Source organism: Hypomesus nipponensis, chromosome 27, assembly GCF_054491055.1.
Source record: "Hypomesus nipponensis isolate SF chromosome 27, ASM5449105v1, whole genome shotgun sequence".
NCBI classification, from domain to species: domain Eukaryota; kingdom Metazoa; phylum Chordata; class Actinopteri; order Osmeriformes; family Osmeridae; genus Hypomesus; species Hypomesus nipponensis.
Genome location: NC_140387.1, coordinates 10,752,724 through 10,870,944, shown reverse-complemented (window position 1 = coordinate 10,870,944; position 118,221 = coordinate 10,752,724). Strand labels below are relative to the sequence as shown.

Below are 118,221 nucleotides of genomic sequence, written 5' to 3'. Positions count from 1 at the left end.
GGGGGGGGGGGGGGGGGGGGGGAGGGGGGAGGGGGGGGGGGCATCATAAAGGAATTATGCTTAGGGCACCAAAATGGCTAGCGGCGGCACTGCTATAGCTACATTTTACCAAAATACGCATTTAGTTTATCGGCAATTTTTTTGCCAAGCTGCCTGTCTTGCTCTGGCAGCAGTGGCGGTGTTTGACTTAGCCATGATAATATGCTTATTGTCTTCGTAGAGACTATAATAGTTTGCTCAGATGGCGAGAATATCACCGTTCTCTCTTTCGTCTTTTCCGCCATCATACCGTTAGAAAATCACGGTTTTGGTGATCGACCTTTCCTGCCTTTTGAAGTAGGACATGCTCGTGTACTTGCCCTGATAAGTTTAGCCTGATTGAAATTAACCACGATTTGGATGCGGATGGACGAACGGGCCTCTGTTCTCTAGCCGTTAGTGCAATTGCCTGCTGAACACTATTGATGGTAAAAAAAAAGCATCTATTTATTGACTGTACATGATGCTAAAAATGTGACAAGTCGCTTTCCCCTGTCTGGATACATGATATATACTTTGGCAATGCCGGGCATGTGAATTATGGTATTAATTTATACAATTACACATGCTTTTCTCACCAAATGCTATCCGGGAATAGATGCTTAAACTTCCATTTTGGGATTGTATAATTTCAGGTCTAGAAACCTCATACTTTACTGTTTGATCCTCCCCTTTTCTTTTTGTGTTTACTGTTGCCTGTCATTCTCTGTATATTTGTTACTGAGCGATTTCCTCTTTAATGTATTTGAACTAATAAAGTACTTTTAATCGTAAATACACTACATCAGTGACACAGGGTAATGTATTTATTGTTAGACTTCTAAAGTACATTTTGTCAGATATTACATAAAATTGCTTTTATATCTGGACGAAGTAGGTGTCAACAATTTTGCAACAGGTTGCTTTTGGTTGTCTTTATTAATGTTTGACACATACAGTATGAAGACAATCACAAACTTAGTTCTTCAGTTTGTGGGAGGATACTTTTCTTCAACATTAAGTACTGTGTGAGTTAATATGCCTGCATCTTCCATGCTAACATTCTTTCCTGTGATCAGTGGTTGTCTTGGATAGGAAGTGCATAATGTGTAGATTGTTGGGTGATATCCAATCTTCTGCAACCAGACCAAAAGAATCTGCAATACGAAGAAATTATAATAACACAATTTTAATGATTGATACATTTCCTTACAATGGTAATTAGGCCTGTATTTTAGTATGTTATATGTAAAGCAAAATTGAATTGTTTTCAACGTATTCTCACCGAGGAACTGTGTGATTTCAGGAATCTCCTGTGAACAGTTCTTCCACTTGGACATCTCAAAGCCACCCTCACAACCTATAGAGTACAGGAAAGTAAAATAATGTAAATCTGTACATATGGATATTTAAATAGTTTTTCTATTGACAAGAAAACTATTGATAGATTGCTGATAAATGCTTGTTTTGATAACACAAAACCAGTTGCGTTTCTAGCACATTTGGCACCCCGGTCGTGTTTTTTACTTATACAAGCAATTCGTAGGAGAATAGTGTTTATACAGCTCACCTCTTTAGCATCATCTGCTGGTTCCTCTGGCAACACGACCACCTTGCAAACACAAAACCAACAGGGGTAATTAATGATTTATGCCTTTTGTGATGGGAATAAAAATAATTTAATCTCTAGTTTGTACATAATATCACTAAAAACTTAAGTCATTTACACCATTTAAATTGATGGCTGATGATACATTATCCTGCCAGACCAATAAAAATAGTCTGAACCAAAAATAATAATCATAATTCTTACCTTCTTCTCAAGGGGAAGTTCACATTTGGAATGGACTCTGGTGGCGTTTTCTGGTAGTTTCCTCTTCTTAACTGCTTCTTCATTGGGTGTTGCATTCATATCCACCTGGGCACTAAGTTCAGGTGATTCTCCTTCCTTAATCACGCAAACAACACATTGAGTGAAAAACCTTGTTATTGCATGTCTGAAATGGTTTAAGTTGTAAAACCACAGCATAATACATTTACACTAGACTCTGGAGCAATGGGCATGTTTTCTCTGATGAATAATGCTTAATTATCTGGCAGTCTGATGGATGAATCTGTGTGGTGGATGCCAGGAGAACATTAGCTACCAGAATGCATGGTGCCTACTGTTAATGTTTGGTGGAGAATAAATATCTGCAACTGTTTCTCAGGGTTTGGGCTAAGCCTGTTCTGGTGAAGGTAACCTTAATGCTAGAGGACACAAATACATTTTAGACCATAGGGTACTTCCAACTTTGTGGCAAAAGTTAAGGTAAGGTGCTTTCCTGTTCCAGCATGAGTATGCCCCTGTGCACAAAGAGGGGTTCATAAAGACATGGTTTGACAAAGTTGGTGTGGAGGAGAGGCCTGCACAAAGCCCTATAAGAAGTCCTTACACACGTGTAACTTAATGTGGGGGAGTTTGGACTTTGTAAGTGGATGCATGGCCGCGGGAACTAGGGGTGCTGAGGGTGCTCCCCCTGACCGCACAATAATTTAAATTGATATGACTTAAAAATCCACCACCATGGCACAGCTCCGCAGTAGCGGACTGGCAATCGGCAGCACCAGGAGAAAAATAATGATGGAAAACCAGGCTAAGAAACGTAAGGTGGGGCTGAAAAATGAAGAGGCAAAGAAATCACCTTCACTAGACAAGGTTTTACCAATTGAAAAACGGTTATGTTTACTTTACATAAAGCTCAACTATTTTGCGCTCAAATAAAGGCCATTAAATGTGTCTTGCGCACTATGCGCGCTCACACTCACCCTCCCCCATGCTATGCCTTCTTACACTTTTGTAATAACCTATAGCTAAACACTAACGATTACATAGCCATTCATATGTACCTACAAACTTTTTCTGTTAATATTATTTAGTTAATTTAATCATAATATAAAGCCTTGCCAACATTACCACCATCATTCTGATGCCACCTTGGAATGACAAACCGATATTAGACTGTATAGTCTCACCCCAAGGCGTTCTCCCTCTGTCCGTTTCCAGGTCTCTCCTGTCATGCGGTAAAAGCGGTCTTCTCGCTTCCTGGATGAAGATTCCATACGAGGCCTTATTACCAACTCTTGATAAGAATGGGCCTAGACAACAAGAAAGTACACACACACACGAAGAGGAAGCAATAAAAAGAGTGAGTGGAATCAAATCTGTATTCGATTGTAGGCCTACATGGACTTGTCATAGCTTCAGTCGACGGAAGAATTACCTTATCCCTCAGGTTATTCTGCTGCTCCTCCCTAACCAGTTTTTGCCTCCGTTTGGCTTCATCATCTTCATGATCTGGTTGAGACATAATTTATCTTTAAAAAAATGTATCTGTAAGGGGCTAAATATTGCTCCTGTCCTGTGTCACACATACATTTAGTTCCGCTAAGAGGCAGATAGAGCAAATCAATATTTGTACGGTGTGTCCTTTTGAAATCGTTTTTTATGCAAAACATGAAACCTATAACATAGCTGCTTACATTGAGATGACGGGGTTTCAGACGAGATCGCGGATCTCAGGCATGGATATAAATAAGAGACAACCAAGCAGGACAGTCCCAACAGCAAAAAACATCGCCCAACCAGTATCAGGGTACCTCGCACAGCTGAAAGAAGAAAACACAAACAGTGACTACAAAAACAACACTGTGTGCACTGCTTGCATTATTGCTGCATTTAACAATCTTGTCTCAAAATAAATCCGTCACCACATTCCACATTTAAAAATAACTACGCTAATAGCATTCAAGGAAGAAAGCAGGACGCACATTGCAGGGCAGAGCCCTCCCAATACAGGATCATTTAGAAACAGTAATTGTACTTTACCGATTATGGAGTGTTTCCATGAAACACAACAAAATAATGATAATGACACGGCTCCGACAAGCCAAAATGATTCCGACAAATACATTTTTAGTAGGCTACTATCCGGTAGTAATCCATCTGATACGTGTTTATTTCCTTACTTCTTTTCCGGTGTCACGTCCCAACTGGTTCCCAATTCAACTGGTTCCCCAGCTGTGCGTGCACCTATCAGTCTGCCTCCATCACCAGATTCGTCACAAATTTTAAAACATATTACTGGCGATTTTCAAGTCGGATTTTCATATTTGTTGCGGCAAATATGAAAGTAGGCCAATAGGCTACGTGCGCACTACATTGGGCTACCATTCACAACAAAATAAATGGAGACAAAATAAAACATTTGCAGGCTCGCATAAGTGGGATTCGATCGCATTAGAGCCAAAATACGTATGCACCGCTGACCGTTGATTTACACAGCGAGCTACACCAGCTCACAATAATAGCAAAATCTTTACGTATTTCTTAACTACGTTGGCCTTCAGGTAACATTTTGATTTGGCTTCTTCTGAATCAACTGGTTCCCATAGACACTACCCGAATGTAGGCTACTATGCACGTATTTGGGGTTGTCTCGAGGCAATAGCCGTATTTACCAATATATCACAGCTCCTTCTGACCCACATTTTAAACATTCATTTAAGAACGTCGCTGCTAACCCAGACAATACGATCAGCTTAAGTGCGAACACTGCTGAGTAGTTGTCTTTGTGGTAATATTCTACCCGCAACAGAGTAGGCCTACGTTACTTCGTATCGCATGCATTTGTGAATAGCATCCAGGCAAGTTTGTGAGGTTTCTATGATACATACATTTGTATTTTTCGTCTAACAAACACATAACACATGTATTGCCATCATATTTCCTTTTTTATGTGAACTGAAGCACTAAACATGTTGTGTGAAGTATTATAAACAATGATTTAATGATTTCATTGAATATCCCTCACCCCTAACATCAGCACATATGGTTAAATTGCCATGATTGTCAAAAGAACAATAATGTCTGTGTCCATGTTTCTTTATCATGCCACTTATCATAGGAGTCAATTAGTCAATTAAAGTAATTGAGCACATCTGTACAGCACCATTGAGCGAGTATAAAAGGGGCAGGTGAAAGGGCCTTTTCTCAGGAGCAACAGTGGGTTGATGGTTTTGGTAGCCAGTAAGTCAGTCGGTCAGTCAGTAGGTCAGCAGGTCAGTAAATCAGTAGTAGGTCAGTTAGTAAGTCAGTAGGTCAGCAGGTCAGTAAGTCAGTAGTAGGTCAGTTAGTCAGTAGTAAGTCAGTAAGTCAGTAGGTGAGTAAGTGAGTGAGTAGGTGAGTAGGTGAGTAGGTGAGTTAGTCAGTAGGTGAGTCAGTCAGTTAGTGAAAGAAAGAGCAAACATGGATCCCCAAAAGGCCCAAGAAATTGTTTCCCTGAAAATGAACAATATCTTTCCTCCAAACTTCACCAAGAGTGAGAGATGTGTTGAAAAGAAGGGCAGAGTTACCAATTCATTGGTAAGGCAAACCACACAACAGCACTTTACCCATTGCATTATAACATTTTGAAATGTATGTTAAAATGTTTATGGCAATGTGTCCCTAGATGGTGAACTCTATTACCAGTGACAGAGGAAGCAAGATGAACAGCAACATCACCTTGCAAAGGTTGTTCTTGCTTCACAGGAGGCCAATGATCTCTTTGTGGAATTTCATGCCAGTGCCATTGGGGCTCAGTGTGGAGTTGAAAAAACCATGCACGCTATCCTGCAACAATACTACTGTCCTGGGATGAAGGCAGACATCACAAAATGGGTGAGTACGTAATAATTGGCCCTACATAATATACGTCTGTAAAGCCTAAAAGCTATTTAGGCTACATATAACAAGGGTTCTCAATTGTTTTTACTTTGTTAGATCGCACTGGATCGCACAGTGTGATGACTGTTAGAGGCAGAGGGCCTCTATAAAGGAAAAGATGCAGTACAAACCTATAGAGGTGAAATCTGACCTCATTACATTTAACATTTTGTTTAACATGGAATTCTTATTCATGTTACTCTTTGGTTTGCATTTAAGGTTTCTGAGCCATTTGAACTGGTAGGAATGGACCTGGTTGGAAAATTAAAATGCTCCAACAAAAGAAATATGTATTTGTGTGTAATGGTGGACTATTTTACCAAATGGATGGAGGTATATCCACTTAAAAGTAAAAAGGCGGAAGAAATTTCAGGGTGCATAATGGACTTATTTTATAAATATGGTGCACCCAAATGGATTCTTACAGACCAGGGAAAATAATTTGTTAACAAAGTAAGTCAAGTTCAGAGACATTTGATATTACTGTATTCTTGTACATCACATCACTGGGGGGAAAAAGTATTATATTAATTTTCACATCCTAGCCAGATCAACCTGGACATGTGTGCCAAGCTTGGCATTGCCAGAAGCCTCTGTGCCCCATACCACCCGCAAACCAATGGCTTGGTGGAAAAGCTCAATGGAACCATTCAAGGGTGAGAATCCACCCATGAAGGGCCACCCATGTGACTGGGATGAATATTTAAAGCCCACCGTATTTGGTCTACGCACCAAAAAACAGCTGACAACAAAATGCTCCCCATATTTCTTGATGTATGGAAGGGAGGCCCGTTACCCTTCTGAAATTCCGGACAAGTGGCAGGTATAATGGCATTTTCCTGCAGTATATAACTACTTTGGCAATAATGGTATCTTCTATAATCCGTACTTGTGTTCACTTATCTCCACCAATGCTACAGATAACTGACGAGGAAGTCAATGTACTGGTTGGAAACCAGGAGCTATCATTGACTTCCTCACTGACGGATGTCTACCCCAAAGTGGAGGCCAATATATTGGCAGGACAAGAGAGGGTGCGGAAGAGAAAACTTTCAATGGGCCAGGATGATGGCTTTGTGGTGGGGGACCTGGTGTTGAGAAAAAACATTCGCCAGGAACAAAGGAAGGGGGACAAGATGGAAGCTGATATTTTAGGTCCATACACCATTGTCAACATTGACGAAAAAAGTGCTGACCTTCAAACAGAAGGAAAAATATTTGAGAAGATCAACATTGAGCATCTTAAAAACTACGTTGAACCCCCCAAGAATACCAGCTAAATGGATTGCTGCCTCCACGCCTCCTCCAGCACTGCAGCCTATCCCTTCCACGCCCCCTCCAGCCCTGCAGCCTAGTCCACAATCGTGCACCCTAGCCACAAGCCTCCAGTCTCCTGTCTGTCAACCATCAAATTCACTCACCCCAGAGGAACGTAAGTATCCTTGCAAGTTTCCCTGCAAATGACTTTGAGCAACAACATACTGAAAGCCATCTGCATACATGCAAACTCTGTTATTTGCTTCAGGACTTCAGGTGACCTTTTGGAAATTTATGCTGCATTCAATTACAAATTAGTACTTGGTAAATAACTTCTCTAATTCTCAGTAATAGCAGAAATCTGGTCCGGAAAACGGCAAGGGGTGGTGTGGAGCAAGGTAGGACCCTACAAACTCTTTGCTAGAGACCTGCTGAATCTGGCCCCTGGAAGAGAGGTAGAGAGTGAGGTCAATGCATTCATTAAGTATTTCCATGTACATGCTTAAATATAATTTTATATTTAAAGACCAATATGTAACTCGTTTCCCAGACAATTGACACTTAAGGTCGTGAATGCACTTATGCATGCCCGCATTCTGAAGTTGCACAAAACAACTCTCAGAAATATATTTCTTGTCGATTTGTTTACAATGACTGTGACAAGGTTCCTTCAGGGGATTAAAGAAGGTGACTACTTTCAAATGTTGTTCATAAATGGTTACAATACATACAAGTATTTATTATTTATTGGGGTGTGCTTGCCTTCGGCGAGCACAAACCATTGTTATCTCACATATATATTATTTATTATTTATTGTTTCTTTTCGCCCCCCTAAGGATGCCTCAATATTTGGACTACATAGACAACGGCGATGTCAAAAGGTTCGTCTCGGTAGCGATTGCGTTGGTTGTATTGGGATTTATGTTCCATTGCACGGTTTAAGTAGAAATTACGTTTTTGTGGCAAAAAGTGAAGCTAACGGTGGCTAACTTGCTAGCCACAGTCACTGACGCCACTAACGTCACCAACGTCACGAAAACTCGCGTGACTATCTCTAGCAGAACATTAGTTTCCCATCTGTTAACTTGGGGGATACTAATCTGCAAGGCAGCTACAGAAACGCCACAAGCAAAGAGGCCAGGGTGATATTTAATCATTTTACTTTGTGGTGTGAAACATAATTGTGAAATGTAATGTACAATATTAGCTGATATTATTAAGTAAGTAGGCCCACATCTACTTTCGGAAACGGTAGTCTACTATTTCACTGAAGCATTAGCATCATGACATTAGCCTCTGTTGCTTGGGCAACACATACTACAGTGGTCATGATGCATCTGTTTTCAATCGTTAAAATAAACATTCCTCACAAATACGTTTTTGTTGTAGGATTTATTTTGACATTAATAAACGATTTGTTGGTGAAATGACCATTACCTGTGGTTTCAAATCAGTGTGGCGGCTCACTGCAACGCTGTAGCCTACCCGAGACACTAATGAGTAGCTAACAAAAACATCTCTTTAGAGATGTTTAGAAAGTCAAACGGCGACGGAACATGTTTGGCTTTCCCCTTACTCAAAAGTTTTTCAATAGGTGAAAGTATCTGACTACTAACCTGAACTTCATTGCCACAGCCTAAACTTTGTCAATGTCAAAACTTTGTCTGTTCATGAAAATAATTAATGTCAGCCTGCTTCAGCCTTGCTTAGCTGTAGGATATACATTTTACTGGGTCTTGCTGCGCTGCTTGATTTATTGAAATTATTATGAAATGTTATGTTTTACTAGCCATTTGCCTTCTTAAGCAAATCACAGTATTTCCCACCCATCATGGTGTAACTGAGACGACCGTAAATAGCCTAATTCATCTTTCAAGTAATAAGCCCCCGTTGAAGTGTTGAGCAGGAAATTAGCTGGTCTGTAGAGATCTTGGGTTGGTGGTTTTACTGATGCAGAATTCGCTCAAATAAAATCGATAGACGTAACGAGTGGCACATAACGTGAAGTAGGCCTAACATTGCATTTTATTTTGTTTGAGTTTTAATAACTTGTCCAGTGCATCGGGGCAAGTAGCACTAGCCTAAATTGATCTTCCAGACTTGCCGTTAAAAAAAAATGTACTCTTCCCGGACAAGCCTTAGCTACATGGCTAGACTGTTGATCCAGATCAGAATCCATCATATCTTGGACACTCAAAATCAGCGAATCTTGCAGCCAAATCAAGTAGCCTATATTTATAGGCCTTTATATGGCTACAAACTTCTGCTCGGTTTCTAGCTGGCTACTTGTTACCAAGTTACAACTTTGTTGCAGGGGCATTCTTTGTCTACATTGCGAGCTAACAGTGTCCGGTAATTATGTCGCTATAAATAATGATGTTAAACCGAGACCACTAAGCCCTCAAAAGAAAATGTAAGGTCAAAGAAACAAAAGAAAGGTTTGAGGTTACTCTGAAAATTATTAATAAAATAGGCTTCTAATATTAAACTGCTAAATCCTTCTCTAACTAGGCTCCTCTATGATGCATAATGAAACTTAACGTTTTTTAAGTAATCAATAAGCCTACGCTTGCCCTCATTACTCAAATGATGCCGTTCAGGGCGTTCAAATTACATAATAGGGCGATGATAGGAGGATAATAGGACATAATAGGGCAACCAACAAGTTGTTTATATCTGATTACAATTTAATAAGTTATCTAGCGCTGCATCTTCATGAGCTACATTTGGCCTCCTTCTCTTCCAACCAACCAGTATCACCTCTCCTCCATCTGAGTGATGCATGTCATTTTTACAAACTTATTATCAAGGGAACACAATGGTCAGAACTGTAGTCATACACTTAAATGCTTTTTGAAATATGTAAACACCAGGAGTGTATGGAAAGCTGGGGCAGCCACAAGCACACCCTCACAATTTCCCCAGAAATTGTATGCTCTCTAGTTTGTGTATGTTTTCAGATGGACCCAATGGCCTATGATGTATTAATAGGACCAGTTTGTCACCAAAATCACTGGACACTTGTGGTGAGAATGTACATGCACTATAAAATGACTATTTCAATGTGATATTCCATCCTCTTTACATGATCTTGCGTGTATTGTGAAGGTCATCTATCCAAAGTAGAAGCGGGCGCTGTACATTAACCCCCTCGGTGAAACCCCTGACCCCCCAAAAAATTGCAAGGATATCACAAGGCAAGTTATGTCAGTGGTAATGTCATGATGTTCTTTGTTCCAAATAACTATATTTTGATAATCTACAGATCTTTCATGAGACACAAAAACCTGCACATCTCGCAATGGACTTGTGGGCAGATCCGTGACCATCCACGTCAGCAAGACTCAACGTCCTGTGGGGCATGGGTTTGCAAGGTTGTGTGCAAATGACCCTTTGTTGAATACAGCTATTGACTGTTACTAATTGCACTGTGTCTTTTGTAGTTTGCAGAGCTTGTCCTCAATGAGGACTTCAGTACTGGGGATTTCAGTACCGACGAGGCTGCTACTATTCAGTGGAGCTTGCAGACTGGTAGCTGATTCAGGTTTGTTGGTTTGTCAATGTATCATAATTAATGTGTCTGAGAAACTATTTACACTTGTGTAATGTGTTAGAGCTGTGCAGAGCATGTGGAGATGCATGCCAAAGTCCAACAAGAAATGCTCACGATGACTGGGTAAGCATCTTCAAAACTCAGTATATTTACAGTAATGTGATAATAATCTACTACCATGCTTCTTCTCAGATCCAGTGCACAGCATGTGGTTTGTGGTTCCATTGGGTGTGTGTTGGGAGACCACCTTTGGACCACAACTACTATTGTCCAGTATGTTATTTGTAAACTTGTGTAGGGCTGCTTTGGCTCAGGTCAGTGGTTCCATCCCTGGCCCTGCAGTATCGGGTCAGTGAGGTCAATTGTGTTTTTGATGTTGGCGATCACTGTGACGATTAAGGCCTACAGATCAACCTTTTTTTATTATTTTCTTGCAATACTGATTCGCCATGACTGCATTTTTGGAAGTGACTTGTATTGTTTAAGGCCATGTGAAGTAGGGTTGTATAGTTCCTTAGTTAGTTTAGTAACGATGCGCTATATACTAGCAGCCTAGTTAGTTCTCAGTTATTTGTATAGTTTTCTTGGAAGTCACTTTGGATAAAAGCACCTGCTAAATGAATACATGCAAATGTAGTTAGACTTGTATAAACTTACACCACTTATTTAAGATGTAGTCCTATATGTTAAATGTATGCACCATCCTGCCAAAGTAAATTCATTGTATGTGCAAACTTTCATGGCGATTAAAACCATTTCTTATTCTCATTCTGATGTTTCTCCTGTTGTAATGTGCTGTGTTTTCTTCTGTCTGTAAGGGATACACTTGGTTGAACCCAGAGAGATACTCATATCATTAAAGATGAATATCAATAGCACCTTCGCTGTGTCGGAGTTTGATTTCTGAATTGTACATCAGTTTGGAAGGAATGATTCGATTAAAGACACAATGCTTGGTTAATTCTGAGCCAAACTCAAGTAACACTGTAGGCTACTACAAGCCTTTGTTTAGCAAATTCGGAGGGATATCACTATATCCAGAGCTCAAGTCTCACGCATATGCTGTGTATTTCTCACGCTTTTCATTAATTTCTCACGCAGTGAAGGGATAACTTCTGCTATATACAATTAATGGACGAGGCACAGGCATTCTCAGATGAAAGCAGTTTTTTCCGTAATTTCCTCGGTGGTAGTAATTGATATTTGACTACGGATTATTGTTACTGTTAAACAATATTTATCAGTCACAATGTGTAGCTTAGTAGGTGGCTATGATGGAGTCGTAGTAGTTAATATGGCCGTAGATGCGAGGAAAGAAACGTTATAACTATCATCGGTATTTCCTATACAAGATCAGTTCAAGACAAAAAGTTACCTGGATGCTGACGTAGTTGTCAAATACGTAACTGGTAGACCAACACAAGTAGTGTTTTGGTAGGTCACTGGGTAGTGATGTGTCGTTCGTGAACGATTTGTTCATTTTGAACGAATCCTTGTAAGACTCGGGAGTAACTAGTCCTCTCAACGAGTGATTCGTTCATTTCCCGACTCGGTCTTTCTACGAGTCTTTGGATAATTTTTCACGTGACCTGCATAGGCTCTGTAGCTAGAGGAAACAAACGATTTGTTCATTTCCCGACTCAGTCTTTCTACGTGTCTTTGGATAATTTTTCAAGTGACCTACTTGGGCTCTGTAGTTAGAGGAAACGAACAATTCGTTCATTTCCCGACTCGGTCTTAATACGAGTCTTTGGATCATTTTTCACGTGACCTGCATAAGCTCTGTAGTTAGAGGAAACGAACGATTCGTTCATTTCCCGACTCGGCCTTTCTACGAGTCTTTGGATCCTTTTTTCACGTGACCCGCATTGTATTTTTTAGTAGAGGAAACAGTTTCCTTATTCCTTTTCGCATGGCTGCTGTTTTAGTAAGACATGAATGATATTTGCTCAAGTCATCATACTGACTGGTTTTGTTATTTTCACTTTACATTTACACTTTGAGTTTAGTGCAGTGTAATTGTTTGACGTGATAATTAAATGCTAGTGTGATAATACATGACCAAATCATACAAACTCATGATACATTATTTTAATGCAGGAATTTCTTTTGAAATAGTATCTGCTGGTGCACATGTCATGCACTAACCTACATGAGAATATGATACGTGTTTGCAGTGGACGTATACCCCCCCCCCCCCCCTGGAGTCACAGAGGTCCGATAATATCAGCTTTAATGCAGCAGTTGGAAATCAACAAGTACAGAGCTCTGGGGCTGTCTACGCTTCCCTACCCGCAACAGAGTTTGGGTTGGTTCACGAAGTCCAACTGGCTATCCGTCCCTGCCCCAGCATATATTATACAGTGCAATTGAAACAGAAATATCAAAAAAGGGTTGAGATTGTTCTCTCGTGTATCAGGGAGTTGTTCTTCCTTACGCATCCCACCTGCTCGGGCTCTCTCTCAGCCCGGATTCAAGGTTGCTTCTGAAATGGAGAGATAACAACACAAAATACAGCCTGTTTCCCACACCCTGTGTGAGACACAATGTTTTAAGCCTGAGCACACTTCTAAGTTCATAAGACATACATTTAATAAGAACAATACATAATTTTAATACATGCATCCTTTATAAAGTCTTATGAGGATTGTTCCCGTTGCTATATAGTGCACAGTGCCTGTGATGCATTTGGTGATTAAGTTGCCACAAATATTAATAACTGGGATTATAGATAGTGCCATGCCCGTGATACAGCTAATGATTATAGTTCTAGAATTGTATTGTAATGTATTATTATTTATTTTTTTTGCAGCGCTATGCCATTGTAACGGATGTGTTCAGGGCATGAACAGGCACAACTCATGGGTGGGATTTAGATGTATTTGCTCCTGCATAAGACAATGAAACAACAAATTGCCATCTTATTTTCTCTCTCTTTGCACCTCAGCGTCCTTCAAGCAATAGGGGAAGATAAAATACTTGGATAAAATACTTATGGTCAAACTGCATTATGGACCTAACACTGACAGGCATTTCACTTCTGTCAAGGGATGTGCCGTTCGTAAACAATTCGTTCATTTAGAAGAATCCTTACAAGGACTCGGGAGTAACAAGTCCTCTCAAAAAGTGATTCGTTCATTTTCTCGTGGCCGCGCATCGGGATTGTTGCATAGGCTCGTCCAAGTAAACAGAAATTATTCATCCATTTCACTACTCGGTCTTAGGGTACGAGTCTTTGGATCATTTTTCATGTGACCTGCATAGGCTCTGTACTGGTAGCTAGAGGAAACGTACGATTTGTTCATTTCCCGACTTGGTCTTTCTACGAGTCTTTGGATTGTTTTTTCTCAGAGGGTCTACTGTAGAAATGATTATGGGTGCAACTTCCGGTGAGTAGTGGAAGTTGCGGTTTGCTATACGTTAGTCCCAGCCAGCCGTCAACAGTGATTCTTTCTAAAGTAATTTAAACTGTAATTTAACTAAAACAGTTTTTTTTTGTTTTTTTTACATATGTTGTCATTTGATTGTTATTATCGTTGTTTTAAAATGTAATTGCAGAGCTCTGGTAGGCTACTTGTTGCGCCGTTTGCTGGTTTACTAGCTAACAACCAGATTTAGCTAAATCTGTGGCTTCAACGACAGTGTGTTGAACACACACCCACAACAAAAAGGGATTGTTCTTGTGACAAATGGTACAGTTTCCTTCGCCTGCCAACAGATGAGAACTACAAAAGAATGCAGCTGAAAAACCTAGCCTTGAAGAAACCACCCAAAACAGTATCGTATGTGTACTCATTTCATTTTGTGGACAAAAAGCCGACGGAGGAAATTTGCATCCTACTTTGTGTTTGGGCTATGAAAGACCTCCACAGATTTAGTTACAGTTCTGCCAGTAAAGGTGGGATGCAAGTGTTCATATAGGAATTTTTGTGGGTTAGTAGTGTCCTGGGGCCTCATGTATAAAGGATTGCGCAACTTTCATACCAGAAGGTGGCGTACGGCCAAAACTCGAAAAGTATCAACGCACAGAAATATTCACATGTTTAAAACCGGTTGTACGCCAGATCCTGCGCACCTTTCCTTTATAAATCACAATCAACGTGAGATTGACCGCACGTGAACGAGCCACTGACCCCGCCTTGCCTCCTTCCATAAATTAATATGCAGATGGCCTATAAATGCGCTCCTGAAGTCATTTCTTTGTCTGAATTACCGTATTTCTTCGAATAAACGCCTTCCTTGAAGAAACGCCGGACAAAAAATGAACGTTGAACACCGCAGCGTTTATTCGAAGAAATACGGGGACTGTGAGATCGAGGATCTGACAACAGAGGTGGAGGCGAGAAAATGTGTCCTGTTTGGCGGCCTGTCATCAGGTATTAGTGACAAAAGAAAGTCGGCAGAGTGGAAAACTGTCACTATTTGTGCCTTTTCTTGTTTTTAACCTGCAGCACTTAGAGATTTTGCTAAATGTAAAGTGCATTACAAATAAAATTATTATTATTATAGGGCCATCAATGCTGTGGGTTCAGAGAACCGGACCATGGCAGAAATTAAGAAGAAATGGTCCGATATAAAACCTTAAATGAAGAAACGAGTGGTGGCGCATCTAACAACATGGCAGCTATACGGTTAGCGTGACATGCATTTCCTGAGTGATTTTGTAGTTCGTTTGACAGCCTCAAGTTGAACAGAACTTATTAAGTGGTGGCAGTATAAACAGAAGGCTATATAGCATTTCCCGTTTTGGGTTTTGGCATTTTGATGTGATTATCCACATTAATGATCATAAACGTACTAGTGGAAACTTTATTTTGTAATGTTTGGTGAGTCTCTGCACTTTTCAGTTAGAATACGCCATGTTACAGAACCAGACAAGACTTTGTGTACGGTCCGCACATTCTCACGTCTGCTCAAACGTTTCCGTGAAGGCCTGCACATTCTTACGTCAAGTAAATCTTTATACATCACAAAGTGTGCGTGAAAACCAGCGTACGCAAGCATTTTGTGCGTACGCAACGTTTACACATGAGGCCCCTGGTCCAGCAACACGAGCACCCAGCCGTTTCTATTTTACCTGACGATGAAACTAAAACCCAGGACCGGTGATTTGGGACTTGACTAGGGCTCTGACTAGGCTCTATGTGTGCTTTAAGGTAGATAAGGTTGTGTCCCACCTCCTTTATTAAAATGCGACCAACTTTATTGCTGTGGAGGTAGCTAGCTACTGATAAGACTCCGAACTTTTCAGGTTAATTATCGCTTCACCGTCAGTAGCAACAGAGTTAATAAAGTAGTAAATATGCTAGTGTAAGTTATTTGAGGCCACTTTTTTAGGTCGGCCTCCCATCCCTCGATGGTAGAAGGCTGAGGCATGATCAAACTGTCCCGATTCAGGTGTAACAGGCTGTGTCCCCACATGTTTTAATTCGCATCAGAATGAGCTTACCGCAATGACTGTTTATGAGCGTTTCTAAGGATAGGCGCGCTCTGCTTCCAAAATAAATAAAAGGAATTTTGGGTGCGAGTGAAAAAAGAATAGTAACTTAAAGGGGCAATTGACTGCAAAACCGATTTTACCTTGTCTTAGTTGAATAACGACAGTTCGGTGGGTAAAATGAACATACCGTGAATATCAAAGTCCATTGACACCTCTTTCCTATTCAAATCTCAAAAAGAAGAAAAATGGCTGTAAAACACTAGCTTTTAAAAAAAGCTACCGGTCCTACGTAGGACTGGGGACCGCCCTTTTTGGCTCTGGTCTGTATCTTTGTCACGCCCCAGAATTTACATCCACACCAGCCTGAGGTAGCGTCTATCTCCGATACTAGTTTAGCTGCACGCTGCTATGTGTAAGCTACTTATAAGGAATTACAAAGAACAACGTTTGGAATTATAACAAGGATATTGAAAATGGACCACGGTCGTAAATGCTGTGTTCCAGGCTGTACAGGGAAGGCTAACACTCACAGTCTTCCCAAGGAGCCAAACATTCAACAGGCATGGCTGCTGTTGTCTTATGTGAAAATCTCGGCGAAGTTCGACACTCAATCATTCATTTGCTCTGAACATTTCACCCAAGACAGTTTTGACAACCTTGGACAATTGCAAGCAGGATTTGCTAGGAAGCTGAACCTGGAAAGAGGTGTTCCGACCGTATGCTCATTGCAACCGCAAGCTATAAGGACAGTATGATGTTGTGCTAACAGTTATTAGCAATGCTAACGTTTCCTGTATAATATAGCATACCAGGTAGAATGCTAAATAAGTTTCTACACACATCAAATGACTCTAGCTAGACTAGCTGTAGTCGGCATTAGAAGGGAAGCTTCCGAAAAATAGCCAGAAAACGAACAGCAGTCTGGCTTATTGCTAATGCCTGTCTAGATAATCTATTTGAAAGAACTGGAGAAAGGCAGGTGCTTGATACAGGATACGTTAGCATTGCTAGTAACTGTTACTAGTAACACCTAGACTGTAGGCATGTAAACAAGTTAAGCTTGCTAACGCAAGAGCATAGGTAGAATGTGTGATCATTTAGCCTAGTTTATTGGCAATGGGGCTAACGTTGATTCATGTTCCTGACTGTGTTTCATTCAAATAAATAACCTGTGTAATGTAAATCTACAATTCACGATACATGTTTGTCCAGATCTTGGTCATGTTATTTTTCAGCAAGTTATTTAGAGCTAGCTAGCTAACTGAAGCTGAGTAGAATCAGGATATGGTTTGGTTGCCAAGCTGTAGCCTAACATTCTACCCACCCAAGTCAATCCAGTTTGCTTCAACAACAGAAGTGGAAACAAGTAATGTTATAATTTCAAATGATATATAGTCAATCTGTTGAAAACAGTGTTGTGTAGACACAATAGATTTTTTTGCGCATTTTTATTTTAAGTCTCCAACTTCGGTGTTTCAGCGAGTGCTGCTGTTAGCTGTGTTGCGTTTTTGCTCCCCAGCTTCACTCGTTGAAAACCAACCAATCAGCGCACAGCTTATCTAAATATTAATGAGCACACCATAAAAGGAGAAAAGCTAGTGTTTTTTCCCGGGAACATTTCAGAGGATCTGTCAGTGGGCATAGAACAGCACCCGGGCCATTTTCAACCCAACCAATGTTACATACCCTATTCGGAGACCTTAAGGAACAGTGTGAAATACCCCTAAAACCCAGTCAATTGCCCCTTTAAAGTAGAAAAAAACACACTCAAGCTTGCTCGTTGCTTCTTTTGACCAGTTTATTAGGATGACATACGTGTTTCGGCCTAAGCCTAACACACTGATGACTTAAAAGTTATTCCTGGTCAGTGGAGGAATTGTTTTTCAGAAACTGCAAAATAGCACCAGGGAACGTTTGCGCTGGACACGCCTCCTTTTTTGCTGAACCGCCCACGGGAGCAGAAAGACATTTCGACGTGCGTCTGTGGAGGAAAAAGTCGGCTTTGCGTTGAGTGCAAACTAGGAATGACACTTGCGTTGTTGACCAAGTCAATTACGCTGGGTGCCTGATCGGGCCCAAGAACTTTGTGCCATGGGTGGTCTTTGACTGCACAAGTTTGTATCCAATGATAAAGATGTTCTAGAAAGCATCCCACCCTCTGAACGTGCATCCAACACAACCCATACCTTGGCGTTTGACGACCTGTCTTCTGAAAGAGTGTTAGGAATTAGGTGGCACATTGTTTCAGTTTGATATCAACCTTAAGGACCAACCTGCAACCCGGCGTGGAATACTGTCAACAGTTGCTTCCTTGTATGATCCTTTAGGCTTTGTAGCTCCCTTTCTGCTCAATGGGAAAAGCATACAACAAGAGATGTGTAGGCATGGCACAGGATGGGATGAACCCTTGACCATCGAACTTCAACCACGGTGGGAGCAGTGGAAATCTGATCTCTTAAATCTGGAAATGGTGGAAATACCTCGGAGTTACGCACCTGCTAACTTTGTTTCTCAAACAGAACTGCATCCCTTCTCAGATGCAAGCACACATGGATATGGCCAATGTTCCTATCTGAGAATGAAAAATGAAGAAGGAGATATTCATTGTACTCTTGTCATGGCTAAATCACGTGTATCTCCTACAAAGGTCACCACAATACCTAGATTAGAACTCACTGCTGCAGTTGTTTCAGTCAAAACGCGCAAAATACTTAGAGAGGAGCTGGACTATTCTGTCGTCAAAGAGTTCTTCTGGACGGACTCCAAAGTGGTTTTAGGATACATAAATAATGAGGCACGGCGGTTCCATACGTTTGTGTCCAATCGTGTGCAGAAAATTTGTGTTACTACAACTCCGCAGCAATGGAGATACATTTCAACTAATGAAAATCCAGCAGACTATGCGTCCAGAGGCATACCGGTTAAAGAACTACTAGCATCTGACTGGTTCTCAGACCCCAAGTTTCTATGGAAGGAGGAACTGTTACTTACTGAAGATGCTGTCCCGGAACTCGCCTTGGGAGATCCAGAAGTTAAAGGTGTACAGACATTCAACACGAACAAAGAACAACTTAGCCTTGCAGATCGTCTGTCTGTCTTCTTCTTCTCTTCTCGGACTCGGGCCATTCGAGCAGTAGCACATGTTCTTCAACGGACCAAAGGTGACAAAACAGACGGTCTCTACTGTACAAGAATGTGAAAATGCAGAGCATTTGATAGTTAAAGACTTGCAGGAACAGGTGTATAAAGAAGAGTGGAAGATACTAAGCAAGGGCAGTCAGCTACCACTACGTAATCGGCTGCATCAGCTCAACGCATTCCTAGATAAAGATGGTGCGCTCAAGGTGGGAGAAAGACAGCAACTCATCTCTTCCACACTCAGTTAAATACCCTGCAATAATTCCTAAGGAACATCATATCACCAAACTGATAATTGCTCATTACCATGAAGAAGTAAAACATCAAGGTAAAGGTATCACTATCAACAAGATACGATCACATGGTTATTGGATCCTTGGGATGAAGTGAGCCGTAGCATCTCATATACACCAATGTGTGACCTGTATAAAGCTTCAGAGGCCTACAGAAGTACAGAAAATGGCTAATCTTCCTCAAGAACGGGTGGAACAAACTGCACCATTCACATACTGTGGAATGGATTGCTTTGGCCCCTTTTTTGCTAAGCAAACACGAAAGGTACACAAAAGGTATGGACTTATTTTTACCTGTTTTTCCTCTCGCGCAATCCATATTGAGATGTTGGACGACATGTCTACAGATTGCTTCATAAATGGTCTGCGCTGCTTTATTGCCCTGCATGGAGCAGTTCGTCTAATAAAATCTGATGAGGGAAGCAACTTTGTGGGAGCCAAACTTAAGGAAGCTCTCAAGGAGGTTGACATAAAGAGACTTGCTACCTTTCTGGCTGAGAAACAGTGTGACTTAGTCATGAATGCACCTCGCTCAAGTCATGTTGGTGGTGTATGGGAGAGGCAAATAAGGACTGTAAGAAGTGTTCTTAACTCCACACTGTTGATCTTTTGGTAGGTTAGATGAATCTTTTCTACGAACCTTCTTCTATGAAGCAATGGCAGTTGTGAACAGTCGCCCACTCACGTTAGACAACCTGAACGATCCAAATAGTCTTGAGCCTCTTACTCCCAATCACCTGCTCACTATGAAGTCCACCAGAGCTCTGCCCCCACCAGGCGAGTTTACTAAAGAGGACATGTATGCAAGGAAAAGGTGGTACCATGTACAATACTTGGCAGAGCAGTTTTGGAGTCGCTGGCGAAAAGAGTATCTAGCCAATATTGTCATCAGACAGCGCTGGCTCACACCAAAAAAGAAACATTAAAGTTGGTGACATAGTAATGATTAGAGACGATGAACTACCAAGAAGTGAGTGGAGATTAGGTAGAATTTGTGACACCATAGTGGATAATGATACTTTGGTCAGAAAAAGGGGAGGTTGTTGAAACATTTTGCCTAGGGCTTCGAAGGTACTCACGCCGGCCCTGATGAAATGTTATGTTCTACTTGCCATTTGCCTACTTTAGCAAGTCACTGTATTTCCAAACCCTGATAGTGTAACTGAGACGACACAGTAAATAATTCCTATTTCAAGTAAGCCCCCGTTCAAGTGTTGAGCATTAAATTAGCTGCACAGAGAGATCTTGAGACGGTGATAAAGTAATTTTTTGCTCTAAAACCGAACTTTAAGCCACATCGAAATATAAGCCGCACAAACACAAGGAAACTGTAAAATCGGAGTACACGCCGAGGCTTATTTTCCTTAAAATACGGTAGTTGGTGTGAAGTGGCTGTTTGTCTGCTGCTGCTAGCAATAACTAACTTGGCCCAGCAGCACTTGAAATATCAGAAATGTGTTCATCTTCCACGGACGCATTCTTTGATTGGAAAAACTGCGTTAGCTTAGGTAATTTCTCCCTTAACTTCTCCTCCCTTTTTCTCTGCCAATCCCGGTTGCAGTTGAACAAGTCTAAAAACATAAAGACAATTAATATTGGTCGGTCACATTTAATTGTCAATACATTTCGTGATCTAGATTCAGTCAGCACACTCTATAAGATAACTATGCCATATGACAAAGTGGTCAATATCTAAGGCAGGCCTGCTATTAAACCGCCATAAGGCCATCAGGGAAATAGCACCAATGCGCCCGTATCAAAGCACATTCATCACATTCATCAGGGCAACAAAGAGAAAATGAGCTACACAACTGCTAGCAGAGCTTATTCAAGACCTACCTGCCGCTCATGTTACAGTTGGCGAGGAACACTGTTTGTAGCAGGTACTCCACGGCAGCCACAATACCCAGCAGGTGCTTGTATATGAAAATGGTCACGCAAACACTGGTACACCACGGTTCGGTCAGCGTCCGCTCCTCCACACACACACACTACTGAAACAAACATTTTAGTATGCTAACCAGCAATGAAATCATAATCAAAAGGAAAACGCCTCGACATACCTTCGTACTTCAAGACAGCACCCACATCATGGCTTCATCACACCAGTGCCAGCAGCAGAGTGTAAGGACCGGTGTAAGGACCCACAGGTGTCTATATATATACGCCTACCTCTACGGCAATTAAGTGGGATGAATCGAGCCGTAGCGTCGATTCACGCCCACTCCAACCCCAATTAGTGACATCATTGGCACTGGAAAAGAGTGCACCGAAGAGAGAGAAAGAGAGAGACGAAAAGAACCCAGTCCTATCCTGGTGCACAGACTACAAACATAATGACAGTTTATCAAGGCTACAAGCAACATAATTCAAAGAGGCATATTTCTCTCCTGGACATTCTCATGAGCTAATATAGCACGGTATAGATCAAACATTGTTTATTATATTAAGAACATCCAGATCAAATGCATTAAAGAGAACAGCTATTTATCGTGCCATCATCATTGGAATAATTGTCCATTGAATATAGGTAAAATGAATAGCAAGGTCTCTTTCAGGTACCATCTGAGAATGCACTATTTAAAATTGTGAGTAGGGAATGGACATATTTACTGTATGTAATAATGAATGTAATACTGTAAAACTTATTCTGAATAATTTGTAATGATGTTTGTAATGATGTCTACAATGTTTACTGCTTTTAGATTATCATTGTTAAGTGATTTTTTATTTTCTCTTTTTGTTGGACCCCAGAACGATTAGCTTGTCCCACTTTGGTGACAGCTAATGGGGATCCTTTTAACAATAAACAATTTGACTTCATGACTCATTGTCTTTTATTACAAAGATTGTGTGGGCTATCAGTAGATGTGATTACAGAGTCTTACAAAATATGAAAATACCATAGATGTATGACAGCTAAATACAATAACCATTGAATACAATCACTGGTAGAGCACACAGAGAGAACGGCAATAAGTTAGTAAGACGAACAGTAATAACACTTCATAAAAAAGCTCACCAACTGAATGTAATTTTTCTTTCTAAACAGATTTTTTGTACTACAATAACAACTGTATCTATGTACAAAAGTTGAACATATAAAATGGCTAAGCATACGATAGAGCAATATTTTACAAAAACCAGACCACACACTTTGTTTGTTTGTTTGTTGGTGTTACACACTGTGAAAGTAAAACATTCATGTCTTATTGTCCTTTTTTTAAATATACACAAATACATAAATCATTATACATAGATGTATAATATATTTCAGTTCAAGCAGACAAAATAACATTGGCTACATATGATGATGAAGAAATGCGGCCCCACTATCATGTGCTGGTGATGGTGTGATAGGATTGACAGTAGCATAAGTCTGTCCATTCAGAAGGAAGAAGGGGTAATTTATTGGAGGGGGCTCACACACTGAGCTGATATGATATGGAAGCTGCATTTGTGTTGCACTTCTCGATGGGGGCATTGATAAGGGCAGCTGCTGGGGAGACGGCAGATTAGACCATCGAGACAGGCCAGTTTGCTCCTTTAGATCTTTTGAGAAGATAGTCTCCCTGGGTTGACTGTCCCTAACTGCACGAGACAAGGATGGCTGCATCTGCCTTTGATCATGTCCTGTTCTGTTATGGGGTGGCCAGCGTGAGAGACACTGTCTATGTGGGTGTGTTTCTGTCCCTCTCAAAGCAGCAGGTAATTGCATCAGTGTATCAACTTCTTTTACGCCTTTGTTCAGAAGACATGCCCTGATTTCTGGGTATGGGGGCACAATTTGGGGTGAGAATGGTGCAGTGATATTTGTCTGTAAACCTGGAATATCATATGAACCCTCACCTCGATGGACAACCTGCGTTTTATTAAGCTTTGCCTGATGTTTTCCAGGCTGGAGATGCGTTGAAGGGTTGATAACTTGGCGGTACACTATTCGCTTAGTCTTGTTGGAGCGAAAATCAGGAGGCTTTGGGCTGAAAAGGAGACCATTGAAATATGAATACATGGTGACCTAAATTCCTCAAATTTAATCAAGTTTTTTTCAGGAGGTAAAACAGAGCTTCTCTTTGATTAAAAAACAAACAAACTAATGTTTATGTACATACCTTGGTTCACATGTTAAGGCTATTGCTGTGGGTATATCCTCAGGTGCTTTCTAGAAAATAAACCAAGCAGTGAATACTTTTGGGAGTGGTCATTTAAAGCAGACCCTCATTATAGTCTCCATGTCCACAGAAAAAAAAGGAAAATCTCTACAAAATCAACTAACCTGAGCACAGTGATTGTTCTTGGTAGACCCCACCTGATCTTGCAAGTTTCTTGTTTGTTGTCTTGGACGAACTCGCTTTGTCACTTGATGAGTGCAATTTGCCTTCCTTGTTTTGAACAATGATTCGCCATATTCTGTTAGTCCAATTACGATGTGTGGATTTGTTTTTCTGTATTTCCTCAGAAGTTTATGTGATGCACATGGTTTTACATCTCTTCCCAGCATTATCTTTGAAGCATCATACAGAATGTGTTCCATGCCAATCCACGATATCTTGCTAAGCATGGTGTTCTTAACGGCTTTCAAATAGTAGATTTTCTCTTGAAGTAATCGGCACATAATGGCAAGATGCTCTGCCTTTCCCACATCAAATCCCCCTTCCAACTGGTCACCTGGAATGTCTGTAAAGATATTCACAATATTCTTGGCCCTCTCTAAACTTTCCACATTGTCACCGAAGTTTATCATGCAAGACACTGGCACAGAGAGGTAGAAACTCTCTAAGTGAGTGGGATTTCGTAAAACAGCTTCCACCTCAAGCCTTTCTCTTTTGCTTTTGAGATACATGTAGTAAGACATGTTTGGGGCTCTTTGGAGCTGCACATTCAATTTAGAGACAGCCATATGGTAGTTTTGCAATGCACTTAGGCCATTAGTGGCAAGACTTTGCTGGAAAGATGAATATAAAGAGGACTGCTGCTGGAACCCCACCTTTCCTTTGAACAGTTCCCCATACAGAGTGGGATCATACCACAGAAGACTCCTAAATGTAATTTCTCCACTAAAATATCTCATCTTGTTGTCAACAAATTGCCACGCCTCCAACATCATCTGCAGTTCCAAGAAAGAATTCAATGCTTCATACTTCAGTTCCACTGGTTGTGGAGGACGGTTGATGTATTTCTCTAGAACTAAGTCTCTGGTGACAACAATTTGTTTGGCTTCGACATTCTGCATTTTCTCAAAATTCAAAATGAAGTACTGGAGCATGACTTTGCAGTGTGATCTCATTGGAATAAGTTGAATCAAGGAAGTTGCTTTGTCGCTGTCTTGTAGCATGTAAGAAATATCTGCCACACTAAAGTCTCTCCGGAATAAAGTTTCAAGCCTTACATTGTGTCTTTTGATGTTATCATTTTCTTTCGGTTTTTCAACTTCTGAATCAAATTGAGGTTTCAACTTGTATGTGTTGCTATTGCTGTTACATTGCTGTTCTGTGGCAGGTACACTTGTGGGGATTTCTGAGTTTGTCTCTAGATTACTGTTGCCCACCAGAACCTGAGTAGACCCTTTAGTGACTTCCAACATGGAAGTACTATCAGGACTGATGCATGAAATGCAATCCACATTTTTGTAATCTTTTGCTTTCAACCCTTGCTCTGGGTTTGTGACATCAAACTGGCTAATGTGTGGTTTGATACTCTGACTTGAGATCTTTAATTGATTGCATTCTGTTGCAATACTTTGAATCTCGGTAGCATTTACCGCTTGTGATTTGACAGTGGAATTCAGCATAGGCTCACATGTAAATTGTCTAAGATTAGGCAGTTCCACCCTGTCAAGAACAACTAACTGAACTGGTTGCTTCTGAGCATCAGAGTCAGTTCTTTGCAAAGTCTCACAGATATGCAACACATTCTCCTCCTCATTATCAGAGTGTGACTTTGTTTCTTCTTTCTGAACTGTTAACTCAAATCTGGTCAAGAAATCTCTTAGTTGAGAGATTAATTTGATCTCCTTGGAAGGTGTGGTCGAGTGATTAGATGTAACATCTTCCTCAGTTCTTTCATATCTCTGTGTTTGTGATAGACCCTGGGTCATTACCTCATATGGTTTGGGTGTGCAGAAGTTTGCAGCACTTTTTACCCCACTGCCACAAAGAATCTCAATGGCAGCATCTAATGGGTACTCCATGATATCAGATACTGAGGGGATCTCCTCAGCTTGTGTAATTGTAGTAAGATTTCCATTGGTCTCTTCCTCAGGAGTACCTTCTTGTAATGCTTTTTCTAGTGGCTTTTCATCCTCCAATACGTTCCCATAAGTAAACCATTTTTCATGACTCGAATCTGCAACATCATCGTATTCCAGTGTAGACAACGTATGTTGAGGGAAATGTAGTGTTTTTAACTCTCCGTTTGATGTGTCTCTTGCAGAACAGTCAGTGCTTGGATGTTCCTTATTTACAGATGTAATTTCTCGTTGCCTGTCTGATCTGACAGGACCATAGGACAATTTGTTGCGATGCATTTGGTTTGAGTTCAACCTGTGACTAAATGTCCACCAACTATTGGTCCTCCTAAAATCCTTGATTATCTTGATAATAACCCTTTTTTTTCCTTTCATGGTAACTGGCTTTGCTGTCTTTGAAGTGTTTATTTCTGATTTATGAGCTGTAGATTGAGAATTCTTGTTCCCTTTACTTCTATTCCTGATACTCCTTCGTAACTCAAAAGGAAATGTGTCTAGCTTTGAGTTCCTCTTCTTAATCACATTTGACCATTTCCTTTTCTTTAGTGATATACTTAAAGATGTTTGCGACTCTATTGATAAATCTGTTTGTGGAAATCTAGAGAGGATTTTTTTGGAACTTTTCATCACTTGTACATGAGCCTTTCCATTGTATTTTTCTGCCATTATTTTTATTAATTTGACATTGTGGGATTTCAGCCTATCCTTGTAGGTGGTGTTTGCCTTCAAAACACCTCCTTTGAATGTTTTCTGGATCAGAGTACATGATTCAGTACCAGGAGAGCATTCCATGTCAGCTTTTATTGTAATGCACAGGTTACAGTGCACACCTCTGATGAATCTGTTTATGTTGCAAGGTTGAGGTGGGGATGTACAGGTGTTCAGTTGACTGTTGACATCTTTTGGTTTCAAGTAATGTTTTCTTGGGATGGAAAACTCTGTGTTTTGAGCAGATGAGAGAACAAGTTGACCAAGTTCAAATCTACTACGCAAAAAGCTGTATATGGCATCATTGACACATTCCAAAGGATGGCTATTCCGATCCTCAGTTACTCCTGAATACAATGGTATGCCTTTTGTGTTTTGAATATTGATAGTTTGTATTGATTTCTCAAGGTCTCTGCCTGACACGATCAAGGGGCAGACGGTGCTTACAGCATCTACTTCTGTCTCCATTGCATTGACCTCCTCACAAGCACCAATAATATCAGTGTGGCTCTCAAAAATGCACTCAGAAGTACTTGTGTCCTCTCCTGAATAAAGAGCATATTCAGGCATTTGGACCATCATCAGATCAAGATCAGACCTCTCCTCCATCTCTTGCAGAATTCCCTTAGAGCTTGGCGATACCGTTTCTTGGTTTTGTACTTCCGTAACTGTTTTATGCCGATGTCTCATGACACTGTTGTGCATACTACTGTCAAAGTTTTGACAGTAGGATTTTTCATTCTCGTCCTGTTTGTCCCCCATGGAGTCTACCATTTGAGTAACAACTTCCGACTGTATCTGAGTCTGTGGATCAAAATGTGTAGATCCAGCTGAGGCATAGGGAATAGTTATAGCCCGTGGAAAAGTAAAAGGCAAAGTGTCTTTATCAACATCTCCAGGTTGTTCACAGAATTCAATTTCCCCACAACCTTTAGCTTGGCCTTCCCCTTTCCTTTTGATTTGGATAGAGCAATAAGAGGACGTTGATTGTGAGGAAGGCTCCAAGATCAGTGATGGTTGGTTCAATGATTCTCGATTTATTATATCCAAACTTTTGGCTGTTCTTTCAAGTTCTAACCTATGCATATCTATTAATGAGAGATCCCCCTTTAGACTGACTGGGATGGGTCCAGCTCTAAAATGCTCTTTTTTTACTTGGCTGTCTTCCTGTTTCTTGTTTGTATCTTGTGACAGTGTCAAATGTTGAAGTGGCAGTGTCATCTGTTGTTTTGATGGTTCTGGGATTGATATTCCTGGGGACCGTTTTGAAATATGCTGGTAACTGGTATGTTGTTTGTGTGACTTCTTCCCTGTGAGGGAAGTTAAGCAGCCATGCTCACTTCTTGGTTTACTTGATGCCTCATGGTTTGCTTTGGTTTTCCTGTCATTTTGAACAAGGTCTCCTTTTTTGTACCTTTGGTAAAACTTCTCATAGAAATTGATTCTTTCAAAAAGTATTTTTTTCTCATCAAATGACAAACTTTTTAAAGACCAGATTTTTGTGGCCCTCTCATTTTTTGACATATGGAGATATGCTGAATATTTCTTAAATTTCATTTTCAGCATTCTGTATGATGGCTGATTCTCGCTTATGTTTTTTGTCACAGAGGGGGAAGCAACTGAATCATTTATCTTAGAAGCAGAAGTACAGCTACCTGTAGTGTGGTGTTGTTTTACGTTCCTAGTTTCATTTGCAAAAATATTGTTATTCTGGTTTGGTAAGTCATGGAGTTTCTCACGCTTTGCCTTTTCCATTAATTCTTTCTCAGATGTGTCTGTCTCAGTTTGCTGACCACCTGAGTCAACATAACTGGACGTTTGCGTAGTGCTTGACAATCGTCTTAACATTCTTGGATCTTTGATCACACGAGAAGAATAAACGACAGAGGTACATTTCTCCAACACAGCTGCTGTGGGTGTATCTGAAAGTTGCCGTTGTTGATCCTGGTTGATGGACAGTGAGCTTTGAGCTTGTTGAAAAGACAGAACATGATGACTTGACTGTAAATTATTTTGTTCCATCTGAGTCAGTCCAGCATGCGAGGGGAACTGAGCATAGTCAAAATGAAGAAATAGCCCACTGTTCAGAAATGGGATTGAACCAATGTCTGGTGGTGTTGGGTCTAATGGAGTACTAAAGCATGACTGTGGAGCCCATGAACCAAAGGATGGTAAAAGCTGGTCTTTGCCATCTCGATACAACGTATTTGGGTCTTTTGAAAGGCCATGAGAGATTGGTTGTTCTGCATTTTGGTAAAATGGAGATCCTTCCAACCCTTGTGATTTGTATCCAGGACATTTGGAAGCTCCAAAATGTTTGAATTTTACAGGTGCATTCTGCCCCTTTCCCCATCTCTCTGCCACTGTGCAAGTCTTCAGATTTGCTTCTAATTCTGTCAACATGAAAAGAAAAATAAATTATACATGGTTCTGCATAAAACAAATTATGCTATTAAGTAAAAACAAATATTTAACCATTTCTAACTTGGATTGGTTGGAACTGAAAGGTTTTTACATTTTATCACTGTTCAACAATTGTTCATTGTATCAACTGTTTTTGGGTGAGTCTACCCAACTGCCTGATGATTTGAATGTTTTGTACCTGCCCCAAACACCAAAGATGCTGGTCACCACAACATTCAAATACCTTAGATTCACAGTTTACAAATATTAACAAATACAGGCAACAGTTTTGATTAGAACATTGAGAGTAAATTCTCAATTCTTATAGGTAAAAATTCCATGTACAGTACCCCTTGGCCTAATTGGAATGCTCAGTGTGGATGGTGTTGAATGCACAGCTGGAGCCAATGAAACTACTGCATACGGCAAGCATTGCCTTGGTGTAGGGGTCAGTTCCTGTTTGTTGTTGTAGTCAAACAGGAACACCTGTAAGCAAAAATGTGTCCTTGATCAATGATTGATGCAAACAATGATAAGGTTGAGCTTTGCATGGACAGACCTGAACTTACAGATGACCCAATAACTTGTTGAGAGAGGCTGTCTTGTGGTCCAGCAGGGTCTCTAGACACATGACAATCGTAATTTACAACTGGATCATGTGTGTTGCTCTTTCTCAAATTTGGAATCACTTTTTTCACCTTTCCTAAAAGAACCTTCAACAGAACAACAATATTTCCTTTAAGTATTGGCTGCAAAAACCGTGCCTTTCAAATGCAGACAATATTTATAAACTCCAACTGACCTTGAAAATGATTAAAACATTTCCAGCAGGTGTGGTGCCACTGGTATTTTTCAGGGCCACATCCGCATGTTTGTGCAAATACACTCCATGTGATGGATTTCCCAGACAGTGTTGATCAGAATCCCCAACACTTAATCCCTGTTGAAAAATCTTTTCAGCCTTCTGATCAGACATGACCAAAAAACAGAAGCTCTCCTCCATTTCTCTGACATGTCTATCCTTGGAACGCATCTCTGCCCTAAAAACCACAAAACAAGAATGTGTTGTCATTAATGGACTTGCCCAGTAAAATAAAGGTTCAAATTTTTTTTTTTACTGATAATGGTTGACAAAGATCTGTTAAATTAATTTCATAGATTGAACTTTGAAATTAAACTAATTAAACATTAATTTCCATACCAAGTCACCCTTGAAGTTTTTTTTATAAGTTACAACATAATGGACCATCTTAATTACCATACGATTTAATTGAATTATGGTATTATGGCAAATAATTAGTAGCTTAAATAGGTAAGAGTAAATAAATAGGAGTAGTAAATAAGTAACAGTATTGAGTGTTACGATAAGTCTTTGTTGCAGACAGTCCAGAAGCCATTATTCTGAATATTATGTACTGATGTAATCTTTATAAGTTTGGCAGAATTAAGACTTCAGATGACCAATGACAACATCTGTCAAGTGTCACCTTTTCTCAGAGAACTCTCGTTGTAGCTCCTCATTGTGTATTAATTTGACCTCTTCACACATTGAAGTGACTGAAATCTCTTTGCAAGGGTCTAGCCGGGAATCACTTAGAATTTTTTTTACTAAACTGTAATCCCTACTTTCTTCAGGGCATGATTCAAGAAGAGCTGTTGAAACAATGCATGGAATTGGACAAAACATTAATTTGAATTAAAACAAACAACTCAGATTATAATATTTCACAGATATTATACACAATTATTAACTGCTTTTATATTGACATATAATTCACAGACAATATATAGACTTCAGTGATTGACGTATTTTGATGTTCCTCAAACCTTTCCCATCTCCTCTCTTTTTTCTGGGAATGGTGAAGTTCTTAAGAGTTGGAGTCAGTGTTGCACGTGAAGATTCCCTTGATGAAAGTATCTTACAAGTGGGTTTTTCCATGGTCTCTTAGTTCAGAACTTTATCCTGTTAAAATCCATAAATTATATAAGTTCAAGAGATTCAACTATAAAACTGTGCCGTGCCATTTTGAGTTATTCTGCCTTGGAAACATACCATTTCACTGTTCAGTCACAGCCATTCTGAGTCACATCATTATATTCACAAATATTCAAAACCGGTCATGTCATTTCCCACTTATAAGACAAAGGCTTTTCAGTTATCTACTTCCTTGTTGTTGGAAAAAGAGAACTTGTACTACCCCATGCCATCAACACATTCTTGAAAAAATATAATTTTAAGGTGGATTCTACATTACTAATTACCTCATTTTTTATGCCAAATGTTTTAAATGTCTACCAAGTCTTCAAATGATCTCACAGCAAGCTTCTTTGTTCTCCCTTGAGTCAGTCACTGAATTTTGTATTCCAGGTAGTATCTCACTATGTTTACAGGGTATAGGACACTGCAATGTGCGTTTTATCCAGTCATGCATTGTATATCCACAAGTGATTAGTCTTTTTTTCTGTTTTTACCTTTGAACTTTTCATACTGATATCGACAGAGACAAGTCAGAAAACCTCCATTTGCTTGTTTGCTTGTCATGTGACCACATGACCATGTTAAGAAATATATTGTGGGTAAAGTCCACTGGCCACTTCCCAAGAACCTTTGACTGCAAAAAGGTAGAGGGTCTGGGCAAACAGCTTCAGCTCGATTGACACCTATTAACTGTTTTACTGAAAGATACAAAAATGACTGTTCTGGAACTTTAACCATTGACTTCTCCAACTATATTCATAATTGTTCAACTATATGTAAAAAAAAAAAAAAAACAGAACAGAAAGAGAGAAGAATAAAATGCTTCTGCGATCATCCTCTAAAACCTGTCGAGTGGGCTCTTGGAAACTGAAGTGATATATATCTGAAAATAAGCCTCCGATACAGCCTATGACGCAACCCCTCAAACTGCCACAAACTACAGTATGGATGTTGATATCATTCTGCTATGATATTTGAAGGAGTATCTCAAAGGCTAGCTAGACAAAACCATAAGCTTAAGAAATATTTATTTGAATGACTGTACCCAAAAATCTCAATTGTGTTCACAAATGAAGACATGAGCAGTTATGTGAGTATAGTACTCTTGATAGTTCAGATATGTGATAAGCTGTAATAAGTTTAACTCGTAGTCAACACTTTTCTTGTGTTAATTTGTTGTTGAGTCAACACTCTTGTTACAAACTGACAACTGTAGTTCTTTAGGCTAGAGAACAATGAATAAGATTGAACAGCATGCATACACAGTGTAGCCTATATCAAACAAACTTTTCTTAAATGCTACCATATTTACAGATGACATATCAATTATAACCTATTGATGATACCACTTTTGGTAATATGTAGAACGATGCTAATTCAGTATGCTACTCACAAAACACCAGAGTGTAGGAGAAAATGTAAAATCTTACCATTTCAATAATTGCTGTGCAAAAAGACAAACTCCTGACAAATGGATGTGTTGACATGCAATTTATTCTTTGCCGTTTGAGGGACACTTGCAAAAAGGAGGAAATGGCTTGACCTCAAATATATTCGGTTGCAGACTTTCAGGAAGTTCCCACCACTGCAACAGCTCACACCTCTAAACCTTGCACATTTTAGTTCATACACCGCCAAAATGACCACAGTAGAATACTCCTTTAAGGGTTTGCTTAAAAGAAAATTACATGTTGTTCATGAAGGTAATGAGTGCTCTCTATACAGCTATATTTTTGTTGTAAAAAAGGAGGCTGAACCTTATTAAATTGTGTTAATATAAACCGATTTATATTGTCCATTTGACCGAGGAAAAAGTCACTTGACTCTTCACTTCTCACACTTCTTTCTGTATATCTTGTCATGTCCTGTGAAGCTTTACAGCAAGCAACTTCTTCACATTATTAGTCATAAAGAAAACCGAAATAAAGAACTAATTCCAATTTATTTGGTAAAACTTTTATTGGACAACAAAATCTGAAAGAATTATGATTAATATAGCTGTTAAACACGCATATTTTCATGTTTATTAGCCAAAGCAATACAACTGTTCAAATGACAATCAACTTTTTTCCAAGTTTTTCCAAGAACGCATAACATCAACTTTTCCAAGACACGCCATCACATTTCCATCTCTGAACTTTGCTACATGTAAAAGCTTATCAAAGACATGATTAAAATAATTAGCATAAAAAGGATTTTCATTAGATTGTCTTCAGATATTTTGGAGCATACACAGAGGCAACATAACTGTAAATAGGCCTCACATCTGATATTTACTTCCTTTGGCTAAAATATCCTTAGGACTAATTACTTCCAAATAGGTTTGTGAGGGATATTTTCTGTCTGCAGGGGTGTCTTTACTGTCTCATAGCAAGCTATTTCTCATAACAAGCTATTTGAATCTGTAAAACTCATGTGCCAGTGAAAACTGGAAACTGCAAACTTTACTGGTGTACAATGTTGGTACAGTCTGTCTAGATAGATGAGGTCATGTCCATTTATAGTATATACAGTTAATCTACATTGTTATCATTTGGGATAACACTGTGGCAGCCATTCAATGATATGACAAGACGTCCAACTGTTTATTCTACTCTATAAATATCCTGTAAGCATGCATGCAGCTGGGATCCATTTAAGCACCTTTATATATCATGATATAGCACCATTTTTTAGTATAGTTTTTCTATGATAGGACCCAACTGTTGGCATGCAGAACCTTTAAAAAAGTGTTTTTTTCTCAAATTTTCCTAAATGTTGCAACCTTTTACAAACATTACAAGGCAATTAATGAATACTCATACAGTACCATACATGTAGAACATTAACTAATACGGTACACACGTTAAAGAAAGAGCTAAAATACATAAGGATAGCTTTTTAGTTTTGATACTTATGCTATTAGGACAATAGGACACGCTAATGTTGTACACTACATTTATCCAAAGACACACTTAACATTTTTGCTTCATCATAACATTTTTATATCATTAGCAAAACACGTATACGTCTAAAATCCCACTGCCAAAAAATGTCATGTTTTACACAAACAAAATTAACAAACCAACTTAGGGTTTTTGGTACCCATATTTTAACAACACACTACCTAAATAAATATAAATGAGTAACTCATGTATGTAAAGATGATGTCATGTTTTCAAAGCCTGAACCTTTTTTGTATCTGAATTCAATGCAAAAAGCTTATCAGTGTTTTTTGAACGCTAACGTTACGTTTATATAATGACTTCCTAAAATATGCTTGTACACATGTGTATTGCAAATATTTAGGAAACAACTGTTTATTTATTTTGTCCTTAGAATAAATAGGTAACTTTTTCCAAATTTGCCTTCTCTTGAGAATAGAAATTATACTTGTTAACAAAGCAGTACAATCAAATTGTAAAGATGTTTAAGGCTTAAAAGGTAGGCAACTCTATAATTAGAAATAACAGTCCTAATCGTATCCATCCGGGGGGGGGGGGGGGGGGGGGGGGCTGTCGTAGGTATGTTACAAATACATAAAACAGTAGACCATTACACAAATATTTATTTAATATTTTCATTATATGTCATTAAATGGTCATTCTATGTAATTATGTCTCAAGTTTATATATTAGAGAAATAAAGGCAATCAAATATTTGTGCACATCATTAAAGTGCTTGTTTAATCATGTCTAGAGATTTAACTACAATTGTGCAAGGGTCAAGTAAAAGATTTACCCAATGCACTGTACCCAAATTCATAGTGCTGGAAAATGAATGCAGATCATTATAACATTATTTGGGGTTATGATTGATAGGGCAAAAAAAGAAAAAGTGTACTATTGCAATTAAAATGTCTATTGTTATCATCTAAAGTTACTTGGATGGATATACAGAATGAGCAAAAAAGTTAACTGAAAACAACATATTCTATCATAAGACATTACACAAAAGCGGATAACGCTAAATTGCCCATTTTTACGATTTGAAAAAACGTCAATATGTTAACGGCAGCGGCTGTATGGATTGTTAGTTGCACCTTTTTACCAATCCAAGCAGATGCAACAATGGTATAACACCCATATAAACACTGTAAGACCTTGACCTCAGTAGAAAGGGGGTCAGAGTTGTTCAAGTAAAACATCTAAGAGGAAGGGCTATTATCTTCACAACCACTATCTAGGTCACCATATTCAAACAGAGCTTGTTGGATTCCAAACAAACAATATAGACTGGATTTCAATCATTTGGAATAAATGTCATTTGACATTGTGCATGATTGTCAATTTGAACCAATGTGTCTTGCGGCCCACCATGTCAGTAAAGTTTAAAGCAGCAAAGTAAAGTGCTTTAAAAAAGTGCTTTCTTGGAATAGTATTTTAGTCATTATGAGCCATACACCATTTAAATATATATGTACACACCATATAAATATATATGTATATGGTCAAGCAAAATCATAATCAATGGTCAAGAAATAAGCCTAGTGTGATCATCAAGAATCATTAAGTCTTCATCTAAAGCCAAAATTTGAATACTTGTTTTTCTCAACAGTACATTGCAAAAGGGCAATTTTAAATAATGGGCAGAAATAATTGCCATATTTTGTATCAAGCATAAAGGATGCAACTTGGAGTTTTGGAGAATACAGTTGAAAAGAATTTTGTTGGAAAGTAAGTTAAGTTGTGCTTTAATTTATTATCCCATAATGCCATACGTCTTTAACCGTCCTCATAAAACCATTTAAAATCGTTTTCAAATTTGATACCACAAAGTGAACACTTTTATGCTTTTGATGTACCTTTTCAGTAGACAAAAGCAAACTGGACCATTACCTCTGAAAAAACTAAATACTGGACAAAAATACAGGATATATACGCTATTTTGTACCTTATCTTCTATAGTTAACCGTACCCCTTTATATTTCTCCAAAGAATTAAGATTTCATTAACAGAATTTCGTAGGAAAAACAATCTGCTTGCCGACAGACAATCCACTTAAGAGTTGAATGAGCCTAATACATGGCGAAGGAGAATATGAATATCCAGCTAATTAATAAAAAACCATTGCCATTCAAATTCTATGGGAGAACTTCTGTTTTATCGAATCTTTGATATCACTGGTAAAAGATTTGCCTTCATCAAAACTAAACCAATAGATAAATAACTTCCTACATCATTTCCAATATATTTAGGCAAAACAAATCTATCAATTCCAAACCATTTGTTTTAACTATAAACCACAAATCTAATACCCATTTTCAGGGTAACATGAAGTTCTTGCAGTGCTAAATATATACAACTTATAATAGGAGCATATAGAAGTGCAATCCTATCCTGTTTGTATTTCCATTTGTATGACTCTGCAAAGTTGCTTCATAGTTGGATCTGATGACAGCCTGTGGTATCACAAAGAATCCCAAGATATGGAAGTTTAAAATATCACCCGCCATGTTTAAATACATCAGTGACAAAAACTACTGAATGGCTCAGGAGGTCCTTCTTTAACATCAGCCTCCAAGTCTTATGTACTTTTTAACATTGTAGGATTTGGGAACACCCACTTAAATTACAACAGAATGATCTATGTCATGATGTGTGTTCCTTTTCATAGCACCACAAAATTGTTGGCATGATTCAAGATACAAAAATATAGTATAGAGAACTACAAAGAAAATCAATTTGAGTAGAGGTTTTACATCAAACATCAATTGATTATCAGTCACACTTGCACTACATGCATGAAAGGAAACCACTGTCAGATGGATTGTGACAAGACTGACAAGAGCATATTTTATAGCCACACTATTAAAGTTGCATCTTAAAGTGCAAACTAGTCTCTTATAGGTCCTAATAGCTATATTTTCAAGTAAGGATTTTTCAAGGCATCATTCTGAATGTTCACTCGAAGCTTTTCTATTGTGAATCACTGAGGGCATGACCAAAGAGAGTGCCGTTACCAAAAAATCTACCTGATCATCATCTGTACTCAGCAGGGGTCCTCTGGAAAACATCCTTCCTCAAACAGTGTTATGGGTGTGGAATAAGATGGTGCAGCAACTGGTTTATAACTTTCAGTGCCTGATCAACAATAATTATTAACAAAGTTTATTTTGTGGTAATGCATTAGATAGTTACTTGGAGGACACTGTAATATTCACCTAATATCATGTAGGCTACACTATTTCAAGCAATTTGTGAGGTGACCAAACTCCAAACGAATCCAAATTGTCCACTAGGCTATAGTTGTGCTTAATCTGCACTCTGGACGAAGACGGACATGACAACTAAAAGAACTGATGGTTGAACTGCGTTGTTTAGCACCCATCAGCAAATCTACCCGTGTATTAAACTACAGAAGTCATAACGTAGGCTACAATACCTTTTTACTCACTCTCACACACATGCGCACTCAAACTCTCACGAATTACCGCGACTCTTAAACGGACACTGCAACGACAATAGAATATTTCACATTGCTTCATAATTGGACCACAATCTATCGGAATTTTGTATGGCCTACCATTTCATTGTGCATCACCTTGCACCATTGGAAAAACAGACGCCATTCTCCTATATAAAATGAGTGAAATTGGAGAAGCACGAGAAACAATGTGAAAGTGCTCGTTGACAAGCGTCATACAGTACAGTATAGAGGTTCATTTATCATCTTATTCTATGATAGTCAGGTTTATCTTTTCCTTAATTGTTTAAGACCACCTTGACACCTCTAAAACCCTTAGCATTGCCAATGTCAATCCTCTTGGACCTCACTGTCCTCGCGAGGCTCCGTCCTCTTTTCCCTGTGGCAGGTGAAAATGCGCCGCATTTCCTCCTCATACCTGAGGAAATTCTCACCGAATCTAGCCCAAGCTTTTAACGGAACGGTGATGGTGTTTCTATATGGCTGCCGTACCTCACTTATCTTTAAAAATACACCGAACCGGTTGGAACCCACATCGAAATAAAAACGTTTGTTGTCTACGCGAAAAGATGCTGCTTCTGGAAGCTCGGGGGTTTCGTCATGGTTCCTTAAGCCTCTTCCACGATCATCTGGGTTCTCGTCGCCATAATCTTCGATCAGCTGCGACAGTGCGTCTCTGAACTCAATTAGCCCTTGAGCTGGCAAGACTATGGTCTGTTCAATACCCTGGCCATAGTAACCCATAGTGCCGTGTCCTCTGCTGACCGTCTGTCTGATGCGAAGGAACCTGCCTCTCTGGTTTTCTTTCAAATCCAGATAGTACTTTCTATTGTCTCTCTCTATGAATTCACTTTTCAGGACCCGATGAGTATGCTCCTCCGAGGTTGCAGAGCCGTTAGGTGACACAGATGCTGTGTGGTGATCCTGCTGTCTTCGGCGAGAATCGTGCGGGCGGCTTTGGCCATTGCTTTGCTCCTCTGGCCGGGGTACCAAGGTACCTCGCAACCCAATACGAGCGTAATAATCGATGAAGTCTCCGAGGCAATACCGTAAATCTGGTGCCATTGACATAGACAGCGTCAATTTGCTTTTCCTTATGTTGTCATGCCGGCCTCTGCCAATCCAAACCTCTGCAATTTTCAAGAAACGTCCCCGTGTACTTTGTTTTACGTCCAAATAGAATCTTTTCTTTTGTATGTCGACACGTTTAGAGGCAAGCTCTTGAATATCTATGCCCTGCTGCTGTGTGCCAGGATATGCACCTCTCGGCATAGAATCTGATGTAATCCTTCCTCTACCCTTTTCCATCCCTCTTGAACATGCATCAGCCATCATAATTCCATTGACACTGTAGTACGAAGCAATTCCCCCATTCCTAACTATTTATCGTGCTTGTAATGAATAAGGTTTGCTCGTTCATTTATCTTGCCAACCAGCTTGAAGCTACTGACAAGTTTGAAAGATACCTGGAATGACCTGAAAATGGCAGCTACTCGGCAGGAGTCATCAGCTGATCGAGTTTCTGTGTCCTGATTAAAGGTCAGGCACAACGCTTCACGCCATTTCCATCGTCAACTTTGGAAAACTAGGCTACTTAGCATCCCTTTTCCTTGCTTATCACGCTTTCGTCTGCTAAGATGCAAGCTAAGAAAGCGGCTAGCCTGATGAAATGAAAAGAAAAATCATCCAATCCAGGCCCACTTTAGAGGGCGCTGCTTCAGTAAAGAAAGCGGAATGAACCCAATGAACCCATCAACCCCCCCCCCCCCCCCCCAACAGAAAATCTCGCTGTTAAAGAGACAACATGTATTAGGCAATGAGATTGTATAATTATTTTACATGAGCAGACAGAACACTGGTTGCTTACTTTAAAGCACAGCAAGGTTGCCTACAAAAGGTATATATTTTTTTGTTAAATGTGTCTGCCCAGCTTTTTAACGGCAAATAAATAACCTCCTAGCCTATATTAGTGTTTAATTAAACAGATTGGCGCGTATCACTCAAATGATTCTACCTTCTCCCCATAACATGAGAAAAAACGTGCCACATATTTGGCACATAACTCACGGAGTTATTCAAACAAAAGCGATTCTGGGGACTGTTCCATAGCCTAAAGGCCGCTGAACATAAAGCTGACATAAAGCTGACTTGAATTAACCTAACAAGTCAGTCGGGGCTAAAGCGGTTCCATAAAGGGCAATTCTAGTTCACGCAATCTGACTAATTCAAGTCAGATTGAAGAAATCAAGATTATTGCGGGTGCACTCTATTCTTAAGCAGCCCGAGAGGTAGATAATGGATCATATCGATCTACCACGGCAAAACGCAATGTTCACGATCACGGGACTTCTCCCCAAAGAACGTTCTCTTTAAGCCGTGTACTATGAAGGCTCATCCACCACTTTATCAAAATGAAATGACACGCCATGATTGACATTAACGACAGGCTACGTAGGTCAAGGTCCTTTTTTTATAGACCTTTACTTGATTGATAAAAAAACATAAACCTACTAAACACATCTAAATTTACTTTTTTGACGTTGTTTTAAATAAATACTATTAAGCAATACATTATCCAGTAGCCACATTTTTGAACATGGTTTTGTTCGGAAAAATGGAGGATAGATGTAGGCTATGGAATTAGGTTCATTTTGCAATTGTAGGCTACTGTTAACTATTATGTAGCTATGATAATTATACCGCAATCATTTAGATTTAGATATATGTAGCTTCAGCCTAAACATTTGAAATCACAAACTACCATGCATCCATAAGTTAAAAGTAGCCTAGGCTATTTCTTGATAGTTTGATAGTTGATTTTCTATAAATGTACATATTGAACTGATAGTGGTAAAAACAAAAAAAAGGCATCAAGCCGGAAAGTCTGTGGTGAATCATCGTTTTCCCGTTGGGTCAGTGTTACAGGAACGTCTGGTTAAGCAACAACATGCGCTATCCCTGCGTGTCCACTACAGCGATGCAATGCAAGCGATGCAATGCTTTCCATTAATTTTAAAACAGGGGTGTCCAACCCCTCGAGGGCCGCTGTCCTGCATGTTTTAGATGTTTCCCTGCTCCAACACACCTGATTCAATTAAATGGGTTGTTATAACGACCATTCATTCGAATCAGGTGAGCTGGATTAGGGAAACATCTAAAACATGCAGGACAGTGGCCCTCGAGGACCGGAGTTGGACACCCCTGTTTTAAATGCCAGGCAAATCGCTTGCGTGGGGCATTGTGGGTAGTAAAGCGACGCAATGCAAGCAATTCGAGATTTTCTCAACTATGCAAGTGAGGAGTGATTTTTGCTAGCGATGGCCAATCGGATTCTTTTCTTGTTTCTCGTAACGTAGCAACCATGGTAAACATTTCTAGCTTTCAGTTTCAAGATGGAGGAGAAGAAACTAAACGTCTGTGTGGCTGCATACCCAGTCATGTTCAATAAGTCTGTATTAGTACAGAGATGAAAAAAAAAAATGAGGCATGGCATAGTGCCCTGAGTGCCCATACAGTGGAATACTGTAACATTTAATCTTTCACCCTGAATAGAATACAAAGATACAAAAAGTTTAGTGTATACGATCATGCCACATCTAGCAAGCTGATAGAACAAATCTGTCTGTCAGAAGGATGCACAACACTGATAAGGGTTCACTTTGTTTATTAAGCGAGCTCGGATCATGTGACCGTCCACGGCAGAGTAGTCAGCATGAGTGGGGCAATTGTCTCCCAGACGTTCTTATATCCATTAGCAGGACATGTTCAAACATAGAATGTACAGAATTGTTTCCTTATATGGTTTAGCATGATCAGTACATTGATACAGTAGAACAGGCAAACAGGTGAACTCGTAACTCATGTAAGTCCTCTTTATACATGTTTCCTCCTTACTGTCTCCTAAGCGTCTGTACATATGTTCATTCCATGTCTATATTCGTTTTGTAAGGGGCCTTACTGTATGACCTCTTGACCTCAGGAAGACACAAGCCTCATGTATACATAAAGTCTGCATATCACTAGCGTATTGGATTTCTTGCATCGTGTGTAAAAGTTGTTTAATCAATATTCGCGTCCGATCGCGTACTGTAAGATTTAATATTTCACTCTAAATAAAAATACAGCAAAAAAAGAGCCAAAACTAGTGTGTATAGTAGATAACATCATGCTACATCCAGCCAGTGTATCGGATTTTTGCTTAATGTGTGTAAAATATGTATTTTGATCGATATTGTGAGTAGGCTACATAAACCCAAGTCTGCACACTTTGCTATGATGTTATACGAAATACAACAGTGACTTTAGAGAACTACAACTCTGCGTTAATCTGTCTGACACGCCCCCGAGCAGTGTGGAAAAGCAAGCGATGGCAAGCGATTTGCGTCGCTGTAGTCGACACGCAGAGTAAGTCTTCAGTTAGCCTGCCTCGGACCAGGGGCCTGTTCCATAAAGGCCGCTCAAAAAAGCTAGACTTAAAGTCCTAAACCAGACTTGAATAAGTTTAATTAGTCAAGCGGGGCTAAAGCGGTTCCATAAAGGCCAATTTCAGCTCAAGCAGTCCTACTAATTCAAGTCAGATTAAAGTAGTCAAGCTAATTGTGCGTGCACCCTATTCTTAAGCAGCCCGAGAGGTAAAACATGGATCATACAATCTACCACGGCAAAAGCAATGCACACGGCCACGTGACTTCTTCCAGAAAGAACGTTCCCTTTAAATCGTGTACAATGACAGCTTCCTCATCCACTGCTTCAATTTTTTTTTAAATGACACGCCATGATTGACGTCGTGAACAATAGGCTATGTAGGAGGACCTTTTTTTAGACCTTTGCTTTGTTGATTAAAAAACACCCTCTAAACTCATCTAAATCGACTTTTTTGACATTGTTTAAAATAAATAGCCTACTATTAATCAATACATTATCCAGTACATGGTTTTTGTGTCGGGGAAACGGAGGGTGGATCGTTCGTTTTACAATTGTAGACTACTGTTAACAATTATATTGCTATGATAATTATACTCGGATAATTTAGATTGAGATATAGGCCTATGCCTGATGCCTAAACATTTGAAATCACAAACATCCATACATTTAACGGCTATGGTGTGTAGCCTATCAAAGCATTGTTCGTCATTGTTTAATGCATTAGGCTAAATGTAGCTATATGCTATTTAAGTTGATTTTCTATCAATGTTGAACATATTGAACTGATGATATTAAGAAATTGAGTATATACGTCGTAAATCATCGTTTTTACATTAGGATCAGTGTAACAGGAACGTCTGGTTAAGCACCAAGTCACGCTAAGCCTGACAGTTAGTCTGACCCTGACCAGACTAGTTTCGCAGCCTAAGTTGCCATAGTAACCGAGTAGTTCGACCTACGTTGAGCAAGGCAAATCGCTTGTGTGGTGCATTGTGGGTAGTGACGCGACGCGATCCAAGCGATTAGAGTTGAGATTTTCTCAACTTTATGTAAATGAGGAGTGATTTTCGCGAGTGATGGCCAATCAGACAAACTGATCGTCTGTGTGGCTGTATACCCAGCCGAGTTTGATATGTCTCTGTATTCGTACTAGCCTGGCTGCCAGCCCAACTTAGCCCCGCCCAATTTGGTCCAGTACACAGAACAACACAAGGTCAGACTGGGCACTGAAATTCTTAAGACAAGACAACGCAAGCACCTGTTGGTGCTCCTGGTGGGGTTTTTGTACTTTTGAATTCTGTCTCGTAACAAAACGTAACTGTGCTAGGTTGCTAACTCCGTCGGCGGTACAGTACACAACCGGTTACCCTGAGTGCCTGGTGGCACACTGTAACATTTAACCTTTTACCCTGAATAAAATAAAAATATCATGCTACATATAACTAGTATATTGGATTTCTTGCATCATGTGTGTACAAGTTGTTTCATCGATGTTGTGAGACTGTTGCAAACTATTGGTGGCGTTCACGTCCAATCGCGTACTGTAACATTTCATATTTAACTCTAAAAATACAGCAAATTTAGAGCCATAACTAGTGTGTATAGTAGATACACCCCATGTAGACACCATGCTACATCTAGCCAGCGTATTGGATTTTTGCTTAATTTGTGTGAAAGTTGTATTTTGATCTATATTGCGAGTACTTATCCTTACGAAAAAGAAGTATACTTCAAGTTTAGGTATACTTTAGTATAAAAAGTCTACTGTTATCATGGTACTTACAGTATACTAGCAGTGTACTTATTTATATACTATTTTTGTACCAAGTAAACTGAATTGTCCCACTTTTAGGTCATTTTGTACACTTTGAAGTACACTTATAGTGTATTTGAAGTTTACTTTTGAATACTGTAAAGTAGAATGAGTAGTGCACTTTTAGTTTATGAAGTATACTTCCTAAAGTACCTGAAAGTCTACTTTGGAATAATTTCAAATGCAGGTTATTAGTTGAAAGAAGCTATTTGCTGCTTATACAAAAATCCAGCTCTTCTTATCAAACGTAACAGTCATTTAACTCATGGTTACAATGGTAAACCAGCATAACAATGACAATTACCACGCAACAAAACACTACATCCTAAGCAGACACAGAAATTAAGGTTTCAGCTTCAGTAACAAAAAAGTTTCAAGTGCAATGCATAATAGATTTTCCTAGACATGAATAATTAGAATATACAAGACGGATCTAAAAAATGTAACTTGTAATTTACTTTAAAAGTATTTTGACTGTTTTTGCTGTATAAAAAAAAAAAAACGTACATCCTACTCCAGAAGAAATGTATAACATTTTTCGTTTCTAAGCATACTTCTTATAACTTCATCAAAAGTGAACTGTTTTCAAAGGATACTTAAAAGTATATCAAAAGTGAACTATTTTCAAAGCATACTAAAAAGTATATCAAAAGTGAACGTGATCGTGAATATTGAATATCATTTTTTTGTTTTGGTCATTTTAAGATCATCATCTGGATCCTCTGTACACACACACACACACACCGTCACAAAAAGCATGTTCACAAACTGAAAATTGCACAGGTACTCGCTTTTGCTCTCTTTTTGTCCTGTCACAAAAGGACCTCTGCATGAATTGTTCCATGTGAGGTCCATTTTGCCAAGTGGCAAGTACCATGTTATGGCAACTGCTTAAATTAGCACTACACATTTTGTACTTTGTAACAATAGCTGTTTTCTATTATTTTAATGCAAATGCAAACATATCGAGATATATATTGAATATCCTTTTTTTTTTTTTTTTACAATATCGAGATATTTTTCATATATATATCGCCCGGCCCTAGCCATGAGTAGGCCTACACGACACAGGAAACATCACAGAATAGCAGAGAATCAAATAAAATATTTTTATCATAAAGGCATAGGGCTATGCTGCAGTCAACCAAAATAACATGATGGGGTATTCAACATTTAAGGTAGGCTAGACAGTGTCTTACTAATGTGAAAGTATAATTATGAAAAATCTTGAAGTATGCTCAGCCCTGCACGTTTCTTGAATTGCCTGTTTTGTTGCTGTTACAAGTAGGTTTGGCTAGTATTTGAATGCAGCTCCAATCAGCGTCACATACGGGACTGGTGTTGTGCGCGTGTTCAGCGTCTTTTATTATTACCCGTGTTGTACCTAGCTTAATCTACACATTTTCACAATTATTTATATCTGTGTCTGTTTTACGTTATTCCTCAAATATTAATTTTAATATAGATCGATCGTAGAGGAAATAGACATGCAATTTGCCCTCCGAAACAGTTGCGGCAGTATTTGTCCACCCAGAAAAACACCACCAAAGAAAAATACAGCGGGAATTGTGGACAGACGTACTGAAGCCTGATCTAATCTTTCTGCAAATTAGTTTCTTAGCTGCTATCTTACCATTATGACAGTTTGAAACTCGATGTCTGCCAAACCACATGGCATGACAATTGTGAAAGCAATGCTGGCCAGATGCGTAGCCAGCTACAGAATTTAACAACCATTCTAGTCGGACGTATTGCTCTCAAGAAGTCTGCAACTGATACTACACCAGCTGTTTGGAATACTGAACCATGAAAGCGTAGCCACGATCGAGGATAAACAAACAATATAATCACTTTTCTTTGCTATTTCCTGGCATTGCAAGGTATTGCAAAGGAACACTACGATTGATGTTTAATTTGTCGTCAGATTGAGTTTCATTAGACTACTTATCTTGCAATGACTGAACGAGCAAGTAAAAAGCGTCACGTGACGTCTTGGTGTCTTTGAAAATTGACAGAACAAAATAGATTTTTGCTAATGTAGATTAATAAATAAAATCTATCGTTATTACAGAGGAATTTGTCGCTGGAAGATTCTAGAAACCAAGTCATGACAGACCGGAATTTACCGGAGTGGATGTCAAATAATGAAATTACTGCTCTCAAACAGGTAAAAAGATGTACTTACTTGTTTCCTCCATCCGACATGTGTTTTGGTGTAGTGTGATCTATAACAATTGGAAATATTACAGTATGAACTTTAGTATCTATTGTTCCCTGCATCCTAGCCAATAGCAGTTTGAGGCGGGTCTATCTAGGTGTGGTAATCTTCCAATTCCCTGTGGCTCACTCATTTGCCTAAGTTTACCCAAGCACCTGAGCAGAGAAGGGTCATATTCAAATATATAGGCTACCATTACCAACGCACTGTTTTACACAACCTATTTTAGTGAAGCTTGTTTTGTGTGCGTGTAGCACCTTCTGTTAGCTACTCTTTGCTGAATAATAATTGGTTGCTTTGGGTAATTTTACCCTTCAAAAATGTTGGGAAAGTTTAGCTGTTAAACCATAGGCTTTTTAAAAAGTCAAATGCAATGAGTTGAAATGTTTAGCTAATATATGGTTCAGGCATTCATTTTGTATTTACATAGGTTGTGTTTGCATAGGTTGTGTGCAGGGAACCCGAGGGGTGTTCCATCAACGTCGATTAAGGGAAAACGAGACTTATTTCGCCAAGTCTCACTTTAGTGAGAGTTCCGTTCCATTAAAGTGTATTATTCTAGTATTAGCTATGTAACCAAGGTTCGGAACTAGCCTGGTCCGTGTCAGGCTAAAAGTCAAATCAGATCCTCGCCCATCGGCTTGAAGCAACGACCCGGTGGATGTAGTTGGTATTGCATTTACGGTTAGGTTCCCGTGTCTTTCGGTCGTTTTTATTCTATTAACTCCAGTCAACATTTACAAAACTATCTCCCCCAATAATTTTTGTTCCATTCTCGAACCTGGCTCATACTACTACAGGGCTCCAGACTAACTATTTTTTTACTAGGAGCACAGTAGCCCCTGTAGACTGAACATTTTAGGAGCGCAAGCAGAATATTAAGGGGCACACCTTATATTGACCTGCAATGCATTTATTAATGTAACTGGAGAGGGCACAATTCAGTGGCAATTTTAGATACTTTTTAGGAGTGCTCAAGCACTCCTACTATTCTTTTTATATTTTCTTAAATATATTGGGACATACTTAGTTTTTTCATTCAAGATTTTGCATAATAATACACAAATGTATGAATTGTTATCCAGTGAAATTAGGGATTTATATTAGCAAGGGGGTTTACGTTTAGCACTTTTGCAAGGCACTGTATTCATGTCACATTCTCATTGGGGGCTGAGCACCCCTAAAGGTTTATCCTAGAATCGCCCCTGCAACGCACCACATAAGCTTGAGTTTAAATACATTATTTAATGTGACATTACGTACTGTACATGCAAGTCTTAGCTAAATGACTTAAATGTATGATACACTTTTCGATCAGTCCTCCGACACCACAACACGATACTTGCTGAGTATAACAGCGCAACAGCTCAAACACAGGCAGGGATACAGTAGCAACGCTAGCGCTAAATAAGTATTTAGCTGCTCGGCTCCATGATGCCGGGTAAGAAGGGGTCATGAAACTGCTCAACAAAAGAACGAAGGGGCACCCACTTGTCTGGCAGATTAAGATATGATATATCAACATACCTAGACTTTAAGCTACGGTACTAATGCAGAAGGAAAGCTGATATCGCTGTCTTACTAGAACGTCGTATCTATGCGTTGTTGCTAACGTGTGCTGACATTGTGCACACCCAATGAATTCAAAATTTGTAGGTCGCACATGCGCGAGTGCTTGTAAAAAATGCTTGCACTGTCTCAAAAACTGGTCGCAAAATGCGACCATTTGGTCGCAGTCTGGAGCCCTGTACTAGCTTTTTCATAGAACATTTTTCCAGATTTTTGCTAAGTTTGAAACCAATCCGAAATGGGTAAACTAGCACCCCATTTATTTGCCTACGTCATTAAAAGTTGCCTGCAAATGTGCTCGCGGATACTAACCATAGAGTTAATATAACTAGAGACAGCTACTTCTGTCCTCCAAGATGGCGTCCCCATTCATTTCTATGAAAAGTGCTCAGTGGCGCAGTGAGGCAAGCGAGAGCGCGAGACTGGACGCAGCCATCTTTCCACTTCCGTGTCTTCCAGTCTAGCTTTAAACAGTGGCTCTTTTTTTCCCCTAGCTCCGAGACCTCGTGCACGCTTGCAACTAGCTGTACACGTCATACTTTGCGACAACCAGTCGCGAGCATAGATTTATATGGTTACGAGCGTGTGGGCATTGCAGTTGCAGGATCTATGGGCAGAATGGGGTACAAGTCCGATAAGAATCAGACACATGATGCAAACTTAACGGAAATTTATTCTGTCACTGTATAGTATTCCTTTCACTTGTTTTTTAGGCTATATGGCTAAATATAGGGCTATTCTAGATGAAACTCATCACATATGTTGTAGGGATGGGACTTAACAGGAGTTTTCATGTTCGATTATAAATTACGTTATTGAACAATTAATCGATTATTTGCTAAGACATGACGTCACTCCCCCCCCCCCCCCCTCCCTCACAGCGCATTATGCCATCAGACGGATTTTAACAGATAGCGATTGCAACGCATCACTGCCTGGCAACTGCATATACTTTGAAAAATAACATTGGAAAATAATTTTCAAAAGAAATATACATGGTTAAATCCATCCTTTTAAATGTCAAGCTTCTCAACGCTGGCGGAAGCCTAATTATTTGACAATTTAGTTTTAACCTTTAACTACGCTACTTAATGTAAAACTATGAGCGTAGTTGACTGGTCATCAGACTGGACACAAATACACAAGAATAATAACAAAACATGTCTTAATGCCATATTAAATCATTGTTTTAAACTGACAGTCGTGGCAACTTATTAGCAAGATGTAAGCTATAGCTACCTTACGGGCTAGCCTACTTTCGTTAGCTCGCTTGTCATCACACGTCGTCCTAGCTAGTGTAGCCTGAATGGTTTGCTGCTATAGACCGCCGCTGGAATTTATATTTGTTAAATTATATATTAGCGGAGACGTTGAACTATGGTAAGTAAATACAGCGTCACAGTAACTGCAGTAGACTATCTTTCCTTGAGAAATGGTCCCACACTGCACTTCTCCTAGCCCGCTTCATCTTTGCTTGTCTGCTGTAGGAAGTCGCGCTCGCGCAAAATACTGGAAGATATTGTTTTCATAATGGGCGGCAATACGATAACGATTATTCATTAGGCTTGGATTTTTATTCTAATGAATTCTTAATGACAATCAATCGATCATCGATTATTCATTACCCACCCTAATATGTTGCTTTTTTTCTTCGTGATATGAGTATGATTTACAACGCATTGTATCGGATGAAATAAACTGTTAACATGAACAGCTCCGTCGTTGTTCTCGCCAGGCAAAGAAAGCTTAATAGTTATTTTGGTAACCGAAATCTTCCATAATGCAGACTTACCATAGCTTACTGTCAACTTTATATTCAAACGAAATGCCACAAAATTCACACTGCCTTCAATTTCACTTCAGTGTCGAAATGCGACCTGTGTTTTACATGCTCAACCTAGAAAACCAAACGTCTATTAATGGATATAACGTGATCTAACAAGACGTGTTAATAATGTAATTTTAAAAAAAGCTTGAGAAGTGTCTAAAATATACTTTATTGAACATTTGCCTTTGAAAGGGCATATTCATAGAAGCATATAGGCTACAAGATGTTTCCATCAGATGTAAGTGGGGGTGAAACATTCTCCCACAAAAGCAGTCTGGCTCGATGACACGATCAAAAAAAGAATAATGGGTGTGTTTAACAAAAGCTTCTGAAGGCAAGACTAATGTTATTTAAATATATATCATTTCCTATTGTGGTTAACAGTTAAAGTATTCATCTTCGTCTTTGCTCCAGATAGACATGTCAAAAATCTATGCTCGCACTTAACATAATATATTTGCCATCATGTCATGAACGTTTTACGAAAAATCAAATCTGTTTGAAAATAACGGGAATAAACTATATTAACAACATTTCATGTAGGCCTATGTGTGACAACAATTTGCTAAACTTGCTACAACAAGGCGGGGAACTCAAGCCTTTTCTCCCTGTGCTCTTTCAATATAAGTCTATGGCTCATTCAGCTCAATGTAAATCGGCTATCGGCCAATGTGAACTTTTGTGCTCGTGCCCTGTTAGTATCCGCAGGCACATTTGCAGGCAACTTTTCTTGACGTAAGCAAATAAATGGGCTGATAGTTTACCCATTTCGGATTGGTCTCAAACTTAGCAAACATCTGGAAAATGTTTCTATGAAAAAGTTAGTAGTATGAGCCAGGTTCGAGAATCCTAAAACAATTATTGGGGGAGATAGTTTTGTAAATGTTGACTGGAGTTAATAGAATAAAAACGACCGGAAAAAAAACCTAACCGTAATGCAATACCACCTACATCCACCGGGGCCGTTGCTTCAAGCCGAGGGGCGAGGGGTGGGGGCTTGGCACTAGGTCTCGGAGCAAGGGAAAAAAAGAGCCACTGTTTAAAGCCAGACCGGAAGACACGAAAGTGGAAATGCGGCCGCATCCAGTCTCGCGCTCTCGCTTGCCTCACTGCGCCACTGAGCACTTTTCATAGAAATGACTGGGGATGCCATCTTGGAAGACAAAAGTAGCTTACTCTAGTTATATTAATTCTATGAGTCAAACTAAACTAAAATGTGTTGCAAATAATTTCAAACAGGCGGAAACAAGATCTCAAAAGACAGTTCCGTCGAGTAAATTCCTGCGCGCAAAGAACTTCAGTCTATGTTCGGAAACGTAAATTCGGACTTTTTGAAGTGCAGACATGAATGATTCATGAATTATTATTAATTTAAATTAACAAGTTAAGAAATTATGTAATTTTATCTGTTTTCAAAAGCCATTGGTTAATTGACATAAAATAAGGCCTGAGAAACTAAGCAGAGCGTCAAGACAAATTACAATCAATTATGGTGTATCCGTTATTTGACAAGCCTGTGGTGGATGAAGGTGCTCAGATTATACAAAGAGCGTTTATCCCACTAGCTCCGAGGGTCTTCAGAGACAGAAGTAATGCTTCCCTGACCAGTATCTGTGCAAGAAGTATTGGTTCAGCAAGCCCAGCATAGTTTATCTAGATAGATTTAATTGTCATTCTTAAAAAAATAAAAAAAGAAACATATATACAAAAAATATATATGTAAAATAACACTCTTAAAGATGGCAAGGAACACATACAAGCAGCTTACCCTCCTTTGTTGAAAGTCATAGAAAGGAGAGTAGACTATAATAGTAGAAAGGAGGGTAGTAGACTGCAGTCTAGGTAGGCCTAGACTATGTAGTCTGCTGGAATCACACACAAGGAAGCAAACCCACTGTAGCCAAGCCTTGACACTGTTCAGTCTGTCTGCATATGTCTATGTCTTTGCATGTGAGACGTTCTTGAACTATGCCAGGAAATATGAAGGGTATACCTTGTTCCAAAGCAGTACCTGAATATTATCATTTTTCAGGTAATCTTGAAACACAAAGAATCAAATACTTTTTATTCAAGTGTACAAAGTATTTTCATTGTTTAAAGTAACCTATATGTTGACAAGCCTCTATATTACCTCTCCTTTGGCTTCCCCAATATTATAGGTGCAATATACTGTCCCCATGGGACGATCCAGGCCCATTGGAAGACTCGGGGTGACTGCCTGGTGCCCCCATGGTTGAAAGTGTTTCTAAAATGCCCTCTTAGACCAAGTGCCCTACTGTCTGCCAATCACATTGTGAAATATGCTTGAATGCACAGGATGCCCCATGCAATAAATGACAGTGTGCCCTCTATACATGTAAAAAATGTCTTTGAGTTCCTTTATAGTATAGAAAATGTGTTGCAGTACTGTATAAGGTGCCCTTACAATGGCCTCAATTGGACTATTCCCATGCCCTTACTTCCAAAGGAAAAAAGGTGCTGTTATGAAGTGCCCTTTATGCTGCCCCTACATGACAGTGTCCCAAATGTTGCCCTTCCCAAAGAAGACAATTATGTGTCTCCCCTAATGTTCCCAGTAGGGCATGCTTTCCCAAAGTGAGGCTGTGACAACACTTGGCACAGCCACAGTCTGTCACTGTCCAAGCCCCCTCTGGATCTGTGGAGGCAGACTATGTTAATTGGAAATACTCGTAATATAATAATGATAGTCATACTGAGCAATTTTAAATGACTGTTCTGCTAAACAAAATGTGCAGTTTGGGTCACCTTCTGATCTAAAAAGTCAGTGCTGGATCTGTGCAAAGTCATTTCAGTGAATCCCCATTTCAAGTCATGGTCATCTTTCTCTTATCTTAAAGCTCAGCATTTAGCCTATCAGCTAATAAATGTGTATGGCAAAGTTATTTTGAATTCATTTTAGATTTTGTTCAAGATGTGAAGACAAAAACATTATTAGCCCACATCAATCGCAATTAACCATGGTATACTTCAGTGCTTTGAATTGTATCAATTGCTGCCATGTTCTTTTTGGGGCTTTTATTCTCAATCTCCTGTTGAGAAATATCGGCCATAGGTTAGCCTACTGTCAGAACGGTTTCAGACAGCTCATCAAATTACGCTAATTAAATTATCAGTAGGCCTTAATGCATATGTTAAGTAGATTTGGTAAGTCTACAATTTACGCATTTTAACGGTCGTTAGTAACAAGTTGTCTCCCTTGCCATGTTAATTGCGGCAACATTGCCCTTTTTGGGGACAACCAGAGCCTGTTTAAGGAGAGCCTTGCCACTCCCTATTAAACCCCATTGTACCGAATTTGGCTGCACGGCTAAATTTGTCTCTTTTGCCTGATTGTCGTTGAAAAATCTCCGATTTGATTGTAGTTTGTGCATGTTCAACATAGATTATAGGTTGAAAATTGAATGAACGCTCACTTATGTCCTTTTGATTTCTTACATGGTGAGTCGTTGTTGCCCATAACACGCTAGCATTCTGCTACTGAATGCTGATTGGTTAGAAAAGGACTGATACGACCAGAGCTCCCGCTTGATGGCATCCGAAGCGGAATCAGAATGTCGGAGCATTAGCAACATTAGCAACAACATTAGCAAGCCAAAACTCTTTCAAGCATGTGTATTGACAGGGAGAGCCTAACCTGTCAGCTGTGTTGTCGATGCCCTGAGAGAAAAAAGGAAGTGACCAGAGCTTGCCGTCAAGCAGTAGCTCTGGTCGTACGATGTGTATGACGTCAATGACATTTTCAAAAGCTTTTTAGAACAGAAAGGCGACTTTCAAAAAATCTAAAACCCGGCAGTGTGTATTTTTTTTGGCATCCCCTTTCGAATTCAGAATTCAAATTACTGGACAAAAAATTATATCCTGAGAAAAGTGGATTTTGAGGGGTACCGCTCCATAGACCTCCATTTATTCTGCACTCGCTCGTTAGCGCCGTCACATGGAATTTCAACCAGTTCAGAACCCGGAAGTTTCCCGAGAGTGGCAGTTCTCTCTATATTAGACATTCTCTGGGACAACTAAAAAAACACCCCTCTGCTGCTTTACGCTTTACTTTTTGCGACATAACTCCTCTTTTTGACGATCGCCTGATCTGGGCTGCACAGTCTAAGCTTATTGTGGTCTAGCTTGAATTAGCGTTGCCTGTTAGTGGAACGGAACGTTAGTGGAACGGAACGTTAGTGGAACGGCTTGAGGCTTAAGTGTAAGTTGACGTTTACCCAAGTGAGACTTATTCGTGTTAGCGCGACCTGCGTTAGCGACGTTGATCGAACACCCCCCGGGAGTTTCAAGCCCAAGACTGGCCCACTTTTTTGGTATCATTGGGTGATACAAAAAGTTAGCCTGACGTTGTCATACTCATAATTCTAGTCAGAATATGAGTCTTATAACTCTCCGTTAGGCTGTGACTATGGGGCGTGTTTCAACCGAACTCATTAAAAAAAATGCCTCTTTGCTCAATTTTATAGACCTACAACCAATCAGAGCAACGTAATATGTTATTTGTTGAAAACGAATTCAACCCAAGCGCTCTTTCGTGAAGTTGTTGATTACGTTACTGTTGATCATCTGTCCATCATCGTATAAAGCCCGGCCTGGCAATTTCATTGGTCCGCCCAGATCCTGGTTTTATATAGTTTGTCCCCAATACAAGCCCCTCCAGACTCAACTTCACAACCACATTTTTTGTGGGCGGGGCTAAGTTGGGCTGGCAGCCAGGCTAACAAAAAGTATCTAAAGTAAAGTAACTTATATTTTAATTAATTTAAATATTTTGCTTTCAGGCCCAAAACCGGCCCACATCTTTTTTTTTTTTTTTTATGGTATAGCCTACCAAAAGGCTAGCTAATAGGTCGCTGCTTGCGAATAGGTTGACAACGCTACAACAATATTAGACAAATAATGACGTTGCTAATGCTAATAATCATTAAGCCTATAACTCTCAATACAAGTTGCCACTTGTGTTTGTCTTCTTGAAAATAAATCGGTAAGCTAGGTTCATTTGGCATCCTCCTCTTCCAATGCCTTTTTTTTTTTTTTTTTTTTTCAACCTGGCTTTTTCAGTCCCTCCTGGCCTCTTCCTCCCATCCATCCTCCCTCACGCGTATCGTTATGGTAGGGCCGAGTTTAAAGTTCTCTCTGCAGCACAATAGCTATGTAATGATATCTCCTTAGTGTTCATTGTGTTCATTATTGTTATTTATATCAGTTTAGAAAGATCAAATGGGATTAGGCACGGAGGCTGAAATGAACACACGTGCTCAACAACAGGGCTGTATCTGATTTCATCATCTTTACAAATACAGTTGCATCTGTTGCCTTTAATTATATTTAATGAGAAATTAAAAGATGAAAACAGTACATTGTCCCTATCTGTCAAAGTTTATAAACAGGCGGTTACTTTCATGCAGTTTTCACTGAACATGCTTTAATATTCACTGTTGTATGTTTCGTGTAGGTATTGTTTCCAGTGGTGTCAGAGTGAATGTCAGACTGTTTAAACATTAGTATAGGTCTTCCCTCTCAAACACAGCCTAAACATTATTATTATTATTTTTTGCTTCAATAGGCTCAATCAGGATTCCATAAGAGAAATGTCATAGAGGAAGATCTCCCTTATCTGGAGTTTACTGCCACAGTCATATACAGTCATGAGAAGAATGACTGCTCGTTTTTGTTGCAGGATTTAAGGTAATTTGCAGAATTTTTATGCAGCCAGACAGGCCAAGACTGGCTTGAAAAGTCACTGTCCTAAATCAACACACTGAATTGCTTTGCAATATTTATCAGGGTGTTAGTTCACTGTTTTTTCAATATACTACCATTTTCAGAAAGTACGGCTACAGTATTAGTCAGCTGTTTATTTCAGTCTCTCAATAGTTTAAAGCCTCCTTGTTTGTCCCTTAGGGCTGGTCTAGAGCACAGTTCTGCCATAGGATTTGATATAGAATGGCCACCTTGCTTCCTCAAGGGGCAGAAGAAGAAAGTTGCATTGATCCAGCTGTGTACCTCAGAGGAGAAATGCTACCTCTTTCACCTCTCCTCAATGACAGGTACAGTCTGCAATGGAAATGTATTTTGCTTTCCCCTCCATCAGATATAACTACTTTGTCTGTTGATGATCATAGTATTTGCACAGTGCATTGCTCTGCATATCCACAGAGACATTCACACTGCACAATATTTAACTGAAATAATGTCAAACCAATGGCGATTAAACATGTATTTCAGGATTTCCAACTGGTCTGAAGTTGTTGCTGGAGGATGAGTCTGTTATAAAAGTTGGCGTGGGAATCGAGGGAGACATGTGGAAGTTACTGTCAGACTTCAGTATCAAAATGACTAACTTTGTGGAGCTGGGAGATTTAGCAAATGAAAAAGTAAGGCTAGCCAATCTGTGCTACACAAACAAGGTTCATAGCCCTTCTTCTTTGACACAACCTTCATTTTACGCTACAGCTAAGATGTGTGGAGAAGTGGAGTCTGGCTGGGCTCGTTATGCACCTTTTCAGGAAGAGGCTCTTCAAAAGTAAACATGTTCGCTGCAGCAATTGGGATAGCTTACATCTCTCCGAGGACCAGAAAAGATACGCTGCCACAGATGCTTATGTGAGTGTGTACATGGGTTTCATGTACAGTAGAATGTGTAAGGATTGTGTATGAACCCCCAGTTGTTTACCTGGAAATTGAAGTCTCTATTCATTTTCTGTATTTTATTTTAAACTCAGGCTGGTTTGATCATTTATAACAAACTGCTCAATTGGGATCTAGGTGAGTATCATGTTTGATTAGTGTGATGTTTAATGTTGTAGATGAGCTGCTCTTGGTACGACAATATGCTAATTCAAAGTATTTGGTTTGTGTGTGGGTTTGCGTGTGTTCCATTAAAGGAGCTGAAAATCCTAGGTCTGGCCTCAAGGATAAGCTTTCCCAAATGGCTAGTGAAATGGCTAGTTTAGCTGGCCGTGTTTGTAATGAAGTCAATGACATGGAAAGGTTTGCTTTACAAATGTTATCTATCCAACTCAAACATATTTTCTTTTTGTGAATGACCTGTTTTTAGACTAATGTTATGTTGCCGTTTTAGAGCTTCCAAGCTGGTTGAAGACATGTCTGCCAGCTTCAACTCTCTAAAAGATATTCTAATAAAGAGCAACAACACAGCTTGTTCTTCACCTCAAGAACTCTTGCCTCTTGGCCCCGAAAGCAGTGAGGTGATTGGTTGTAGCCCATCAGATGAGTCAAGCAGAACACATGCTCAGGATGGAGATGATGTGGATCTAAACCAGTCTAACTTAGACCTGTTCAAGGCACATGAACCAGTGAAGAATGTCAGAGAAGCCTCATACTGGCAGAAAGAAGGCATCATGTCTCTGGATATCTCTGAGTATGAGCTTCAGATGCTGGAGATGCAAGCAAATGAAGAACATCGTAAAGAACAATCCACCCTGGACTTAAAGGTACAGAATTGTCCTGTTTTACTTGTATTCAACGCCTTAAACAAACATCCAGCAAATATGAACAAATGTTAATGTAAACATAGGGAACAAACTTATGCAGAACTGTACACGCTGATGGTGAATTAGGCCTACAATTATAACAGCTGGCTCAACTGCTGTGAATGTAATGACTTATGTAATGAACTTAATGTATAGATGTTTGTGGGGGTAAGACAATTTAACAGAGAACATAATAATACATTTTGATCACCATGACATACTCAATGATAATGAAGGAAACAGCAGACAATTGTTGACTACATAATCACTTGCATGAATGTACCAGAGCATTGGTAATTTGTTTAAAGGGGAAATTGACTGTTTTTTGGGGGTATTTCACACTGTTCCTTAAGGTCTCCAAATAGGGTATGTAACATTGGTTGGGTTGAAAATGGCCCGGGTGCTGTTCTATGCCCTCTGACAGATCCTCTGAAATGTTCCTGGGAAAAAACACTAGCTTTTCTCCTTTTATGGTATGCTCATTAATATTTAGATGAGCTGTGCGCTGATTGGTTGGTTTTCAACGAGTGAAGCTGGGGAGCAAAAACGCAACACGGCCAACAGCAGCACTCGCTGAGACACTGAAGTTGGAGACTTGAAATAAAAACGTCCAAATAAATCTATTGTGTCTACACAACACTGTTTTCAACATATTGACTATATATCATTTGAAATGATAACATTACTTGTTTCCACTTCTGTTGTTGAAGCAAACTGGATTGACTTGGGTGGGTAGAACTTTAGGCTACAGCTTAGCAACCAAACCATATCCTGATTCTACTCAGCTTCAGTTAGCTAGCTAGCTCAAAATAACTTGCTGAAAAATAAAATGACCAAGATCTGGACAAACATGCATCTTGAATTGTAGATTTACATTACACAGGTTATTTATTTGAATGAAACACAGTCAGGAACATGAATCAACGTTAGCCCCATTGCCAATAAACTAGGCTAAATTATCACACATTCTACCTATGCTCTTGCGTTAGCAAGCTAAACTTGTTTACATGCCTACAGTCTAGGTGTTACTAGTAACAGTTACTAGCAATGCTAACGTATCCTGTATCTAGCACCTGCCTTTTCTCCAGTTCTTTCAAATAGATTATCTAGACAGGCGTTAGCATTTACGACCGTTGTCCATTTTCAATATCCTTGGTATAATTCAAAACGTTCTTCTTTATAATTCCTTATAAGTAGCCTACACAGAGCAGCGCGCAGCTTAACTAGTATCGGAGATAGACGCTACCTCGGGCTGGTCTGGATGTAAATTCTGGGGCGTGACAAAGATACAGACCAGAGCCAATTAGAGGGCGATCACCGGTTCTACGTAGGACCGGTAGCTTTGTTGAAAAGCTAGCGTTTTACAGCCACATTTTTTCTATTTGAGATTTGAATAGGAAAGAGGTGTCAATGGACTTTGATATTCATGGTATGTTCATTTTACCCAACGAACTGTCGTTATTCAACTATGACAAGGTAAAATCGGTTTTGCAGTCAATTGCCCCTTTAAAAGATTGAGAAATTGCTTAAACGATATGCATAAGGGACTAGATGATGTTGACGTTGAACATGTACTTTTGAGAATTTCAATTGTGATTAGAAAATATAAAAGCCACTGAGCCATCACCACCTGCATCACAGGTACTGTACTATCTATCATTCCAGTAAATCAGTGTGTCACTGGCATCTTACTGATTGCATCAGGGGCGCTGTGCCATATTCCAGGAATTTGTGTGTATCACTGACTGCATCACGGGCACTGTAGACTAGTTTAATATATTACATAAATAAATGTGCTTGATTGATAGTCATTATTTGAATTGTGGTTTTGGAATAAATTACGTTGTTGTAAGAAATCCTTAATTAAGAGGGCCATTTGGGAGGTGGAGAGACTGCTTTTTATGCGCCTCTCTTCCTCCTAACTGACCCAAAACTTGCGATGTATACTTTGGGCAAACTTTGCGGAATCTACGCACCCACCCTCAAGCACTGTGCTGACCATTTGTCTCCGGTGTTCATTACCATCTTCAACACCTCCCTGGAGACATGCCATGTGCCAGCCTCTCTCAAGTCCTCCACCATCATCTCTGTGCCAAAAAAGCAAAGGCCAACAGGACGTAATGACTACAGACCCGTCGCCCTTTCTTCTGTGGTAATGAAGTATTTTGAGCGCCTGGTGCTGGCACACCTCAAAGCCATCACAGACCACCTCCTGCTGCTAGTCCAAGCACTTGTCCTCTCAAAGTTGGACTACTGCAACTCACTGCTCGCCGGTCTCCCAGCATTCGCAACCCGCCCTCTCCAGAGGATTTAGAACGCGGCGGCCTGTCTGGTCTCAAATCTACCCAGACGCTCCCATGTTACCCCCTCCACTGGCTTCCCATCACGGCCCAAATCAGATTCAAGACTCTGGTACTGACCTTCCGAACAGTGAACGGGACTGCACCCGACTACATCAAGTCTCTCCTCCCGCCTTACACCCCCACCCGCCACCTACGGTCTTCTTCTGACAACCGTCTGGTGATCCCACCACTCAAGACCGCCCGGTCCCAACACAAGCTCTTCTCCTGTCTACGGTCCCCAATGGTGGAATCAGCTCCCCACCTCCATCAGGGACACTGACTGTCTCCCCACCTACAAAAAAAGGCTCAAGATGCACTTGTTCTGAGAGTACAACGGCACTTAGGAACGCTCGGCTGGACCTGATGTTAGTTTTCTCCAGGTTCACAATGACACTTATTGAGAGACTTGTTGCTCTTGTTGGTTAGTTATAACGGATTTCAACTTTTGTACTTGCTGTGAAATATTTTACTGTTGATTGTTCTTCTACAGGTACACTCTTGCACTTTTTGGGTTTCATGTTGTTTAATTGTACTTGCACTTCTTGGGTTTCATGTTGTTTAATTGTTACTTGTTTAACTGCATGTGCTTATGGTTCATCCCTTTGGCACTTATTTGGTTTTTCACAATGTATGCTTCATGTTTTGGCTGCTTGCAATGTTTGGGGCTACCTCGTTATGATCAGTCTACCTATGCTCTTTTGTAAAGCTCTCTTTTGGAAGTCGCTTAGGATAAAAAGGTCTGCTAAATGCATAAATGTAATGTAACACTGTGAAGTCCTTCCGCTTCATGGGCACTATCCCCTCCCAGGACCTCAAGTTCTTACCAAGAAAGCACAACAGAGGATATCATTCCTACGGCAACTGAAGAAATTCAACCTGCCAAAGACAATGATGGTGCACTTCTACACAGCCATCATTGAGTCCATCCTCACCTCTTCCATCACCGTTTGTAATGCTGCTGCCACTGCCAAGGACAAGAGCAGACTGCAGTGTATCATCTGAGCTGCTGAGAAGGTGATAGGCTGCAATCTGCCTACCCTCGAGGACCTTCACACTGATCCATCCGCTACTGGCCTCTTCAACAAGGCCAAGGACTCCCACTGACATTTAACTGCACTACGCACAAGCCTCCTTATTTGCACTATTACCCATTCATATTCTTATTTGTATATATATTTTATTAATATTTTCTAATGTACATTTTACATAGTTTTATTTTTTGATTGTTACTTCCTAGGATAAGTTATACTACTGTACTTTAATACTTTTTGATTGTAGATACATATATGTATATATACCATCCTGCCAGTAAAGTGTTTGTGGCGAATAAAACCTGATTCTGAATAAAACCTGAAATGCCCAGTATTGCCCATTTGACAGCTGCTTTAAACAAGCGCGGGAGCATAAAATTAGGATCTTATATTCACAGCTTGGTATATTAGGTTTGAGAACTGTAGAGTTTACAGGTAATTTGCAGTACAAGGGATATGGTTGATGGTAATGTCCACCAGCATCGAAAATAATATCAATCAACAAACTTTTTTTTCTCACTGACACAGGAGAAGAATACCCTGGAGAACTCAGGCGACCTCTTGTATGATGTGGCGAGTGATGAGGAGCTGGAGAACCAGATGCTACAGGTGATTCTGTCCAATTTCAGCCATGTCAGACATTTCTTCTTTGATTAACATTTTATAACATTAACATTTTTATAATCTTTTCATTCACACAATTTTACCTTGAAAACCACTCTTGACACATTTGTAGTGGGATATTCTAGGTTAACATTACATTAATGCATTTAGCAGACACTTTTATCCAAGGCAACATCCAAAACAGCTTTACAAAAGTGCATAGGTCACTCAATCAACCAATCAAAGTTATTGTCGCATACACCAAATTGCTAGCCTGGTCCTAACCAAACTCGCGTACATTTCATTTGTACAGAGAGTCTGGCCTCGCTCCATTGACAAGTGTTGACTTCCTTGTAGGCGGGTACTCAGTTGAAGTTTAAAACTATTGGATCTGCCTAGAGCCACTCTGATCTGCCATAACCAATCGCTAGCATTCGCCTTAGCCAATTCCTTCACCACTACTGTAACAGAGCTAGCTGCCGTAGCTGGAAAATCAAACTTTTCACGAACCCCGTGGGGAGGAGGGCCACAACATCATGGCCACAAACAAAACTCAGCAAAACTTGTTCTTGCTCCAGCTTTAGCTGTTGGATATTCGGCAGCGTTGCCACACCGGACTGAATGGCTTGGCTCGCATCTTTTTCCGCCGCCATTACGGAACTACAACATAAACTAGCGCACAACATCAACGTCATCGTTCTCTGCCACAACCTCTGTTCGCTGATTGGCCGGTTAAAAAGTAACCTGCAAAATCTGACTTACCTACTGAACGGCCAGACCGAGTACAGAGGCAAAATCCAAATTTAGCGGAAGTACGTAGGTCGGCAGAGCCAGGCTACCAAATTGCTTCAGTGCAGCGAAATTCTTAAGACTTGGCCAGCAACATCTACGCAGTAGACAGTAAACTGTAGATACAAATAACAAAGTAACATAGTATATATACCAAAAATAACATATAACACTATAACATATAACATTAACAAGTAACAACAATGTGAAGAAGTGAGTAGTGTTGTTTTTGGCAGCCTGTTTTAATTTTAGTGTTAGTCTAGTCTTTGTGTCAAGCTGTCATTTGAGTTTTTATTAGTTTTAGTCACTTTCATACTCTTTTTAGTCTAGTCAAGTTTTAGTCGACTAAAAGTCTGAGCATTTTAGTCTTATTTTAGTCAGACTTATCCTTGACTGTTTTAGTCGACGAAAACTGATGACATTTAGTCTAGTTTAAGTCAATGAAAATTGTATTTTAGTCTCTAAATCAAAACAGAAGTAGTCTAAGCAGTAGTCCCAAGAAGCATGCCAAAACCATTTGTTTAATGTAGGCCTATTAGTCTAGAATAAGGTATTCAAAGTCATGTTGTTGATGCCAAATTCAGTTCACTGTGACTGCTATGTGAATGACAAATTTGGCTAACAAGGGATGCTTCGTACATATGCAGTCAGTCAAGTAGGAAGAACCCACTTTAGACTCTCTCATACAAACAAATACACGCGCACACATGGTAACCCACTTTACACTCTCTCACAAACACACATGCTACTCACACAGGTTTGTCTCAGACTCTCAGTCGGTTTCAGCTCCAGTGGCTAACGTTTAAAGCTAACGTCTAAAGCTAACGTTAAAATGAGACACATTAAGCACAGCCTCATGAGTTAGCTAATAATAATAACGCGACTGAACGAGACGAAATAGCGTTAACATTTTGTCTCGTTTTTATTCGCAACGATATTGCATTATACATTTAATTATAGTCATCGTCACATTTACGTTGCGTCTCGTCTCGTTTTCGTCACTTGATAAAGGTTCGTTGACAACGATATTTAGTCATAATTTTCGTTGACGAAAGCAACACTAAAGGTGAGGAATATTAATTTAAGTTAAAAACATTTTTTTTTTGCAAATATATGTAAGAAGTGTGGTTATATGAATGGGGGAGCAGAAAGTGAATGGTGATGGCAACTGTTCAGTGGATCAAATTGCTGATTCAGAAGTCTTACAGCCTGGGGAAAAAAGCTGTTTGTAGGTAGGCCTAGTCCGTGTTCGGATAGCGTTCGAGGATCCTAATTTATAATAAAGTATATAGTTCTTGGGGACACCACCTCATATGTGTTAAAGGAAACCTTGTTTAACCTTATTGAATAATGGCCTTCGTAATAATCAGTCTAATCTCAAGTAGTGAATTCTATAAAAGTAGAGCAGATCAGATAACGTGAGGGATAACGCGAGTAGCCTATTATAAAAAATATATATTTTTAAGAAAGTGTAATTATAATGAACAAATAACAGAGACGTTATAGGTTAGTTGAGAGTGAGTTGAGTTAAACACAGTATACAGTAGGTCCTAAACTATGATGAGAACGTAATGCAAGATGGTAGGTTGAGATTGCGTCTTTCAGATGGAATCGGGATTCAAACAGTACCGTTTGCTAACTGAAAATATGCCCCCAAAAACGTAAATAAGTTTGACATTAATTTAGGGGGAAATGGCTAATTCAAAAACTGCAGGCTAGCTGCTGTTGCTAGCCAAACGTCACTGAGGGGATTGTTCATAGACCTATATGTCTATGGGATTGTTTGAAAGTGCCAGAAATTAGAATGTTTCTTTTGACATAAAGTTTAGGCTGTGGCATTGAAGACAGCAACAAACCACACAAGCTTGAGTTTAAATGCATATTTAATGTGACATTACTTACTGCACAAGCAAGTCTTGATTTGCTTAAATGTACATGTGCTGCTAGTACTCCACGACAAGATACTGGCTGTGCAACTGCACATCTGTGCACTTTGTATCCATGCGTCGTTGCTAACGTGTTCTGACGTGGTGACGTAGCTAGCACTCAGTACACTTCGTTGACTAAAGGCACTTTTTTGCCACAAAAACATTGTAATCTCCTAAACCGTGCAACGGAACGTAAATCCCAATAGAAGCAACACAATCGTGACCAAGACAATCATTTTGACAGCGACGTTGTCTATGTAGTCCAAATATTGACTGATCCTTAGGGGCGCAAAAATAAACAATTAATAAATATATGTAAGAGAACAATGGTTGTGCTCGGGGAAGGCGTGAGCACACCCAATAAATGGTTTAGTTTGTAGATTAAAATCATTTTGATATCAAGGTTGATTGATTTATCATAACAGGGAGTTACATGAAAACATCAAATTATATCAACCCAGCATTAAAGGGAAAGCATACATTATAACTCATCAACTACTTTCATTGAAATAGTGAGCCATGTAGTCCTTGAGAATATGTTTGTAAATCCAGAAAAGTTAGTTCTTCCTTAAAATCCTTTGTCTCCATACTGTAAGATTTGGTCTACCTTCTGACCCCAAGCTGGGTCAGAAGCTTTGAAGCTCCTGCTCTGGGAGATAATGACAAGGGGGGAAACCCCCTTTCTCCTTGTCGGGGGTAGGGATGGGCGTGGTTAATCGAATATCCGGATATCCTAAAGTAAGTTAGTATTCGAATACTTTTTTCGAATACTTTTTTCGAATACTTATGAGCGTAGTTTGATTTAAAAAAATGTTTTATTGAAAAACCGTCGCATCGTGTTGTGAATTCTAATAGTTGTGACGTTAGAAAATGATGAAAACCATCAAAAAAAGGTAGGCTACGCCTGTGTTCTGCTGCGAGTCTCCTTTCATTTCATTTGGCGCTACAAGAAGCATAGTGTCCTGGCTAAGCAGTACCTCGCAGCAACCTCAGTTCCTGCAGTCTTTTCTACGCCGGCCTGCTCGTAAATCGACTCGTACTCGCCTCTCCCCTGAGCATGTTTACATGCTAATCCTCCTGAATAAAAATGCGTATGGCTATAGAGTTGTGGCTTATTTGTTTTCTTACCAGTAGCCATGTAGAGCTAGCGTAATCGTCTGTTTATGTTTGCATTGTGTGGTGGCGCACCGTATCCTATAGGATTCCGGTTCCAAGTTAATATCCAAGTTAATATGCAATATTTCTCCGTGTGTCTTTCGTTTTTATGGAAGATAGCCTACCCAATGTGTTTAATTTAGTCAAATGTAGCCTACTTTTTATTTCACATAATAATAGGCTCATCGCTTTTCCGCCAAATTAAGAGCCTAAGTCTGAAGACGCAGCGTTTTTTCAAGTTCATTGTCTTTTCGTCATGTTAATAAATTGATCTTTCATTTGTTTTCTTTATTCAACCCTTATTTAATCTAATAGTTTAACAGTCCCAATTATTGCCAGAATGTGTGGTGGTTCATGTGTTTACTGTATGCTTTGCGTAGCGTCAGGCTAATTACATAATGGAACCACATTAACAAAATAGATTATCCGGATATTCGAAAATAATTTCGGATACTATTCGAATAGTGAAATCAGTTCAAATCTCCATCCCTAGTCGGGGGTAGGGGAAAGGTGTGATGGTACGTGGTTTCTCTGTTGGCTCTGCTACACATTTGAGTGCAAATATGTTATGAGTGATTGCTGGAGTTTTTGCATGTGCATTTGTTAAAGTTCATGGTTGTATTGCCCCTTAGTGTGTGGAAGAAGCAGAGAAGTTGAGTCGCGAAGAAAACAAGACGGAAGATGAACAGAAAGACCTTGAGGAAACCTCTTCCTCTCCAGAGGAAGAGGAGGATGTCATTGAAGAGGAGGAGGAAGAGTTTGGTACTAAACTGTTATAGCTAAATAACTGAAAAGTTGAAGACAATGGTCTGACCATCGGAAAGGAGATTTAAACAACTTTCATAGTCTTAGTTCACTAAATTAGAAATGTATACAGAAAATATTGTCATTTATAGACATTACTTTACATAGATTTGCCATAAAATGATCTATCTATAAATCAGTTTATGCTGTAAAGGGTTGGAATCTAACTGACTGAATTTGTCAGGCCAAGTCAGAGATATGTGTGCTTGTTTGGTGATTTTGATCAAAGTCACTACCATATCTTTCTTTGTCTCCCTTTCAACCTCCCTCCCCTATAGATCCTTCCATTCCAGAGCCAAATCCAGATCATATAAAATGTCTGAAGATGAATTTTGGACACAGTTGTTTCAAGCCGTAAGTGCATTTAGTATTTCTCTTAACCACCATCTAAAATGAGCATAACCCAACATGTATCTAATATTTCTATATAATCTTGTGGCTTGCCATGTTTCTGTGACCCTCTGTATTCTTTGCCTGACCAGAGATCATCACTTCATATTGCAGGGTACAATGGAAAGTAATACACTCGGTTATTAAGGAGAGGAGAGATAATCTTGTTGTTATGGCAACGGGTAAGTTCCCCACCTCCATATCCTCTTCTCCCTTTCTTTTTGAAAGTTAATAATGATTAAATCTGAGTTGTAAGAACAGCTGCCACTTGCCAAAGGATCCATATGGATGTCTTCTGGATAGAGAAATCAGTAGAGCATTCGGCAGCTAGATGCAGTGATCGATTGAGAAAACCATTGTGTCGGAATGAATTCCAACACCTTAAGTGTTTCTACCTTTTCTTATTATTATTATTATTAGGGGCCAAGCAGCAAAGCTGTTAGGGCACCTATTGTTTTATTATTATTATTAGGGTTGTTATTGGTGGTATTATTATTATGTTAGTGCAATGGAAGTCAATGGCAGCCCCTAGACCAGTAATGTAAAAAGTTGAGAAATTTGTCATGCTGAAACTGCAGAGCATTAGTAACTACCATACCAAACATGGCCCATGCGAGACAACAGGTGGCGCTACTGGCCACGCCCCAATATGTCAATTTGTGTGTGATGCCATTTGCACCCCATAAGTCCCAAAATTCTGAAATTTAGTACATATTCCTTATTTCTTGTGAGGAACAAAAAAGCCTCAAGAACTTAAAACGGCACATTGGATATTTCAGTAAAATAAAGTTTTGTCCAAAACTACAGAAATCATCTCCTCATGAAACGTAGTTCTGATTGACTTGATTCTGAGCCCTACGTGTGAGGGATACATGGCTTTCTACAGTTTGCAAAGGAATAAGGAATATATTACAGAATTGGCAAATTATTAACATTAACTTTTTATCGCTAACGCTAAAATAATGCTTTACACATCCGCCGGTCAAGAACGGATACTCTTAATTCAATCACAAGTTCACATGAAGACTCTTGACAATGTTAAGTACCGTATTTATTTGATTAAACACCCTCAAATAAATGCCACTCTTGAATAAACACCGCACCAAAAATGAACATTGTGTACTAAATGCCGCCCTCGATTAAACTCTGCACCAAAAAAAATCAGAACATGTTTTTTTAAATTTACACAAGTAAATCACAAGTGTACTAGACAGCTGGTAGACACAAGTGGCTTTCATGCTACAGATGAATTTGGAAACCCACAGTATAACGAGAAAATAAAGACCACATTAGCTTAATATGAACACTCAATGACATGCGCAGTATGTAAATAACGTTCACCAAAGTAAAATACATACACAAAACAACATACCTTGTTGGCTGTTGCTGTACACAAGGAGAAAATAAATAAAAGAGAAAAAAAATTGTTTTCTTTAGATGGCTAACATCAGCTATAACGGCCGTAAACTTTTATTGGAGCATTAAATTGTCCATGCTTCGCTTTCTGTTAGCTTGTCGACTCTCTCACTCACGAGCGTTCCAAGGCCTTCAAAATAAAGGCACTGTACTTAAACCAAATAGTCACTTAATAATACTGAATGCAATTACATAATTCTAAATTATGACATTGGTTGAAAACAAATTATACATTATTATAATGTAATTGCGACAATTACATGTACAATATAGTGAGGTAGCTGACTTCACCACTCGCGAATTCGCCTTTCATCAACCCCAAGTTTGCGTGCTACAGATCGGTTGCTGGTGGTGAATGCTTTCTGCACAGCTTTCTGTTTGAAAGCTAAAGTGTAAACATTTCGGCATGCTGCCTTAGATTTCTACACAATGTAGACACGCGCGGCTTCAATTTTACACTAGGCTTTGTGTTTGACCTCCCTTGTCTATTCTTTGTTTGTCTATGGCCGCACTGCAACTACAATTCACCAAATCTCTCTTACTAATTACACGCCGCCCTCGAATAAACGACACACCCAAAATGATCATTGTGTAATAAACACTGCTGCGTTTAATGTCTAGAACTTGCTATACATGCCTTATTTCTCATGGGAAACCATAAATATTTGCCAAACAGTATACAATGTACGGTGAACGTTTTAAAAACATACAAATATCTTCTTATGAACCATGACTCCAATTTACTTAAAATTCGGTATGTATGTGTAGGACACATTTAGTTATGCTAGTTTATAGCTACAATAGCTATGAAAATAAGAGTGAATGCAATTAGGAGGGCGGCTTTGTCACCTACAATTTTTCTTGTTGCTTATAATTTGAATATAAATGTGTACACAAGTTAGTTCCAACCAAGTAGTTCTACTTTCATCGGACAAGACGCATTCCATGAGTGCTGACATTTGACGTCCTCCGACAGCATGAGTCTGCCACTGGGCAATGCAGCTAGGAGGGGTTCTAGACCATGGGGGAGGCAAGCTGGGGCCAGTTGTACTGTTCGAAAGGCCATTAACTACATGACAACAATAATGTTTTTCTTTCCAGCATTGCAGGCATTAACAGGTAAAAGCAGTGGCGCCCCAGAAATATTTAATAGGAGTGGCGAAAAAGAGATCTATAATTCACTCTCCGGAGTTTCATCTGTGTTGTATGTCTAAAAACTGCTATATAATTGGCCTACACAAAAGTTATAAAGTCATTGGACTTGTGTGGGGAGGGTTTGAAAAGTGTACTCCTCCACAGATATCATGGGCTTGGACATGGAATTGGACCAGTAACTATTCACTTTGACTTGATGGGTGTGATCTGTGAAGAAGAATGGTACCATGCAATGGTGAAGGGCTATAACCCAGGGTTGATTGTAACTGGTGTTGGAAAACACATGTAGTAGGTCAGAATAGAGTAACTGGGCAAAAGGTGCTGGTGTGGAAAGCCCCTCAAAATTGTGCAGAATGGGCAGAAAATATTAGATGGCATTTCATCAAGGCCCAATTGGAGAAGAAGCCATAGGACATTTACAATTGTAGTAGGCCAATAGATCTGTTTTAAAAGTTCAGGGGTGTAATTTGTTGAATAAAAAGGACTGTACATATCCTCAAAAGTTTGATAGAAACGCTCACTTTTTTCCTGTTGGATGAACAAGGCCATCATAGCTGCGTGAGTGGGAATCAAACACTGCATAAACATTGATGATGGGCCTTACAAGAGCACAAGTGGCCTTACAGAACACGCTTCAAAGTTGTCACTTTCAAAAGTATGGCATTTTGACCCCATCTGGCCAAGATGTCTGAAAGTTGATATGAATGCCTTATTGCCAATGGGGAACAAAAAGTCTCAAGAACCCATAATGTCGGCAGCATGGATTTTTCTCCACAGTGACAATTTGTGTAGAATAAAAAAATATATATACATTGCTCCAATTGTCTTGAAATGCTGTGTACATGTATGAAATACATGTTTGTGTCAAGTCAATTTTGAATTGGTTTGCAATGTTGAGGAGGAACCCGCCATTGCTGCCTGCAGCTATATTTAGGATTCCTCCGTCGGGAGGAAACCTATCGTAATTGTTGGTATCATTATTATTGTTATATATAAATATCATTTATAAATAGGACTGAATTACAGCAGTTTGAACTTTAACCAAATCTGACAATGGTTGCCATTGGAGAAATGTCATATTTTCAGATTAAAAAAACTGAACTGTAAAATGTTTAAGGCTGTGAATGGCTTAGTAGGATGAGATCTAGTGCTGATGTGCAAAGGGTGGTGGGTTCTAATCTAGTCAGAGGTATAATTTTTTATGACAGAAATTAGTTTCAAATTTCTGCTTAGTCCCAGTATAACTATCTATTATGTCAATTTTACAACATTTGGCCATTTTGAGGGAGGAATCCGCCATTACTGCTTGCAGCTATATTTAGGGTTCCTCCGGTAGGAGGGAACCTATTGTTTTTGTTAGTATTCTTCTTCTTCTTCTTGTTATTATTAGGATTCCTCCAGTGGGAGGGCACCTATTGTTTTTGTTGGTATTCTTATTATTATTAGGGTTCCTCCGGAACTCTCTTTGTGCCCCAATATCTCAAAAAGTCCCCCTTCGTAAATGTTCTAATTTGGCACATTGATACTACATCCAAGTGGGTACCCCCACACAAAATATGGGCCACATCGGACCATAGGGGGTGCCACAGGCCATGTCCAAAAGTCAGATTTTCAAAGTTATGGCATTTCCACCCCATTGCTCCAATTCTTATTAAACATGCATTATTTTTCATGAGGAACAAAAAAGCATCAAAGACCCATAAGATCCGCCATGATGGATTTTCCTGTACAGTGATAATTTGGGAAAACCTTAACCATTAATCTCCTCTTAAACAAAAGGTCAAATTTACTTGAAATGTGGTACAGATATGCATAATTGATGTATTTAAAAACGTTACTTAAGACAATTGAATCAAATATAAAATGGCTGAAAGGGGTGCATTTTATGTAAATGTCCACATTGCCTCAGTATGTTTTTGTCACTAAATCAAATGTATTTTTGAAGGATGGTTCAAACCTAATAGGCTTTAAGGTGACACTCCCCTGAAGAACCATGCAAAGTTTCCCCTTGATATGTCAAAATATGACTGAATTACAGCTATTTGAACTTCTACCAAATCTGACAATGTGCGCCATTGGAGAAACGGCTTATTTTATTATCCAGTTACTGAACTTTGCGTAGGTCCATGTCTGGGAATGTCTTAATTGGCTGAGATGTTGTGCTGGTAAGCAAAGGGTTGTAGGTTCAAAACCAGTCAGAGGCATAGTTTTTTTTTTTTTTTTCTGACAAAACGGTTTCTAGTCTTCCAATCAATCCTCCGGTTGTAAAACATAGCAATGCTTGTTTATTTGAGCCCATCACAACACTCCTATCATCTGTTTAGCGAGACTGTCTAAACCACTGCAAAACAAGCAAGGTTCACCACAGTAGCTATTATCTTGTAGTCTACGGATGGTAGATATAACTCTAATGGTTATCTCTAGCAAGCAAAATTTATTTATAGAGCACTTTAAAATCCAAAGTGAACACAAAGTGCTGTACAGTAAAACAATAGATGGGGTGGGGGTGGACAATGACGTCACTAATCTTGATTCCCCGTGTGAGAACTGAATCCAATGAATGCGAGTGAAGATGGGTAGGTTTGGAAACTACCTGAGTGAGACCTGTGGAATACATTAAAGCAGCGGTTCTCAATCCTGGTACTCGGGACCCCCTGCCCTGAATGTTTTAGATATTTCCCTGCTCCAACACACCTGATTCAAATAAATGGGCCTTATAACAACCCATTAATTTGAATCACGTATGTTTGAGGAGGGAAACATCTAAAACGTGCAGGGCGGTAGTATTATTTCTTTTTAAAACAGTTGGTGGTTTCTTGCAAATTATTTGAAATTATTTAAAGGTGCTTACAGATTTTATGCTGAGGTTGAAGCTAGCTTCATATATCTTAGCAACACCATCACCTTTCTTTGATACACAAGGGATGTGTGAGTACGCAAAATCCGGAGGCGATGCTTCATTCAGGGGGAATATTCGTCAGGTTTTTGCCAGGTTTCAGCGAGTCCAATCAAGTCCAGGCTGCATTCAGACATCAGATCATTAATCAAAACGGCCTTTGGGGATAGAGATCTGATGTTTCTGAGCCCAACATTCCAGTATGGGTTTTTGGCAGCTGTAGACGTAGATAATCCTTCCGAAAAGGTGGCACTGTCAGCAGAAAACTTAGTAGGAAGAGCAACGGGGGAGCAAGGCTGAATACATATTAAATTGGTATAATTCCTAATATTTGAAGGCCAAAATACACTACAAGCTAAGCTATCGGGCCCCCAACAGCTCACAACATACCTATCAACAGACCTATCAGACTCTCTAAGAGACTGCGCCCCGGCTTGTTCTAGTGAGTGTCAGGTTTGCTCTAAAATAGCTTCAATATTCCTAGACAATAAAAAAGCACCTCTCCAGCTTGGTTGGAGCCCGTCACTTTTCAACAAGCCAGGTTTGGCCCAGAAACTAGACCAATTATCTACAAATCCTAAACCCTGTTTTGAGCAGAAGCGAGCCAACCAGCGGTTAAGAGAAACAAGTGTGCTGTAGATCTTGTCAGTCCCCCTAACAAATAGTGTGCCAGAGACTATTACTCGATGCCGACTCATCTTTTGAGCAAGGTCACATGCCCGAGCTATATTAACCTTCCTGACCTCTTGGTTAGTTTTTATTCTGACAAAACCGTTTCTATTCTTCTGGTCAATCCTTCGGTTGTAAAACATAGCAATGAGTGTTTATTTGAGCCCATCACAACACTCTGATCATCTGTATAGTGTGTGTAATCCACTGCAAAACAAGCCAGGTTCACCACAGTAGCTAGCTACTTGTGGTCTACGTGTGGTAGTGTCAGATTCACAACCGAGTTAGTTCAAATGAAGTATATTTATTGTTCAGGTGGATCCCCTGCCTGTTGTGCAAATTCCCCCACCCCCAAAATAACCTAAGCCAGAACACATCGCCACTGATACTAGATATTATTTGAAATTCCCTTCCATGACAAGTCATGGCACCCCAAACAACCTTTTCAAAGCACTACAAGTAAGCTATTCTTTACAGCAGCAACCCAATCATCCCGTTGTCCCGTTTTAAAAGAAAATGTACATATCTTGATTGTGGACAACTTTTTCTCCCCCAATCTCAACAAAGAGCCAAACACAGCAACAGGATTGACATTTTAAAAAATTACCACAGTAACTTGCTCACTTTTTATGCTTCTAAACTCCATCAAAACAATAATTCATGCATCTGAAACCGGAAGCTTTCAAGGGGCCACTCTTAACAAACAAAAATTCTAGTACGTTCATCAAAAAAGGTCTATACTAGGCATTCTATACAAATTCAATGTTTTACACATTGCCGGTAACATTTAGCCTACAATCTTTCTATATCACAGTAGCCTAGGCTATGTCACGGTTTGTATCTATCTAGCTAATAGGCTATACATTGTGAATTTGGTCTCAACAGCTGTGGCCAAAAGTATTGGGAGCGACTGTCAGAAATATTAATCTTGACCAATCATTGCACATCATTGTCAGTCGGTGAAGAAGTGAAGAAAGCTTTATTGCTTGCGGCCAGCCCACAAGGAGACAAAAAGACCACTCGCCATAGTGATACAAAGTTTGTCTGCTAGAATGTTGTGCTAGCTAACCTTTTAAACAAAACTGCTCTCCACAGTCATTGGTTCATAAACAGGCTTACAACCGTCACATAGCTCTCCTTTCATTTGCTCCCATGCATAGACCTTGCGCGCTTGCGTGCGTTCCTGTTTGCGTGTGCGCGTCCATTGCAGTGGACATTTACACCATCAACCCTACCCCCACCAGGTGACTAGCTAATGGTCACCAGACCTCAGTCTCCCTTCTAGCTCTGTCAAACAGTATCTCCTTTAAACAAATAAACCCCCAATTCTTCTTAGTCCTCAGTCCCAAGATAAGGGTCTTGTATGTTTACCTAAGCTTGGACCTTGCCTACAGTTTCATTTGGGGGTGGCCTCTCTACACACAAGGCTACACACAGTATCATTTTATACAGAATAAGAGGTTACATCTTCAACTTATTTGACAGCGACATACATTTTGTGTTTGCCAAGCTTGCTGGGCCTTGGCATAAAATGACTGCTAACATACAATGGCTTGCCTTCGGCGAGCACAAACCATTGTTATCTCACATATATATATTTATTTATTTTGTATTATTGTTTATTTTCGCGCCCCTAAGGCACAGTAAATATTTGGACTACATAGACAACATCGATGTCAAAAGGTTCGTCTTGGTCTTGATTGCATTGCTTCTATTTGGATTAACGTTCCGTTGCACAGTTTAGGAGGTTACAACGTTTTTGTGGGGACAAAGTGCCTTTTGTCGACGAAGGGTAACCTGTGCTAGCTATGTCACCACGTCAACACACGTTAGCAATGACGCATGGATACAACGTGATGGAGACTTTCTAGCTCGCAAATTGGAGTGAAAAATACCACCCCCCAAAAATCACAACCATTTGGCTTTGTAGAGAAAGCGATTTTGAGTGGAATTGCAATCTCGCATTTTGATTTAGGTCGTGACAGTCTTTAAAATTTGAGCGAGTGCAGGTCGCCTCTGAGACCGCCTCGTCTTTTAGGCGGCAGCCATGCTAGAAAGCGTCATAGTATAATTTTTTGTAGCTAATTTTATAGTTCAATTTTACACGAAAAAAAATGAAAGAGGGAAATGTTATGATGATATGCCTACTGTGAAAACAGCCAGGTGGTGAGATTTTAATAAACATTGCTGTAAAAACGTTGATTTGTTTGCTACGTGAGAGCCTGTCAGCCTCCTTTGACGATTGCGGCAGCAACAACAGTGTTGTCAACAGTGTTGTCAACAGTGTTGACACTCAGTCAACTGTCGATCTGCGGCTGGTGAGTATTTTCTTAATTTCGTACCAGGGTCAATTCTACATCTAAATGGACAGCAGTGTTTTAAAGATATGGCGATTGCGAAGACAGCCAGTGGGTCAGCATAGTTTGTTATTTGTGTAAAACTTGGAATTTGAGTGAGACTGCGTCTTGTTTTGACGTTAGCCACAGAGTCACAGACTCGGCTCAGACTGCCTACTGGCAGTGTAGTAGGCTACAGTACTGTCTTCAATGCCACAGCTATGGCTAAACTTTTATGTCTTACACGGCTGTTCTTAATGCTGTAGAATGCTCCATTCACTTGAATGGGGCTTCCCAACGTTCTGCGGTGAACAATTTTCTCATATTTGACCGTTGCTATGCATATTTGACCACTGTCAAGGGAAGTGGCCTTTTTGCCTCGGATTCACGTCTTTCGTAGCACTCCGCAAGTAGTCCGGTAACTTTTCAACCCCAGCGTACTCTGTTGCTTAGCGACGTCAGCTGATTTGAAGCCTAAATAATGCTCAAAGTCTATGAAGTTCAAAGTCTTTGGCGAACTATTTCTCTGCTGATCAACAATACGAATGGTAACAAATACATTGTAAAAAGACACACTGTGTTAAGTTATTTTTGTTGCCAAGTAGCCGTGTAATAAGTGGGATAATTTATAGAACACCGGTCATTATCGGGGAAATAAGCCCCTTCAGGGCGGAACAAAAACCCCTCCGCTCCGTGCTGTTTGCCCTGTCGGGTCTACTATACATTATCCCTTACAAAAGAAACGTTCTAATTTCCTGCGCTTTCAAACAATCAGTGGTGTGGATAGCAACGGCAACTAGCTTGCCTCTAGCAAACTGCTTTTGAATTAGCCATGTCTCCCTAAATTAATATCGAACTTATTTACATTTTGGGGGGCTCATTTTCAGTTAGCAGACGGTACTATTTGAATCGCAATTCTATCTGAAATACTGCTAGTGACATTTTTGTAACAGTAGCTTGTTTCAAAGGGGGTTCCTTGTTTCAAAGGCTGTTCTTAATGAATTATGCAATATGAGTACTAAATATGAGTAGAAATGCTTGAAAATATCCCTAGAAGGGAAAACGGACCACCTGCAACTGAAGCAAGCAAGCACACCCTACAATTTCCCCAGAAATTGTACCCTCTCTAGTTTCAGTAAGTCATATCATCAGCACAGGGTAAAGTGTGATCTACTTCTAGCCAGGAGAAATCACTGTATCATTCTGATTGGATTTTAAGAACAGATTGACTGCTTTAAAAGAAGGGACTATTTGCATATTTTAAAAATGTTCGCCCCCCAATTTTTTTTTTTTAAATTCTTTCCAAACATTTTCCTCAAATACTAAACCAGCCAACTTTGCAAACCACAACATTTTTCATTGCCAAAAATGATGGCCACTACTGTATGTTGCAATTGAGTAATAATGTTGTGTTTGAAGAAGCAGATAGTCTACAAATTAAGTAAATAATTATTGAAGTAAAGTAGTTTTTCTTATCTTTTAACATATACATCAATTGCTTAGTTTGTGTTTTTGTGCAATACCGCAAACTTCATGTCCTCAATAGTAGGTGGCGCATCACCTCTTTCAACATCCGGCAAAGCCTGACTGAATTACAGCTGTTTGAACTTTAACCAAATCTGACAATGCTTGCCATTTGAGAAACGGCTTATTTTCTGATACAAAAACTGAACAGTCCAATGTCTAAGTCTGTGAATGGCTCAGTGGGATGAGACACAATGCTGATGTGCAAAGGGTTGTAGGTTCTAGTCTAGTCAGAGCTATATATATAATTGGGTGTGCTCACTCCTTTGGCGCACACAACCATTGTTCTCTCTCATTTATATTTATTATAATTTTCCCATCACTAAAAAAAGATGAATATTTGCACTACAAATACAATGTTGGTGTCAAAATATTCATCTTGGTCCCGATTGCGTTGCTTGTATTCGCGCAAACGTTCCGTTTGATGGTTTAGGCTTAAATTACGTTTTGTGGCAAATAGTGTCTTGTGTTGCCAATGGGAACTCAGTGCTAGCCTTTTTATTTTATTTATTTGTGACAAGTGATTTTTTCCAGGTAGAATCAATTGAGAACCAATTTGCATTTACAATGATGACCTGTCCAGAAGGCGGCAGCACAGTCCGCAGAAGTGAAACAACAAACACAGATACAAAACAGTATGACAAACACATGAGGAAAAGGCACAAACACACATGAATAAACACTATATACCTAAATAAACAATAAAATAGATTAATAAAAAGTAAAAAGCAGATTACTGGATTTTCTTAATAAAAATGAGAGAGAGAGCGAGAGAGACCGAGAGCGAGGCGAAAGAAAGCGAGAGCGAGCAAGAGAAGCAGGGCCGGTCAGCAGGTACAACAGTCAACTATGATATGTTTCATCTTTAGTTTGGACATGTTAAGAGAGATAAGAGCTGTAAGCTTGAATGTGTTTTGAAGTGAGTGCCAGTCATTTGCAGCGGCAAAATGAAAGACATTATGACCAAACACAGTACGAACTTTTGGAATGTTGAGCCTAATGAAGTCACTTGATTTTAAGTGGCGATTACTGTCAGAGATGTGCAGAAGATTTGAGAGGTAGCGAGGGGTCATTCCCAAAATGGATTTGTAGACCACGAGCAGCCAATGTTGCAGCCATCTGGTGTGAAGGGAGGGCCAGTCGACCAGACTGTAGAGATCACGGTGGTGGGTGGTGAAGGGTGGCCTGGCTCTGCCCTCCTACGTACGTCCGCTCAATTTGGATTTTGCTTCTGTACTAGGTCGTGAGCTCGGCTCTGAAGAAATTTTTTGTAGGTCCAATCAGCAAACAGAGGGAGTGGCTGAGAACGATAACGTTATTGTCGTGCACTAGTTTGAGCAGTTCAGTAATGGCGGCGGAGAAAGATGTGAGCGAAACTGTTCTGCGGTTGTGGCAACGCTGCCGAATATCCATATGTTAAAGCCGGAGCAAGAACATTCCTTGCTGAATTTTGTTGGTGGCCATGATGTTGTGGCCCTCCTCCCCACGGGGTTCGCAAAAAGTTTGATTTTCCAGCTTACGGCAGCTTGCTCCGTTACAGTAGTGGTAAAGGAGTTGGCTTATGGTTATGGCAGATCAGAGTGGCTCTGGGCAGATCCAATAGTTTTAAACTTCAACAGAGGACCCGCCTTCAAGGAAGTTAACGTTTGTCAATGGAGCAATCCCAGATCCTCTGTACAAATGAAATGTACGAGGTTCTGGTTAGGACCAGGCTAGGTGAAGGGGACACCTGTTGCAAAATGTCTAACAGCACACGTTAGCAACGACACGTTAGCAACGACACGTTAGCAACGGCACGTTTGCAACGACACGTTTGCAACGACACGTTAGCAACGACACGTTAGCAACAATGCAAATATATGCCGTTCTAGTAAGACAGACAGTCACAGCGATATCAGCGAGCCTTCAGCATTAGTACCGTAGCTTAAAGTCTAGGTAAGTTGTGGCAATATGTCTTCATCTGCTAGACAAGTGGTTTCCCCTTTGTTCTTTTGGTGAGTAGTCTCACAAACCCTACTTACCCGGCGTCATGGAGCCGACTAGGTAAATAGTTATTAGCTGTGCTCCGACCAGATTCAGACCTAGACCTGGTAAATTGTAGAGCTAGCTAACTACTACAATTCTGCTGTATGGGAATCACAGGAGCTAACCAGTCAAAAATATATCAATATATCATAATATATCAAAAAATATAAGAACACACCCCAACATTTCCCCAGAAATTGTACACTCTATTTCTTTTTGGATTCTGACAGAAATTACGGTTTCAAGTCTTCAAGTTCAAGTCTTTTATTGTCAGATGCACAGAACAACGCAGGGTCAGACTGGGCACTGAAATTCTTAGGACAAGACAATGCAAAGCAATTTGGCATAACATAACATATAAGTACACAGAACAAAGATTACATCTATGATAAGGTAAAATATAGTAAACCTCCTAATATACAAATAATATACAATATTCATGGGGAGTCAGATGGCTGAGCGGTTAGGGAATCGGGCTAGTAATCAGAAGGTCTCTGGTTTGATTCCCGGCTGTGCAAAATGACGTTGTGTAAGTGCCTTGGGCAAGGCACTTCACCCTACTTGCCTCATGGGGAATGTCCCTGTACTTACTGTAAGTCGCTCTGGATAAGAGCACATTACTTTTAAATGTAAATGTAATACTCAATATGGTATACCAAACCTCTAAATACACATAATACACATAATAACTTATACTAACCTTATAAACCCATACTAACCAAAGACAAGTGAAGTGCAATATTGCTGATAGTGCAACCAGTAGCTAAAACTGACAGTGTGTAAAGTGACTAGTGAGAAGTGTGTCAGTGTTCATATCAATGTCTGTAGCTTCCCCCCGATATATGGTCCAGTCTTGAACTGAGGTTTTTTTATTTGTTATCCTTCCTTCTTAGTACCTAAACATTAGGGATAGGGAAGATTCACCGATTTGCATCGGTGCATCGGCATAAAAGCTCACTATGCAATGGCCCGGATCAAAAAAGTGTGCACCGGATACAATGTTGGATGAAATCGCGATGCATAATTTCTAATTTCTAGCATCGGTATAACAGGGCTCTACGCTAATGTTTTCACCAGTACATGTGCTCCGAAAAGAAAACATTTTGGAGCACACAAAAAAATTAGGAGCACAGTGTTTTTTTTATTGTATTAATTTATTAAACATAACTTAACACAGGGGCGTCGTTAGACCCTTTTTACAGGGGCACGTGCCCAGCATAAATCTGCTGTGCCCCAGTCAAATCTAAAATTTGAGTTTTAACAAACCGAAAACACAAAGCTTGCATTCATTATAGATGTCCCTGCCAAAGTTGATATCAAACTTGCGTCCCTGAATTGTTATATAGTGGGTTAAGCGAGTTAGTTTCTATAGCCTAATAGTGCATTGTGCGCAACAAGCTTGGAAGAAGGGATATGAAAAGGGGCCTGTGCCCCAGTACAGTTTTATGTCTAACAACGCTACTGACTTAACAGGTAATACTAGACAGCAACTTTCACTCTGAAAGAACTAGAACAAATAGTTAAAGAAACATGTATATAATTATAGTTAATATTTTCTTAAAATACTGGGACATTATAGACTATGTAAGCACGCCACGGAGTAAAAGGCTTGGTAGTCAAAGCTAGGTAGACCCAGAGCCATATAAAAAGAGAGTTGGGACACTTCCATAGACTTCCATTGTAGTCTAATTTAAGAAGGCATAAGTAAAGCGTGTCATTTGCGACCTATAGTCCCAAACATTGTATTTTGCAACGTTCAACCTCATTCATGCTCAGTGTTACAAATCAAGTTAGCTGATTTAGAAAATAGTTTTAAAATAATGCAGTAATTTCATCAATTTACCAGCTAACTTGCTTAACACTGAACATGAATGGCGTAATAGTTTGTGAAAGACCCAGAGAAACACACATTTCTGACGAGGCAAAATCCCGGTCAATTTTGGAATCCCTGCTGGATGTATTTTTTAGGTCTCGAAAAGAGGACAAAAAGAGGGTAAAAGAGGACGTTTGGTCACCCAAATTTTCTGAAGCTTTGTTGCATTGACACCATACTTGGTATATGGAATCGGGACCCCCGTTCTAAAGACGTCCAAAAAAGTTTGTGCAATTTGACCCCTATGAGGCGCTGCAATAAGCAAAGATTTGGCACAGATCATCTTCCGACCAACCCTCACAAATGTTATCACACGGTTTTTAGATTTTCAAAACCTTTTTTTCCAATCTAAATTGGCAACAGTGCCACAAAACAGGAAGTTGGGTCGTATCTCAGCAAATCTTTGATGGATTCACACCAAACTTGCTACGTATACGCGGAACCCTGTTCTGTGGATGAAAAAAAAAAGAATTGTCATTTAACCTGCCTGGCTTCCTCATTGATGCTGGCAGCTATATTTTCTTAGGGGTTTCCTATGACAATGTTATGGTTTGTCTTTTGTCAGTGGTCCACTGTACCCTTCTGAACACCTTAACAGTACAACGGCTGTAATATAATCATATTCATGGCTGCAGGACATGTCATAGGTTTTGCAAGAATATGTCAATGGAGTGCTTCAGTGAGTGATTTTCTTGTGTAGGCTATGGGAAGAGCTTGTGTTTCCAGTTCCCCCCAGTGTACAGTGGAGGTCTGAGCGTCGTCATTTCTCCCCTCATTGCCCTCATGGAGGACCAGGTGCTGCAACTGCAGTATGTTAACATCATAGATATGCATTAACAACATGATACACATTGAACTGCAAACAAACGTTTCTTTTCATAAAAATAATTTTATTGTTGTTCTAATTCCAGAATGTCCAATATTCCAGCCTGTTTCCTTGGTTCAGCTCAGACCAAAAATGTCTTGTTGGACGTGAAACAGTTAGTCTTTTCTTAAGAAAACACCCCACAATAGAATCTCATTTCAGTCATATAGCATAGACTTGTTTTCTAATGTTTTGAACATCTTATTGTAAAACTGAAAACTACATTTCTATTTTTAAGGGGGAAATACAAAGTTGTGTTCATAACCCCAGAATACTGCTCTGGCAGTGTTTCTTTACTGGAGCAGCTCAACACAACTATTGGTGAGTCAAGAAAAAACTGTCTACTTACTATTTTAGTTGTTAAGTCTTTGTCTTTGTAAAGAACACCTTTCCCATTAAATAACATATACAGAGATCACAGTTTTTATCTGTCAACAACAAAGCACCATTATACAATTTGGGTGATAAAATCACTGAATTATTTGCATTTAATGCTTATGTGCTGCAGGAATCTCTCTGATAGCGGTGGACGAGGCCCATTGTATCTCAGAGTGGGGCCATGACTTCAGAGGAGCCTATAGAAACCTTGGCAAACTGAAGAGATGTATGCCCAATGTGAGTTTAGTTTTGTCTCGCCATTAAAAATGTCTGGCCACCTTTCATTACACTTACTTTTTTATATTTTCAGTTCAAAGCAACTCAAACATTTGAATAATTCGATTTGTACACACCTCCAATTTAAGGAGTTGCATAATTAACAGACAAATTGGGAGGCATGAATACAATTTGTTGGTATTCTTTTAATAAAAAAGGAAATAAATGAAGTCACCTTAGACAATAGACACTGTAATGGTTAGCTTTTTTTACTTTACTTTAACAACAATACACTATTCTTTAATATAGTCTCATATGTTTCACAAAAGAAAAGATTCCAACAGAGAACCGCTAAAATCTTTAGATGATGTTGTCCCATCAGGTCCCTATCGTTGCGTTAACGGCCACAGCCAGCCCCTCCATCAGGATGGACATTGTGAGGAGCCTAAACCTGGTGGATCCTGTCATAACGTGCACCTCCTTTGACAGGCCCAACCTCTTTTTGGAGGTCGGCCACAAGTCTGGAAACATGGTGGAAGACATGAAGCGCTTCCTCAGAAAGAAGCCTGGGTGGGTCCACGTAGAGTCAAACTCTCAGGACAGCTTTGACTGACAGACAGACAGACAGACAGACACAGACACAGACACAGAGAGACAGACGAGGTGAGGTGAGAATAGAGACAGAATTCAGAAAGCTTGAAAGACACGATTTGTAAATCCATAATGTGGAAAGAGGATTAACAAGCTTGTAACTTGACAGGTGAACATATTTTACATGCAGTGTTGTCATGCTGTGAACGTTTTGAAACTCGGAACATGGAAAGAGACATGAAACATCGTAAATGTAAAAAACCTTACACCGTTTACCAATTAAATTAATCTAATGTCTGCAACCAACCAGTTGGTTGGATCATCGTATCAATCACGCAGAAATACACCTACAATTAGTTTCCCTGCAGTTATGGAGTTCTGGCAGTTTTGTCATGTTGTGAAAGTTTAGGAACTGAATCCTGAGAGAGTTGAAAGATGAGGGAGGGACCTTTCCGTCCTGACAAATCTCCCCAAAAGCATTAGTTCGATCTTCACAACAATCAAACCAAAACAATCTCGACATACATCTTTTACCATATCGATTGATGATTGGATAGATGGACAGATAGGAAAGAAAGAATATTCATGTGTTTTTCCCTTGTTATCGCTTCCTCTTTTAGGGGGGACTATGAGTTTGAGGGGCCCTCTATAGTGTACTGCCCCTCCAGGAAGGAGGCAGAGCGGGTGAGTAATGCACTGTACAAGCTGGGCATTGCCGGTGGACTGTACCATGCTGGGCTGGGCATCAAACAGAGGAGAGAGTCACAACACAGCTTCATGAGAGATGAAATTCAGGTATGACCACCGTTTGCTGACTGTTTGGCTCTAAACAGGTGCAATGATGACTTGAAACATTTTGAGATGTAATTGAATAATACTAATAACAATACAATAACATGCTGATTTCAGTGCATTGTGGCCACTGTGGCATTTGGAATGGGTATCAACAAGCTGGACATTAGGAAGGTTATCCACTATGGGGCCCCAAAGGAGATGGAGTCATACTACCAGGAGATCGGCAGGGCAGGAAGAGATGGGCTGCCCAGTGCCTGCCATGTCCTCTGGACACCCGGAGACATGACCATCAATAGGTAACTGTGTGTGTGTGTACAAAGGTTGCATGCTCTAAGAATGTGTCTTTTACCTCTTCACTGATATTCACGGATATTACAGGATTGGTGACAGCCCTGTCTAAAAGTACACATTCTTTAAACTGAACTAAGGTCTTGCTTGATCTTGATAATGATGCAGTAAGAAATATTAACCGTTTTCGTATTGAAATAGCTCTATCTCAGGTGTAACAGCGTCGTCCTCTGCCTGCCTCCCTCTGTTTTGTTTTGTTTCTTTGTAACAAGATTGGCGGTAGTGGTAAGAAGGTTGTTACACTTAGTGACAGTCATGACTCGTTTGTTTGGATTTGTCGTGGAGTCAAAAAGTTAAATACATTTAAAAAAAATTCTTGTAGGTTTCTCCTCAACCAGGGGACTAACAAATTTCGTCCCTACAAGTTGAAAATGATGGTCAAGATGGAGCAGTATCTCAAATCATCCAAATGCAGAAGAAAGTATGTTTCCTATCTTTATTGATTGTTCAAACAGGAAAATATCAAGGGGACTTTTCTGTTAATCAATACTAATTGTAATCTGTACAATGTATTCCTCTTCAGATTGATCCTCTCTCATTTTGAAGACAAGCAGCTGAGAAAAGTCACTTCTGGCATCAAGGGAACTTACCAGTGTTGTGACAATTGCAAATCTGGGTGTGCTTTCTCCAGAACCTTTATCTGTGTTATGTTCATAATTTGCAATTCTTTCTAGAAACGTATTTTATCAAACATCTGGTCTTACGATTGCTGTAGAACCTAAAATGGCATCACACACAGGTGTTGTTGTTGATGTGGACAAAAGTTTGATAACCAACCCATTGTCCTATTCATTATGAACTTTCCCCTATTTTTATTCAAGCTCATTGAGGTTATTGAGTTATTTTCCCCTCAAAAGTATGGAAGCAGTCCCATATTTCTTTCCTTTGTGTGTCCAGGTTGGTGAACATCATAGACGAAAGTGTTTGTGATGGCGGCATTGGAGGAGGAAACAGAATTCAGGACTTTGGCCCCCTGGTGTTCCAGCTGCTAAGTGCAGTGGCTGCTATGGGGGAGAGGTATGGCACCACCACCCCCATCCTCTTCCTGCGTGGCTCGGTTAGTATCACCTCACATCTAGTCTGACCTTCACTGACCCCACTCGTAGGATAGACAGGAGCAGCTTCTCTAACAGGAATATGTAGGATACATCTCTTTACCCTTATGAAAGGGTAACTTTACTTAAAGGGGTGATTGACTGGGTTTTTTGGGTATTTCACACTGTTTCTTAAGGTCTCCGAATAAGGAATGTAACATTGGTAGGGTTGAAAATGGCCCAGGTGCTGTTCTACGCCCCCTGATGCTTCCAGTGAATTTGTATATATATATATATATATAGAGAGAGAGCTTCGTGCTGATTGGTTGGTCTACAAGGAGTGAAGCTGCGGAACAAAGACGCAACATGGCCAAATAGCACTCACTGAAACATCGAAGGTGGAGACTTGAAATAAATGTACAAATAAATCTATTGTGTCTGCACAACGCTGTTTTCAACAGATTGACTTGATATAATTTGAAATGATTACGTTTGTTGTTTCCACTTCTGTTGTCGAAGCAAACAGGATCGACTTAGGTGGGTAACGTTAGCACTACAGCTTAGCAAACAAAACTATCGTGATTCAACTCAGCTTCAATTAGCTCTAGCTATCTTGCTAAAAAAAATAGATCTGGACAAACATGCATGTTGAATTGTAGATTGACATGACAACACAAGTTATTTATTTGAGTGAAACACAGTCAGGAACATGAAATAACGTTTGCCCCATTGCTAGTAAACTAAATCGTCACACATTTTACTGATGCTAGATACAGGCAGGATATATTAGCATTGCTAATAACTGTTAGCAACACCATCATACTACAGCTTGTGGCTGTGATGAACATAAGGTCAGAACAGCACCTCTTTTCAGCAACAGCTTTATAGCAAATCCTGCTTAACATGGTCCCAGGTTTTCAAGACTGTCCTCTGTGAAATGGTTCGAGCAAATGTGTTATTGAGGGTCGAACTGCACAGGGATCTTCTCATAGACAAACATCACAGCTTGTCGAGTGCTTGGTTCCTTGGGAGGACTCTGATCCTTGAATATCCTTGAAAAACGTTCTCCTTTGTAATTCCGTGGAAGTACACAGAGCAGCGTGCAGCAAAGTTTGGGGTGGGACAAAGGTACAGACCAAAGCCAAAAAAGGTGGAGCCCCCATTGTGATGTCACAACGTCACAACCTACCATTTTATAGCAAAACATTTTTTTTGTGAGATTTGCATAGGAAAGAGGTGTCAATTGACTTCATTGTATTGTGGGGTTCATTGTATGTCCATTTTACCCACTGAACTGTCGTTATTCAACTGTGACAAGGTAAATTTGGTTCAGCAATCAATGACCCCTTTAAGTTTTTTCATACCTTGACGCCTACACACAACACACACACAGATTTTAAACACAGATACACATACCGGGTATCATTATAAAGCCAACATGTCAGCACACATTAACTAACTAACTGACTTGTTTTCTCAGAACTCTCAAAGGGTTCCTGAAAACTACCGGTGCCACCCTCTGTTCGGAGGGGGAAAGGGCATACCAGAGGCTTGCTGGAAGGCCTTGGCCAAGGAGCTGCTCATAGAGGACCTCCTGCAAGAGTACACTGGCAGTAACAAGTTCTGCACCCTTTGTCGAATAACCGTTAAGGTAGAGTATTACTAACTTACTACTTTGCTTTTGTATGTACTAAGCAAAACTGTGGTTAACTGATAATAATTTTTGCTTCAGAACAGGGAAATTCAAGAAATGCAAGATTAATTCATGCTTACAATTTGGCACTATGTTCACAACACCTATACAATAAGGAAGCATGCATTTGCATAAACTATTTACGATAACTGTCTGCATTGTGTTTTTTATGCTTAGGGTAAGATGTGGCTCAACCGAGCCCAGGATGAGACAAAGAGAAGCCTACTGCTACAGCCTAACAGGGAGCTCAGTACCTGGTCTGTCCAAAGGTAGACTATCCAGATGTACAATATGCTTTCAGTCTGTTTCTTTCACTGTAGAAGGGATCATGGGGGCCACTTTGTTGGCAACTGCTGCACAAGACATTGCTATATGCTAGTACACAGGACAATTCTAGGATTTGATAACTGATTTGATAACTGATAACACCAGCTGTTTCAATGCTTTGAAAAGGTAATGGAAGGTAATGTTCAAATTAAATACCATGCACAGGAAGCAAATTTGTTGTAAAGGTCCCATGACATGAAAATTTCACTTTAGGAGGTTATTTAACATTAATATGAGTTCCCCTAGCCTGCCTTTGGTCCCCCAGTGGCTAGAAATGTTGATAGGTGTAAACCAAGCCCTTGGTATTCTCCGCTTTTGAGAAAATGAAAGCTCAAATGCTCGGTTTTGAAAATCCTGTCTTTATGTCGTGATAAGAAGGAAGGTTATCTCCCCTTTCTCTGCTTTGCCCGCCCAGAGAATCTGTCCCGCCCATGAGAAACTGAGCTACGACCGTGCGAGTGCAATATAGTTTTTTCCTCGACAGACATCATGGCTTGAAAACGAACGAAGCATAACATTTCCTCAGTGTTTGGATGTACAAATGAAAACAAAAGTTTTTTTTTAGTTCCTTCATCCAAGCATCTGAAGAACCAATGTCTTAATTAGATTTTCACTGGAAATGCGCCGACACAACTTCCCAAAGTTTTGTTTGCGCCAAACATTTCAGCCACGACTGTGGGCCAATACAAAGCTGGCCTTGCTGAGCGTCTGAAATTAAATTCTGGATCAGTACCAACTCTCCTTGGTCCAGCTACAAACCTTGGACAAGTGAGTCAACTAATGCTATATCATTTTGTTGCTTTACTGTATATGCTTACCTAGCTTGCTACCCATAGAATGTGGCTGTAACATTAGCTCTGCAGCTAACAGCTCAGTTGCTGTTGCTAATGTAAAGGTAGAAAACATCAAGTATGTGTGTGAATGCACACACTGTAACGTGAGTGTTGTACACCTTTTTTGTTATTTGGATAACCGTTCTGCTGTTGGTGTTATGGCGCCTTTCCCCTCATTGAAATTATTATGAGTGTGCACCTCTGCAAACCAGGGTGATCAGATGAGAATGGGCAAATTCAAGGCATCTTACAGCAACGGGGCTACGAGCCATTGCGATACAGCCACTGTAAACATTAGCGCATTGGTGCCACCTCTCTCCTCCTCATTAGTATTTAAAGCAACACAGACACAGCGACACAGAAACCGCACGTCCTGAGGAAAGCTCATTCTGGGATTGCTCGTAGTGGCTGTAATTCTGCTCCAAGGTTGAATTTTGGGAAAGAAACTTAAGATCCAGTATTAGGGGACCACTAGGGCCTATATAAAAGCATCCAAAAACAGCATGTCATGGGACCTTTAAGATTTCCATTAAGCACTGTCATTGGACATGCTGATCCTTTAATCTCAATGAATTACAGTTTTAAGATAGCATAAATAAGTGCAGTTATTCAAGACTTGGTTTTGGATTTGATGGCAATTGGGGCAAGGTAGAGGAGACCAGGTAGACACTTTGTCATGGAAGTGTTTTTTTTTCCACATGTGGTTTCAGACGTAAGCCCAGCCTTGCTCCGACCTCAAATATTGCAGCTGGCAGACAGTCAACTGTGGCTCAGGTGAGAGAAAATGGCTGTTCTACTATTCTATCAGAAATATCCATGCCATATACATAAGCAAATACACATCCTTTATCCACAACCAACAAAAGTAACTGGTTTTATGTCTCAAAGAACAAGATACTAAGAATGCAAACCCAGTCAATCAGTATGGTTGCTTTGGGAACTTTACAAAGGTTGTGTCCAACACAATTGGTCTAATTCTGCACATAAAAAATATATAAAAAATTCCAGAGTCATGTGACTGCCTCCCACTCAGGAAACATTGTCAGCAAAGTTTACGAAAAGCACAACAGTTCACGTGGCAGGTATGGCACGGTTTGTTTTCACACAGCATAACACTTCAAAGACTAAAAACTAACCCATTCTGTGTTTTCTGAAACCAATGAAATAATCAACATTTAGGAAATCATTATGGATTTGTTTCCATGTGAAATGCATGTATCATGTCTGCTCCAGGTTCCAATCACAGGTGCCCAAACCTCCACCAGACCCAGTTTATCCTAGAGAGCTACAACTACAGGTATAGACAATCAGTCTTCTTCCTGTGAAAACATTGTCATAATTCCCCCCCCTTGCAATTGCATATAATTGCACACTTTATCGGAGACAAATAGACACAATGTCTATAGACAATGTTAAGATATATAGAATAAAGAAATGTAAGCTCCTCATCACTCAATCGAGGATCAATGTACTGTCAGTGTTTGACCAAATGGAATATTGTGAACGGATCATAACTTATAAGTGAATGCCCTGTTTGCTGTCTCTGCACAGGGAGAGTTGTACGCCAAACTGGTGGCCGAGCGACAAAAACTGGCCAGCGAGAAAGACATTCCACCAGCCATACTAGCCACCAACAAGATTCTCCTCGACATGGCAAAGATTAGGTATGCCATTTAAATCCATGGTGTAGTCATGTTGAGAACCCTTTCAAAAGGTACAGTAATTTCCATACAAAGCATGTGTACAAGAACTGGTCCTAGTAGAAGTGTAATGGTTGGAAAGTAAAAAAAAAAATTGCAAAACACTTGGGGGGGAAACTTTTGACCATTTACAAGAAGGAGAGATTTGTATATTTCTGCCATTTGTTGGCAAAACAGAGCAATATCAGGCAAAAGAAGATACAAATTCTTGCATTAATTTTATGCTGAAGGTAAGATTTCATACCTGATTTCCTTCTGGCTTTTTTGTAGACCATGCACGGTGTCTGATCTGAAGCTGGTGGATGGAGTATCTGAAGCCAAGTCAAGCATGCTGGCACCTCTCCTCAAAACCATAGCAAGTTTATGTGCGGAACACCAACTTAAGGTGAAAAGGAGAGTCCACAAAAGTAAATCTGTAACCCGAGACAGATGTATTATTCACAGTTCTAAAAGTTGACTTTGTTCATGCTAAATCTAAAGATAACTAAGATACCAGTACGTTTCTCATCCAAGGTCCATTCAGGATTTGTTCATAACAGTAGAAATAAGCTTTGGTATACAAGGTATTTTACTGTGGTTTCCACCCACCTTGTTCTATTACATGTCTTATACCGTCATCGTCCTTTCAGAACAGACCAGCACACAAATTTAAAGGGAGAAATGTTCAATTTGATGGAAGTCGTCCTCTTATCTTGTCTAGGTGAACTGTCCATCTGCTGTGCACAGAGAAGAAAGCTCATCGCTGGTGTCAAGGCCCCATCCCTCCCCTCTACCAGACAGTGTCAACATCACCTACAGACTGTTCCAGGAGCAGGGACAGAGCATGGTCAATGTGGCAATTATTCCTATTTTGGCGTACTGAGATATCCTTAAACCCCCTTTCACTGATACTCGGGAGTTGGGATACGGGAGTCAGATGGCTGAGCGGTTAGGGAATCGGGCTATTACTCAGAAGGTTGCCAGTTCGGCAAGATTAGCAACTTTAGTTCTTTCTTCGTCTCTTTTAGAAAGTATGTGACAGACGCTTTTAATATATGTAGGCACATTTTAATAACAATTACTCGCTTTAATGTCTGTACATGATGTGTATGTGTGTGTTCAGAAACATGTGTGTGACGCTCGCAGCCTGCCCTCTGCTTTGGTGGAGTCCCATCTGCTGCAGGCCTTCAGGGCAGACCTCCCTCTAGACATGGACAGAGCTGGTCTCACCCCTGCCATAAGAGATACCATCATAAGCATTATCCAGTCTTCCCCTATCAACTCCAGTAAGGAATCTGCTATTCATGTCATCTTGTTTTCCATTTAATGTTATATTCCGTCAATACTCAAAGATTAACTGTTGGTAGTACAGCTCAATAGATCCACTGGATTTTGCTGTAGCCAACTGTCACAGTAACCAATGTTCTATTGCATAATTTCTAGCATGTTCCCGCCATGTTCTTTACGACTTCAGACTTTGATCATAGGGCAAGCGGACTGTGTAATATCCCATTGGGCTTCTGTCAATAACCTTACTGAGTAACTCACCTTATATATATACCCATGTTCCTCCCTGTCCTACCCTATTTCCTTTCCAGACCTCAATGACATCAAGGCCATCCGAGCTAGAATTCCCGAAGATATCAGCCCCTTCCTGTTCCAACTGACTGTGGCCATGCTGCAGAGAGATGGAGTGCATACATCGCCCTCTTCTGTCCCCATCGGCCCACTGCAGCCTGGGTCTGCAGCACCACCCCAGAGCCAGCAGTCCATCTCCTGGATTGAACCAGAGGTAAAAGCAGTGGATGGAGTCTGTCCATCCACCGTGTTAAGTATCTCATGTCTTTGTCCTCAGCATGACAGAGTCTCAAAATGAATATCACTTATTATTATTTAACATAGCTACCCAGTACTTATTTTACCACTACACCCCTGGGTTGGAATGACATATCAAAACACAATACAATAGAACTATAGTCTAAAGCAGTGTTTCTCAACTTGGTCTTTTCTCTTTCAAAGTGCCCTCTCTAACCCTGAGCCTGTTGAGATACATTCAGCTAAACTGTTAACCATACTATTTCCTCCAAGGAACAGTCGATTGTTGTAGTTGCCATGTTTTAATATGACAAAGGGCTCTAGACTGCAACAACCATTTTTTGTTATCTACAGTCGCGTCTCTCTTGGGTGTCACGTAAAGGGAATGATTGCTTAATATTAGCCGTCAATCTAAGATCTGCATTAAAGTTAAGAATCTAAAGATTAAGTTTAATTGGTTATGTAACGTTTTATTGAACGATGAGCCGGTCACTGTATCAGCTCGCAGCATATACTACTGTACAATTGGAGAAATTAAAACATGTCGTGCCACAAGTTATTTGCATTTGCACAAATTATCTTGTAAGTAGTTGGAAAGACGGGTGGTCAGCAAACTTCTCACTTTTGGCACACAGTTTTGTTCATCGTTCATTCATGTAGGCCTAAGACAATACTTGTTGAACAGAAAACACAGCTAGTTATCCCCAATGTAGCCCAGACCTCACTGCGCTCTTAAAGGTGCAGTGTCCACTTGAACCTGTTCAATTAATTATGTATAAGTAGTGTGCTATAGTCCCAAATAAAGGTCACACAGATAAAGTTGGGGGAGCATATGTGACCAAAATGGCTACATGTGAGCTTAATTTTATTTTATTTTTTATCCAACTGTGAAACTATCTATCTAGTATATTTTTTTAGTCGAGCACATGAGCACAATTCTAGTTGTTAACCTAACTACAAACTCTACCATACTCTGTCTACAGTTGGTGTTATTAATCCTTTAGGCAAAATGGCAAAAAGATATGTGGTATGGAAACGTTTCATTAAAGCTGAATCTGTAATGTCCACCAACTACATTGAGTCAGATTGGGAAAATGTTTGGTCATTTATGTAGGTCTAGTTGTCAATCACCCTTCTTACGTATGTATTTCTTTCAGATTATCTCTTAAAACAGTGAGGTAAAACATCACACAAAATGGTTTGACGAAAAACCTTGTGACATTTATATTTAAAAAAAAAACATTTTAAATTTAGATAAGTCGATTTTCAGAAGTGTTCAGTCGAGTCTTGGTCGAGCAAAGAAATTCTTAATCTACAGAGGCCCGTTCTTCGTATATCGCTAACTCAGTTAGCTGGATTTGATTGGTGACGATTCGTTCGGTTCTTCAAAGCTTATTCTGGCCTTGCTTTAGCTTAAACCTGCTCGGGAGCTGTCTTATTTGATCTAAACAAGATTTGATTGCGATTTTATAAGCAGAAGTGATACAGGAAGTCTGTCATAGCCATATCTGATTTTATAACAACAACCTGTTGCAGGGGGTGCACGGATAATTGGCAGAACTTAACATGAACCCAAATTAATCGCGCATATCGCGATAGACAAATCCTTTAGCACAGCGGGACAGGCTACTATACTTTGAGAGATAGCCTATCAGTTTTCTTGTGAGGGGGTCATTTAGGCTGACATCATTTATTTGTTTGAACTACATTAAATTATATGACATTAAAGATGATAAACAAAGTAATTATGAAAATAAGAAAATACAAAGACAAATAGGTCTAGCCTACTGTAATAACATTTACATTCATGCATTTAGCAGACGCTTTTATCCAAAGCAACTTCCAATAGAGAGCTTTACAAAAGAGCATAGGTCACTGATCATAACAACGAGGTAGCTCCAAACATTGCAAGCAGCCAAAACATGAAGCATACATTGTGAAAAACCAAATAAGAGCCAAAGGGAAGAACAATAAGAGCATGCAGTTAAACAAGTTACAATTAAACAACATGAAACTCAAGAAGTGCAAGTACAATGAAACAACATGATACCCAAAAAGTGCAAGAATGTACCTGTAGAAGAACAATCAACAGTAAAATATTTCACAGCAAGTACAAAAGTTGAAATCCGTTATAACTAACCAACAAGAGCAACAAGTCTCTCAATAAGAGTCAATGTGAACCAGTAGTGGACTGGCCATCGGGAGAATCGGGATAATTCCTGATGGGCCAAAGCACTTTCGGGAGGGCCGCCGGCCCTCTGACCCATCATTTTTTACTACTAATAAAAATGTTGGAAGAAGATTGAGCAACATGGTTTGCCTGCCCCCCTTTCCCCCAGGCCGGTTGGTCTATTCCAAATGAACGTCTATGCAGCCCTTAGTGCCGCTTACACACAACAGTGACACTGACAGATCGAAAGTTAGCTATAGAGACAATATAAAGATGGAAAACCAGGTTAAGAAACGTAAACGTAATTACCTTCACGAGACAATGTTTCACCAATTGGACAAACGGCTATGTTTGTTTGTTTTACATCAAGCTCAAAAACAATTTTTTGCTCAAATCAGCCAAAATAAGTCCCAAAGCATCACATCAGGCACAGACTTTGCATGCATTAGCAGGGCGCTCGCTGTGGTAGCGTATACGGGACCGGTTCTGGTAGGCCGGTCTGGATCAAAGTCCAGGGCCTATTTTTACTCCCAGTCTGTCTCTGTTGTGAACCTGGAAGAAACTAACATCAGGTCCAGCCAAGCATTCCTAAGTGCCGTTGTACTCCCGGAACAAGTGCGTCTTGAGCCTTTTCTTGAAGGTGGGGAGACAGTCAGTGTCCCTGATGGAGGTGGGGAGCTGATTCCACCATTGGGGGACCAGACAGGAGAAGAGCTTGTGTTGGGACCGGGCACTCTTGAGCGGTGGGATCACCGGACGGTTGTCAGAAGAACACCGTAGGTGGTGGGTGGTGGTGTAAGGATGGAGGATAGACTTGATGTAGTCTGGTGCAGTCCCGCTCGGAAGGTCAGTATCAGAATCTGATACGGGCCGTGATGGGAGCCAGTGGAGGGAGATGAGGAGCGGGGTAACATGGGAGCGTCTGGGTAGATTGAAAACCAGACGAGCCGCCGCGTTCTGAGCAGGATTTGATGGTTAACCGTATCAAAAGCTGCAGAAAGGTCTAGCAGAATGATGACGGATGACCTGGAAGTTGCTCTGGCAGACTGGAGGGCAGTAGTGACTGACAGGAGGGCAGTTTCTGTGGAGTGGCCAGTCTTGAAGCCCGATTGCTTGGGGTCAAGCAGATTGTTCTGAGAGAGAAAGTTTGACAGTTGGTTAGATACAGCACGTTCAATTGTTTTAGAAAAGGGTAGCACTGATACCGGTCTGTAGTTCTGGAGGACGGCTGGGTTAAAGGAGGGTTTTTTGAGTAGGGGGCTAACTCTGGCCTGTTTGAAGGCAGAGGGGGAAGTGCCGGAAGTAAGAGAAGAGTAATAAGCAATAAAATATCTAACGTGGTCACTTCTATACATTTAATTTGTCTTCTACTTTTTGCCAGCCCTCTCTCCTTGATTTTGCAGACTTAAAGGTGTGCCGTTCTGATTACATCTTCAAATTCGGAGTAACCTTGGAAACCAGTCTTTCAACCACGGAAAAAAACGCAGCGCTCTTTTTGTCCATGGTGAGCAGCCAATTCATAGATGCCACCTACGTCACTTCCAAATAGAACGCCGCCATATTTATGACCAATCTCACCCAGTATGGTCGCCCACACTGCCCAGAGCCATATAAAAAGAGAGTTGCGACACTTCAATAGAATTCAATTGTTAGCGAAGAATGCGGAAGTAAAGCTTGTCACATGCGACTAATGTTGCTTTCGTCAACTAAAATTATGACTAAATATCGTTGTCAACGAACCTGTATTACGTGACAAAAACGAGACAAGACGCAACGTAAATGCTGGTCATGTGACGAGGACTATAATTAAATGTATAATGCAATATTGTTGACAAATAAAAATGTTATGAAATGTGGTTTAAAAAATAAAAACGAGACAAAATGTTATAACGTTATTTCGTCTTGTTTAGTCGGCATTATTATTATTAGCCAACTCATGAGGGTGTGGTTAATATGTCTAATTTTAACGTTAGCTTTAGACGTTAGCTTTAGACGTTAGTTTTAGACGTTAGCCACTGGAGCTGAAAACGACAGAGTCTGAGACAAACGTGTGTGACTAGTGTGTGTGTATTTGACATGACATGCTGTTTTTGGATGCTTTTATATAGGCCTTAGTTGTCCCCTAATACTGTATCTGAAGTCTCTTTCCCGAAATTCAGCCATGGTGCAGAATTATAGCCACTACAAGTAGTCCCACAATCAGCTTTCCTCAGAACGCGCTGTTTCTGTGTCTGTAGCTTTAAATGCTAATGAGGAGGAGAGGGGCGGCAACATGCGCTAATGTTTACAGGATGTATCGCAATGGCTCGTTGCCCCCGTTGCTGTTAAATGCCTCGAATTTAGCCATTCTCATCTGATCACCCTGGTTTGCAGAGGTGCACACTCAGTCATTTCAATGTGGAGAAAGGCTGATATCGCGAGCCATAACACCAACAGCAGAACGGTTATCCAAATAACAAAGAAGTGTACAACACTCGTGTTACAGCGTTTGTATTCACACACACACTTGATGCCATTTATCTTTACTTAGCAACAGTAACTCAGCTGTTAGCTGCAGAGCTAATGTTACAGCCACATTCTAAGGGTAGCAAGCTAGGTAACCATATACAGTCAAGCAACAAAATGATATAGCGTTAGTTAACTTACTTGTCCAAGGTTTGTAGCTTGACCAAGGAGATTTGGTAATGATCCCAAATTTAATTTCAGCAAGGCCAGCTTTGAGTTGCTTCAAGTTGAGGAAATGTTTGGCGCAGACATACAACACTTTGGGAAGTTGTGTCGGCGCATTTCCAGCAAAAATACAATTAAGATACGGGTTGTGCAGAGGCTCAGATGAAGGAACAAAAAAAAAGATGTGTGCTTGCATTTGTATATCCAAGCACTGAGCAACTGTTATGCTTCGTTTGTTTGCTCGCCATGATGTCTCTCCAGGAAAAACCGATATCGCACTCGCCCTTGCACGGTGGTAGCTCAGTTTCTCATGGGCGGCTAGATGATCTGGTCGGGCAAAGCAGAGAGAGGGGAGGTAACCTTCCCCCTATCTACGTCACTAGAGGGAGATTTTCAAACAGCGCAATTGAGCCTTCATTTTGTCAAAGGCGGAGAAGAACACGCAGGGCTTGGTTTACACTTATCGAAAATTCTAGCCACTGGGGGACCAAAGGCAGGCTAGGGGAACTCATATTAATGTTAAATAACCTAAGTTTTCATGTCAAGCTTTAAGACTGCAAGGGAAGCTCAACATAAAAAATAAAAAAAATCATGGTCAAATATTTACACACTATTTACCCAAATTACACACATTTAAATGCGTTAGAACACGTTCATATGGAAGACGAGTTCGTTCAGAATCATCTACATATATTATATATTTTTCAGTGCTTCGAAACTATACGGTCATTGGATAAATGCTGCGTTTATGTCCCGCCCTGGACGCTCATTGTCTCTGCAACCTAAGCAGGAACTTCCCTATCCCCGGGCACTTCCACCAGCTCTTCCTGGGGGACCCCGAGGCGTTCCCAGGCCAGCCGAGAGACATAGTCCCTCCAGCGTGTCCTGGGTCTTCCCCGGGGGGCTCTTCCCAGTGGGACGTGCCCAGAACACCTCACCAGGGAGGCATCCTTATCAGATGCCCGAGCCACCTCAACTGGCCCCTCTCGACGCAGAAGAGCAGCGGTTCTACTCTGAGCCCCTCCTGGATGACCGAGCTTCTCACCCTATCTCTAAGGGAGAGCCCGGACACCCTGCGGAGAAAACTCATTTTGGCCGCTTGTATTCGTTCTTTTGGTCACTACCCACAGTTTGTGACCATTGGAGGTGCTGATTCCCATCCCAGCCGCTTCGGATTCGGTTGCAAACTGCTCCAGTGAGAGCTGAAGGTAACGGCCCGATAGAAGGGCCCCCCTGATGTCCCCAGACTCTGCCTCTGTGTCGGAAAGGGTGTTGGTGGAATTCCCCCCCCCCCCGAGACATGATCAAAGCTCTCCCGGAGGTGGGAGTTGAAGCTCCTTCTGACAACATAGCTTTCAGTATCACTAGGACACGCAAACCCCTCCACCGCAGTAAGGTGGTTTCTCACAGAGGGGTATGCCATGTAAAAATGGTGTAAAAGCGGTGAGGGAGTCGGGCTAGTAATCCGAAGGTTATCTGATCGATTACCTGCCGTGCCAAATGACGTTGTGTCCTTGGGCAAGGCACTTGACCCTACTTGCCTCGGGGGGAATGTCCCTGTATTTGCTCTGGATAAGAGTGTCTGCTAAATGACTAACTGTAATGTTACTTAACGTTATGTGCCAGTCATTAGGTCTATTTAACCGATTTTAAAGTAGCTAGCTAGCTCTAGCTTTTTTCCTCCGTGTTTTGGTGAAGTTGATCATTTCATCTCAGTGAATTCTGCACCCAAAAGGTTAAGGAGGACAGCCTTTAAGAGAGAACGTGATTCCCCATTGATCTGTCGCATCAGAATTTTGATTTGGGTCACGAAAGTCTTGAAATATGAGTGAGAATGCGTCGCCCGCATAGTGGTAGGCAGCAGCCATGCCTTGGTCCCCCGGGTTTGACGTTAGCCATAGAGTCAGACTCGGGCGCTCACTGGCAGTGTTCACAATGTTGTATTTCATTCCATTCTACACCACAAACGTCAGGAAGGACTGCTTTTGGTACCTTTTAGGGTGAGTACAATTTTTGCTTTGGCTTTGTTTATATATTGGTCACCGGACAAAGATGTTGACTGGGCTTGCTGTTGCGACTTGATCTTGAAATGGTTTATTTGAATGGAAGCACGAGAGTTGTAGCTTTCCAATGATGTACAACATGTGTAGCAGTCAAAAAAATATTATGTTAACATTTAGTGCGTAGTAACTGGGGAAGCAGGGGGCAGCGTTTCCGGCCCGTGGGCGGGCCCAGACCGAAATCTGGTTAATGCTTTGTTTGCTATTCTCTGATTCACTCTTATGTACAGATACCTGGCATGTCTTCTTGGATGCTAGGATTTCATCAATGTTTGGGGTCAGGCTCTGAGCTGAGGAGATCCTCAGGATTGAGTGGAGGTGTTTGTCAGTGAGACGATAATTGAACAGTTGTTCAATTATATATGTGCTGCCGAACATAGAGAGCATTTGAGCAGCTTGGGTACGGAGGTGGGGAATTTTGTCAGGGATGAAACATGGAAACTGTGCAGCGGCCACAGCGTCATACTTCGACTTGAGCATGTCACTACACTGAAGCTCAATTAGCTGAAGTTGGAGGTTGGTTGGTGGGCTTTCTACGTCAACTGCAAACGGATTACTGAGCAGTTCAAATCTACCTTTCTGCATTTCAAAGTTGGCGAATCACCGGGTAAACTCGGCTCTGAGTACACTGAGTTTGTCAGCCAACTGTGCACTTGGGAACACGGTGGTAGAAATCTGCGTTTTTATGGTTTGACAGCACGCAAAATCGCCCAGGTTGCCTTGCAGCATCTGAGTCTCCCACAGGCACAACTTGGTTTTCAAAGCCGCAGTCAGCGTACATGTCTGTGATGACGTGGCCCCACCCCTGAAGCTGCAGGTTCAGCGGATCGAGATGACTTGTGATTCCACACATAAATGCAAGCTCACAGAGAAACTCACGGAACTCTGCAATGTCTTTCCCTTTTCTGTCTAGAAACTGACAAATGTCCTCACACAGCTGGAATCTGTTCAGTACTTTCCCCCGCTAAGTCATCTCACCTCCTTGTGATAGGGTACATCTCTGTATTTCAAACCGATCTCTAGAAAATATGTAGATGTGTGTCTCACATGTACAATCAGCAACGGTGTTTCTGCTTAAGCGCACGTTTAAAAATGCTTGTCTTTTATCAGGGCACACAACGCTGCAAACTTTGATCATGCAGTTTTTGACAAACTCTCCCTCAGTAATGGGTCGGGCTGATTTAACGATCTCTGCTACCACAATCAAACTAGCCTTTACAGCAGCTTCACTTTGTTATGTGGCCTTCGTGAACATGCTCTGTTGTGAAACCAGACTCATTTTCATCTCCTCCACCCTCTGGCGCTTCTGCTTCATGTCCAGGTCCTTGTAGGTCCCCCTACTTGTTGTGGTGTTTAGTTTCATTGTGTTTTCTTATATTATATTCTTTCATAACAGCCACATTGGCTCCACACACAAGACAAACAGGTCTGTCCTTTACAGACGTGAATATATATTCTGTCTCCCATTTGTCTACAAAGCTCCTGTTTTCCACCTTCCGTTTGGCAATTTTTTGTAAGGGGTGTGTAACATCTGCATAAGGTGACTGGTAGCATGGGGTTGTGAATGAATGAAAACAGAGGTGAGGATGCTAGCGGGTCTCGACGCTTCAAGGCACCGCAGAGCATTCTGGGATTTGTAGCTGGTGTTAGTGGTGCCCGCAGTGGCGAGCCGTGCATATAAAATAATACTAAACAAATTAAAACATAATTCAATGATTATGATGGTGTTTAGGCCTTGCTGGCCCTGACAGCCCACCACTGCACTACTGGCGGGCCAGCTCAAAAATAAATAATATATCATCTCGCGGGCCAAGGATAATTACACTGCGGGCCAGATTTTAACTTAGGTTTGGGCTTTTAAAAAAGGACACAGGCTTCCATTGCCCCGGAACCAAGACGGCACTCTCACTTTATTTAACTCACTCCGCCAGACCGTCAGAACAATGACTCCCCTTGTCACAATGAAAGCTCATACTAAAATACCTTACATAACTAACATTACTAATGTAAATGTATATCAACGTTATAAACATATATATATAGATATAGCTAATGCTAGCATCTAATACTAGCTGTCCAGAATAACGTTATACATGCTTACATTTTAAATTCTGTTCTGTAGGAGTCCAGTGATCCCTCTTGATAGCAGCAATCCCTTTCTCACGACACTCAGGGATTTTTGAGACATTGTAAAAGGTAAATTTATGTATTTGAGATTTGCTGTTATCACAGCCCACATCACAGCAGATAGACGGCATCTTGCAATTCAGTCCTAAAGATGCCGCTGCAACCACTGTGTGACGTCACATGAAACTCATGAATAGGATGCCTACAGAAGGTTTACAGAAGATCTACGACCACAACTATTATTATGCTATCCATTATAACAATAGTAGGAGAAGTAGTCTTTTGGTATAGAATGAAATACCAGTCCGGGGTTCCTCCTTCAGCTGTTGTTGCAGCCAACTGCACGACATATCGCAGGCATGACAGAGACCGAGTCAGTCGGTAAGACGGTGGCGCAAAGCTACAGTGACGTCATGAGACTCAAATGAAAAGCAGCGTTGCTGATCAAGGTTTCTACTATCGATACATACCCCCTTTTAGACCAACGCATAACTGAATCCAGCTATACTAATCATAAACAACAAGGTTGTTCAAATAACCTAATTAGCCAGGTCATGATTATCAAGATGATGTCATCTTGAATGTGTCATTTGAACTCGGATGTAATATGCGACGCTTGGTCTAAAAGGGGGTATGTTTCGATAGTAGAAACCTTGATCAGCAACGCTGCTATTGGCTGCTCACATAAGTCTATGGCTGCTCACCATGGCTAAAAAGAGCACCCCGTGTGTTCCGCAACAGAGCCAAACAGAGCAAGAGCTTGCTCGAAGGTTACCCCTAATTGGAAGATTTAATCAAAACGGCAGGGAACACCTCAAAGTCTGCAAAATCCAGGAGGGCTGGCAAAAAGTAGCAGACAAATTAAATGTAGTGACCACGTGTGATGTTTTATGGCTTATTACAGTAGGCTAGGCCTATTTGTCTTTGTATTTTCTTATTTTCATAATTACTTTGTTTATCATCTAATGTCATATAATTTAATGTGGTCCCAACAAATAAATGATGTAAATGACCGAGGTTATCTCTCAAAAAGTATAGTAGCGTATCTCGCTGTGCTAATTGGATCTTTCTATCACGCAATGTACGATTAATATTAAATTCTGCTTATTATTTTTGCACCTTCTGCAACAGGTTCTGCAACTTTATTTATCCTTCAAAAGGAAATTAGTGTGCAGCAGGGGTCAGAAACACATACACAAGGAGTCGAAGTACAGGTTTAGCAAGGCGGTCAGATAGGCTGTAGACTGTACTCAGAGACTAAAATAACAGTTCTCTGCTAACGACTCTGCTTCTGTCTGGAGAGGGCTCAAGCCGATTACCAACTATAAGCCCAGAGTCCCCCACACCACTAACGACTCCCACCTGGCCAACGACCTGAACGAGTACTACTGCAGATTTGAAAGACCATGGGACTGTCCTGAACTACCCCTGAACTACTTCCCACCCAAGTGGTCTCCTCCGCCCCCTCACCACAGTGATGATTCTCTCCATTCAGGAGAGAGAAGTCAATAGACTCTTCAAGAGGCAGAACGCAGCTGGGCCGGACTCTGTCTATCCTGCCATCCTCAAGCAGTGCGTTGACCAGCTGTCTCCGATGTTCACCACCATCTTCAACACCTCCCTGGAGACATGCCACGTGCCAGCCTGTTTCAAGTCCTCCACCATCATCCCTGTGCCCAAAAAGCCAAAGCTAGCAGGACATAATGACTACAAACCCATCGCCCTGACTTCTGTGGTAATTAAGTATTTCGAGTGCCTGGTGCAGGCACACCTCAAAGCCATCACAGACCCTCTCCTGCACCCTCTGCAGTTTGCCTACAGAGCCAACAGGTCTGTGGACGATGCATTTAACATGGGCCTTCACTTCACCCTACAGCACCTGAACTCCCCAGCATCCTATGCCAGTATCCTGTTTGTGGACTTCAGCTCTGCCTTCAACACCATCATTCCCCGCCCTACTTCAGGACAAGCTCTCCCAGCTAAACGTGCCCAACTCCACCTGCAGGTGGATCACAGACCTCCAGCAGTCCAAGCACGCCCGCAGATCTTTGATAGCCTCACTGGTCCACGGTTTTGATGTCCTCACAGCAAGTTTACAGAGCTTCAATTTCTGCCTGTATGCAGGAATCAGCTGGACCATGGCAAGGTCAGCGTGACCCAGTGTTGCCCGAGGGAAGGCATTACGGACCATAGTGTAGCAGTCATCCAGAGTGTTCCCTTCTCTGGTTCGGCATTTGATGAATTGCCTGTATTTGGAGAGTTCGTGGGAATCCTGATTTGCTCTTTCCACACTCAGAATCTGGTCGGCGAGCATATGTTGGGCCTCTTTAACCTGAGGACTCGGCCGTAAGTACACTCCTACCTGAATGAGCGACGCGAACTCGCGAGGCGAGTAGAAAGGTTTACAGTTTATAAAAAATGATTCCAGATCTGGGGAACAATGTTGCAGAATCACTGTCACATCTTCACACCAGTCACTGTTAGTGAAAAAACAAATACCACCTCCTTTCGTTTTGCCAGAGAATGCCGTGTCCCAATCAGCTCTCACGAGTTGAAAGCCTGGCAGTTGTAACGCGGCATCCGGGATCAAATCACACAGCCATGTTTCCGTGAAGCACAAAACCGAAGATGAAAAAAAGTCTGATTTTCACCTTCAGTAGCTGAAGTTTGTCCATTTTGTTGCACAGTGAACCTACGTTGGAGAGGAAAAAACTAGGAATCACTGTTCGGATCCCATGCCTGCGTGGCCTAACTAGCGCTCCCGTCAGCTTTCCCTTTCTATGGCGTTTCACTGCTTGAGCAAAGCCTAGCCTTTGACTAAAATGCCCACCGATTCTGCCGCTGGGAGCAGAAAAGTGGGAAATAAATCCACAGGAGTTGTTAGAGAACTCCAGAAAATCTTGGCAGAACACTGAATTAACCTGTTTACGGTCCTGTCGTGCCTGCGGTACAGAAATGCTGCCCCTCCCTTAGTTACAACGGACTCAATCCTAACTAAAATATTTTTTGGCTGCTACACAAATGTCCTATCATTGGAAATGGCAAAGAAAAAAAGTTTTACTTACCTACCATTACTTCGGAATGTTCCAGGTATGCACACATCCCATCAAAACCTCATCCGCTTACATTCCCAAAGGTCCAAAGTATCTAACCATGTCGAGTAGTTGTCCAAACAATGAATTATATCCACACATAGCCACAATCTTGTTGCCTCATTCTTCCTTTGCCAATTATTTTTATTTCAGTCTCTCACGCACTATTGCTCATAGGAGGAGATGTGGGTCGAGTACAAATGCAGGGGTAGTCTTAAAATGGCCGCTACACTCTGCCCTTTCGATTGACACCTTGTTTGACCCAATAGGAGCTTCGATGCCCCGTTGACAGCCCTCTAAAGCCAACTAGGTCTGTGCGTCCTGCTCCCCGCCCCCCCACTCGTTCTAAACAAATATCTGAAACTGGCTTAGACTGGCTCTGATATGAGCTTGTTACCCTTGTAGCTTAGCGCTAGCTATAAATGGCGATACCCCATTTGCCAGGTTCCTGTGGAGCCTTCAAAATAATGTCTATTGCGCAATAGTAGTCTATTGCACAATATTCTTTGTGCGCCAATCCTGGGAATCAGATAAAGCACTCCAATGCGTTCATGCTTCAGTTTTCGTGTTTCAGTAATACTAATGAGGGATTCAGCTATTATATATGATAGTTCTCAGTACCACCTTTCATTAGAGATAACAATTATACCTTTTCATCCTAAGAATGTGACCTTGGTTACAAAGGGTCATTCTGGAGTCTCCAAACGGCCCTTTTAGAAAACACCTGGATGTACTCTTATAAAAACATGTGTCAAATATGAATATATTGTGGTATTATGTTTGATTTTTTTGAATTGGGTAAGGCTTTACCCTGTGGTTCAATTCTGTCTTACAGCTAATACCTACCACCTCTAGGCCTCTTCAGGCCTCTGTTTTCAAAACAAAATCTAGGCGGAAATAGAAACTTTCACTTTCCTTGTGTTCAAGCTTCTATTACTCAACACCAGTAGGACTGACAGGGGTCCTGACAACAGGGTAAAGAACTTCAGAGTGTCAACTTTCAAAAGAGACCATTTACATGCATGTACTCCAAATGGTTCAAGAACAGCTGTCAATTTACTTTGGGTATGCTGTTTAGGTGTTTTTAGGCACATTTAACAGGATTCTTAACCTAGACAAAACAACACAAAACAGAGCACACCATCCGACCGAGGCAGCCATCATCGGCGCCATCGGTGCATAACACTATTTGCAATGTTATTAAATATCAATTGAATCTAACCTTACTTTGACCAGTCTTGCATCTGACTCAAATAACTGCAATTTCCATTGGTATTGGCATAATTTGGTTACTGCTAATACAGTGCAATGTTCAGTTTTCCCTCTTTCTTTAAACCATAGGAGAATAGTTGTTGTACCTGATGTTTACCTGGGATGAGGAGAGGGTTTGTTTCATTTGAATGTTGGAAGATCTGCCTGTGTAATATGGCCTCCAACTCTCAGCCATCTTATTATATGGCAACGACGGTACAAGCTTTCTGATTGGCTAATGGGTAGTCATGCCACCCGCATATTGACCACGGTCAAGTATTCTTATTGCCCTCTGACGTCATCTTCAAAATGAGCAATTTTGACGAGTCAGCTGCTGAGTTTTACCATCCAGATGATGCTGAAAAGATTTGTAATCGAAAGTGAGGATGAAGACTAGACTCTTTGAATCACTTGTGTTGTTATTTTGTGTTGAAATTAAAGCCATTTTAGCTGAAACATGTTGTCCGCTTTCTATCAAAAGTAATGAGTTGCTAGGCAACGCATGAAACACACCATGAGAAGACTTGAGAGCTAGCTACAATTAGCCTAGAGGTACCATTCATTTTCGTTTAAAAAATGAAAAGAAGCTAAAAATTCCATATAATAAACTACTTACTAACCTCGACCATTCGGTCATGTCGGGAAATATCAAACCTCGGCTTTGCCGTATCAATCTCGCTATTGCTCGGTCGATACGTTCCAGCCTCAGTTTGATATTTCCCGGCATGACCTCACTCTTGGTTTGTAAGTAGTTATTAATCAATGATGGGATTGAGTTTTCGCAGGGAGATGTTGGTCGAAAGTTCTTTCTTAGCTTCTATACGAGGGCTCTACGGTAACTTTTTTCCCAAGGAGTACATGAGCTCCTACATGTTTTTTTAGAGCACACAAAGAAATTTAGGAGCACAGTGAAAAATGTAATGCATAGTGCAAGCGCTTTTCGAGCTCTTTGCGGTATATTGATGGCTTCAGCTTCTGTTGGGAAAGACTTAGAGCGTCATCCAGATTTAATTATCTTTTTATGAACTACCGTACCTCACTGCCATACTTGTTCTCTACGTCTCTTGCTGCTTTCATCAAGCCAAAGATGGCTCCAGCTGGTGACGGACTGTTGCCAAAGACATGGACCCTCATGCAGAAATCGACAACATCATTGTTGAGGTTGTTGTCAGGAAACCTCTCATACTAAGAAGCTGTAGAACATCTGCTGGATGTCTGCAGTGAAAGCAACTGGTTCTTTGCGGAATCTGAGGAGGACTCCCAACAAGCTGTTATTCAGATCTGGTCCCGACAAGCATATCAACCAGTGGGCTGGAATAAAAAAACACCCGAAATTTGTCAGGCTTCTGAGGGTTATATACACCAAACATTGGCAGGTACCAGGCCATCCCTAGCCTTCTTGCAGACGTGGTGCTTGCTCTGCATGGCTGTTGTTGAATAGTTTCTGCATAAACTCAACATAATGAGCTTACATTTTTGGTTTCTTGTTAAGTGTGCGTCTGACTGACATCAGTCGCATGTAAGCATAGTCTCTGTTATTGGGGAGGAGACATCTGGGGCTGGGAAATGGGAGTGGAGCAACCCAGTTGTTACCTCAATGGAAAGTGCAAACTGGTGTAGTTTATGCTTTGGCAGAAGACATCTTCTCTTACGCTCTCTTCAGCGGTAGCTTTCATTTGTGCCGTTTGCGTTCTTTGCGAGTAGTCCATAATTGCTTCTTATGCTGTAGTCATCCCTGACCTTGAAGAGACTATTACAAGGGGTGAAACATGTCACCCATTTTCCAAATGCAAGTTTTCAGAGTACGGACTTAATTGGGTTTATGTGCATTACCCATGCACGCATTACCCACGATCACCCAACCAAGATCCAGCGCAGGGTGCATTGTTGGGACCATTCAACTGCTTAACCTTGTGGACCCACAGTGTATCTTGTCTTTTTACAAGTAAGGAAAAACTCCCAGAAAATCTTTCAGTGAGAGATCCCCTCCAGAGAGGGTTGGTGAAAGAGAGGTGAAGAACACAGGCTAAACATAGTCATACATAAAGAAAAGTGTCAATGATCAAATCCAGCTAATTGAGTTAGTGACGTACGGAGAACGGGCCCCTGTATTACATTGAAAAAATACAATGGCACTTTATTTGATGTTTTAACTCATACATTTGATGTTTTTTTTTCAAAATAAAGACTCAATTCAATTTCAGTGCTTGCAACACATTTCAAAAAAAGTTGGGACAGTGAAGCATTTACCACTTTGTAATGTTCCCATTCCTTTTTACAGCACTTAAAACATGTTTAGGGACTGAAGAAACCAGGTTACTAAGCGTTTCAAGTGTTACTTTGTCCAATTCTTCCTGCAAACAAGTTTTAAGGTGTGCAACAGTACGGGGTCTTAGTTGACACATTTTGCATTTCGCAGAAGTACAAGTTATCCTTGCCAAGGGCACTGACACAACCCCATACCATGACAGACCCTGGCTTTTGGACTTTTTACTGGTAACAGTCTGGAAAGACGTAACTTTACGTAAAGACGTAAAGTAATCCTGAGCCCATGTGGTTATATCACTTATTGGTGAATGACGGTTCTTGATGCAGTGCCGTCTGAGGGATCGGAGATCACGTTTATTCAGTTTAGGCTTGCGCCCTTTACGTGCTGAAATTCCTGAATCTATGTCCCAAAACTTCCCTTTGGTCAGTATAGTGTTCAGTCTGATCTGACTTATGGGCAAGGTTTCATACAGAATCTGATCTCCAGCTCACCTTCTATTAATGTGTGGACATCTTTTCACTGTTCTGTTCTCTCTCAACGTGCCCTCTAACCCTGAGCCTATGTTGAGAAACAGTCAGCTATACTCTTAACCATACTATTTCCTCCGAGGAACAGTCATGTGTTGTAGTTGGAAGGTTTTAACATGACGGAGTGTGAAACTGAAAATACAAACAATATGACATCACGTCGTATTGTTATGTGGTATAAAGTAATTTAAAGGTAAACAATAAAGCAAATAGTAGCTGTAATTAGCTGCCATACATTCAAAAGACATGCTGCTATAACCTAGGATTTAGAATACTAGTGTACAGTGCCTGTGATGCAGTCGGTGATAAAAATGTCAGTGAAACACACAAATACAGATTCCTTGAACTATAGATAGTGCAGTGCCCATGATGCAGCTGGTGATGACAGTTCTTCTAGGTGGTTTCGGTGCCTATATTTCTCAGATCACAATAAAAATTATGTAATCTCTGAAGTACTTGTTCAACCTCCACATCTATTGAAAAATACGGTACTGCACTCGTACAGTTCATTTGTACAGAGAGTCTGGGCTCGCTCCATTGACAAGCGTTAACGTCCTTTGAAGGCGGGTACTCTTTTGAAGTTTAAAACTATTGGGTCTGCCCAGAGCCACTCTGGATCTGCCATAACCAATCACTAGTGTTCACCTTAGCCAACTCTGCTTTGCTCGCATCTTTAACTAGCGCACAACATTAATGTCATTGTTCTCAGCCACTCCCTCAGTTCGCTGATTGGACCGGTAAAAAGTTTACCGGAAACATCTGACCAATATACCTCAAGCCCAGACGCAGTACAGAAGCAAAATGAAAATTGAGCGGAAGTACGTAAGAGGGCAGAGCCAGGCTGGTACTGCACTCCATTGGATTATGAAAAGGACACCTGCAAAATATTAACTTTACAGAGGACCAATCAAAGTGATGGGGCTGGGACACGAAGAGAGCAAGCCAAACTGGCCGCGAATTATCTTTTCATTATTTTGCATAATTTGATGTCGAAATGCTTATCCAAACAATATCAACACTGCACTTGATGGATTATAAAGAGGACACATGCAAAATATGAACTTGGCAGAGTGCCCAATTCTTGAGCTGATTGTGAGAAACTAACCCATTCTAATTTGTACACACACACACACACACACACAGATTCTTGTCATTATTAGAGAGATAAACTTTACAAAATAAAGGACCTGACTTGTTCAAATAATGACTTTATACAAACATAAAACATTGGAATGCTATAAACTTACAGATGGTGCCAGGAAATGGCTGGTGACATAATAAAAATAAACGTTTGGTTTTTGGACGGAGCAGAATTATTCGTCTGCGACCCATTCCACACCAGCTCGCACCAGTTGAGAAACACTGGTCTAAAGTATAGCCTGTTGAGTGATATCACTGAACAGTAACTTTTACAAAGCTTAGTCATGCTCCTATTACCACTAGAGCAGGGGTGGCCAACCCTGGTCCTCGAAAGTCGCAGTCCTGCATGTTTTAGATGTTTCCCTGCTCCAGCACACCTGATTCAAATGAATGGTCGACCAAGTGTGCTTGAGCAGGAAAACATCTAAAACATGCAGAACTGTGGCTCTCGAGGACCAGGGTTGGCCATACCTGCACTAGAGGGTGGCAAAACTCTTCTCAACTCGTTTACTACAATCCAATGCTTTTTATTGTTATATAATGTCAATTTTCCACGTATGCCAGCAGACCTGTAGTGAATGGAGATGCAGCAGAGCTCTGATTGAAATGCAACGTTCCACCGATTTAATGAATGTCAGGTTGTTTATCAGTTACAAACATGAAGAATGCACGTAACTGCTAAGACCTTACAGTATTATCTCTGGAGTGACATCATTGGGGCTACTTATTCATGGTGGCATTCTTAATTGGATAGCTTGTTCGATTGTTAATCTTTATCATGTTAGCTCTGGTCAATACAAAATGCATTAATCAGACACACTCCACCCAGTATGTCATTAGCAGCCCCTCACCACACCCACCACAAACCTTTTCAAGTAGAACATTGTTAAAAATGTAATAATTTCGACACTGAGGTTTAAAATCCTCTCCCTTTGTAGCGAGGTGTGGTCGTTTAATAATAGTTATACTTAACTCAATACTTGGTTATAGATAATTAGGGGCACCACCTCAATAGTGGTTTAGGGAGATGGAGGAAACCCAGTTATTATGTAGGGATCAGTATTCTAAAGGAATACATTCGTTATGAGAGTAGAGCAGATCAAATTACGCTATTTAATATTATACCCAATGATTATTGCAGTAAATGGAACAGTGATATGATGAACAGTACTGAATATTGTTATTGTTAGTTTTACAGCTGGATAACAAAATGAACAATTTGACCAATGGAAAGGTGAAAAGAGTGGGAATAGGGAAGAATAATCTGGCCTTGTCTAGGCTAATAACTGGAAGTCCAGTGGTGGACTAACGATTTACGTGTAGTCTAGTCAAACACACAATATAAATCACTCCATGTTAATGTCACAAGTAAGAAATACGGCAAGTCGCATTGACTTTGTCGGTGTGTTAAAGCTCTGGGTTGAAGCGGAGTCTGAGTTAAATGTGTCCAGGGTTTTTCCTGCATAGAGAAAATTTGGGCACGCGTCTAAGCCGTTTTCCCGAGCGCCTATGACAAATCCCGAGCGCCTATGGCAAAAAAAAGTCAGCGATGAAGAAAAAAAAATCGAAATGCTGACAAAAGTTTGATTAATGATTTCTAACGCAGCCTCCATTGGTATTCTTAACCTGGACGGATAATATATAGGGATATACAAAGAAAATAAAAGGAAATTGCAAAACACCTGGGAATACAATTTCTGACCACTGGTTAGTTCTAGATTCTATTGATATGCATTTAAGTAGTTTGCATATATATGTAAAGAGGTAAACCTTGATCTTTGAACCATATATAATAGCACCATGGGGCTTGGACTATTGTCAATCTATTAGCCTATCTATTTTAATTAGGGCTGTGAAATTATTACAAATTGTAATCAAATTAATCACAGGTTTCTGTAGATTAATCATGATTAATCACATATTACAGATTTTCCGAATTTTTTTCATTAGTGTGCGTCTTTGATTTTGCGGTACCTTGATGCTCGAGTCACCCATTGCCACTTTGATGAACCCCTCGTCCTCAACAATATCAATCGGTCTAGAGCTTTTTGCAATACATTTGGCAACTTGTCACAGGCAGACTTATTGAGGGCCCTACGCTGTTCAGTGAGGGTGGTTTGGCGCATTCATGACCATCCATATGGCCGTCCATAGACGCTCAAAGGCGATGGCAGCTGATTTTTGTATGGATGGACGGATGGCAAAGCTCTTCAGATTGCCGTCCCGGATTAGCAGGGATGTCCGTCACTAGGGGGAGCATAGTTAATGGACGGCGATGCTGTTCAGAGTGCCATCCCTGATTAGCAGGGACGTCCAGTGAAGGCATTCTTCTTGAACTCCCCTCGCCGACCAACGCATGCTTTGTGTTGAGGTGGTATAGGTTACTTTACGCTGGTATTGCTTCCGTGAAACAATAACATTCAGTCATTTAGCATTCAGTCATTGAGCAGACACTCTTATCCAGAGCAATAACGTCTTCCCGCAGAGTGTGCATATCACTTTGGTTTTTTTGGATGTTGCATCTTAGTTTTTTTGGAACACAACTTCTCATCCAGAAGTTGCAGATTGAGTGGAATTGTGGGTATATTACATTAAATGCGTTAAACAAAAATAAAAAATTAATCCTGTAATTTAATCATAACGTGTTATTTTTCACAGCTCTTATTTTAATCTAAAGCGGAAGCAAAATGATTTCCTCAAGCATAGCTTCCATTATTTCTGAAATTGTAAAAAAAAACAAAAAAACAAACATAGATGTCTGCTAATAAGGTGACGCGGTAACACCGAAGACCCATTTTGACCCAGGATAAACCTGGTATCTCTGTAATTCGATCAGAAAGATAAGGCATCGTATGAGGTGTCTTATGATGCAATGTCGGTTCTTTCCTTCAGCAGCCTACCCTGGAAGAACTGAGGTGATCAGATTAGCATTGTGTTGAGGTTGGCTATGTGTTTACACCCATCATGGATGGAAGGATTTCCTTAATTACCCCAGGTGTCTTTTAATTCCAAGTGAAGCAGCAGTCATGCGTGTGCTTCTGGTCTCCTCTCTCGCACTCCCTCTGCCTCTCTCTCTATCCCCCCTCCCCCCCACACACACACACACACACACACACACTCTTGCTTCACCATTCAGGCTGTCCTTGTTTCCTTCTAAAACCTTATGTAGGCACAGAAGCCAACAGGACATCTGATGTTGCATCTCAGGTTGATTATCATAGTAGACATGTTGTCTTAAAGGTTGATGCCGTCTGATCCGCACAACAAACTCCAGATGGACAGTTGTGATTTGTCAGAATGTGTACTGTTTGGTCTCTTAAGTCACTAGTCAATTTCCTAGGTTTAGCTTATCACTACTGAGGTATGTAATTTTGGCCTCATGACTACTAATTTGAACGGGAGGCTTTTAAGGGTTCATTGTTGGACCAAGTGGCATGGTTTGATATCTTAGAGGCTTAGAAGTGGAGATAAGAGTGATGTTACTCTACTCTGGATGTTTGAGTTATTCAATGGAGGCTGAGTCAGCCTGGTTCAGCTAATAGGAAAAGAAAATTACTCAAAGCAATGATCAACTAAGATGTGTGACGAATCGCTATCTCCGTCACCGAAACCCCCCCCCCCCCCCCCCGGGTGCAGGACAGCAAAAACGAGACGCTGAGACGGACAATTGCTCTAATACTTCGGTTATATTTTTTTGTTCAGAGGAACCAGAAAACTAGCAGGCACACTGCCGTACTAGGATTTCCAAAACGGAAATCACGGTCGGTCCCTCAACCGCCATCTGCACGAGTAATTCTCTGGCTCCACTCTGTCCTCTCCTTCACCTTATCGGGCCCTTTTAAAGAAAGCACAATCAAGTATATGCGTTTCACCTGTTTACGCGATCATACCAATTAAGTATCCTTGGGCCTACCTCCCAGGAGAGGGTGCCCCCGGACCCTGTATTCCACCTGACCCCTCACAGGTGGTTAGGACAGGATTCTTGTCAGTATTAATTGCCGATATTGGATGTGAAGCCCATCTTCCTCTTGGTGGCTGAGTGTGGTGTACCCTATATTGAAACATCATTAAGTCATTAAAAGTGACAAGTGACTAGTGTTGTTTGAGAATATACACCCCCACAAATGATTGTCAATTTCTTTTTTTCTTCTTTACAGGAGGTAACTCCTAGTAGCACTAGGCATGTGCCCAGCACCTCTGAAGCATCCACTCCTAAAGCTACCCTCCAGACCGGCGCAATTATGTTGGCATCCCGGAACTACAAGTCTCCAGATGAGGACACACAGGACATTTTCAACGATTCCTCTGTAAAGGTACGTGTTTACTGAAATCGTAGATCTAGACAGTATACAAGGTCAGACGCTAGCTTTCAAGGAACAGCTCTTATTTTTGACATAAAGGTTTTGTTCTTTGTTGAGTGTTCAATCCTGGTCCTCAACGTTCACTGTTCTGTATGTTTTAGATGTTTCCCTGCTCCAACACACCTGATTCAAATGAATGGGTTGTTATCAAGCTCTGTGGAAGCCTCAACATTGGATTTTATCAAATATTTAAATGTTTTGTTGAAATTTAGGCTTAGCTATAAGACCTTACAGCAGGCCGTGCACAATTGGCGGACCTATTGATTGGTTCTATCTGGACCCAGATATGTTTCTCATAAATAATTGTTGATTTAAATACTGATGAAGCAACCATTATTTTCAGTGAACAGATACTGTGCTGGCTCAGCGCAGCTGGAGAAAGTCCCAGACAGCACTCCATACTACGATGTGTTGTCCAATCACGTGCATCATTGAAATCACTTCACAAAACTCAGACAATCAAAGCAAAAGTTATCAATGCATGTTAGGAGACGGACAGCAAAGAAGCAAAATCTGCAGAGAGAAGTTGTAGAATGGCGTGCACAAAAGTCAGTGAAGTCGGTGCAGAAAATTGAGCTTTCAAAGAGAAGTAGACAAATATGCCTTTATCCTTCCCACAGCGCGTCAGTACTTTATTCATTAGCTATAGGGCCTACACATACAAGAATAACACCCCAAATCATATTGTTACCATATCATACCGTCTCCAAGATTTTTGGTAATGGTTTGGACCTTCGGGGGGGGGGAATGTCAGCCAATGGACCTCTTTGAATCCTAATTGTGCACCCCTGCCTTACAGTTTTCATGTCATTCAACAAAATGTAGACAAATGACTCACAAATAGGGCAAGATAATGTGTGTTAGCATGTTAGATATATCTTTACTTATGCAACCACTAGATCAGGAGTCCCCAAACTTTTTTCTGCGAGGGCCAGATCATTTTTCCTTTCTTAAATGTGGAGCCGGGTTGGTCTGTAACAGAAAATTGCATGGGCCGGAGTGACTACCAGTATTATTGTGGAGATTTTATTAGGATTTTAAATTTATTTATTATGCTAGATTAGTTTATTATGTTGTTATGCACCGTACATCCGTACATGTCAAAGAATATATAGCATATTAAAAGAGCATTATTAACAGTGTTTCCGCTATGTTGATTTTTCTGTGGCGGCCCTCCACAGCTAAATTTCTGCCGCCACGTTATCAGAAATAGGGCTGTACAAAATTTTAGGCCGTAATCAGCAGTGATTGTTAGAAAGTGTATCGGAGGATAGCACGGACACGCGCTTCACAGCGCAGTTGAGATTGCATGTGTGCGTCCTTGAGAACTGTAGAGCTAAGTTGTATAACTTATGTTGTCAGTTAATTTAAGGCTGTTATTGTATTAGTCTAAAGTTCTTGCTAAGTTAACTGGTGATTTTCGTTGTTTGTAGGCTATTCTTCCCCTGCTAGTGAAATTGCACATGTCAATTCGATAGCGATTGCTGCCCTTGCTCACGTTTGTATTTTAGGTGCATTATTGTGCTGAAGTAGTTTTAATTAATAAATAGTGGGTATATTGTTATTATTAGCTACTGAATACTTAGCCTATCAAGATCAATTGAAGCAGACAGCGTACATGCTTCCGAGAGGCCCCTTAATCGATAGGCTAGGCTACTGACCATTTCCAATAAGTTGTTACGTCAATTATTAATTGGCAGCATTTATGCCATTTAGAACATACTTTATGACTGTAAGGTGTCATTAAGTAGCCTAACTTTATTTATTTAGGGGAAATAGGACACAAATATGTGCAATATTACATTAGCTATTAGACTATTACATTAACCTGGTCTGAAATATAGGCTTAGGGTTAGCACTTTGTTTTGGCTGGCCTGCTTAAAAAAATCCTAGAGGAAACACTGTATTACCATCGTAATTACCCTTTCTTCCTGAATTTCCCCACGGGATGAATAAAGTATCTATCAATGTAATGTAGCTTAGTCTCCACACTGCACATCTCATCTAGGACCTCTCTATAAAACATGGTACCAATTTAACTGCTTGTCTGTGGTCCTTGTGGTGACAAGGGGAGTTGGAACCTGGAAATACTGGCAATGGTAAGTCACTTGCTGAGGGTTACATCTCACTAGCACTACTGGCAACACATTGTATTTATTTATAACTATTAACTTATGGGTTAAGGTTACGTTTAGTTGAGGATGAATGTTTACTTTTAGCCCAGCACAAACTAGGGGCATACAGATGCATATATCTGAGGGATGCCTCAAAATGTAATATCTCTTGAATCTCTTGAAGTGCCTTAATACTGACAATAACTACTTACAATTGCGTGTAGCTTAATAGGTCCCTCTTTCCCTGTTAGGGGTCATGATCTCCTTTGAGTAATAAACCATGAATCCACATCAATAGCAGATCAGAAGATGAGCCTTAAAGCGTGCACAAGAGAGTGAGAGTCCTTGTCAAAAAGTTCATGCAGGGTTAAGGGCTCTTCAACAGCACATTGTTTATTTGTGACGTACCTCAGAGGGGTTGCGACCCTAGCCCTTCGCTAATCCCACACTGCAAGGATTGGCGCGTGGCGTGTCCCCATCTAACGAGATGAGCCTGTAGCAGGCTTAGCTTGGAGCTGGCTTACATTTGACTTGGGTACCGTCTCTGTACCAGGGGTCAGCACTCAGCATGAGCACCTGGGCCCTCTGACCGCCCTTTAAAGGTCTCAAGCACCTTTGGTGGGGGCAAGACCTTTGGCCAAGTGGGAGAGCTACACACGCACAGTGGCAGCTATCTTGAATGGTGACATTGTTGCTCATGAGTACGCTTGAGTTGTTTTGGTTTTTGTTTTAGCTGTTTTCAGCATGTTCTCAAATAAGGGTTACTACCATTTGACATTTGTCAAATGTCAAATTGACATTTGTCGCACTTTCTCTCTCTTCCTCTGTCCTACTTTGGCCCTGTTCATGCAATCCTTTGGATCAATATGTGTGCATTAGAGCAGCCTCCAAATAGATAAACACCAGTATTCTTTTCTTCCTTCTCCTGATAGTAAGGTCATTAAAGATTTAGTGCCAAAGAGATTGCCAGATGCCTGTATCCCCATGGAAATTCAATTTGGAGGGTCAGATAAATGGTTTACGAGGAATTGTGATGAATAATAATCCGATGAAGGTCGGTCCCAGGTTTTCCTGCATGGATGCAGTTTTGTATGCTAAGTTTAAGCTCACATAGAGACTGTATTGCACTTTATGGGATTTGTTTTAGTTATGCTATTGTACATATACTAGCTTTGACATGTTTAGAACACCATGAGTTATGTTCATAGTGCTATACAACTCGATCACGATTACGTTTTCATTCATGGGGCAATTGACTGCAAAACCGATTTTACCTTGTCATAGTTGAATAACGACAGTTTGGTGGGTAAACTGAACATACCGTGAATATCAAAGTCCATTGACACCTCTTTCTTATTCAAATCTCAAAAAGAAAAAAATTGGCTGTAAAACGCTAGCTTTACAACAAAGCTACCGGTCCTACGTAGGACCGGTGATCGCCCTCTTATTGGTTCTGGTCTGTATCTTTGTCACGCCCCAGAATTTACATCCAGACCAGCCCGAGGTGGCGTCTATCTCCGATACTAGTTTAGCTGCGCGCTGCTTTGTGTAGGCTACTTATAAGGAATTACAAAGAACAACGTTTTGAATTATAACAAGGATATTGAAAATGGACCACGGTCGTAAATGCTGTGTTCCAGGCTGTACAGGGAAGGCTAACACTCACAGTCTTCCCAAGGAGCCAAACATTCAACAGGCATGGCTCCTGTTGTCTAAGAGAAGATCCTGGCGAAGTTCGACACTCAATCATTCATTTGCTCTGAACATTTAACCCAAGACAGTTTTGACAACCTTGGACAATTTCAAGGATTTGCTAGGAAGCTGAACCTGGAAAGAGGTGCTGTTCCGACCGTATGCTTATTGCAACCGCAAGCTATAAGGACAGTATGATGTTGTGCTAACAGTTATTAGCAATGCTAACGTTTCCTGTATATAGCATACTAGGTAGAATGCTAAATACGTTTCAACACACATCAAATGGATCTAGCTAGACTAGCTGTAGTCGCATTAGAAAAATAGCCCGAAAACGAACAGCAGTCTGGCTTACTGCTAACGCCTGTCTAGATAATCTATTTGAAAGAACTGGAGAAAGGCAGGATCTAGATACAGGATACGTTAGCATTGCTAGTAACTGTTACTAGTAACACTTAGACTGTAGGCATGTAAACAAGTTTAGCTTGCTAGTTAACGCAAGAGCATAGGTAGAATGTGTGATAATTTTGCCTAGTTTATTGGCAATGGGGCTAACGTTGATTCATGTTCCTGACTGTGTTTCATTCAAATAAATTACCTGCGTAATGAAAATCTACAATTCACGATGCATGTTTGTCCAGATCTTTGTCATGTTATTTTACAGCAAGATATCTAGAGCTAGCCTAGCTAGCTAACTGAAGCAGAGTAGAATCACGATATGGTTTGGTTGCTAAGCTGTAGCCTAACGTTCTACCCACTTAAGTCAATCCAGTTTGCTTCAACAACAGTGGAAACAAGTAATGTTATTATTTCAAATGATATGTAGTCAATCTGTTGAAAACAGTGTTGTGTAGACACAATAGATTTATTTGCCCGTTTTTATTTCAAGTCTCCAACTTCGGTGTTTCAGCGAGTGCTGCTGTTGGCCGTGTTGCGTTTTTGCTCCCAGCTTCACTCGTTGATAACCAACCAATCAGCGCACAGCTTATCTAAATATTAATAAGCGTACCATAAAAGGAGAAAAGCTAGTGTTTTTTCCCAGGAACATTTCAGAGGATCTGTCAGAGGGCATAGAACAGCACCCGGGCCATTTTCAACCCAGCCAATGTACATACCCTATTCGGAGACCTTAAGGAACAGTGTGAAATACCCCAAAAACCCAGTCCATTGCCCCTTTCAGAGGTTTATCAGGCCTGGGTCAATATAGGAGCTCTAGAAAGAGCTTCTTAACAGTACGGTATTTCAATCAAAGGACTGATAGGTCTACTATCATACTTTGAGTACTTATGATTGTGGTCTGGTTGTGTAACACATTGGGCAGTATGATAGAAGAGAAGAGATTCATATCTCTACTTGTGTCATTGTGGAACATCTATTTTTTTCATGGAGACTATTGAAGCCATATAATTGTCTTGATTGCAGTGATCTATCAAGCTTGTGTGTTTTTGTTTACTATAGCCTCTTCCTCTAATCTGTACTGTCTAGCATCAGTGTAAATCCTCAAAGGCTGGCGTATTTGTAACTATGGATTATAATTCTATCTTCATGCTAAATACTCAGTGGTATAACATGTAAGTGGACATGCAAAGATGTTGATAAACATGTTGCAGAAATATGTTCTTTACTACTTGGGATTACAGTTTTACAGAGTTTAAATACTTTTATGGTTTTTGTAGTGCAGTAAATATATGGATGAGGATGTAGCTTTTTAAGAGAAAAAATATGAAAAAATCATTTTAACACAAAGGTATCAAGAGTTTTTTTGTGGGAATAAATGTTTTGTATTGGATTTGTCATAGATATAGTTGGAATACATAATCTGCAGTGTTGGTGACTTTAATTTGAAGGTTAGACTTTGTTTGTTGATATTAGTTTAAATGTAATGGAATTTTAAAAGAATGTAGCTTTAACAACCCCACAGGATTGACCAAATTGTTTCTGACCATTTTGCCTTTTGACTACTTCTATTGGATTCTCTACTTTGCCATGTTAGCCGATATTACGACCTTCTGCCTGTTTTCGGATTACAATTTTGGATTATGTCTGCCTGAATACCAATCTCTGCCTGTTCCTTGACTACCCTGTTTGGTAATAAAACCCTCTGTACTTGGATCCCTCCTGAGGCTGGTCTGGTTACACTGTTGTTGATATTGTTTTGGTTCTCTTGCCAGAACTTTAGCCAGCCTTCCAAGAGGAAGTTACCGGATTGGTCAGAAGTTCTGACAGGCCCGACCGTACCTGCTGCTATGAAGAAAGCCAAAAAGAAGAAAGGACTTTTTTCCTAATTCATACAATGATTTGTATTAATTGGGACCTCATTTCTGAAACTGTTGATATAATTCCATGTGCAAATATTGTTGTTTTTATTTGTTAAGAATAAAATGTAAATTCAAGATAAAAGTACTTTTTTGTTGTTTTTGTCCTTTGGTACCCACCCTTGGTTGCATCCAGAAGTTGACTTGCAGATAATTTAAGATTTAAATGTTCCTTGACAAAATAAGAATGGTCAGAAAATTGTAGAGAAGGATTAAATTAGATTTATAATGCACTTTTCTTGACCCAAAGTGCTAAATTAACATGTTAACATATTAACGTGTTTACCTTGTTGAATACCCTTACTATACATTTTTGATTTACATATCATGCTCTGCTGTTGTCACTGTACTGCCTATTCCTGGGCTAAG

The 118,221-nt window shown here is 40.4% G+C and overlaps 5 protein-coding genes and 1 long non-coding RNA gene across 12 annotated transcripts; 2 read left to right on the top strand and 4 right to left on the bottom strand.

Moving 5' to 3' along the window:
* Nucleotides 1-938: 938 nt before the first annotated feature.
* Nucleotides 939-4,133, bottom strand: ubxn8 (UBX domain protein 8). Of its 2 annotated transcripts, none has more exons than XM_084694001.1 (8): nucleotides 4,027-4,133; nucleotides 3,541-3,666; nucleotides 3,282-3,355; nucleotides 3,034-3,156; nucleotides 1,832-1,966; nucleotides 1,589-1,630; nucleotides 1,304-1,378; nucleotides 939-1,175 (listed from the first exon to the last, which is right to left on the bottom strand). In XM_084694001.1, exons 4-8 carry the CDS (start codon nucleotides 3,118-3,120, stop codon nucleotides 1,005-1,007), a joined length of 510 nt encoding a protein of 169 aa, XP_084550127.1. In that variant the 5' UTR covers nucleotides 3,121-3,156; nucleotides 3,282-3,355; nucleotides 3,541-3,666; nucleotides 4,027-4,133; the 3' UTR covers nucleotides 939-1,004. The 2 variants fall into 2 exon arrangements, with proteins under 2 accessions (XP_084550127.1, XP_084550126.1); XM_084694000.1 differs by having other exon boundaries at nucleotides 3,887-4,067.
* LOC146220794 (uncharacterized) lies at nucleotides 3,083-11,436 on the top strand. Of its 4 annotated transcripts, none has more exons than XM_084694003.1 (5): nucleotides 3,083-3,206; nucleotides 5,591-5,719; nucleotides 5,822-6,217; nucleotides 6,310-6,587; nucleotides 6,685-11,436. In XM_084694003.1, the coding sequence occupies exons 4-5, from the start codon at nucleotides 6,384-6,386 to the stop codon at nucleotides 7,042-7,044; spliced, it is 564 nt and encodes a 187-aa protein (XP_084550129.1). In that variant the 5' UTR covers nucleotides 3,083-3,206; nucleotides 5,591-5,719; nucleotides 5,822-6,217; nucleotides 6,310-6,383; the 3' UTR covers nucleotides 7,045-11,436. The 4 variants fall into 4 exon arrangements, 3 of the variants coding, with proteins under 3 accessions (XP_084550129.1, XP_084550130.1, XP_084550128.1); XR_014750909.1 differs by lacking the exon at nucleotides 3,083-3,206 and having other exon boundaries at nucleotides 5,225-5,719; nucleotides 6,685-10,396; nucleotides 10,466-11,436; XM_084694004.1 differs by lacking the exon at nucleotides 3,083-3,206 and having other exon boundaries at nucleotides 5,225-5,719; nucleotides 5,822-5,903; nucleotides 5,984-6,217.
* A 6,422-nt stretch (nucleotides 11,437-17,858) lies between these two features.
* On the bottom strand, nucleotides 17,859-18,939 carry LOC146220793 (uncharacterized). The gene is made up of 3 exons (XR_014750825.1): nucleotides 18,511-18,939; nucleotides 18,289-18,359; nucleotides 17,859-17,996 (listed from the first exon to the last, which is right to left on the bottom strand). It is a non-coding gene; the product is annotated as an uncharacterized LOC146220793 (long non-coding RNA).
* A 3,553-nt stretch (nucleotides 18,940-22,492) lies between these two features.
* tex15 (testis expressed 15, meiosis and synapsis associated) lies at nucleotides 22,493-31,424 on the bottom strand. The gene is made up of 8 exons (XM_084694177.1): nucleotides 30,632-31,424; nucleotides 30,292-30,457; nucleotides 29,607-29,844; nucleotides 29,374-29,517; nucleotides 29,155-29,290; nucleotides 23,723-28,794; nucleotides 23,559-23,608; nucleotides 22,493-23,426 (listed from the first exon to the last, which is right to left on the bottom strand). The coding sequence occupies exons 1-8, from the start codon at nucleotides 30,741-30,743 to the stop codon at nucleotides 22,748-22,750; spliced, it is 6,597 nt and encodes a 2,198-aa protein (XP_084550303.1). The 5' UTR covers nucleotides 30,744-31,424; the 3' UTR covers nucleotides 22,493-22,747.
* Nucleotides 31,425-34,290: 2,866 nt separating this feature from the next.
* Nucleotides 34,291-38,892, bottom strand: purg (purine-rich element binding protein G). Its single transcript, XM_084694185.1, has one exon. It carries the CDS (start codon nucleotides 38,520-38,522, stop codon nucleotides 37,518-37,520), a length of 1,005 nt encoding a protein of 334 aa, XP_084550311.1. The 5' UTR covers nucleotides 38,523-38,892; the 3' UTR covers nucleotides 34,291-37,517.
* Nucleotides 38,893-44,964: 6,072 nt separating this feature from the next.
* Nucleotides 44,965-117,937, top strand: wrn (WRN RecQ like helicase). 3 transcript variants are annotated; one of them, XM_084693653.1, is made up of 35 exons: nucleotides 44,965-45,305; nucleotides 45,497-45,592; nucleotides 54,625-54,746; nucleotides 54,963-55,108; nucleotides 55,287-55,435; nucleotides 55,515-55,664; nucleotides 55,784-55,826; nucleotides 55,946-56,051; nucleotides 56,143-56,515; nucleotides 60,456-60,536; nucleotides 65,035-65,164; nucleotides 65,485-65,560; nucleotides 65,711-65,778; nucleotides 80,191-80,299; nucleotides 80,402-80,470; nucleotides 80,594-80,676; nucleotides 80,864-80,970; nucleotides 81,332-81,519; nucleotides 82,161-82,335; nucleotides 82,450-82,631; nucleotides 83,006-83,104; nucleotides 83,207-83,299; nucleotides 83,581-83,740; nucleotides 85,198-85,368; nucleotides 85,588-85,679; nucleotides 87,281-87,344; nucleotides 87,579-87,652; nucleotides 87,804-87,867; nucleotides 88,122-88,234; nucleotides 88,541-88,655; nucleotides 88,971-89,096; nucleotides 89,373-89,535; nucleotides 89,848-90,041; nucleotides 111,528-111,683; nucleotides 117,709-117,937. In XM_084693653.1, the coding sequence occupies exons 2-35, from the start codon at nucleotides 45,533-45,535 to the stop codon at nucleotides 117,820-117,822; spliced, it is 4,215 nt and encodes a 1,404-aa protein (XP_084549779.1). In that variant the 5' UTR covers nucleotides 44,965-45,305; nucleotides 45,497-45,532; the 3' UTR covers nucleotides 117,823-117,937. The 3 variants fall into 3 exon arrangements, with proteins under 3 accessions (XP_084549779.1, XP_084549780.1, XP_084549781.1); XM_084693654.1 differs by lacking the exons at nucleotides 44,965-45,305; nucleotides 45,497-45,592 and adding an exon at nucleotides 48,575-48,592; XM_084693655.1 differs by lacking the exons at nucleotides 44,965-45,305; nucleotides 45,497-45,592; nucleotides 54,625-54,746; nucleotides 55,287-55,435 and having other exon boundaries at nucleotides 55,015-55,108.
* The last annotated feature ends 284 nt before the right edge of the window (nucleotides 117,938-118,221 follow it).

Bases quoted from the DNA above. Each gene is read 5' to 3' on its own strand.
- tex15 (XM_084694177.1), bottom strand. From the start codon at position 30,743: ATGGAAAAACCCACTTGTAAGATACTTTCATCAAGGGAATCTTCACGT. The intron at 29,845-30,291 runs GTGACACTTGAC...TGTGGTTTTTAG, and splicing joins CGAGAGTTCTCTGAGAAAAG to GGCAGAGATGCGTTCCAAGG. The intron at 28,795-29,154 runs GTACTGTACATG...TCATGTTGACAG, and splicing joins CATTCCAATTAGGCCAAGGG to AATTAGAAGCAAATCTGAAG.
- purg (XM_084694185.1), bottom strand. From the start codon at position 38,522: ATGATGGCTGATGCATGTTCAAGAGGGATGGAAAAGGGTAGAGGAAGG.
- LOC146220794 (XM_084694003.1), top strand. From the start codon at position 6,384: ATGGCTTGGTGGAAAAGCTCAATGGAACCATTCAAGGGTGAGAATCCA. The intron at 6,588-6,684 runs GTATAATGGCAT...CCAATGCTACAG, and splicing joins AAATTCCGGACAAGTGGCAG to ATAACTGACGAGGAAGTCAA.
- wrn (XM_084693653.1), top strand. From the start codon at position 45,533: ATGACAGACCGGAATTTACCGGAGTGGATGTCAAATAATGAAATTACT. The intron at 55,436-55,514 runs GTAAGGCTAGCC...TTTACGCTACAG, and splicing joins GAGATTTAGCAAATGAAAAA to CTAAGATGTGTGGAGAAGTG. The intron at 65,779-80,190 runs GTAAGTTCCCCA...TTTCTTGTGTAG, and splicing joins TCTTGTTGTTATGGCAACGG to GCTATGGGAAGAGCTTGTGT.
- ubxn8 (XM_084694000.1), bottom strand. From the start codon at position 3,971: ATGTATTTGTCGGAATCATTTTGGCTTGTCGGAGCCGTGTCATTATCA. The intron at 3,157-3,281 runs GTAATTCTTCCG...CTTGTTGTCTAG, and splicing joins AGAATAACCTGAGGGATAAG to GCCCATTCTTATCAAGAGTT. The intron at 1,379-1,588 runs GTGAGCTGTATA...TGTACTCTATAG, and splicing joins CAGCAGATGATGCTAAAGAG to GTTGTGAGGGTGGCTTTGAG.